The sequence below is a fragment of the Miniopterus natalensis genome, chromosome 14, assembly GCF_054644295.1.
Source record: "Miniopterus natalensis isolate mMinNat1 chromosome 14, mMinNat1.hap1, whole genome shotgun sequence".
Classification (NCBI taxonomy): Eukaryota; Metazoa; Chordata; class Mammalia; order Chiroptera; family Miniopteridae; genus Miniopterus; species Miniopterus natalensis.
In genome coordinates this window covers 22,277,542-22,395,439 of record NC_142094.1, presented here as the reverse complement: position 1 = coordinate 22,395,439, position 117,898 = coordinate 22,277,542, and the positions used below count along the sequence as shown (strand labels likewise).

General features: G+C 47.0%; 4 protein-coding genes and 1 pseudogene across 12 annotated transcripts; 1 reads left to right on the top strand and 4 right to left on the bottom strand.

The window, feature by feature from the left end:
* Positions 1-12,945: 12,945 nt before the first annotated feature.
* Positions 12,946-15,378, bottom strand: NPFFR1 (neuropeptide FF receptor 1). The gene is given in 7 exon segments (XM_016198417.2): positions 12,946-13,065; positions 13,067-13,278; positions 13,281-13,310; positions 13,313-13,359; positions 13,361-13,560; positions 13,562-13,788; positions 15,300-15,378. Coding segments are annotated over 7 exon segments (915 nt in total).
* Positions 15,379-22,400: 7,022 nt separating this feature from the next.
* LRRC20 (leucine rich repeat containing 20) lies at positions 22,401-73,871 on the bottom strand. Of its 9 annotated transcripts, none has more exons than XM_016198346.2 (8): positions 73,807-73,871; positions 72,642-72,730; positions 71,648-71,818; positions 70,961-71,106; positions 59,893-60,037; positions 44,007-44,156; positions 30,174-30,341; positions 22,401-24,868 (listed from the first exon to the last, which is right to left on the bottom strand). In XM_016198346.2, exons 5-8 carry the CDS (start codon positions 59,972-59,974, stop codon positions 24,714-24,716), a joined length of 555 nt encoding a protein of 184 aa, XP_016053832.1. In that variant the 5' UTR covers positions 59,975-60,037; positions 70,961-71,106; positions 71,648-71,818; positions 72,642-72,730; positions 73,807-73,871; the 3' UTR covers positions 22,401-24,713. The 9 variants fall into 9 exon arrangements, with proteins under 9 accessions (XP_016053832.1, XP_016053831.1, XP_016053836.1 ...); XM_016198345.2 differs by having other exon boundaries at positions 72,642-72,733; positions 73,807-73,857; XM_016198350.2 differs by lacking the exon at positions 73,807-73,871 and having other exon boundaries at positions 22,401-23,517; positions 24,792-24,868; positions 72,642-72,861.
* LOC107526024 (coiled-coil domain-containing protein 22 pseudogene) lies at positions 32,611-42,335 on the bottom strand (annotated as a pseudogene).
* Positions 73,872-74,212: 341 nt separating the features above from the next.
* Positions 74,213-95,687, top strand: EIF4EBP2 (eukaryotic translation initiation factor 4E binding protein 2). Its single transcript, XM_016198342.2, has 3 exons — positions 74,213-74,405; positions 92,399-92,584; positions 93,509-95,687. The coding sequence occupies exons 1-3, from the start codon at positions 74,261-74,263 to the stop codon at positions 93,538-93,540; spliced, it is 363 nt and encodes a 120-aa protein (XP_016053828.1). The 5' UTR covers positions 74,213-74,260; the 3' UTR covers positions 93,541-95,687.
* An 8,254-nt stretch (positions 95,688-103,941) lies between these two features.
* Positions 103,942-110,657, bottom strand: NODAL (nodal growth differentiation factor). The gene is made up of 3 exons (XM_087824140.1): positions 110,465-110,657; positions 105,961-106,658; positions 103,942-104,094 (listed from the first exon to the last, which is right to left on the bottom strand). Exons 1-3 carry the CDS (start codon positions 110,655-110,657, stop codon positions 103,942-103,944), a joined length of 1,044 nt encoding a protein of 347 aa, XP_087680266.1.
* Between the last annotated feature and the right edge of the window lie 7,241 nt (positions 110,658-117,898).

The window sequence follows — 117,898 nt, the reverse complement described above, 5'->3', positions numbered from 1 at the left end:
CCTCTGTACTTAGGCACTTACTTTTGTATCATTGAAAGTGTTCAGAGAGCCAATCGGTACCAACTCCAATGAAATGCCATGCCCTGGCCTTACTGGGGCACCAGTCAGTGCTTTGTAACTTTCCCTTGCGGAAAAGGGTGCTGACCTCCACAGGCCCAAGCAGACCTTGTTCTGCTTCTCATGTCTCCCTGGGGCTTAGTGCAGGACTCGGCCTAGAACAGATGTTCAATGAATCTTTGCTGGACCGATGGATAGAGAAATTAACGAAGGGGGGGGGGGATACCTTCTTAAGTATATTAGTTTAACAAAGGATATACTCAGCTATTCTCAAACACTATCCCTCTCTCCACTTTGGCTTGTGATTGCATTCTCTTCTGACATTCCTCCTACTTCTCTGGCCGCTCATTAATCATTCTCCCCCTTAGCCTGCCCTCCATCTCTTCATCTTAATCATCATTGTCTTTTATTTTATTTTATTATTTTATTTTATTATTTTTTAACCCTCACCTGAGGACATGCTTAGAGACAGAGGAAGGGGGAGGGAGAGAGAAAGAGAGACATCGATGTGAGAGAAACATCGATCTGTTGCCTTCTATATACATGCCCCAACCAGGGGTCCAACCCACAACCCAGGTGTGTGCCCTGACCAGGAATCAAACCCACAGCCTTTGGGTGTATGGGAAAATGCTCAACCAACTGAGCCACTCTGGCCAGGCCATCATTGTCTTTCTTACTTCTCACGTTCTCTCTTTCTAGAGATACTCTGTCCCTAAGTTATCCCACGTATATATTTGGTGTCAACTTCAACCTGTAGGTCCTATATTATGAAAACTTTCAAACACTAAGTATTATTTAACACTTATTGTGACCATGTTCTGTGCTAGGTGACAGGGATCTGGAACTGAGAAAGACATAGTCCTGGCCTTCACAGAACTCATAATCTGAAGGGAAGACAGACTTCAACAAATAATTACAATCAACTTGGATAAGTAGAGGAATGGAGGAAGTATAAGACATTGAATTATAGGAGCAGAGAACCTCTTCAAGGAAGCAACCTTTACCTGTGACCTGAAGGCTGGGAAGGGGTTAACAAGGCAAAAAGGACAAGACAGAAGCCAGAAATAGACTATTAAGAGATGACACCGGAGGTGTGGTCAGGGTTAAATAGCGGAGGACCTTGGAAGGCTTCATACGGGGTTTGAACTTTTTCATAAGAGCAACAGGAAACCTAAGAAGGGTTTTAGCAGGAACGTGCCATGATCAAAATTGCTTCAAAAAGCGACTCTGTTCGCAGCTTGGGGCCTGGACTGAGGTTTAGCAATACCAGAGGCAGGGAGGACAGGGAGCAGACTCCTGCAGTGGCCCCCGTGAAAGATGTGGTGCCCTGGATTTGCGTGGCTAAAGAGAAGACTGTGTACAGAGCAATACTCAAGATAGAATTAAAGGAACTGCTCATTGGTTGCACAAAGTAAAAGATGAAGGAGATGGATTTTCGGATGATTTCTAGGTTTCTGGCTGCAGCAACCTGTTGATGGTTTGTCATTTACTGAAGCAGTTTGGTTGGGACAGAGAGTGAAACAAATTATCACTTTTATCACTCTACTTCCTTGATCATAAGTATTCATTTATCCCCCTTTGGCATGAAAAAATACACTCACTCTCCCTACAAAAAGTGATATCCCAAAATCTCAACGAATCATGATATCAGGGTCAAAGTTTAATTTCTCATGATAGTATCTGCATTATGTCACAATATGGCTTCTCTTGATACAGAGACTTAAAATCTTAAAAAGAAACTAATGTTGCCCCGGCCGGTGTTGCTCAGTGGTTAGAGCATTGGTCGCACACAGAAGGGTCGCAGGTTTGATTCCGGGTGAAAGGCATGTACCTGGGTTGCAGGTTTGATCCCCAGCCTTGGTTGGGGTGCCTGTGGGAGGCAACCAATCAATGTGTCTCTCTCACAGTGATGTGTCTCTTTCTCTCTCATCTCTCTCCCTCCCTCCCCCTTCCCTTCCACTCTCTCTAAAAATCAGTAGAAAGAGTATCCTTGGTGAGGAATAACAACAACCAGAAAAAGAAATCAATGCTATCTACTGCCCCCCCACACATCTATACCTATCATCTAATATGAAATGGTTGAACAAGAACAGAATAAACACTGAAATAAACACTCTTATTAATAAGAAGAAAGAATGGGGGGGCACATACCATCACTGGTTCTTAGAATTCCAAAATCCTGTTGGACATAAGAAACATTTCTCGAGTAAGTTCCCAGGAGTAACCGAGTTGCTGTTCTTTACAGTTTGTGACTTTACTCTCTGGAAGGTCCTATTCCATTATCCTTCTTGGTCACATCTGGAAAACAACACTCCTTGGGGGCTAAGCTTCTTTCAGCTTCCTTTCTGTCCACAGCAATTTGGGAGCCCAAAAGTTGTCCTCTATCATGATCCTTCAACCCAAGCAGTTGTGTCTTGGCTCTACAACTCTCTAAAACTTGGTCAGCATTTTACCTGATTCTAGTCAGTTCCATGTGCCTATCAACACACCTATAATTCTTTCAAGACATGTCCCTCTAGCAAAATTGAACTATCAAGGTAACCTGAACTATCAAGGCTCCATAGGAGAGCATGCCCTTAGTCTATTTTCCCTGAACCATTCTATCCAACAAAGAATGTTCTGGGGAGCCACTGCTCATGCTCTTGATCTGGTCTCTGTCCCAAGGCTGTTTTAACATGAGACTTAATCAGCCTTGTGACTCAAAGCTTTTCTCAATTTTTATCCTTTATTGGTTAGAGATGAACAATAGTTGCATCTTTCGACCCTGTCAGTCCTAGAATTTCTGATTCTCTCTTCTCTTTCATTCCTGCTAACAAAACAGTCCATTCTTCTCTAAGCTTCTCTGTTTCTTGTAGTATTCTATCAAAAGCAGCCAAAAGCATCCCGGGCACACTAGTAACAATCTGTTTCCCAACCTCTTTGCCTAAAATCACAAACTACTTGGTATATTATTTGCTTTCCAAATGATCATATAATGGAGAAAATCTTATAGAAATTATAGGGGTGGGGAGAGACTAAACTTCAAATTGAGATGCCCAGTGTGTGGTTAGATAGGCCTGGAACTCAAAAGAGAAAAGAAATTTGACCGAAGTCATTGATTTGGACAATTTAAGTCATAGAAGAAATATACTAATAATTTTAAAAAGTAGAGAACCTAGAGCAGAACTCTGAGGACTTTCAATATTCCAGGGAAGGGTCACAGGAGAAGCACCCATGAAGGGGGTCTGAGAAGGAATCCACAGAGGCAGGAGATAAAACAGGACACTGCGGTGTCTTGGAAGCCAGGGGAAGAGGGAATTTTAAGAAGAAAGGCTGATCAACCCCCTGATAGGCAGCTACCTTCTGGACTTCTCTGCTTGGCTGGCATCTCATAGTTACCAGGCTAAAAAAAGAAAAATGAGCTCACCTTTTTTCCCCTTGAGTCCTCTATCTCAGCGGTGCCACCACTGCCCGTCGGCCAAGCTGGAAGTTCCAGGCTCCTCCTGGTTAACCTCTGCAGCAGCCCCTGGTGGTTGCCCACCCAACAGCTGTTCACACTCCTTTTCTCCTTCCCAACAGGACTCCTGCCCCGATGCATCTACCCACCGCTGCACGGCCACATGCTTCAGGGAATTTGGTGCTATCTCAGCCCCAGGGGAGGGTCCGATAAATCTAAGTTAATCATGGTGCTTCCATTCCCCTTTCCTATAACTGGTTTGGCTGTGGGTATGTGACACAATTCTGGCCAAGGTTATGTAAGGGAAAGTGTGAGAGAAGCTTCTGGGAAAGGTTCTCTTGCTTCTGTGAGACACACACTGGAAGAGGCCATGCTTTTTCCTTTGGGGACATTGTCATAGTATTTGCCAACCCCAGCTGTCTTATAACCTGGAGGAGAGGTAGCCTGTAGGTGATAGTGATAAACCTACAATTAAGATGCCAAGTGGAAAATTATGTGAATTATTTTCTCACATGACTTTGCTGTTATGTTTAAGCCAGTTTGATTCAGAATACTCTGTTTCTTGCAGCTGAAAAACATGGACTTAACTTCCCAGCAGTCTTTACTCCCCCCCGCCAGATTAATTTGATTAAAGATGGACTCTGATTCAAGGAATGGGTCTTGATTACTCTAAATCAATCGTTGAAATCCCAGCCCATTAACTGTTCTAGAACCTCATTGAAAAACATGGGATTTCTCTAGCCACAGGGTTTGGTTCAGAAATGAATACCTGACCTAATTTGAACCAATAAGTTTGCTGACTCCTGAGAAGTTACTTTGTTCTCTTAGGAGAAAGTCATGGGAAAAGATATTCCCTCTTTCTTTCTCTCTCTCTCTCTCAATGCAAACAAGAAAGCTCTGATTGCTGGTAGCTGCATTCTGCACCATGAAGGCAGCCAGCCTGAGGATGAAGTTCACATTGCAGATGGCAGAGCAGAGGAACAGAGACAACCTGGGCCCTTGATGACATTGTTGAGCCACTGGATCAACCAATCCTTTGCACTTATTATTCTGTGAACCAATATATCCCTTTAATTTGAGCTGGTTTGGGTCAGCTTTCTGTTAATGGCAACTAAAAGCATCCTAGATGATGACCCATCCTCCCACAACTACCAGTCACAAGGTAATATTGCATGGATCTCTCAAACATCTCTTGAACATGTCACCCCTCCTTCATCTCTACAGCCTTAGCCAATTCTGGGATTTCTCACCTGGATTCCCACGAATAACTCCTGCCTCACTGACCTCCAGTTCCGTTTCCCTCCAAGTCATTCCCTGCCTGCCACCAGTGTGAACTTCAACAGATGAAGAGCTGAGTGCATCAGGTCCCTGCTTCAAACCCTCCTCTTTACCTGGTTGTCCCTAGCTCAGTCTTTAAGACTTATTTCAAGGTTTTATGACAACACTTTCCTGACACCCCTCTGGCTGTTCCATTGGTTATTGGGCCAACCATGATACCACGTCAAGAAAGTACATTATGATTTTTTTCTTTCTCTCTCTGCCCACTGGGCTGTGGGGAGTTCCCCCATGTTCTCAGACTCAACAGACACTAAGTTTGTTGAGCGTACACATGGCAGAATTAAGTTTTGTCTAACCTGTCACACTTAAAAGGGGGGAGCTAACCAACTAGGTACTTTGGTTTAGTGTCAAGAACACTGGACTGCAACCCACAAAGCCTGAAATTTTGTTTTAATTTCACCACTTACGAGCTTTGGGGATGTCAAGGAAATGCCTGACTTCTCCGCAACTCAGTTTCCCATCTGTGAAGTGGGAATACTGTAGTTACGTCGGTGGTAACACAGCCTACTGTCTACCTGTTTTGCCTGGAAACTTTTTATTCAGAGGGAAGATGCAAAAGGGGGAAAATTTTTAATGCGACAGAAAGTAGAAAGTAAACACCAAGTCTTTCACGAGGAATTTACTTTCCATAATTTATAGCATAGGTAACAGAATCATTTTCCAAAGGCATGGACTAGGGGAGAGTAAATGGGGTGGTTATGGTCATTGGAGGTGGCTTCAAAAGACCCCCAGATAGCACTCGGAATGAACAAAATACACTATGCAAAATGCTCTTCCTTGGGGCAGGAAAATAGAGCCGGAGGCATGGATCCGTGGAACAGACTGACGGATCCCAGAGGGGTGGGGGGTGAGGAGGACTGGATAAAGGGGGGGGGGGAGATCAGCCAAGGAGCATATACGCATGACCCCTGGACGCAGGCAACAGCGCCGTGAAGGCCAGGGCCGGGGGGATGCTGGGCGGAGGTGGGCAAAGGGGGGGAAATGGGGGACATCTGGGATAGTGTCAACAATTTTAAAAAACAACATAAATGTAGATCGCTCAGTCACTGAAACAGCTTGGCTTTGGCTGTTCTAACCTCTCTGCCGAGAGGGAGACAGAGCAGGGTGGGGAAAGATTGCTCCTCAAACAGAGAGTGATTTAACACCACCGCTGGCTATGTGACAAACTAATTTGCCCAAATCACTAAGCTTGGGTTTTTCCACCCACATTAATTTGTTTGCTTGCACATGACAACAGCAGCATTTGTTGGTGACAGGATTCAAAGACCTGGGCATTGCTACTAGCGAGAGAACACAACTCAAGGCAGGACACCACAGCCAGCGCGCAGCTTGCGCCCCATCGGTGACCACATGCAGAGGGATCGAAAGGATCTCTTTCAGCCTGCGGCTCGGTGCAGTGTTGGATCAAACTAAATTTACACTTTTTACTTAAACTTCTGGTATTCTTTCCATCTCAAATCTTTGGAAGGCACTGAATGTGATGGAAATGTGGTCTTGTGGCCAAAACAGCAGTCTGGAGCCTGTGGTCGTCTGGTTTTATTTTTAGGATTAAAGGGGGACCTCCATCAAGCCTCTTTCTTTTATTGTGAACTTCAGTTTCCCAAATATAGGAAGGAGGATCCATAGCAGCTGGGGCGGGGGGGGGGGGGGGGCAAAAACCTGGCTTCCTAGGCAGATGGACCGAGATTTGAATCTCAGCTTCCGCGCCTCCTGGTTATATGACCTCTGATAAGTTACTTAACTTCTCTGAGCCTTGGTTTTCCATCTATAATATGGGAATAATAAATACCTGCTTATTTCACTCATTCAACAGACATTTATTGAGTGCCTCCTGTGTAGCAGGCAGTGTCCTAGATCTGAGTTCACAGAAGTGACTAAAATAGACATAGCCCCTGTCCTCATGGAGCTTATGATCTGTTGTGAGAAATAAAGCTCTTAGGACTGTGCCTGGCTTTCAACAAGAACTTTATAAATGTTTTGATTTGGCCAGAAACATAATTATTGAAATTCAACACCATATTAATATGCATTAATTCCTTTTTCATTGATCTCCCTCCTTTCTTAGGGCCTTTGCACATGATGTTCTCTCGGGGTTGTTTTTTCCTCAGCAATTCACATGGCTCCCTCCTTCACTTCATCGCACCTGTACGCAGATGTCACCTCCTCAGAGGGGCCCTTTCTAACCACCTATGAAAATACCCTCCCATGCTCTAGCCGGTTTGGCTCAGTGGTTAGACAGTCGGCCCACGGACTGAAGAGTCCTGGGTTCAATTCCGGCCAAGGTCACATACCTTGGTTGCAGGCTTGATCCCTGGCCCTGGTCGGGGCACATGCAGGAAGCAACCAATCTATGTGTCTCTCTCACATTGATCTCTCTCCCCCTTCCACTCACTCTGAAAAAGCAATGGAAAAAATATCCTCAGATGAAGATTAAAAAAAGAAATCCTCCCAGTTCTATCACATTCTATCCTCTTATCTTACCTTAAATCCATTCTTGAAGGGTTTAAAAATCATCAAAGACAAGTTCCTCTTTGGTTTAGGGCAAAGTTTTATACTGAAGTGTCTACAATATAATCATAATTTTAAAAGATAGATTTGAAAGCACTTTACAACAAAAGATAGAGAATGACCAGTAAGCATATGAAAATATGCCCCACATCACTAGTCCTTGGGAAAATTTTTAAAAGATTGATACTACTAAGTGTTGGCAAGGACAACTAGAACCCTCATACGCTGCTGATGGCAATGGAAAATGATAAAACAACTTTGGAAAACACTTTAGAAGTTTCTTACAGTTAAACTATACACTACCGTACGGTCAGTAAACCCACTCTTAGGTATTTGCCCAAGAGAACTGAAATATACATATACTTGTATATGAATGCTCACAGCAGCATTATTTATAATTCATAAATTTATAACAACTATTAAACATCCAAATGTCTACCAACTAATGAATGGACAAACATGAAGTATATCCACATGATGGACTATTACTCAGCAATGAAAGGAACCAACTACTGATACACTGTAATGTGGACGACTCTCCCAGACTCGAGCTCCGACTCCGGCTACACGCCGTGTGGCTCTATGTATACGACATTCCAAGGTCCGAGGGGTAGTTATCTGGGACCAGGAGTGGGGGGACAGGGTCGACTACAGATTAGCACAGGGAATTTGGGGGGCGGTGCTGGAAATATCTTGAGTGTGATGGTGGTTACACAATTGTATCCAGTAACTAAAACTTATCAAAACATACACTAAGCCCAGTCGGCGTGGCTTAGTGATTGAGCATCAACCTAGGATCCAGGAGGTCGAGGTTCGATTCCTGATCAGGACACATGCCCGGGTTGCAGGCTGGATCCCTGCGGTGGGGGAACAGGAGACAGCCAATCAATGACTCTCATCATTGATGTTTCTGTCTCTCTCTCCCTCTCTTTTCCTCTCTCTGAAATCAATGAAAAAAAATACACTAAGATGGGTGAATTTTATTATATGCAAATTATGCCTTAATACAGCTGTTAAAACATTTTAAACATATAGATAGTTATGCTTAAAGAATGACTGTATATTTATCTCTTGTGGTGGGATTGGGTGCTTTTTATTTTTGTTTCTTTGCTTATTTAAATTTTGTAAAATTTCCATAATGATTATCTTGTGCTTCTGTAAAGAGAGAAAAAACAACAATAAAATGCCATAAACATAAATAATTGGGTTAGTCAACAAGGAATTTATCATTGAGTCAACATTGTTTGCTTGTAATGAAGCCCATTTGGTTCACCCCCTTCTCATCTATCTTTCCTCAGTGGCACTTCTGAGGGGTGAGCTGAGGAAATGGATGCAAAAAGGTACAGAGCTTAATAGCAATGCTTTGTCCGTCCAGTTCTCGGTTTGGCTCTCGCCTTGACTTTTGGATGAATACACAGTAGGCTAATGATGGGGGGCTCCCATCCTACTTTGCCAACCCCGCCCTTTATTCCAACCCAAATCAACTCACGCGTCCTCCAGGCCCCAAGAGAAAGTCCTCAGCATAGGGCTGGGCAGATTGTGGTTTGTGGGGTCCAGGCCCAGCGCCCGTCTCCAGCTCGCGTTGGTCTGTTGAGTGTTGCATGGTCTTGGTGAAGTCAAGAGGCCATTCATCAGCGGAGACCCATGATTAGCACCACCTCTCAAGCTGCACATGGCAGGACAGGACATGGAGTCCCTCCAAGAGCCCCTCTGGGGAGGGGGTACTCAGTGTCAACAGGCCTCTGGTCCTGTTCCTCCATCCTCCATCCAATTCATCTTCTGACTTTCCACCCCTGAGAGGGCAGTCACCTTAGGAGACCTGACTAGCTGGTAGGCAGAGGATGGCATGCCTGGAGAAGTCCGCACTGCTTGTCCCTGCATGCCTGGGGTAGCCGGACAAGGCCTCTGACAGGGCCCAGGTATCAGGACACAGGAGCCTGGTGAAGGTAATAAAGCGACACTTATAAAAATAGCTTCATAAAATATCCAGTGGAGAGAACATAACAATTTTCCAGCCACTTTAGTTAAGAAGTAAAACCCAGTAGGAGCTCAGAGCAGCTGGGGTGGGCATGGGAGGGAGACAATCATAGCGTCCCTTCGACTCTGCTTTGTCCCCCGTAAAGGCTAAGGTGGGAGAAATCCCAGTTCCCAACCTGGGGTCTCTGTCCTCAGGGTTCACACAGGCACCATTTTCAGGAACTTAAAACTCCAGCATCTTAAAACTCCACACATTATTCATAATAGTCAAAAGGTGGAATCCATCCAAGTGTCCATTGACAGATGAGCGTGTTAGTGGCGGAAAAAAATGGCGCCAGGCGTTAACCTCGGTGCAGCAACTTCAGTTCTTGAGTTCTCGCTAAGAGAAGACTTCAGAGCCAAAACTCAAATTATAAGAGAAAGTTTATTTATAAAGTCACAGAGGTAGAAGAAGTAAGTGGTAGAAATGGGCTCAGGAAAGAAGTTACAGCAAAAGAAGGTCCCCACGGATTGGTTGGCACCAGGCGAGAGGGTCATTAGCCACTGCAGCCGTTGATGTCAGCCGCGGCGTGGCTCCCGCTCTGGCTGGTTTTGCTGCTTCTCTGGGCCTGGAACTGAAACGCAGCTGAGGCCTCGATGTCATCTCCAGGGGTTAATACCTAAGGGAATGGCTGTGCAAGGGCTTGCAAGTTTTGCCTGTTGCTTGGCCCCTGAGGCTCTAGGCCCTGGCGACTCTCTGCCCCTGGTCCATTGTTCCTGCTCTGCTTGTGCCTGTCTAACTGCCTACGAGTGGATTAACAAAACGGGATCCATTCAGCCTTAAAAAGGAACAAAGGACTAATACCTGCTACAGTAGGCATGAACCTTGAAGACGTTATGCTGAGTGAAAGATCAGTCACAAAAGACAAGTACTGGATGACTCCTTTTGTATGAGGTGCCTGGAGTAGCCAAATTCACAGAGATGGAAAGTAAAGTGGTGGCTGCCAGGGGCTAGGAGGAATGGGGAGCTGTTGAATGGGTACAGAGTTGCAGCTGGGGATGTTAAAAAAAGTTCTGGAAACCGTGGTGATGGTTACACAATGATGTGAAGGCACTTAATGCCCTGAACTGTACCCTTCAAAATCACTAAAATAGCAAATTTTATGACGTGTATATTTTACAACATACACAAAAAAACAAACACTCCACAGGTGCCCACAGGGCCTCATCCCCTTATAAAAGCATCGAGTCACGCCTGTTACCATTCAGATCAAATCTCTAAATGGGCAGACATAGCCTTTGATTGCTTTTTATAAAGACATAAAAGTAACAGCAAAATGTATCCATTATGACCTAGTGCAGTTTTCTTGGCAGGCACTATCTTTCAAAGCATGGCATCTTTGGGGGGACATATAACAAAGGGGCATTGATGGAAAAGTTGGCTTGGGTGAGGGTCCTGATCCCCCCCCCCCCCGGAGAGGCTGTGAGTCTGTGGTTGGGGAAGCCATGCTAAAGGAGAGACACACAGTGACCAGACAGTGCCTCTGGACAGATTCCCCCCACAGGACAAGCATTTGGGTTTGAGATGGCCCTTTCTTGGGCCTATTTTTAGAGCCTGGAGTCAGTTATTTACAGTAACTAGCCTATGTGACACGTAAGTGGCCTATGTGACGCATAACATTGATACAGGACCAAAAATGGGGGCCCAAACACGCACTAGTTAATGAGGGACAGGATAGCACACCCTCTCCTGAGACCCTCATCCATCACCCCAGACATCTGGACTGGGTGGGGACATGAAGGACCTCAGTATCTTGGCTCCCTGCTCAACACATGGGTGTAGAGATACTGTACACTGAGCGGTTAAGGCCGGATATTAAAAGAGTCAACACAGTAGACTCATTTCTCAGGCCAAGAGCTTGAGGGTGGGATGCTGGATCCACAAGCATTCCGGTTCACCGTTAGGCAGGAAACCTTTGTGGGAATTTCCAGCTTTCCTCCCCGCTATCCCCAATCCACCCTCCTTGAAAGGCAGGATGCAGCATAGGAGGAAAACACCAGGAGAGAAATTCTAACCCAAGCTCGGCCCCTCTGTGGCCTGCGCCCTTGGCCCCTTTGAGCGACAGTTACTTTGTTTATGAAATGGCAACAACAATATCTCCGCCTCCCTCATTTGTATGAATCAAAGGAGACAGTGTCTGGGGACTTGCTTGAGAAGGGATTACACAATTGTTTAGGAATTTTCTTCTGCCCCTATATATGGAATAAACAAGGTTAAGTCATTGTGTGTAAATTAAGGAAACAATCAAAGCCTCAGAGTCCAATTCTCTGCCCTGGAAATGTTCTTTTTTTATTCATTAAAATTCTAGCCACACTGTGTTTTCTATAGAAATGAGGGGGAATGTCCAGTTAGCTGCAGGTTATTGGGGCCCTGCGGGGTTCACTGAGGCAATCCCATTTCCTCCCATCTCCTAGAGAGAAGCCTTGTTTTTTCAAAGTGATGCAGGCGTGTGGGTGAGAGTCGGAGTATACAAGGGACCTCCTGGTCCCCAACCTTTTTTAGGGTCCCAGTTATCCATGTTGGGGAGGGATTTAGTGTTTGTCCTCTAGGAGGCCCCAAAGGGCACACCAGCTTCGGTTTGCCAAATTCTTCCGACCATTCCCAGGAGGGAACAGGGGCAAAGGGCCTTGGGAAGGCTTTGTGCTTGCAACTCCAGCAAGCAGATGTGTTTCCAAAGGCAGAAAGGGGGCACTGTGCTTTCCCTTCCTCCTGTCCATGAATAAATAAACCGACATCTCCATGTGGCCTTGCAGCTAGCTGCCTGTCACACTGTAAGTTCTTGCCTGTGGCTGGGTGATGGTGGTGGGCCCCTATGAGGAGAGGAGGGAAGACAGAACCCCCACCCTACCCCTATCCCCCCACAGGGCTCAGACCCAGAAGGCAAGACCCAGAGGACCTGCAGGTAGTGATGCAGGCTGTTCAGGGCACGCTCTACGGCTGTTCAGGCGTGAAGTCCTGTTGTACTTTGGGTAGAAGTGAATGGCCCTGGACACCAGCAAGACACCAAACAGAGCTGGCAGGAGGGGCATACCATGTTCTCCCAGGAAGGAATCAAGGGGATTGGTTTCAGTAACACAGGAGGGACCCCAGGACATGGACACAAAGCATCCAAAGTACAGGCCAGCCTTGCTTTTGGCTTCTTTCCAGCAGCCTAATTAGCATTTATACATTTCACTATGCTCCACCTTCACAGGCCCTTGTGGAGACAGCTGGAGATGGTAAGATCATAGGGGCACTGGGTCAGCCATGCTCCTGAGAGATTTCCAGCTGAGAGACTGGGCTAGCCACGGCTCTCCAGGCCTCAGTTTCCCATCTGTAGAAGGGAGCTAGGAAAGCCTATGCCCAAAGTGTTGTGAGAATTCAATGAGATGAAGTTCATGACGTCTACCATGCAGAAGGGTTTTGGGGAGACTTAGCTCCTCCTCCCCTCTCCTCCTGTGCCTGTAGAGGAGATATCACAGGAAGCTGCCCACTGCCTTGTATTTGAGAGGGAGGCACCTATTCAAAACCACACCAGGCTGCTATCACATCCAGGTCTCACATGTCCAGTCCCGGCCCTCAGAGTCAGGGTCTGCCCACTCTATACCACTCAAATATCCTAGGCTGGTTTGATGAGAGGCAGAGGGGAGCAGCCAGGGCCCTCCTCGGCCAAGCCATGGTGTGCCACCCAGCCAGTGAGCAGCCGGAGACAGCCAGGCCTGGGGGCTCCCGCTGCTGGGGCCCGACTCTGAGGGCAGGCTGGAGTCACTGGGCTGCCCCTCCACCAAGACCCGTGTATGCAGGAGCCCGCAGGGCCCTTCTGAGTAGGCTCCTTGTGGCTTCCCCCACTGCAGTGGGCAGAGCTGGGCATGGAAGGTGGCCTGGAAGCCAGGGCAGAAGTTCTGGTTGAAGTAGCCATAGATGATGGGGTTGGTACTGCGGTGAAGGCCAGCCAGTGGGCTAAGGGAAAGGAGTGACAGTGACCAGGTGCAGCTGCGGCTCCCTGAGCTGCCCATAGTCGATGCACCCAGAGCGGGGGCCTGGAAGGTGTGAAGGGTGCCACCACGATCAGCATGTGCACCACCCTGGCCTGGCGCTGGGGCCCCCGCCTGCCCTCAGCGGCTGCCTCCTCACCCGCTTAACTGGGACTAGGGCTTGACAAGCATGTGGACGTTGTGGGCATGACCACAAGGAGGAGTGTCAGGATGCCGGTTAGATGTGCGAGACAGCAGGGTGGTGTGGACCTGGCCCATGCCCTTCTCAGGCCAGGCCTCCCAGCACGAGTAGAGCGGGTAGGAGCGGCTGTGGGCATCCACCATGGGGCAGTGCCCCTCCCTCAGGACAGTCAGTGTGACAGCTGAGGGGCACAGGATGAGCAGGGCCAGGGCCCAGATGACTACGTTGGTGACCGGCACCTTCTGCAGGGTCAGCTTCTCACGGAAAGGGTGCTCGTCTCAAGGTACTGGAATCTGTGCAAGGGAGGAAGGAGAAGCAGGGGGCTAGGTGGGTCCCAGCCATTCCTTGGTGAGCGCTAACCCTGGCTAAGGACTGGCAGGTATGTGCACTTACATTCATCATCACACCTTAGTGTCAAAGAACAGCTCTGATGGCAATTAGGTGAGTTTGTAAGCAAACTGGTTTCTCACCTGTGAGGAGTCAGCTCCCAGTCTCAGTAGCCAAGGAACAAAAAGGGAAAAGAATTTTCAGGAGAGTGTGGGGGGGAGGGGAATGCAGGCTGCATGGGAAACATGAATCCTGTTTGCGCCCTTGGGGGGTGAACTGCTTGCTGGTCAGCAGCAGAGCCGTCAGTCTGTGCATTCTGTCCTTGAGTAGGCATGTCAAAGAAAACAATTTTTAGCTAGTTATGGATTCTCCAGGAAACCTTGGGAACCTACACTGCAGGCTGTCCCTATGTCATCTTGACCAGTGTCCTTCCAACAGTGCCTTCAATATTAGAACAAGTCTGTGCCATGCCATTTCATCAATTGAACAGCTCAGCATCAATCATTGTCACACTCTTAATTGAGAGTTGAGGAAACTGGGATTCAGAGATGTGCAGCAACTGGCTCAGGGTCACATAGCTAGCAGGCAGCCAGGCCCGGCCTGGAAACCAGACTTGTCTTGCTGCACTAAGCCGTGGAAACAAGCAGCTACAAACCCTCACTGTGCATTAAAACCTCCTGAAGCATTCTAAGAAACACCTGTGCCCAGTTTCCTGGCCAAAGATGTCAATCTAATTAGTCTGAGAAGGTCACATGGCTATTTAGGGACTGAACCTGCACCAGAACACAGGCCTAGAGCCGACTCCCAGCCAAGTGCTCTTTCTACTTCACCAAACTGTGGCAAGCCCTCTGCCTGGCCACCGCTCCCCTGCCTGACACCACTTCCTTCCTCTCCCATGGCCTGTCTCTAGCCTTGCTGTCTCGGTCTGTATGACTTTGACCTACCGGTTTTATAGCATCACACACTTAAGAAATTGCCAGAGAACAAATAATTCTTAAAGCATCTAGTACTAGCTATAGTAAAATATCAGTTAGTGGATGGTGGAGAATCCGGGGACAGACCAGAAAGTCTTCCAGGAGGAGATAAGAAATTGAAGACTAGCCCGGCCCGGCGTGGCTCAGCAGTTGAGCGTCGACCTAGGATCCTGGCGATCGGGGTTCGATTCCCGGTCAGGGCACATGCCTGGGTTGTGGACTAGGCAGCCAATGAATGACTCTATCATCATTGATGTTTCTGTCTCTCTCTCTCTCCCTTCCTCTCTCTGAAATCAATAAAGATATATTTATAAAAAATAATAATAATAATTGGTTTGTTTGAGGATCCAAATAAGATTTCTGTTTCTATTATCTATTATTATGTTGACAAACCACTCCAAAATGCAATGGTGCAGCACTGGGGCTTGGCGATCCGGGCGGTCCTTCCGCAGGTCTCTCTGGCGGTCACTCGTGCAGCTGTGGTTACCTGACGGCTCAAGATGAGCTGCTTCACGTGGCCGGTGTTTAGTGCTGGATAATGGCTGGGTCTCGGTTGTCCTCTGCATGGCCTCTCACCCTCCAGGAGGCTAGGCTGGACTTCAGAGCTTGGTGGTCCCAGGGTTCCAAGACAGCAAGAGGAGCTACAGGCTTCTCCAGACCTGGGCTCCAGAATTTTCACATCATCATTTAGGCCACATTCTGTGGGCCAAGGCAAGTCACGAAGTCAGCCTGATTCAAGCAAGGGGAGAAATAGTTTCCACATCTTGATAGGAGAAATAGAAACATTGCATTGCAAAAGGTATGTGGACACAGGGAATGTGATGCATTGAGGTTCATTATTATAAAATCTACCACCATCTCCACATTGGATTTGGTCAATGTGGCTCTTAAGTCTCTTTCAGTGTCCAGGTTCTCCTTCTGTCTCCAGCCCACCTCCCCACTACAATTTATTTGTCATATAAATGACTGGGTCATTTGTAGTTTCTCCCAGACTGGATTTTGTTGATCGCTTCCTCATGATGTCATTTTACAAGTTCTATTCCCTGTCCCCCGTATTTCCTGTCATTGATAGTTAGATCTGGAGACTTGATCAAATTGTCTGGTGGTCTCTCATTTTTGATGCTAAGCTTGATCAGTGGGCTCAGGAGATGTCCGTCTGGTCCCTCCATTGGCGAGTTCCCCATCAGCTTTTCAGCAGCAGCCACTAAAGGTTATTGCCTAGACCCCTCACTGCATCTCAAATACAACCCAGACTTTTCACTGCACGGTCTAATTCCTGCTGGCACCTCTGTAGTGCCTCCAACACTCTCCCCATTAGGTTGTGGCTGCCTTGTGGTGGCTCCTACACACTCTCACTTTTTCAGCCCCAAGGTCTTCATCTCTTCCTATTCCTTCTGCCTCTTTCCCTCTTTCAGCTCCCAGCTTAAATGTGGTCTTCTCAGAGAAGACTGACCTGATCGTTTTATTTTATTTTATTTATTATTTATTTATTTTTAAATATATCTTTTATTGATTTCAGAGAGGAAGGGGAGAGAGGGAGAGAGAGAGAAAGAGAGAGAGAGAGAGAGACATTAATGATGAGAGAGTCATTGATCCGCTGCCTCCTGCACACCCCCTACTGTGGATCAAGCCTGCAACCCGGGCATGTGCCCTGACCGGGAATCAAACCACAATCTCCTGGATCCCAGGTCGATGCTCAACTGCTGAGCCACAACCGGCCGGGCCTGATCGTTTTATTAAAGTAGGTGCCCACTATCATCTCTCATAGCATCCTATGTATTGTCTTCTATCTGTCAATATTTTATTTGTTTTCATGTCGTTTCCCCCTGCCCTTGAAAGTCAACTCCTGGAGAGCAGGATCGTCCCTGTCTTGTTGGCAGCCATATATTCCCAGCATCTCATCAGTGCCTGCCCACGGTAAATGGTTCAGCAGATGATTGCTGACTGAATAAATACTTGTTCAAAGGGGAAAAGGAAGAAAAGGTGAATCCTGACACCAGATGCCAGGATCCTGCTCGAAGCTGGCGCTGCTGGCGCTGGAAGGCCTTCTCCAGGGTCCTCCCGAAAGATCCCTCATCACAGGCTGTTGGGAGCCTGTCCCCAGGCAGCTCTGCCCTGCTGAACCTCAAAAAAATCAACTCTGGATCAGTCTCCATGACCCGGGGAAATCTGTGGGTGTGGATGGGCAGAGGAAATTGCCAGAAACTGCCTGGCTAGACTCCAGTCTGTCTGTTTCCTTGCTGCCTTTCCCTCGACCTGAGAACGGCTTGGTGAGCTCACATTCCAGTCTGTCTGGGAGTAACCTGCTCCACACGTAGGCCGGTTTCCAGCATTGTAGACTGACCCTTTCTTGAGGAGGAAAATCTTCCTACTCCTGGCAACTCCCCTGGGCTGGGGAGAGATGGAGTGGAGGTAGGAGGGCCTCCCGCCCCACCTGGGCTCCAAGCCAGAGGCCGGAGATCTCATTAGCACCCTTGACTTATCCATCTGGGATCTGCCTGGTGCCCTTGTGGACACATTACACCCGTGAAAACGTCATCTGCTGAACCCAATTAAGCCATCCCCCTACTGGGAGAGCTTCCTGGAGGTCTCAGGATATAATAATGTTTGCCTCCAGGGCACACCGATGATCTCAGAGACCAAGCCCTGGACCACCGAAAACAAGCCAGACAGGAGGTGCAAAGGTGGGGGTGGGATGCACTGGTTCTCAGTGTGTGGTCCCTGACCAATATCACCTGGAATTTGTCACAGATGGAAATTCTTAGGCCTTGCCCCTGATCTGGGGAATCAGAAACCCAGTTATCTCTGTTTTAACGCATCTTCCGGGTGATTCTGATCCATGGTCCCAGCTTGAGAATCACAGAACTAAAGGACCTGGACCAGAGCCCTTGAGGCAGGGAATACACACAGCTGAGCAGTCCCAGGTCTCCTTTCTCCCTCCTCCTTGGCGACTTCAGGCAACAGACTGAATGTTTGTGTCTCCCCAAAACTCACGTGTTGAAAACTAATCCCCAGTGCGCTGATATTTGGAGGTGGGGCCTTTGGGAGGTGATTAGGTCAGGAGGGCAGAGCCCTCATGAATATGATTAGTGTCTTTACAAAGAGGCCCCAGCAAGCTCCCTCTTCCCTCCGCCAGGCCAGAGCAGAGCAAAGGCAGTGAGTGGCGTGTGTACCATGAGGATGGCCCTCACCAGGCACCAAACCTGCTGGCGCTTGGATCAGGACCTCCCAGCCTCCAGAACTGTGAGCAGTGGGTTTCTGTTCTTCATAAGCCACTGAGTCTGGGGTATTGTTACAGCAGCCTGAGCTAAGACACCACCTCGCCGCTGTGGGAACTCAGAGCCCTCATCTTTAAAATGGAAACACACATCCTGGCTACGACCTCAGGTAGCTCATGTCACCTCTCCGGGAACTAGAGTCCTCACTGGTAAAGGGGTTGTGCTGAGGGGTCGATGACACAATTGGATGAAAACTTGGAGAAGGCCAGGTACATGACTCTTAATAGGGTTAGCTCAGTAGCAGCAGTACTGACTATTAAACTACACAATGGGTGTGAGGATAATATTTTTATAATACTCTTGGCCTGGGCCTTTCTGAAATGCCTAATGTGTGAGAGAGAAAACACCACGAAAAGGAATGCCTTGAGTGCAGAGCCCGTCGGGTTATCTCCTGGAGGGCACAGCCCTCACACCAATAGCTTCATCGCTATCGCCACCTGCTGGCCGGTCTCCTGGTACCACGCGGGAGCTCAGCCCCACACTGGAGACCTGGGTTCACCACTGGACACCCACTTCCTGAGAGCCTCCCAGGGGAACACAGCCCGGGCCCAGTGGCACTGGGGCCCCACTGAAGAACACAATATAGGGCCTGCTGAGAGCACAAAGTAGAAAACAGTACAAATGGCTAAAGAGCACATTAAACAATGTTCATCTATAATCAATGAAATGCAATTTCAAAAGAACATTGGGGTAAACTTTTATCAATCAGGTGGTCAGAGATGAAAAGTGCTCAGTGAGGGCCAAGTGTGGCTGCGTACTGCTGGGGGTCAGTGACGTACAAGGCAGCTCAGCCTTCGAAACTGGGGTACATCCATCCAGTGTCCTGACAAGGGACCTGCTCTTACAGCTAGACGGTCCACTTCTAGGGATTTTCCTAAGGAGCAGATCTAACGGTGGGGGGAAATACTGACCACGGGTAGTAATGGCTATAAATTAGTAATGCATTACAAAACTACCTTCTGTGTAAAAGTGTGTGTGTGTGCCTGAATGACAAAAAAAGTGTCCACAGGAGGTGTTTCAAGTGACTTTCAGTTTCCTTTTCACTAGCTTGCATTCTGACCCTTCTCATCAGAAGGAAGTTCTGATGTGATTTAAAAGTTGACAACATTAGTGGTTCTAAACTCTGACTCACATCAAAATCACATGACTTTTAATAATACAGACACCCCCCATACACACACACGCACACACACACTGAATCAGAATCTCTTGGGGTGGGGTCCAGGCATTGGTATTTCTCTTAAAAGCTCCCCGGGTGATTTCCAAATGTAGCCAGATTTGAGAACCACTCAATTACACAGGCCCTGACCACCAGGAACTTAAGTTGGTTTCACGATGCTCAACATTTTGGAGGTCACCAAACTCTTTGAGACCTCAATGTATTTGAATTTATTTCACAGATGCTTACGGAGGCTTTTTCCTGATACCAAGAAATGGTCTCTTTCTACATGGAACCTACAGTCTTTGAAAGCCTCAGATCCTCTCCCAAAAAGTGCACTCAATGTCTTTCACACACTTCAGGGAGCAGTGGGAATTTATTTGAGGTGTGGCCCATCTTGCACCCATGGCCCCTCCTTCTAGCATTGTGATGTTTCACTTGGGGAGTCAGCCCTCCTCCCTGCGTGAAACTTTCCAGGCTTTGTCAGTCAGGTCTGCACCCACCGCTGCCTGAAGGATGGTCAATCTGACCTCTTCTGCTTCGGATTTGACTGGGTCCTAGTAACACATCTCCTACCACTGGGTGACCTACCCATACTCTTCCAACAAATACCCATTGTTGATCAAGTTAGCCAGAGCCAGTTTCTGTTTCTTGTAACCCGGTGTCTTGACTGAAACAAGGGGACTAAAATAGATCTGTGTGTCCTGGGCTGGAAGGAGGCCAGCTGGCTTACTCCTCTCCACTTTCTCTTTCCAGTGACTTCCTTCCCCTCCCTGGGACCCTCCCCACAGCACACCCACCTCCAGCCAGCGCAAGGGTGCATCTTCCCAGCCTATGGGCCTCCCTCAGCCACAGAGCTCTGAGGCCTGGCAGGCAGCTGTGGAGGCTGCCAGGGGCTCCGAGGAAGCCACTAGACTGGGGTCTGGGTGGGACTGGGGTGGGTAGTGGATCTGATTTGCTGTCCTCTGCTACTTATCACACAGCACAACACCGCAGCCAAGGCCGAGGGGGGAAGGCCTGATGGAGTTACTGCCTGGCTGGCCCCAGGAACCCTGCAGGAAGCTCTGCACATGGCAGTGTCTGTCCATAGGTATCGGGAGGAGGCTTCGGGGCCCTCAGAGACCCTCAGGCCAGACTTTTGATCCAGCCACCCAAGAATTCCCCCTCCTGCTCCTGGGGTCCCCCTGCTCAAGCTGGATGAGAAATGCTTCTAGGCTGGCCCTGAGTGACAGAAAGTTCTTCCCGACATCGAGTTTAATTGTCTTACTGTAACTTGCCCCCACCTGTCCCATTAATGCTCCCTGGAACCACCCAGAACAAGAATGAGCCCCTGTCCCCAGGACCACCCCCCTCTGCTGCCTTCTTCCCACCAGAACATCCCAGGGGCTCTTTGGTAACAGGGTTTCTAGGCCCATCTCACTGCCAGCCCATTTTGATTCGCCCTGTAATTTTCCTCAAGAATACAAGCCAGATCTCTCCCATTTGAAATGTATGCAATTGATTTTTTGGACCTAAATCCAGGACTTCGCATTTCACTTACACTTACATTTCGTTTTCTTGGTTTCGATCCAGCATTCCAGCACATTGAGATAACCCCACATCTTGAATCTGTTGCTCTGTGGGTGTTATGGCTTTTGCCACAGATTTGATAAGCATGACTTATTTTCCTTCGAAATTACTTAATGTCACATCAAGGTCAGGGCCTGAGGAACCTCTAGCCTTCATTCAAGCCTCTAATGAAAGCCTGTTGTCAGTCCTCCAGCCCCCCTTTCTACGTTTCTCCAGTTCACTGGGCTTTCGTGGAAGGTCTCTGTGGTGTCCTGCTGAAATTCCCTAATTCATCCTTCCACCTCTCAGAAACCCACTCTGAAAGAGGAAATTTGGTTGGTTTAGCATGATTTGTTGTTAGCACTAATATTAACTTTTATTGAGCAATACATTATTTCCTTTCTTTCTGAGAAATGTTTTTATAAAAAATGATGTGCTTATTATAAAACAATACCCATGGCCAATGCTTCCTGCCACATCTCAGCCCAAAGGTTCTAGCCGGGGTGGACAGCTCCTTGTATTTCCAGCGTCCCATCACGCCTGCACCCAGGGCTCTCTCTGCTTGGCTTTCTTTGAAGCCATGAGCAGGAATCACCTAAAAGTGCAGGAGAGGAGCAACCTTCAACCAACGGTGAGGGACAGAGAGCAGTCAGCTCCCCACCTCATGTGGGGCAGATCTCGGGTGCGTTCTACATTTTCCTCAGAGGCTCCCCAGAGGGGTAGAACCCCCAGTTGCCCACAGCTAAACCCAGCTCAATAATGCACCCATTTCTTTCCTTTCTCCCTCTCCCATCTCTCTCTCCTGATTTCCACCTCTATGCATCACCTCCCAAATCAACTCCTGTACCCAAGTCCTGGTCTTAGGGTATGCTTTCAGAAGCAGGAGAATTCAAACACAGATGTTAGTGACCATCTCTCTGCATATACTTTACATACATAAATAATAAACCTGTGTAATTTTCCATAAAGGACATCATGGGACACATGTTCTAAAACCTGCTCTTTTTTATTACTCACAGTAGCCAGTGAACCTATTTTCATACCAGGAAATAAAATCCTAAACACAGTTCTTAATGTCTGCATAGTGTGCCACTGCAGGTGTGTCTGATCTTTAATTTACTTAATGTATGGGCATCTAGATGGTTTCCAGTCTGGCACTGGGAAACAAATGCTCTTGTACTTATCTTTGCCAGTGTACAGGATGTCCTCTGAAAAGATGCTGAGATGCATGATTGCTTTATTGTCTCCTATGTGTTTGATCATTTATTCTGGAACTTTAACAGAGGTCAAAATTAATCTTAGCAGTTCAGAGTTGTTTTTTTAAAAGCTATCTTTCCCTCCTTTTCACGTCTTCAGTTTTCTGGCATCGGTAAAAGAAAAACTAGGGGACAATGGGTTCCTTCATCCTTTCCCAGGTATACACGTGTCCCCACATCCAACCTATAGCTGCTCCGCAGCAGCATAGCTTTAGGGCATGCGTCGCTTCCTCCTCGCTGGGACTCCACTCAGTAACACCTCGGTGTGGCCCCTCCTCTTTTCCCGTGGGCAGGTCTGACACCCAAGCTACCGGGCCTGTGTGGTGAGAATGAATCAACTAGGCAGGTGAAACCAGCACATTCTTTATTGCAGACCGAAGCTAAGGGCTCACACTGTGGGCTCTGACCTGGCCCAAGCTCTCCCAGAGAAGCCAGGCAACCTCTCCAAGCTGAGTAGAAAACAGCTTCCAGAAACAACCCCCGTGAAGGGCTTGAAATGAGGATCTGGGGAAGCAGAAGCTTGGCATTTGGGATGAACCCAACCCTCATCTCCTGGTGTCTCTAGGTCGCTCCCTTCATGGGAGTGCCACACAGACTAGGGAAAGATCTAAGAGGACTGGGGTGGGGGTGAAGGGCTGCTTTAGGGAGGGGGATGGGCACAGACTTGATGTTGAGGGAAAGCTGAGAAACTCCACCCTTCCCTCCCAGGGCCACCCCAGGCCCTTGCTTCTCAAACAGTAAAGTGCTTGTAGGAATCACCTGGGGATCTTTGGGGGAGCAGGTTCTGATTCCAGAGGTCTGGGATTGGGCCTGGGTCCTGCATTTCTAACAAGCTCCCACGGATGCTGCTGCTGCTGGCCCATAGGCCATGCTGAGTTGCAAGGCTCTGGCCATGCAATGCCTTTTTGCATATCAGGAAAATGCACCCTTTCTTCAACAAGGAGAAACCCCACTCCAGGACACAGGGTGAATGGGAACAGGCCAGGCTGGGCTAGACTGTAGCCCTCACTTGTCCCCAGCGGAACTCAGGAGCCCTAGAGATCTTATCTGGTCTCCTCACCCTGAAAACCCTCTTCCCAGAACCTGACCAACCAGGCCTGGGAGATGAGCATAGTGTACAGGGTATCTCTTGGGACACTGAGTTTTCCAGTGGTCAGTGACAGGCCTACAATCTACCAACCTGTCGGTAGATTGCCAAGACCCAGGAGGCCTCATGGCTGGGGAAGGGGAAGGAAATGGGAGCATTCTGAGAAAGGATTAGTGCTCTGAGTGGTGGTCTAAGCTCTGAACAGCTTAACCCAGGCTGTGGAAGAGTGGCCACTGGTCCACAGATGTAGGATTTGGGTGGCCTGGTTTGCCCCAAGTCCTGGGGACTCCAGTATTTCCAAGAGACTCAGACAAAAGTCCAGACTAGGTGGGCTTTGGTCTGCTTGCTCCACAGATGAGAAGGTGGGAGGTAGATACCTGTAGGATCAAGAGGTCAGGGGTTTTCCAAACCACAGGTATTGTCACAGAAAACAAGAGCCCCAGGCCCTCACCTGGTAGAGCCACCAGTTGTCCCTATTCGCTGGTGCTATCCCCGTGTTAGCACTGAAAGTCCCATGTCCCTAGCAAACATGGATGGTAGGTCACCCTATTGCCTGGTCAGACCCTTGACTCCAGGTTGAGAGCCTAGAAATGACAAGGTTATCAGGACTTTGGGTGGTGGCCTGGGAGCTGGCTGGCTACAAATCCAATGGTCCAGAGTGCCTTCTGCCTCCAGATGAACCAATGACAAGGCAGCCAGACTGCAGCCAGAGGGAGACTGTGCTGAGGGAGGCACAGGCGCAAATGGCCTTGTTCCTCTGTGGCCATTCTCCTACAGCTCAAGGGGTGATGTCAGGCACAGCTGGTCACTCCAGAGGGAGAGAGGGAGCTTCCCACTCCAGAGATTTCTTAATTATGAGGAAAGACAGAGCCAACTTGATCTGCTCCCCAGTTTCCTGGCCTGATGGCCCTTGGGCTCCTATGTAAACATTGTCAGCCCTGCTGTAGTGTCCACACTCTCTCCACAGCTTTCCCACAACTCCTGGTTCAGGCTCCCGCCAATCCAGGGACCCACAGGGCTGAGGATGGGCACTGAGAAGGGCCTCAGCAGGTTGGTTCTCAGGAAGCAATAAATAGGTGCAGGTTGTCCTCTATTCTTCTGAGGGCAGCAACTGGCTCTCAGCACTAGAAGCAAGGCCTCAACCCACAAGGGCCTGGAAAATGCTCAGCAATGCTCAGCTGTGAGCTCAGAAGGTACTGAGTATTTGAGGGTAACTTGGAGGCATGTTTTCCCCAAAAAGCCTCCAAGGAGCCCACTGCCACCACCCCTTTCCAGAAATTATAAGTCTCAGAGAGGGTGGGGATCTGCCCAAGTTTGCACAGAGGCTATGAATGTCCAGAGTCCCAGCTCCAGTCCCCACCTTGCCTCCTTCCTCTGGGCATTACAGGACCCACTACTAAGCTATCTATCCTGGACCATATTAGCACTGCACCCCCTCCCACCACGCACTGTTCGGCCCACCCATCCCCAGCCCCACAAGCTTGGCCTCCCAAGGGCCCTTCGGACTCCCTCCCCTCAGGGTGCCAGGCCAAGTGGCCTCTGTCCCTTGCTGGGTGGGCAAGAGGATGGAGGCCTAAGGTGGGGGGGGCCGTGCGCCCTCTGGAGACATGAGCATGTCAAATTTGATGAGTGGTGGGGCGATGACGCGCACCTCGGCGTTCAGTGGGTTGAAGCGGAGGTTGATGCTGCGCAAGGCGGGCATGGCGGCCAGCTTCTCCACAGGTACATCTGTTGGGGAGAGAGGGATAGATTAGGGGGCTGGCGCCCAGAAGGATGTTGACACTTGGTGGGAGCAGCTCTCCATCACCCACTGCGCATGGGCTCAGTCCCTGGTGTCCGCACTGTGTGGACCATCAGGGTCCCCCAGGGCATTACAACCACATGCAGAAAAGCATCCTTAAAAATAAAGTTAAACATAGGGTTTCCATTTATCTCAGCAATTCCACTCCTGGGTAGAACTGAGAGAACTGCAAACAGGTCCTCAAATACTCAGTCACAAATGTACACAGCAGCACTACTCACAATAGCCAAGTGTCCCCAATGGATGGAGAAACAAAACATGGGGACAAGAGCATGCAAATATCCTGCTCCTTGCCAACATTTAGCATTCATTACCCCCAAGATTCAACATCCACTGATGATTCTTGCATGATCTGCTCTTCATGTTGGTTACAAAATGATGATTTTCTGACTCCCTTAGCATTACTCTAAGCAAGGGACTTCCCTTCTCTCCCATCTACCCATTTATTATCAATATGGACGCCTAGGTTTCTTATAATTCATTATTGCATTTAATTATCTTGGTGCTCAAATTGTCCCAGCCTTAGCCAGTAGGAGCCCCTTCAATCTGGCTCCTGTGACTTTAGAACACCCGGCAGTTTTTGGATACACTCCCTTACTTTCCAGTAAGACTCATCTCGAGCCTTCACAGCCTTGGTATCAGCCATCGGGAAGTCCCGGTTCCTTTCTGTGGGGAAGGGTACCAGTGCCCAATACTAATGGTGCTGATGACTAAACTGTATTTTACAATCCACCCACAAGGCCCTGTATATGCCTGATCTGTCTGCTTTTGACTGCTGCCTAAAACACCATCCTGGGTCCCACCCACTCTGCCTCTCTACTCTGCCAGCGATGGACACCCGGGTGGCCTCCACCTGTCTTTAAGGGCTGGTGTGAACTGTCTTTGGATGTATGCCCGGGAGCAGGTTGACTGGTCTGCCAAAGGCTATGTGTGGATACTTGTCCAACAGCTCTCTAGAACTGTTCAGTCAACCAGGAGCTCTAGTCACCCTGCTGCCCCAGGGCTTTCAGAGGCTGCCTGGACCTGCCCACTCCAGCTCCACGATGATTGGACACCTAGCCCCTGACCTTAGTGAAGACTCTGCAGTATCCTTCCCTTTCCATGCCTCAGAGCTCTGCAGTAAGGAGTAGGTCATGCCTGGAAGGGGGTGAGGAAAGCCCACACTACGCAGTGCTTTCTACCCTTTGGAAAGAGCCCCCTCAACTGAATCCCCTCAATATAGATACACTCCTCCCCATTGGCCTTGGTAACTGAGATGTACCTACCTCCCTAACTCTTCTATCTGCCATTCCTTCCCTGGTCACTGGCAGAGGGCCCGTATCTAACACTCACACGGAGGACTAGAACTGCCTAATCTGCTGTGCATGTGTCAGTGTCTAGAAGTGAAGGGTGACAGGACATGGCAGAGGGAAAAGAAATTGCCTCCCCTAAAGACTTCTGCTGCGTGCGGGCGGATGTGTGAATGGCTCCTTCGTAAATCTTCATGCTTGGAAGCTACGGCTGCTACCAACTTTGCCACTCTTTCTGCTCATGCTTAAGATCATTGTCTGAGAAATAAGACCTCCCTTACAATTGGAAAAGCGAGAAGAAAAGCTCCTAAAATAACCACCAGGTGGGAATGAGTTAGGTAGGACCCTGCCAGAGAAACCAGATTTGGGGAAACAAAATTAGTTAAAGGCAAGGTCTTTGAACTTGAGTGAATGCCTCCAGCATACCATTGATGAGCCAAACTGAGTCACCCCCAACCCCCCCAGGCAGGACCTCAGGCTCCCGAGTAAAAGGTGCTGGAGTGCAGGCCAGCTCCTCTCCACTTAACAAGGATTCTTTGGCAGAAACGTGTACTTTGGGGAACTGGCCCACTTACAATCTCTGTTTCCACTGCCTTTGACTTACTGATAAATTTCCTTCTGAAAATGCCAGGTGAGCAGGCTGTGCTATAGGAAGACCAAGAGAGGAGGTTTTGTGGGCCCTGGGGCAGCAGAGCATTGTGCCCAGGATGGAGGGGACAGTAGGGTCAGTGGAAAAAGGAATCCTGAGGGAGAGAGGCAAGTCTACATGTGGCAGGGTAGTAAGAAGCTAGGAAAATCCCTGGGCAAGGAAATGGGGAAACTGAGATAAGAAAATTAAACAAGACCAAGCAGTTTGGGCAGCTTGCAGCTACCTTGTGAATCCCAAGACCTTATCTCCCCTGACCAAGGACACTTGAGAGCAAATGGTTTATACCCTCCTCCCTGACCAGAGAACACGTAGTTTAAATCACCCTGCCTGGGAAAATAGAGAACAAAGACCCAATTAATGCCATTTGTACCAGCTAAACCCAAAGACAGATGAAGCTGGGAACAAATAACAAAAACCCCATTAAAGCCAGACAGACCTAAGCTAAAAGTAAAACAATAAAACAGACCAAAGAAAAATCCAAAACTCCCCTACACACTCATTTTGATGCATCAGCATATTAAAAATGCACCTGGAAAGCTGATGAATATTCTACTAAAACCTTCCCCTAAGATTCTAGCCTGCAGGAAAAAAAGCATAAAAAGCCTTCAGGATTGCCCCAGCCAGGTTTGCTCATTGGTTAGAGCATGAGCGCTCGGACTGAAGGGTCCCGGGTTCCATTCCTGCCAGGGGCACGTATCTTGGTTGCAGGCTGGATCCCCAGCCCAGGTGGGAGTGCGTGCGGGAGTCAACCAATCGATGTGTCTCTCACACATCAATCTCTCCCTCTCGCTTCCACTCTCTAAAAGGCAATGGAAAAAACATCCTCAGGTGAGGATTTAAAAAAAAAGCCCTCCAGACAGGGACTTATGCAGGCTCACTCTAGAGCAGGGGTGGGGAGCCTTTTTTCTGCCAAGGGAAATTTGGATTTTTATAACATCATTTGTGGGCCATACAAAATTATCAACTTACAAATTAGCTATTTAAAAAAGCTCCTAGATTTATTGAATTTTGAGTCCTGCCTGAGGTTGCCTTGGCAGGGCAAGACCGAATGATTTATGGCCCATGGGCTGGACATTCCCCACCCCAGCTCTAGAGCATGCCCATGCCCCTTCCCAGGGTGAACATTTTATTTCTTTCTAAACTCTAAGGGTCCCCATGAGACTTGCAACCGGGGAGCAGTGGGCAGTGGCAGCTCGATTCAGGCTCACCCCCTGATCCTATCTTGAAGGGCCTCTTTTTTCTCTGACTTCCCAGCGAGCTAACAGCAGCCCTGCCTCAGCTCACTTCTTTTCTATAACATTTCTAGGGAGCCAAAGCAGATCACCTCCTAGGCTCTCCCCTAATTCCTTCGTTTCACTGTCCCCAGCTTTAATAAACACTCTCAAACACACCTGGACTCATCTTGTGAAATCTTTCCTACATGAAATCAAGAACCCACACACTGCAGGCTGGCCGGAGGCAGACCCACTCCAGGCCAGTCCCTGTCTGGTAACACACACCTCTGTCACCCTTCCGGCCAACTGTCAGCTCTCATGGACACACACACACAGACACACACAGACACACAGACACACAGACACACACAGACACACAGACACACAGACACACACACACACACACACACACACCCCAACACACACCTCTGTCACCCTTCCGGCCAACTGTCAGCTCTCATGGACACACACACACAGACACACACAGACACACAGACACACAGACACACACACAGACACACACACACAGACACACACACAGACACACACACACACACACACACAGACACACACACACAGACACACACACACACACACACACACACACACACACACACACACACACACACACGACAGCCATTGGGAGCAGGAGGAAAAGGGAGGTTACAGCCTCTTCAGGGATGGAATATGGTTGTTGATGGGAGGTTCTGGTCTAACCCGGTGGTTCTATCTTATCTGTACATTGGAATCATCTGGGAGTTTTAAAAAATCAAGCCCCAAACCCAACATCAGAGATTCTAATTGACATGGGGTGTGGTCTGGGCACAGGGTTTTTGTAAAGGTGCCCAAACAATATGAATGTACATCTAGTTTGTGTACTCCGATCTTCAGCACTTCCATCCTGGGATGCTGCCCACCTGCTTCAGCGCCTGAGGTGGAGCTGTGAGGAACCAGGCTGATTGCCGATGTGGCCTAGGAGATCCTGTCTCATTACCACACACTGTTTCCTCCGCCCCAGGAAAGTTTCCTTCCAATCAGTTATATGGCTTTCTATTTCCCTATGGCTATGTGCAAAAATCTTCTCTCCTTATGCAAAGCACTGTTGTGAATAGCTGGGGTTCTGGATCAAGACTGCTTGGGTTGGAACCCTGGTTCTTCCCAGGTCCCATGACCCTGACTAAGTTACTTAACTTCCCTGTGCCTCAGTTTTCTCACCTGGGGAGAATAAAAGTACCTGCCTCATATGGTTATCGTGAGGTTTAAACAAGAGCATAATTAAATGGTCATTGAATATCAGCCAGTGTGACTGACCATGCCATAAGCCCCATGAGAACGGGGGGAGGGGGAGGATGCTTTGCCCATCTCTGTCTCAGTGCCTGGCACACAGCAAGCTGCTCAATCAAAAAATGACAACTGGTGAACAAAGGAACACTTCCCAAAAGCCTGAATCAGCATCCATATCCGAGTCTGTGTCCTGCATGCCTCATTCCCTGAATAGGTCCTTGCAAGGCTGAGCTCTGAGTCATAGCATGGGGGCTGCTCTCCAGCACTCGGGACAGAGACAGGGACGGCGGTATTGGAGACTGGGGGAAGCACATCTGCACTGGAAGGCACAGAGGGTGTTCCAACATGTTTGCCTAGTGGTCCCTGCTTATTAATGGTGACAAGCTCACTGTGAAAACCAGGAAAGGAGAGCCCAGGGACTCAGGTAGGAGTAAATGTATAGAGGGTCCAAGCTGAAGGGTCTTAGAGGCAGCCTAGGCTGGCAGTGAGAGGGTTAGCTTGTGGCCCAAGAGTGGCCCAGCTAGTTCAGGCTTCGCCGTGGGGAATGCTGAGGCCTTTTACCTGCCAGGTGAAAGCCAGTGTCCAGTCCAGGCCCTGGCAGGTGGCCTCATAATGGTTACCTTCAAGGGTTCAGTGCCCTGTGAGCAGCGATTTCAGACCAGGAAGCCCAGCCCTGCCCTCATGTCTGTGAAAGAGACTCCACAGCCCTCCCATGCCTTGAGCTTCGCTTGGGAGAGCGCAGAGGAGGGCGGGGCCGACAGAGGCAGCGCAGGGCCCGAGGGCTGTGCCCACTCACCCACGATCTCATTCTCCTCCAGGTTGATGGTCTCCAGCGCAGGCAGTGTGGTGAGCTGCTCGGGGAAGTCGTGGAACTGGTTCCGAGACAGGTCGATGGCCTTGAGGTGCTGCAGGGCACTGACCTCGTTGGGGAGGCGGTGCAGGAAGTTCCCTTCCAGGCGCAGCTCTGCCATGTGGAGGGAGGAAGAGAAGGGAGGTTGAGGAGGAAAGCAACCTAGAGACTGCTGCCAGCTGCCCGGCCAGGGCGGCAGCAAGGAAGCCCTAGGCGCGGAGGAAGTCCTCCAGACCCAGGGTCTGATTCCACGTTTGTTTAGGCAAGGAGGGGTAACTCCCACGCTGGCTGGGTGCTCGTTTCCAGCTGGGCTCCCTGCGTCTGGCTTTGGAGTGGAAGGCTCTCCTGACCTTCCAAGCCTAGATGGTGGTCAAGGACATGTTGGCTCCTCCCTCAGAAGAGGTCTCGACTCCAGACCTTGATGGGATAGGTCAGAATGGGAAGCCCCAGGCTCTCCATGCCCACAGCCCATCCGAGGGACACCACTGAACACTGCCCTCCTGCCAAAGGAGCCAGAGGGCAGCAAGTTCTTTCTGTGTCACATGCCCCTGCTCCCGGACCTGGCCACAGCTGCCCCGATGAGTCCGGATGGGTTCCTGCTCCTGGAGCAGCTACTCCAAACACTGAGCAGCAACCTACACAGGAACCAGTGTGAGGAGGTGAGCTGGACTGGTGGGAGTCCCCTCTTGGGAACCTGGCCAAGGCAAGGCTGGGGGCGGGGGAGGCTGAAGCGGAAATGCCGTGTCCTACGGAGAGAAGCTGGGGCGCCCAAGGGGCCCTGGGCAAGGGGAAGGGCTGAGGGGCAGAAACCAGGAGTCAAGGCACAAGGCCGGGTGTAACTGTGCAGCACCTGGGCCTCCACTGCCCGAGTTCAACTGTACCACCTACAACTTGTTCGCTCAGTTATCTAACCCCATTAGGTCTCACTTGAAGACAGGGACTAACAGTGCCTGTCTCACAGGGTTGTCGGAGGGTTACATCTGTCAACACGGGAAGAGCACTTGGCTTGGTGCCTGGTACAGAGGAAGCCTTCATATGTGCTACTGTTATCACAGCTTAGGGCTGCTGTGAACACTACGTGTCTGCAAAGTGCTTTGCACAATGTCTGGCACACAGCAGGTGCTCAATAAACATCAGGGAGGAACCTAAGGAAGCAGAGGAAGCCAGCTGACAGCAGGAGGATGGGGGAGACAGGGAAGCAGAACCGCCATGAGAGCACTTACAGGGGCCTGGGGTTCTACAGGTTTCCCAGGCTCCGTCCCCATGTGACATTACAGAAGCCCTCCTCTGTTAAATGACAGGTAAGCCTCCCCACCTTGTCTGACAAAAAGGAAACAGGCTCAGAAATGCCAAGTGACCCAAAGAATGACCTCAGCTCTTCTCCCCAAGGCTGGCTTCATGGGCCTGTGACCAACACGGTCACACAGGGTCCCAGGTTCACAAGGGCTCGCACGTGGGGATGAATGTTCTGGGCTACCATCCTGAAAGTCTGTGGCAAGCTGGACCTGGGCCATAACAGCGGTTGCTTTCTGCAAACTCCCCCTGGAGATTGTCTGATTGTAACTGGTGTTCATTCTCACATAAATCAGCACTCCTCCCTTGCCTCCTGCTATGTGCAGGTTCCTGGGACAGGCCGTTGTCCTGACCTGGTCAAGCAAGTGAAGCAATTTCCCGTACCTGGTAGTGTCATGAACTAGTACCTGTGACTCGTCCCCTGCTCTACTCCCTATAACTCTTTGACACCAACCAGTGGCACAGGGATCGATTCAGTCTAAGCCACCCAAGACATGCCTTGTATGTGTTTACCTTAATAAACTCTATTACCAGACTGGAGTGGCCAGCCTCTTTCTTTGGTCTTTCCCTGCCCTCTGCTTACGAAGACAGATTTTCAGCCTCTGGGCTTTTCTCAGGGTCTCCATGTACTAACAAAGTCTTAATAATTTTATCTCTGAATCTGTTTTGTAAGTAGAGTGGGGGTCATGGAGTCTCAGCTCATACACTGGGTCCTGAATACCACCACCTCCCCAGGGTGGGTTCTCGGCAGCCTGCTCTCCTGTCCCCCAGGGCATGCTGGGCTCCCCCTACTCACCCTTGTTCTGCAACTGTTGCAGCCCTCTATCCCTGAAAGGGACCTGGGCACAGGGAGGGTCAGTCAGCACTTGTGCCCATGGTGTCTTGGGGTACAGCACGGTGACAGCTGTCCCCTGGTACTCCTTGCCCCTGGCCTGGCAGCCCCAAAGTGTCTCTGGTAGGCGGCAGCTGGAGGCTGAGTCTTCGCAGGAGGAAGCCTCTCGCTTACCCTGGCCTTGGGTACTGAGCACATCCTGAGGCAAGGGTTTAAAGATCCTTGGGGTACCTGGCTGGACCTCCCCAGATCCCACCCCTGGCCAGGGTGAAGTGTGGTAACGTAGCATGTGGTGTGAAGTGTCAGGCTTGAGGGTATGTGCACACGTGCCCTTCATCATGGAGGGCTGCAGGGGACCCAGGCACTTGTGAGAGTCGGCACTTCCTTCTTCCTCCTTCCAACCTTCCTGAGTCTGCCTGGAGTTTGTCCTTCTGGCCCACTTGAGGCCCCTCTGGAAACGAGCCGCGAAATCCAAATGGCATAATTATAATTCCATATATGAGTCAAATGCTCTGATATTTGCATTTTAAACTGGCATTGTACAATATAAAGATGAATGGTAAAATTCATACTAATAATTTAAAATTTCAGTATTTTCCTAACTTAGAAGGACATTAAATAACAAATGAAAATCACCGTGACACATTGAGAGACCATGGAGGAAAGGAAAAAGCTTTTCACGTACCTTTAACAGTACTTTTCTCCTTCTTTGTGAACAAGGGTCCTGCATTTTCATTTTGCACCGGACCCACCAGCTTTGTGGCCAGCCCATTCGCCTCCCTGCATCCTCCGCAAGGCACCCCAGGGTTGTGGGAGGTAAGCTGCTCTGAGGTCTCAACCACCCCTCCAGGGTTCCACAGTAAGAGCAGAGCCCTGCCCAAGGGCCCTCTGGACCCACACACTGGAGTGGGAGCCCACTGCAGGCCCCCTGGGGCTGTGGCCGATGGGGACCATATCTGATTCATCCTTGCTCCTTACATCCAGCCCCAAGGGGCAGCTTGTAGTCACTCAGCAAATATTTCGTAAATGATGACTCTCCCCCCTCCCCAGGAGACAGATAATTCAGGAAGCCTGGCCTGCCTCTTGCGCCCATCTGAAGCACATCCTGAAGACAAGGCTCCATCAGCAGAACCCCTGCTCACCCCACACAAACCCAGGACCCCTCCAGCAGCCAGGTCCTTAGACAACAATGCCTTAAGCCAGAAAACCTCCCGGTCAAGGTCACAGTTACAAGGTCAGTGTTGGAAGGGATGCTGGGGAACTTCTAGTCCAGTGCTTCCCAAACGTGCCTTTGCCAGGCAGCATTTCCTCGAACACTCCTAGCATGCTGCTGAGTTGGGGTCCTGGCACTTGCAGCTCCCTGTCTAGAATGTTCTTTACCAATGTATTTACAAGGCTTGCTATGTCACTTTATGTCTTTGCTCAAATGTCACCCTATCTAAAGTAGGATCCTCTCCCATTGTTTCTGTCCCCTTCCCCTGCAGTGTTTACTTTCACAGAATCCATTACTACCTAACACAGTGGGAAATGAGAGAGGAAAAGTGGTAGAAATGAGGCAGGAACGAAATTATGCAGGAGACCTTGGGAAGATAGTGGGTTTACTCTTAGTGAGATAGGAAGCCAAGAAAAGTATTCTGAGGATGAGCATGCATGACCTAGTCTAAGGTTTGCATTGATCTTATAGCCTAGGAACTTGCTGAGCTAGGAGGGTTGTTTTGTTTGTTTCTTTTTGTAGATTCCTTGGGGTTTTCTATGTAGACAATCATATCATATCTGCAAATAGAGACAGTTTTATTTCATTTTCTATCTATACGCCCTTAATTTCCGTATTTTATTGCAGTGGTTAGAACTTTCAAAATGAGGGCAGATATCTTTGCCTGTTTGCAATCTTACAAATAAAGCATTTTATCAAGTTCAATGTTTGCTGTGGGGTTTTTATAGATGATCTTTACCAAATTGAGGCACTTCCCCGGTATTCCTAGTTTGCTGAGAAGTGTTTTTTATTTTTTAATCCTCACCAAGGATATTTTTTCCCTTGCGTTTCCAAGAGGGTGGAAGGCTGGGGGTGAGGGCATCAACGTGAAACAGACACATTAATTGGTTGCCCCTGCACATGCCCCCGCTGGGCCAGGGATAGAGCCTGCAACCAAGGTACCTGCCCTTGGGCAGAACTGAACCCAGTACCCTTCAGTCCATGGGCCGATGCTCTAACCATTGAGCAAAACCAGCCAGGAGAGGTGTTTTTTTAAATCATAAATGGGTGCTGGGAGTTTGTCAAATGCTTTTTTTTTTTTTGTCAACAGATATGATAGATAATACTGGTTGATTTTAAAATGTTGAGCCAGCCTTGCATATCTGAAAAAAATAGATAAATCCCCCTTGGTCATGTCATAGAATCCTTTTCACACATTGCTGGATTTGATTGCTGATATTTTGCTGCAAATTTTGTCTTAGTTCATGTGAGATATTGGTCTGTAGTTTTTTTTCTTTTTGTCTTGTTCATATCTGGATTTGAAATCCAAGTAATACTGGCTCTGTAGCATAGGCTGGAAAGTATACCCTTCTCTTTTATAGAATTTTCTGGAAGAGACTATGTAAAATTGACATTCTTGTTTAAGAGTTTTACAGAATTCTCCAATAAAATCATCTGGGCCTAAACATTTCTTTGTTTGGGGTCTTTGTATTCATGAATTCAATTTATTTTATGGTTATACTATTTCACCTTGCTTGAGTTTGCTGGTTTGTGATTTTTAAGGAACTGCTCCATTTCTTCTAAGTTGTCAAAAATTTATTAGTGCATAATAGACCTGGTAGGTTTTGAGTGGAAACCAAACCATGGAACTGCTTCCAGGCCCTCTCACCAGGGGAAGGCAAAAAAAGTAGGTTCCCTGATACATGCCCCCATATGGACCTGTCAAAGTCCCAGTCTTACTGAACAGGATCCTGGGACTTTATATCACCCCAATCTAGGCACCTGAGGTTTTCTCTGATGTTTCCACTTCAGGAAAAGAACAAAAAAGTGGCCAACAGCCCAGCCACCTGATGGGCTGATGTGCTGAGCTTCCAGCTAAACACAGGTGCAGCCGCATCTAGCTTTGCGTCTCACCCCTAGGGGCACAGCACATTCTTCCTCATTTTTTAATCTTCACCCGAGAATATTTTTTCCCATTGTTTTCCAAGACAGTGGAGGGTTGGGGGTGGGGGGACCATCAATGTGAGACACATCGATTAGGCTGCCTCCCGCACAATGCCCAGGGTCTTGCCACATTCTCTCTTGGAAAGAGAAGGCTGAGGTCCTCTGGTCCCAGGGGGCAGCATTAGGGGGCCTCCAGATGTTTCTTCCTGCTCTCTTACACCAGGGTTCAGAGTCGAACAATGTGGGCTCCACGGGATTGACAGGGGCTCTGGGAGAAGACCCTACTCCATCCTACTCCCAAGACTGTCCCCAACCTGAGAGCAGCCCATCATGATATTCCCTTATTTATTATCCCTTCTGAACTATGGTTTCCGGTGTCTGTTAAATGGACCTCTCCTTCCCCAAGTTCTTCTTATTACTTCCGAATCATCCTTATCTTGGAAAACTGCCAAGGCTGACTCAGAGGCCTCTGACTGTACCCCAGAGGAGAAAGGAGGCCTGCTGACTCCACTAAGGAACTGATGAGGCTGGTCGGCCATAATTATGTAGCCAGGCAGCACGGGAACGCACCAACTCCAAAAATACCTGTCCACTGAGCATCCATCAGTGCCTTGGCTGCCACATCCACATCGATGAGCAATGATGTTCCTGCCTACAAGGAACCTCTGCAGGGCAGGGTCAGCCACACTTAGTGTGGTGTGACAGTAAGTGTCCTTCAAATGGCCCATGCTCCGCACAAAGACAGCTGCTGCCCACAGGGGACAAAGAAGCGAGGAGACAGGAATGAAATTTCCAAACGCCACACCCACTCCTTGGGTGGACAGAGGAAAGGGGTGCAAAAATTGTTCTAATTGGGTCCAGAAGAAACTAAAATCCAGTGCTAACCATTCTGACCTCATGAAAAGAATATAGCAGTTGTCACTGTCCCAACATGGATCAATTTCTAAAATGTATTGCTAAGTAAAAAAGGCAAGTTGCAAAAGAGTACATACCCTCTACTCCTATTAGTGGTTATAAAGGAGCTCTGTGGATCTGGACTCACAGTTCCGACCCCTTTTTTCTCACTATGTGACCTCGGGCAAGTTACTCTCTGCCTCAGTTTCCTCATCTAATAAAAGGAGACAATATCAGCAGAGCTGTGTACCTTCTGGAGGTTCTAATGGAGAATCCATTCCTTGACTTCTCTAGCCTCTGGAGCTTTGGAGCCACATCATTCCAGTCTCTGCTGGAGTTGTGACATCAGCTTCTCTGACTCTGGCCCTCCTACCTCCTCACAGGAACCCTGTGATGACACTGGACTCACCCACTCAATCGAAGATATCTCCTGGCTTCAAGGTCCTTAACTTAACCACATCTGCAAAGTCTCTCTTAGCATGTAAGGTAACACAGTCACAGGTTCCAAGGACTAGGATGTGGACATCTTTGGGAAGGTCATTATTCTGCTGACCATGTGGTAGGAAGTCATTCATTCACCTGCTCAATAGGCAATGCCCACCACTATGTGCCAGGTACTGCGCTAGACAGCGCTGGGGAATGTAGATGCTTTCAGAGCTGGGCACCGGTTAACAGATTCAATCTTCACAAAAGCCCTGTGGAGTAGACTATTAGCAGCATCATTCCGTTGTACCTAGGGGGAAACTAAGGCACAGAGCAGTTAAATAACCTGCTCATGGTTACTGGTTACTGAGCTAATAAGTTGCAGAGATCATCAGCCAGGGCCCCAACCAGTAAGAGCTGGCACACTCAAATTAAACTCAAGGAGGGTTTATTTGCAACAAAGCATTGCCAAAGCTGTGGGAGGCAGTAGGGGAACTTTAGGGGAACATGCAGTAACCGAGGGTTAAGAGGAGGGAGCTGTTACCACCCAGAAAGAGTCCTGTCAAAACTGCCTTGAGAAAAGTGACCTCTGGACACAGCCAGCCAAGGCGGACCTCACAGGGAGATGGTGAGAATAAATTCACTGACTTTTCTCTTCGCTCTCCCTCTGACCTCCTGCTGGGCTCCCCAATGGCTGCACCTAGCCACAGCCGAGGGTCAGAGAGTAAGATCAGTACAGAGCATGGATCTATGGGTAAGTGGAGAATGTGATACTGGGCTTGAATTTGGTGTCTGTGCTTTAAACACCAAACGACCCAGCCTCTCATCTTGTGGGTCCTGGTTCAGTCTGATCACAGGAAAAATTGCTCTTCACCTCCTGGTGGGCCCCAGGCTCAAGGTGACATCAGTGCTTGATGACTTCATAGTCTATACTACCTGCTTGAAAATGCTCTTGCCCACTGGCCTTGGCAGCCCTATTGCTGGGATTCTATCCAAAGTATGCTGAAGGAGATGACACTTGGGTTCCTTTAATTCTCTGCTAGGGAGGGCTGACCCACTGTCTGCAAGCATACATGCAGGTGTCATGAACAGCTTGGCCTTTTCCTCACTGAGGTCAGCCAGGTTAACCCCAGGGGCCAGATGCCCTTGAGGACTAATGGCAAAAACTGATGCAGAAGGCCACAGCCTTATCACCTTGGCATCAGGTAGGAACTCTCGGTCACTGGCAACTGGGAGATGCCCTGTGTATACTCAAGTGAGATGGACCCTCCCAGGCCCACTATTTCAGTGGCAAACTATGCTGAGGGAACCAGAAAATGCATCCCATCAGAGTAGATATGCCCAATCCAGACTAAAACCAAGATGTCAATGCCCAACTGACTGCTGCAAAGCTTCACTGTCGGCCCCTTTCCCAGCACTGTATCCTCCTTTTCTCCCCCTTCTTCTACTAAGTGTTAGCAGCTAAAAAAAGCAACCTAGTGGGCTGAAGCAAAGTAGGAGGTGGGTGAAGAACATGGAACTTTGAGCAAATGTCTGCTGCGTCACCCTCACACTATAACGTGGTTGTCTGCTTACCCACCAGACTCCCCTGAGAAACCAGGAGCTCCTCAAGGACCATGTCTAGGTCTCAGTTTTCTTTTCTTTTTTGGACAGAGTCCCTCATTTATTTTGGATCCGAGGCCCCAAACCCAAGTACTATCCCCAATAAACTGCAGCGAAGCTCTCAGTCTCTGGATGTTCACCCCAGATAAGGCTTGGGGTCAGGTGAGGAGTCACCACAGCAGGAGGGACTAGCCAGAAAACATATGGAACAGCTAGGGCAAATGCATGGCCATCGCCTCCAACACCCCAAATCCCTGAAGCATGAGGTGGGGGAGACTTCTGCTGGGGGCCCCTCAGGTCTCACGGACACACCCCAGGACGCCAGCGTTTTCCTGGCGAAGGGCCCAGTAGTCTTCCTGGATCTTCTCCAGGTTGCTGAGGGTCGTCTTGCCCATCTCCATCTCGATCTGCTCCTCAAGGTCTCGAACCTCCCACATGATGGTGCCTGTGTCCTCGATGGTCTGGATGAGCTGGATGCAGTTCTCATGCAAGGTAGCTAGATACTTGTAGGTCTTCCGAACTGCATCATCTTTCTTGGCATCCTTGAACACAAGCTCATCGGTAACTACAAATGCCCGTCCCAGCTTCTCAGACAGGGAGCTGATTTCCTTCTGAAGCTGCTTTGTGTCAGACAAGATCTTAGTGATCTCTTCCTTCTGCTTCCGGATGTTGCCCAAAATCTCCAGGATGCGCTGGGTACAGGCCAGCCGGGACACAGCTCTGGGCAGGGTCTCCAGCTCAGATGCCAGCTGCTTATAGATCTCCTCCTTCCTGCGGGCCTCCTCAGCAGCTGCCTGAACACTCTGGTGCAGCTTCTGGATCTCTGCCAGCCGTCGAAAATATTCCAGCTCTCTGCAACCCTGGAGCTTTTGGAGGTGGCGGTACTCAGCAAGGAGTCAGACCCGGTGCTTTTCCCACTGGCCTGCCAAATGGATGACCCGCTGTACACCACTCTCTTCCATGAGCTGGAGTTTGGCAACGTTGGCAGCGCCATCTGGCAGCAGCTCCACTGCCCAGCTCTTCAGGCGCAGGGCTTGCTCCCTCTCCACTGTGCTGAGCTCAGTCTGCCGACACTTGGTCTCCACCTGCACAAGGCTGATTCCCAGCGTCTTCATGCTGGCTTCAACCTCTTCAATGTTGTGGTTCACTTTCTCTAGCTGTTCCCAAAGGGCCTCCAGCTCCTGCTCTTGAGCTGTCCACGCGTCCTGTTCAGGCCACCTGGAGGTGACTGGCACATCAGATATCTGTGCTACCTGGGCCTCGGGCTCCAGATGGAAGGTGAACTTCTCTGAATGTGTGAAGAGGGAGCACTTGGAAGCACCAGTCCTGGTCCCAGCACCCCAGGCCTGCAGCAGCTCTCCCAAGTCTCGGGCTTGTTGGAGGGGCCCCGGATGGCCACAGGTCTGACGCAGATGCTCAGCCAGGTGCTTCTGCAGCTGCTGCCGCTGAGCCCAAATATTCTCCTGTGTGGGGAGGTGGGATGCCCGGTGGACCCAGTCCTTGTCCCCGGGGTGGTCCCAGCCTCTGTGCTGACACAGCTGGATGGCATGGCATTCAAGGAGTGAGGCCATCCTCCCAGCAAGCTGAGACACCTGGGTGGGGGCTGGTAGTAACAGGGAACTTGCCTGGAACTCCCAGGGCTCTCCTTTGGACCTCAATTCAGGCATGACCAGCTTACTGGCATGGAAAGGATTCTGGGGGGCCGAGCCCTGGAAGTGCTGCAACTTAGGAGTGCGAAGGAGGGGTGGAACCCAGGGCAGGGCCAGCTGGTCCCGAATTTGGCTCCCAATGGCCTGGAGAAGGATAGCTGAGTCACCTGCAGACTTGTCTGCATCCTCAGCAACATTGGTAGGTAGACGCTCAGCCAAGAAGAGAAGTAGGTCCCGGAGGTCAGGCTCACTGGGGTAGAGGAAGTTCTGATAGCCAAGCTCCAAAGGATAGCCCAGGTCCATGCAGGCCTGAGCCAGGCTCATGGCCAGGCGGAAACGGGCGGACATGGCCAGAGGCAGCAGGGGGCTGAGGCTGGAGCCCACTGCAGGGTTGATCACACGCAGACAGCGGACAACAGCTTCTACAGCCAGCTCAGTGGTGAAGGCTCGCAGGGTCTGTATTTCTGGAGGAACTGCTGTGCCGGCCTGGCGCAGGGAATGGATGAGGATCCGGTCTTCCTCCTCCATGGCGCGGCTGTGTCCAAGTCTGGGGCTGGGTATGGGGCGGGTCCAAGCAAGTGAACCTATGTCTCAGTTTTCTTATCCTTCTCAAATACCGGGTGCTATGAGGACTGAATGAGATAACATGTAAAAGCCTCAGCATGCACCCAGTGAATCCGGGCTCTCCTGCTATTACTCACCTGTTCATGGCCATGGCCAGGCCCGGAACAGGTGCTCATGAGGAGCTGAGGTGCACTGAAAGACAGGCTGTGAGAAACTGAATATACACACGGACCATGGCCAGACCAACTCTGAAAACAGAACTAGGACCCACATCCTGCAGCAGCCTGCCCAGGAAACCAAGCTAGTCTGCTGTAAGTCAGACTCACAGGAAGTCAGACTGCTATCTCTACCAACAATCCAGGAAGCCAAATAATACCCTCTGTAACAATTGGCCCCAAATGGCCAGGACTTGATTACTGACAGTTTCCTTAATTTTTGATCCCACTTCCAACTTAGCACCAGCCAGAGAAAGCCAAATATGCACCTTAACCAATCACACAGGATGCCCCACTGCTAGCAGGCCTTCCTCCAGCTTCCCCAGGCCAATGGCCTCCAAACCAGGGCACACTGGAGTCTTCCCTTCCTCCACTATAAAACTTTCCCACTCTGCTGCCTGCCTTTGAGTCTCTGCCAAATGTAAGTACAGTGGCTGACTCCCTTGTTAGAGCAGCTCTAAATGAACAGCCCCTGGCAGTTCTCCTTTGGGTGGTCTTTGTTCACTTCTGCAGGTGTGCCTCACACACCTCTGGCCTGGCAAGCCCAGGACACACTCAGTAAGAAGAGCTGAATGAGCCTTAGCCAGTGTGGCTCACTTGATTGAAGCGCCGTTCAAAAGGTGGTGAGTTCGATTCCTGGTCAGGGCACCTAGGTTACGAGTTTGGTCCCTGGTTGGGGCGTGTACCTGAGGCAACCAATCTATGTTTCTCTCTCACATTGATGTTTCTCTTTCTCTCTCTCTCCCTCTTCCTTTCTCTAAAAATTAATTTAAAAGATTTTTTTAAAAAGAGCTGAATGATTTGCATGGAGAGAAAGTGGGGATATGGGAACACAGAAAAAGAGGGGACAAAAGAGCCACAGCCGGACATTACAATCCACTTGCCCTTTGGACTGATTCCATTTGTGCCACTGTCCTTCCCAGGTTTTGATTTTTCCAGCCATAAAATGGGTAAAGGACATCAAGGGGATGGAATCATTTAAAGATGACCCTGGTCTGAGGGGGCCATGAACCCAGCAGCACCCACAGAAGACAACTCGGCAGGCAGGGAATCCACAGATGGCTCTCTCCCCAACACCAAAGTAACCCCCTCCTCTGTCAAGAACCCAGAAGAGGACCCTGGAAGGCTATGAATTGCTGAGCAAATCCTATTCAGTCCTCTTCTTCACACAGAAAAGGTGAGGGGTTTCTATTTGAAACAGAAATCACAAAGACAGGGGCCCAGAGCTATCTCTGTGGGAGCCCAGCCTCTCCCTGCTGGGCATACCAGAGCCTGCCCTTTGTAATCCAAACGCCACAGCAGCACAGGAGGGAGTTCAAACTATATCCTTCAACAGGCTTCTGGCCAAAAGGGTATCATGATGAGTACATTTCCAGGGCCGAAGCACGACTCCACGGGGCTCTAAGCACATTTCTTTCACACCCTTCGTGGTCTCCCGGGGAAGAGGGCCTGCTTACCCATCCTTGGAGGTGCTGCCAAATGTCAAACCCTTTGAAAGCCCTTGATTCCATGCCCACCCCACTGCCCACACCACTCTCGGGAAGAACTCGTTCCTCTTCCCAGCAGCCCCAGTGTTTTGTCCACACTAGTATCACAGCACTCAGTGGTGTTGACGAGTCTGTTCCGCACCCTGGGCTCCTTCAGTGGGAGATCTGGTCTAATGGCCTTTGTTTCTGAGCCTCCGGCAGGTCTGGAACACAGCAGGTGCTCAAGGGGAGGGTGAAGGAAGGAAAGCACAAGTGAACTCCTCTCACCTAAAGGAAGCCCCCCTGCCTGTGCCCTTCCCAGGGGTTCCGCCAACCCTCACCATTCATTTTCTATCACTCCATTCTCCTCTGAAAAGCAAACATCCAATTCCATCGGCTAGATACGGCTCTGGGGGACCCTGGCGCTAATGCAGGTATCATGGAGAGGCAGCCCTGGCCTGTGAGGTGGGCAACCAGGGTGTATTGCTCTGAGAACCGGACAAGTCCCTTCTCTCCCTGACCTTCCTTCTCCATCCCTAAAATGAGGAGACAGAGACAGCTCTAATATTTATGGGAGATTCTCCCAACTGGTGGGCCCTGGGGCTAAATCTAGTGTTTTATTGCTTTCATATTATGTAAAAATATAAGCCCTGTGAGCTTCACTAAGAAACGAGTACAGACCAATCCCCCTTCCTTGCCCTTGTGTTTGTATCTAGCTGGTGGTCTCTCCAGGTCCTGCCTGTACCTTCTTCCTGAGTCATTGTATAAGCTGCTTCCTGTCTCTCAACTGACCGGGTTTGCCAATTCATGCCTCCCTCTCCCCTCTGGGCTCTGCCCAATGCCCAAACCTCCTCTAGGCAGCCTAAAATCAGCTGTATGAGGTATGCTTGCTCAAGTTCCTCCTGTCCCATCAGCATTTTACATACTGGTTTCTCTAAACAGGCTCTTAGACCCTTTCCATGCCTCTACCAGATAGAGAATTCTAGAAGGCAGGAAGGCTATGCCTCCTACGCTCTCCCTACCTCTCCTGCTCCACCATTTCACAAACATATGCCAAGTGCCCAGGTCACAGCTCCATCCCATGGGTGGCTGAGTAGCAATGAACTCTTGCAGAAGGATGGAGGGGCTGCTCTGTGGAAAGGGGAACAGGCACTTGTCCATCAGAGGAGCCATTTCAAAAGAATCTAAAATGCCCACCTGCTGACCTCCTGCCCATCTCTCTGCCAAGCCCCCTTATCCACTTGCTGTGTGCGCCCAGCAGATGAAACACCAGCATTCTGGAATCTTTCACTCCTGAACTGAGACAGCAGCACAAGAGAATAAGGCCAGATTGGGGGGTCAGCAAGGGGCTTGTTCAGTCTACCAAGAGATACTTCTCCTGGACCTCAGGACCCCAAACACCCAGCTGGTCTGTTCAGAATAAGAGAACAACTCCAGGACCCACACCCTGGACCATTAGCCAATCGGATTCACAGCCAGCTAGGCAGAAGTAAGAGAGATTTCCAGGCTTCAGGAAGGACACAGGTCCATCTTCCTGAAGATTTCCAGGCTTCAGGAAGGACCCAGTGCTCCTAGGTCAAAGCCTCCCCATGGGAATGACGTCCCAGGTCCAGCTGATAGGACTGGCCCTAGTTACATTCCCAATAGGTCAGAGCCTGAGGACAAGGGTTGGCCATGCCCCCTGGCCTGAGCTGACATGGCCTACCTCGGAGCTGACAGAATGTGGTCATGAACTTGCTGGTGAGGGACTTAAGCTCGTTGTTGGCCAGAGTGATGAGGTGGATCTCGTCGGTGACATTCCGCAGGACCTTGTAGATGCCGATGGGGAAAGAAACCAGCTTGCACTCGGCCAGATCTACAGGCAAAGAACAAAGACAGACCAGAGTCAGCAGCCAAAACTGCCCAAGGACTTGCCCTAAACCACGTGGACCCGACCTGTTCTCCCCTCTGTGCCAGGCTTGAAACTCTGCCCTCCCTCTTCCAAGAGCCTTCATCACCCTTAATCACAGTTGTCCCTACCTTGTACTCTGAACCGCAGGGTTTATTCCAGCACCTTCTCTATTACCACAGCCTACTAGCCAGAATGTGGAAGGTGGAGCTCTGCTGGCACAGTGACAACCAGCATTCATGGCAATGCCCTTGCGGCCCTGCAAAGCCCGCGAGTCCTTATGGAATCAGCAGACTCAAGAGTGAAGCTATAGTCCTACGAGTATTTTATAACAGTCTACTTCTTTGAAAACAGGCAAGTAACATAGACTTTGTGCCTTGACCTTCTTCCCAGTGCTGCCATTCTGAAGGTAAGTAAGCCTTTACAGAGGCAGCAAGGAGGCTGTGTGGAGACTCATCTGGCAGTTCCTCGAGAATTACCATATGACTAGCAATTCTGCTCCTAGTGTATACCCGAGAGAAATGGAACACAAGGTGTCCACACAAAAACGCATGACACGTGAATGCTCACAGCAGCATTACTCATAACAGCCAAAACATGGAAACAGCTCAAATGCCCATCAACTGCTAAATGGATAAGCAAAATGTATTATCTCCATAAAAAGGGAAATGTTTAATAATTAAAAGAAATGAAGTACCAAAACGTGCTGTGACACTGAAGGACCTTGAAAACAAGCTAAGTGAAATAAGCCAGTCACAAAAGACCATATGTTATATGAGGCGATTTATATGAAATGTCCAGAATAGGCAAATATACAGAAAGTAGATTAGTGGTTACCTAAGGCTTGAGGACATGGGAGGACTGTGGGATGGAAACTAAGGGGTGAAGGTTTCTTTGTGGGGGTAATGCAAATTTTCTAAAATTTGATCATGGTGATAGTTGCACAACTATGAATATACTAAAACCACTAAATTGTATACTTTAAATGATTGAATTGTAGGGTATGTGAATTATATCTCAATAAAGCTGCTTTATACATATGGCAGCAGGGAGACATTGAAAGCACAAAGGCTAAGAAATTAAGCTCATCTAAGTCATGTAAGTTCCTTGAGCCTCAGTTTCTTCATCTGTAAAATGGAGGTATCATTATCCACCTAGCAGGGATGTCAGGAAAAGCATATGTAATATAAAGTACTAAATGAACTAACAAAGTATCTGGCAGGAATGTAGCAGGAATGCTATAGATGTTGTTTCTCTCTTCTCTAAGTGTCCCCATTACTGGTGATCGCCCCCCAACCCCTGAACCCCAGAAGCACTAACTCACCAACTCAGATAGCACTGTCCCATCTCTCAGCAAACTCTTGTCTTTTCCCCGAAGAGGCCAGGCCTCTAAGCCTTTGAAAACTGTTCCAAATTAAATATACAGATATCAATAATATTCCTTTATGCCAGTAAGAAAAGTTTATAAAAACCCTATTCTGAACAGCAACAATAATGCAGAGCCTACAGAAATAGTCAGAATAGAAGCTCTTCTCCCTCACTTGCCTCATAGAATTTCTACTCTTGCTCCAAGACCAGCTCAAATGTCACCTCCTCTAAGAAGTCTTCTCTCACTGCAGTAAGCGGTTAGTTGCTCCAGCCTCTTAGTCTCACATAGTGCAAATGAAACCTCTTCATCTTGTATAGTATTAATCCCTTTTTGTTTCTGCTTTCCCACTGGACTGGAAAGACGTCAGAGCACCGTGCCAGCAGAAGTCTAGCAGGCTCGGGGAAGGGCAGGGTATTTGTGACCTCCCTGAGCTGGTGAGGAAAGAAAGGGGACAAGTGGGGTAAAGACAAAAGTCTAGATGACTGAGGGTCCACAGGGGTCCTCTGTAGGGCAACCTATGAAGAAGTGTCTTACTGTCTTCTCTGGTCCAGGGTTGTGCTAGGTGAGCCCAGTTCTGCTGCTTTAACCACCAGCTCTTATATCAGCAGGTGGGGCTGGCAAAAGAGAGCTCTAAGTCTGTAGGGAGCAACCAATCCCAAGAAGCCAGGCTTTCAGCAGAGATCAGGGCTGGAGCTTCACCAGCTCTGTGGGCTCAAAGACTGTAAAAGAGGATCTATAAGTAGGACACACAGTTATCCTTATTATTTAAAATGCTCAATGTTATTCAATTAAAAAAACAAAACACTAAGACTAGAGAGAGATGGAAAAAGGACGTAAGATATTCACAAGCAAGAAAATATAATCAGTAAACAAATATATGGCTCCTGAAATATACTGCCAATCTGCTTTCTAGAATATTTATACCAATTTACATACATCCTGTCTAACAAGTAAGAGGATCATTCCTTTAAAATCTTTGTTAATACCATCAGGGGTATCCCTTACTTTAATTTGAAGTTCTTTCAATAATGAGATTATCTTTCATAGTTAATTAACCATTTTTATTTTCCCTGTTAAAATCCTGTTCATGTCTCTTGCTATCTTTCTATTTGGAGGTCTGGCATTGGTTTTCCCCCAAATGTTGGCAGAGCTCCTTAAATGGTATTATCAACCTAGTCTGTTGACTGTTTTTCTTGTTCAATAGTTCAGTTATAGCATTTAGATTTTTTAAAAGCAGAATATAAAAATTATATGCACCCTGTAATTCCAACTAGGTAAAAACTACGCATGCCTGGGAAAGAAGAAAGAAAGGAAAATAACCAGATTGTTAAATGGTTCTTACGAAAGATGTGAGCAATTTCTTACTACTCATAGTTATACTATTTGCTTATTTTATATAAAATAAGTATCACTACATACTTATAAAAATGTTTTTCAAGTATATATTGTGATACTTTACTTTCAAAATTTTACAAAAATTATTATAAAAGTAGCTTTTATTGGAAAAAAATAAACTGGCAAATTCAAGGACACACTGAGGATAGCCAGCTCTTCATCAGTTAGAGAAACAGAGCTAGGCAGACCCATGAAAGAAAGACAGCAATTCTCTAGATTGGACTGGAGCAGAAGCTATGAGATGGAACTCTAAGGATTCGGGTATCACTGAGGAATCATACAGTGACTGCAGATTCACAATGAAGATAGAAGAGATATAACTCCATAAGCTATTTTTAAAAAATATATCTTTATTGATTTCAGAGAGAGGAAGGGAGAGGTAGAGAGAGGTAGAAACATCAATAATGAGAGAGAGTCACTGATCAGCTGAGCCTTCAAGCCCCCGACTGAGGATCAAGCCCGCAACCTGGGCATGTGCCCTGACCGAGAATCGAACCGTGATCTCCTAGATCCTAGGTTGACGCTCAACCACTGAGCCACACCCAGCTAGGCCCTCCATAAGCTATTCAAGTTATTCCCAAGGGTCCTCAAAGCAGCTGTCTTCCCCAAGAAGATCAGCCCAGAAATGCCTAGCCCTGAGCCTCACTCCTCCCACGTGGGTCACCCACACACCACCCCAATCTTACAGCACCCCAATTCTTTCAGTCTCCAATCCAAGCAACACAAGCCCTCTGCAGCTTTCTGGCCAACTGCCTTATGTCACAGAGGCATACTGCCCCACACCAGGAGGGTGCTGAGGGCCCCAGATGTATCCACATCTGCTGCTTTCACTTACTCTACACAAATAGCTATTAAGGCCCTACTGTGTGCTGGGCACTGTTCCACATAGTGCCCTGTGACTTCTCTATGATTTCTTTTTGTTATTGGGGACTCCATCTGTTCCCTTCATCCTCTGACCTCAGAACTGCCTACCAGAGGCTGGTGTGCATGTGAGAGGGGTGCACTATAAAGCGCCCACTCAGAACAGTCTGACTACCATTGATGCAAAGGCCCCTAAGAATTCCTGCAAACGGCCCTGTTGGGATGTGATGCAAACACCACCCTGCACCTTATAGGCCACGGCACCAGCCACTGACACAGCACATGGACTCCAATCCCAGCTGAGAGGCTATTGGGAATGGTTTTCTATGATCCCAGGGACAAGAATATGGAGAGCCAAGTCTCTAGACATGCTGGAACAAACTTCAATCTTGCCCAGTCATCTTCCCATCTGTGCACAAGTTCATGTTCATTCCATGAGAGGTTGGAACAATAATAACCATAAATAGTAACACTATTTCATATGTGCTAGGTTGTAAAAATATCCCCTCTGAACACATGAGGAAAGTGAAATTAAGTGACTTGGCCAAGGTCATATAGCTAAAAACAAGGGACTAAGACTTGAATGCAGATTAGGCTGAGCCAGAGGTCCTAACCATGCTACTATCCTGCCCCTTGAGTCAAAAACTTGCCCACGTGCCTGTCTCTAGGTCAGGTGTGAGATGTCTTCAAGAAGCAGGTCCCATTCTCTATGGGTCCTCAGAGCTGACAGGACATAGAGTCCCTTGCTCAGAGTACTCAGACAGGAAGGCTCTGGTGCCAAAATCATTTCATGCTACTTGGTGATGAATGCATGCCCAAACCTAAAGAGGGGCCTGGGGGTACTAGTGACCGGGGGCAACACCAACATCTGGACAGCAGCTGGATTCAAGTGAACCTCCTCCCAGTTCTCCCAGCTGCTGATACCTGAGCTGCAGTAGAGAACAGAGATGCTTGGGAGAAAGTCACCATAATAAAAACAAGGCATAATTATCCTCATAATTATAATTATTATTGCAAGATGACCACACTGCATCTCCCCAAACCTCTAATTAAGACAGTATGCTGTGCTAATAAAGCTTTTGATTCAACACATGGGCCCTTCATTAAAGGTTATCTTGTTAATTCTAATGAATGCCTGATGAAAAGTAACTGGTGGGCAGAACCAGGGCAAGAAAAGAAAATCCACAAAGTAAAGAGAACATTCTGCCGGAAGTCAGGAGGGTTGATCAAGCTCGAGTTGTTTCTTAGAAACACAGAACTCTGACCCCTGCTTTGTCCCTGCTGAGAGGTGGGCCTGGTGACAGGGCCTGGTAGGGGGAAGTAGAGAGGGTCATGGAGTCCCTGTCAACCAAGTTGTAGAAAGAAAGTGTCAGGGACTTGGGCTGGCAGGCACTTTGGGCTCCATGGCCTGGCCAAGAAGCAGCAAGGCTCCCAGGGATGTGGGAGGAATCTGTGGCCAAGTGACCTGGTTTCTACCCAGAATGTCTTTTTTCACAAATGTCTTTTTTCATGAAATCTCAGGGTTAGGAGGAGACTGGAGGTCATTTAGCCCATATTTTCCAAATTTCCCAGTAACAATCACCTGGGGGTCCTTGTAGGGTGAGGATTCTGATGCCACAGGTCTGGGATGGGGCCTGAGATCCTGCATTTCTACGAGGCAGGCTCAAGTTCCACTCTTGGTAGCAAGGGCTAGTCCAACTCAGTGGTTCTCAAAGTGGGGTCCCTGGACCCACAGCATCAGCATCACTCCAGAATTGTTAGAAATGCACATTCTCAGGCCCCACTCAGACCTACAGAATCAGAAACTCTGGGTGGGGCACAACCATCTGTGTTTTAACAAGCCCTCCAATGCTGATGCCAGCTCCAGTTTGAGAATCACTGGCATAGAGGCACCACACCTCTCACCAACTGTGGTTACTTGTCACTGGTGGATAATAATGGTGACAGTAATGACGGTAACTCCCATTTACTGAGTGCCGGCTGGTCCATGCCTGTGTAGGGGCTTTAGGTTTACTCACTCATAGAAAGTTATTTTGCCCTGTGTGCCTCCCACTTCCCCTAAGACCAGGCTATTTCAAGAAAGAGCAACTGTCTCTTCATCTTTCTCTCTTGCCTTGTTCGTCCTGTCAAAGACAAGCTGCAAGCTGCAGCCAAATACTTCTGAATTGTTGTGCCTTAGAACATGCTAGAACATGGACCATGACGGGCAGATCTGAGGCTCTGTGAAGTTGGCTCCCCATGCCCACGAGAACTGGGATTTGAATCCAGGTAGTCCAATTCCAAAGCCATGGTCTTTCCATGGCGCTACATTAGTCTACGCTCACTCTTAGGGCCATGGGCAGAGGACAGTCCTAAAAAATAAAAGCAATATAATCATAGCTTACCCTTGTATGGCACTACTTACCTGCCTCAGACTTTTCTAAGCACTGACACATCTCATCTAATTTAACAACCTCATAAAGTAGGTACTATTAACGTTCATCCCGTTTTACATCCTGGAAACTAAAACATAAGTGAGGAAATAGAAGAGTTGCAATCGGAACCTAGGCTGCTGGCTGCCCTACCCTGAGAGAGCTCCGTTTAACAGGAGCACCAGAACGGACGAGCCAAGTGGGAAGGCATTCTCATTCAGGAGGCTGATACAGAGAAAACAGATTTTTCTAAAACATGAAAATGAAAACTTAGACCTGGGCCTGCTGGGAAGAGCCAGCACCCCTTCCAAAAGATCAAACTCCCAGCACCCCCAGGTACATTCAAGAGCTCAGTGCTAGTTGGCATCCTGGCGTGAGAAACAGAACTGCAAACAGCTGGACCTCTGTGACTTGGCCTGCCAGTCTCTGAAATGCCACTTGATCCTCAAAGAGCTAGAGGTGTGGGATACAGAGAGTGAGCAAAAGAAAACCACCAGTCATCAAGGACAGGCACCACCATTGGGCTAGATTTTCACAATTATTTGTGCACAGTGTTTATAGAGCTAACGAGTTCTAGAAGGTTTAAGACAAATAGAAGCCCAGGCCCTACCCCCTCCTGACAAATCCTCTATCCCAAAGAACTGCTTTTGGGGATTTTGCTGGTGTTTAACTTGGATGTCTTTTGTCCCCACATCATGCCACCTGGAGAGAAAAGGTGGAAGAGGAGCACACCGAGGACCTCAGGAGTCCAGAGAGTTCCACCACAATAGCACTTATACTGGGCCCTGACAGGTAGTTAGAGAGAAGGGTAGAAAGGCACTCAGGATAAAGGGGAAATGGGCATGGCGTCTTCTGGGCACCTGGGGAAGCCACTTAACTTGACCGTGATTGTGGGTTTCAAGGGGTTGTTTCTTTTACTTCCTATTTTACAGACCTTTGTACTGTGTGATATTTTTACAACAAGCACTTATTACATTTTACAAACATCCTCAGATTAAAGAAAGTAACATCCCTAAATCCAGTTACCCGTGGGGAACACTTTCCCTCAAGTGCTGAGAAGGCTGGGTCAGTGGAGAGTGGTCTTGAGGGGGACGAAGGAAATGGGGCTGAAGTCCCAACAGGATCATGCTCAGAGGGGCTACTGCCGAGCGCAGCCTACAGCCCAGTGACAAATGCTGCGCACCTGGGAATCAGAATCTCAAGGAGCTTTCCCACTGACCCGCTGCAGAGGTCCCAACCACTCCAGTCAATCACGTGACTGCAGAGTGCCTGTCACAGAGAACAAAGCTGAGCTTCTGGCCCCACGGCCAGTGGGCATCACAGCCAACATCAGGACAGACCCTAACAACACAAGAGCCAGAGATCTAAAAAGCAAGTGGCCGCAGCGTGGGCCTGAGAGCGCTCTCTTCCTTGAGATCCAAACAGGCTTTCCTCGAGCCGGGGCCTTCCTGTGGGATTTCAGCAAGTTACTTAACCCCAGTCTCAGTGTCCCCTTCAATAAAATGAGAACAAAACTTCATGTGGAAACCTGTACGCACATGTTCACAGGAGCCTCATTCACAACAGCCGAAAAGCACAGAGCTCAAATGTCCATCGACTGAGGAATGGACAAGCAAAATGTATTATCACTTGGGACAGCACTTGGCCATAAAAAGGAATGAAATCCTGGGAACAAATTGGTGCATGACAGAAGAAACATGAGTCTTAGCAAAACACAGCCAAGCAAGATGAGGCAGATGCCAATTAAAAGCCTCTTAAATTCAACTTCATCTCAAAGGTAATGAGCTTCTGCAGCACCTGTCTCTCAGAATAAACCATGATTTCCTAGCCTCTACATTACAGGAAAGCAGAGATCCCTCGTTTTGGTCTGTGCCACCACATTTACAGCTCGGGGCTTGTCCGGGGGTCCATTCCAGATGAATGGCTTTGCCAGGCCCCTGCATTATGTACCTGTGTCCCTGGCTACCTCATCAGCCACAGCCATGTTTGTGTTTCTGGAAGTATTTGATTTTAATTAATACCTCAGCCTTGCTAAGTCACCTCCCCAAGACTAACACTTTCATACTTGAGCAACACAAGCTTTTGATGCCACAAAAATATCTACCTGGTTATCTTCCAGAGGCAGAATGTTTTCTTTCTCCTGCCAACATACATTTTTTGAAGCTGCATAACTATCCAAATGATTTCAAAGAATATTTCTCTTTGCCTTCAAAAAATGCTGCCTCACTCTGGCTGGTGTTGCTCAGTGGTTAGAATCTCAGCCCTCACACTGAAGGGTCACAGATTTGATTCCCCGTGAAGGGCATGTACCTGGGTTGCGGGTTCGCTCCTTGGCCTGGTTGGGGTGTGCGTGAGAGGCAACCAATCGATGTGTCTCTCTCACATCAATATTTCTCTCTTCCTTCCTCTTATCTCTAAAATCAATAAAAACATATTTTTTTAAAATGCTGCCTCGCCCCAGCCGGGTAGCTCAGTTCATTGGAGCATCATCTTGTATACCAAAAACATTGCCAGTTAGATTCCCAGTCAGTGCACATACCTAGGTTGCAGGTTTGGTCCCTGGTAGGGGCACATATAGGAGGCAACCGATTGATGTTTCTCTCTCACATTGATATTTCTCTCTCCCTCTCCCTTTCTCTCTAGATGATTTTCCCTTTTTAGGCTCTCTTTAGAACCTAACCCCTGTGTAAAATAGGGCTTCAATGTAAAAACTACTTAAGGTGACACCTAAGGCCCCTTGAGATCTGAAGCCGACCTCTGCCTCCCTCCCGCCTCGGCTCCCTTTACTCTTCCCCATGTCACAGTCTCCTTAGGGCCATCACAAGGCTGGTCAAGTCCCAGTCTCAATTTCTGTCACCTGCTTGGCTGGTGACAGGGCGCCATCTGCTGGTGAGTACAAAAGGAGAACAGCACTTGGCCAAAGTGCAGGTGAGCCTGCGAGGGAGAAGGAGCAAAGGAGGCACCGCATCCCTTCTCTCACGAGCCCGGACTCCCACTTGATTTTCTCACAGCCCCAGACTCTTGCTCAGTTCCCTAGGGATAGATCATACCCATGTTCATCTTCATTCTCTCCCTCTCATACATGCACACACACACGCACACACACATCCAGCTACCTGCCCGGGCAATGCCCCTCCCTGCCCAGCCCCCCAGAAGCCATCAAGAGAAGGAAGTTCCAAATTAAAAATAGTAGTAAGCCACTGATTCTCAAAATTCAAGGCAGGGAACAACCATACAGATTTTGTGTTAACATGGCTCATCAGGCTCATCCTCTGAGATTCTGCTTTTAAAGCTCTAGAGTGGGGTCCATGGATCTGTACGATTAACCAACACTCAGATGATTCTGATAGAAGAAAATTTTTGTGATCTCAGTTTAGGGAAAGATTTCTTCAATACTACACCAAAAGTACCATCCATAAAAGAAAAATGATAAACTGGACTCTATCAAAATTTTAAATGTCCGTTCCTCAAAAGTCACTATTAAGAGAATAAAAAAACAAGTCACAAGCTGGGAAAAATACTAGCAAAGCACGTATCTGATTAAGGACAAGCATCCAAAATAAAGAACCATCAAAACTTAATAAGAAAATAACCCATTTTATTTAATGTGCAAATGATGTGAACAGACATTTCATCATGGAAAAATGTGTGGATGGCAAATAAGCACATAAGATGCTTAGCATCATTAATCAACATAGAACTGTAAAATAAAACCATAATGAGACACAATTACACACCTATAAGAATGCATAAAATTAAAAACCATATGGAGCGTCAACAAGGATGTGGAGGAATGGGAACTCTCAACCACTTTGGAAGAGTGTGGCAGTTTCTTACTCAGTTAAACGTACACTTAATATACACAACCCAGAAATCCCACTCGTGGGTATTTACCCAAGAAAAATGAAAACTTTCATTCATGTAAACACCTGTATGTGGATATTTATAATCTTAAAAAACTGGAAACAATCCAAGGGTCCTCCAACAGAAGGATAAACAAGTCATGGTACATCCATACAATGTAATACTATTTAGTAATAGAAAGGAACAAACTACTGATTCACACAAACATGGATGAATCTCAGATACATTAAGCTAAGATGAAAGAAGCCAGACTCAAGAGGTTACATACTGTATGATTCCACTTGCGTGGTAATCTAGAAAAGGCAAAGCCTAGGAATGAAAAAGAGATCCATGGCTCCCAGGTAGTGGGGAAGAGGGAAAGGCAAAAGGCAATTTTTGGGTGATGGGAAAGGTTCTGAATCCTGTGGTGGTCGTGATGACCAAGTTGTATGTATTTATCAAAGCTCATAGAATTGTCCACAAAAAAGGGTAAATTTCATTTGTGTAAACTATGCCTTCATAATATAAATAACATAACCCAGTTGAGGGACATTCTACAAAATACCTGACCAGTACATCTCAAAATTGTCAAGACAAGTAATCAAAAACAAGGAGTGTCTGAGAAACTATCACAGTAAAAAGAAGTATAAGAAGACATGACAACTAAGTGTAATTTGATAATCCTTAAACCAAAAAAGGCCATTAGTTCAATACTAAGGAAACTTGAATAAAATATGGACTTCAGCTAATGATAACAATAATATATCATTATTGGCTCATTAATCATAAAAGATGTGCCAAAACAATGTAAAATGTTAATAACAAGGGAAACCCACATGGGGTATATGGGAACTCTCTGCACTACACAATTTTTCTATAAATCTAATAGTGTTCTGAAAATAAAAGCATTATTTAAAAACCAAAATAAATAAATGAGTTCAAGGCATGGATCATCTGGGGGGCTTATTAAAATGCAGATCACCATGCCACACCCCTAGAGATCCTATTTTCACAGCTCTTTAGTGGAGCCCGTGAGTGTGCATTTACAACCAATATCCCATGACCTTGATGCAGGTTACACAGGACCCACCCTTTAGGAAGCCCAGAAGAACTGAGAGGGGATATCTGCCTTAGGGAAAGCTGTCCCCACCCTCTCATTAGCACATAAAATATCTTAAATGACCAGGCAGTATTAGCCTCTGATTATTTTCCTCCTTTCCCAGGAACACAGTAGACAGTCCCTGGTTCCAAGAAGACCCCCAGTTCCAAGACGTGAGAGCAGAGGCAAGTGTAAGGGTGGGAGTTTCAAGGTGCTCAGATCTCCTTCCCTCACCCCTTAAAGGGGGCAGCAGGGTGCTTGGGGAAAGGCAGGGCTAGGTGCCACACACCTGTGATGAACCCTGGCTCCGCCTCTAAACAGCTGTGTCACCAGCAAATCACTCACACCCTCAGCCTTAGCTCCAGCATCTATAAAAAGGCCAACTCCTACTCCAAAGGCAACACGGCCTAGGGGATAAGCTGAATACTCTCATGCTACAGAACACTTAGAAACAGTGGAGAAAAAAATGTTCCATGCTTCAGCTTCTCCATCTGTGAAATAGGGATATTAATATTACCTAAGTCACAGGGTTGCTGTGAAGTCTGAGTGAGTCCAAACTGGTAAACTGCTTCCAATGTTCTGAGGAAATTCAGTATATAGCACAGAGAGAGAGAGAGAAAGAAAGCACACAAGTGATGAAGGAACCGAATGGGAAAGCCCAAGAGGAATTCTAGGCAAAAGAGACTTGAGGGATGGGAGAGCAACATGCCAAGAGCTAATGGCTCAGAATTTTCTAGAAATGAGGATTCAGACATGAATCCTCAGAGTCAGAAAGTACAAAAGACTATAGAAAAGATGGAACGAGATATCAAACATCTGAGCCCATCATGACACCTGACACGCAGCAGGCCCCAGATAAATGCTGGCTCCTTTCCTTCCCAGTCCACAGCCGTCTTTCCTTCCTCCCATCTCTGCAGCTGCCTCTATCCCAGCCAGCTCCATCCAGCCTGCCTGCACTCTCCCAGGCCTTTCCAAATCCCACTCCTCTGCAGGAATGATCATTTTTTAAGTCATCCCCAAAGCACACAGAAGACCTGGGAGCCTCTGTCCCGGACACATGAGTGAGGCAGTCCATCGGCCAGACATGCTGTTATCAGAGGCCAGGGAGCGAAGGGGAAGGTACAGAGCCCCTCTCTGCCAGCTGGTTGAAAGAGCCGACAAGATGATGCTGAGGAGGGGTGAGGGGCTGGAGGAAAGCAGCTTCAATTCGAGCTGAGGGCCATACCAGGAGCCAGGTGGAAAAGAGCCCACTTCTCAGGGGATGAAGAGGCCTGAAGCTGTGACAAGGGCTGGGATCCAAAGCTCAGGTTACAGGATGAGCAAGCCTGGCTGGGGAGGCACACCCACAAGTGCCTGGGGGAGCGCGAGTGATGAGTACCAGGGTGACCAGCCTGAGTAAGGTGAGAGCCGGCCTGTAACTGAGCTCTTCCCAGCCCAGTCTCTACAGGGTCTCCCACTGCGCAGCGAGACACCTGTGGCTGCTCCTCAGCCACCCCACTGGGCCTGTGCCCCGGGCCGGTGCACAGGGAGGCAGAGAGGGGAACCCATTCCATTCCTAGGGCCAGGCGCTTAGAGAAGGTGCTACTCCTGTCACTCTCATCTGTGCCACATTCTGTCATGGCAGGCAGTTCTTCCCCTAAAACTTATTCTTCTTTACTAATAAGGGTAATATGTTCATCACAGAATATTCAGGAAATGTAGAATGGTATTTTCTAACATACATTTGTGGCTTGTTTTATTTCCTTCCACTTTTTTTCTATGTACACATATACATTTAACATAGTATCTTAATATATATATACAGTTTGGGATCCTTGATTTTTTGTTTTCTTCCCAATTCACGTTATACATGAAAATTTGCTAGTCTTCATTCAAGCATATGATGAAATTTTACGCACCACGGTTAATGACAACATAAATTGTATTGTATAGCTGTCACAAAATTTATTTAAGCAATTTTGCGGTGCTGGTTGTTTAGGCTGCTTCAGATTGTTTGCTCTCTTACATGAGGACTATATCATGCACTACAACACCCAGCAACATTTCCCACCCTGAATTATGACCACCTATGGTCTGTCCGACATGTCTAGGCACGCAGCCATGTGTCACTGCTCTCTGTCACAGAGGCAGTCTAGTCTCAGGTTCAGGGCTCTACTGCACATATGCCTGCAGAGCCCCCAGCACCCTGCACACAGCAAATACTCAATATGTGCTGACTGTTTAAGACCCAGATCCCTCAGACTGTACGGACCCGATGAGTTTCATTTGCCAAGGGTCAGGACTGCAGGTGCCCACAGTGGCCTCGTCTGGTATTCTGCGTCTTCTCTGGGCACTGAAGAGGTAAAAAAAGCCACTACCATCCAGCCCTAACTTTAAAGACCCCCATCACCTCCATGACACATGAAGTCTCGAGCTCCGGCCTCTCCCAAGTTGACCAGAGCTTCACTGTGCTCACGACCCTAGTAATCCTCAACCCCAAGACAGCATGGTGGGGACAGGGCCCTGGCTCTGGTGCCAGACAGGGTTCCAATCCCAGGTACCGCAATGGTCTGGCAGGGAGGCCAGAGGCCTGCTTGGGTTGCTGCATGGCCCCAGGGCAGTGGAGAGGAGCTCTCCACTACCCTGGTCATGCTGCACACTTCACCCCAGGCAGAGCGTCCAGCCTTCAGTTCACAGAGGCCCCCACTTGGCCTGCAGAGGCAACTGAGTTTACAATCTCTGGTCCATAGACATTGAAATCTAGACTCCTAGACTCAACGTTGCCTCCTAGGCTCTCCATCTGCGGGTGCCATCCATTATCAGCTCCCCATGCCACAGGGGCAGCTCTGTAGTAGCCTCTCCCTGCCTGGGACACCTGCCTCCTTACTGCTGCCTAAGGAAATCTTCTCTCAAACAGCGCCTCCCCAGGAGGTCAGAATTCTGCTCCCCCTCCTCTGCTGCCATTCTACCTTGCCCCCTTCACACATCTGGATGAGACTGAGCTGCATGTGTCCCTCTCCCCCTCAACACTTCAAAGTAGAGGTAGGTTACTCACTCCAGAGATTTGTTGATTTGCACTGAGCTCCCCATTTGAAGGTAATGCAGACACCCAGACAAGACCTGGCAGCTGACACCCAGAGGAGGTGTATTTGTGGTCAGGGGAGGGGTGGGGGGGTACTTAGGCCTCCACCTTCAGCCCTTGGGGATGAAAAATAATAGCTGCCAATTATGGAGCTACCTATATGCCAAGCACCTTACAGACATTATAATTACTCCTAATCACCTTGATGAGGGAGACACATTATACCCCCATTTTATAGATGAAGAAACTGAGGTTCAGAGAGGTTAAGTAACCTGCTAAGGTAGCAGGCTAGTAGATTCAAATCCAGGTCTGCGTGACCCAAAGCCTGGCTCTCAACCGCCACATTAGTGGTGAAGAGCCTTAAGCACAGGGTGAGTACAACCACATCAGTGACCAGCACCAGGTTCCAGAATTCCTTTACTCCCCCCAGAGCCTTCCCTCCAAAATCAGTGACAGTCTTCAAGTTTGTTTGCTGATAAGAGATGCTCCTCTTACCTTAGCTCAATTCAGCAAACACCTCCATATGCTTATAAAGTGCCTGACATTGTACTGGCTCTTGGGGGTGGGGGACACTGAATTCACTCTCTAGGGACACTGAATGGGTGTTACAGAGGTGGAAGGGAGCAAGGGGTGGACATGGTAGGTCTGAGGGCTTCCTGGTGGAGGCGGTGACGAAGCTCATCTTGAAGGCTGAGTGTCCCTCCACTTCCTGGGACACCACCCCCTGACCCAGAAGCCTACATTCCAGATACACCCTGACCAACAGCTACTTAAAGAAACACTCTACCTCTTCAGTCTTTGGGTCTTTGCTCAGGCAGCAGCCTCCATGGAAATGTTCCTCTTTGAGACAGACACAGATACACAGGCACATACACCCCTAGCTACCTGTGAAATTCCTCCTTGTGTATCAAAGACCCAACTCAAATCCCAACCTGTCCACCTGCACAGTCACCCACAAGGCAGGACAGTGCTCCCCTCCCCTAAGTTCCCACAGCACACCTATGGCTCTAAGGTGCCATTTACATTCAGTGAATGAGACACACACACAGTTGCACTGTATCCCCTGCCAATCCTTGCACATAGCAAGATAGTCAGTTCAGCAGATATTTGTTTATGCTATGACCAGTTCAAAGCAAAAAATATATGATACAATTCAAGAAAAACAGCGGAGTGAAAAGGGGCCTCCCAGCTAGATGACCTGGAAAAATCCCCCTTTGCCTTCAACTCTTCATCTCCTCCTCATGGCCAGTCATGCCTGGCAGGGATCATCCATCACAGGGAGGTTGTTGAAAACTCAGTAAGACAACACTCCTGCACCAGCACAGGGCCTGGGACATGGGACGACTCAGTAGTGCCAGCTCTGGCCACCTGGTCCACACTCAGAATCATCTGCAGTCCAAGCATAGACAGACAGGCTCCCAGCAGGTGGAACCCCTCACTCAGTGTTTTTCAAACCTCCCTATGACCCACAGCAAGTCATACGCTGCGACCCCGTATACAGGCAAACTAAAGAGAACTGCAATAAAAGTCCAAGAAACACTGCTCCTCATGGTGAGGGGCACACACTGATACTGTCTCTTTCATCTTCTCTATTTCATTTCCAAACTGATTTCACAAACCGCTTCCAGGGCACCCTGTGGTTGGAAAGCCAGGCCCTCACTCACCCAGGGTGTCAGAGCCGCTCTCCACCGTTTCGTTGACCTTCCTCGCAACTCTGGCCACCGCCTCACCCATCTTCCTCAGCATGCAGACTCGGGTGTCCTGCTGCCAGCCACCAGGCTGGTCTGCTGCTCACAAGGGGGCCTGCACCTGGGGAAGACACAGGGGCATGAATCCCCTGCCCACCGGCCAGGGACCCCGGCTGCTGGAAGCCTGCACGGACAGCTCCAGGCCACTCACCTCCTCCTGAGGGGCCCAGAGCCCAGGCCACATCCAGCTTGGCCTTTGAAGCAGTCGATCTGCCCATCAGAGGGTGGGGGCAGCCTGGCCCTACCAGTTTCCTGGGAGGATGGACACGTGTGACCACACCAGACACGGGGCCAGGGCCTGAAACAGTGGCCAGGCGGGAGTGAAGACTCAGGTGCTCGCTGGCCTGTGACTCACTTAACAGGCGGGGCAGTAAGGAGGAGGCGGGGCACAACCAACTGCAAGGAAGAGACACTCATTCCTCCATCTCACAGCCTGTGAACTGGTGCCCTGTCCATGACCCTCTAGGACAACTCCTCCAGCTCCCTGTTTGCCCCACCCACTTCCGCCAGGCTCCCCCTGTGTGCTGGGAATTGGGCACAAAGGGAAATGAAACACAGGCCTGCCTGGTCAGAGCTCGCAGTCTGGCAGGTGGGTGGGTCTCTAAGAATTCCCTCTCCAAGTACCAGTATGGAGGAAGTTGCCTGTTTGGCCTGCAGACCTGATTATCAGCCTGATGCTGAATTTATCTGCAAGACCCCAAGGGAAAAGGGGGTAGAGTAGGAAAATGAGAGAAAGGAACTGGATCACTAGAGAGAACAGACTTAAACAAGGGTCAGGAACACAATAAAAATTATAAAGTATTAAAAACATAAAGGACACTAGAAATGTTGCCAACTCCCTTTTTGTTACAGAGAAGGAAACTGAGGCAAAAAGAGGGACTAAATGACCTGACCAAGGTCCTTAGTGAGTAAGTGGCAACAATAAGCTCAGCCCAACTCCACATTCAGTGCTTACTTCTTTACAAGTCACCTATGTCACCAGTGACAGCACCCCACAGAGAGACTAAACTTGAGGTCAAAGTCAATGCCTTCCTTTGCCCCGAGTCCCACCTTTGCACACAGCTCAAGGTGCTCTAATGAACTCAATCTGAGGGTCAAAGGCAGAAGAATGTAAAGGGCAGGAAAAAAGGGGGTGAGGGTAGAGCTCAGAGCTGCTAGCAAACACCAAGAAAAAGTCCCCATGTGCTCAGCTGGACAGGGCCGAGCTGGAGGTTGGCCAAGCCCAACCACGTGCTTAGGGGAGAGAGTGGTGAGTTCAGTGTGTATGTGCATCTCACCAAGGAGGCCAACACTGAAGGTGTGAAACACATGGTGCAGTGGGAAAAGACTGTGTTTTGAAGACAGGCCTAATACCTAAATCTGTCATTTATTACTTGAGAAGTCTTGGAAAAGTGCCTTAACTACTCTGAGCCCGTTTCTTCATCTGAAGAGATCTAGTAGTAGCCTCACTGGATTCAAACAAAGATTGAACAAAATACATATATCTTTCTAGCCCAGAGACCAGGACACAGTTACTTAATAAATTCTAATTGAGAGGATAAGACAATACACATGCAAACATGATGCCAGCTTCTAATCCCAGTTTCATAACCATGTGACTTTGAACAAACAACTTAGTGGAACTCATCTTTAAGGAATGAGTAGAATTTTCATCCCTCCACCTCCAGGAAGTTTTCCCTGATTGCCCCAGCCCTTAGTGTTCTCTCCTTCTGAGTTTCAGAAGCACTTAATGTCCTAGCACAAGACACTCTGGTTGTTTATAAGCTTTTTAAATTATACACATTTGTCTCCCCAATTGGCCTGCAGGCAGCTTAGGGCAGAAAGCAGATCTATACTGTGTTTTCTGCCTGCACTTTACACCACACACTGAAAACAGATGCCCAGTTAGTATCCCCAATGGTGATGAATGATGATCAATAACTATCATTGAGTTTCAAATCTAAATACAAATCAACTGACTTTTACAATAAATCTGAGACACTGTCTAATTGAGAAGGGTCAGAAATTCAAATGCCTAACAGTGCCAGGTGGGCAAGTTGCACCAGGTGAGCCATGATAGGACAGGAGGGGATAGTGAGGACTACTGCAAAATAGACCCAACACCTTCACCATGCTCCCTTTAAGACCATCCCCCTATGCCTGAGTCACAGCAGTGCTGCTGGAATCTTCATGACTTAGTCTAACCCCTTTACAAATTAAATAAACAACTGAAGACCCAAGAGGGTTGGCAAATCAGATAGATGAAATTAAAAAACCTGGGTCTTCTAATTCCTAAACCAGGTATTCCTACTATACCCCTCCTTTCCCCATCTCTAATATTTATCATCAGTAATCATAAACATATATTGAGCATCTACTAGGTATAGGGTGTAAATGAAGAGGAAATACAGGAAAAGGCTCTGACTTGTGATTCTGATGAGGAAGAGCTTTCTAAGAAACATCACAGAGGCAATCCTGGCCTCTCAGTAGAGGGGAAAGAGAAGGTAAATCTCCAACCTACCCAGGGTCTGTGCTAACCCTAGTGGGATTGTATCTAGGCTAATTACTTTCAGACACTATGCCTGCAATTCTTCTAGCTGCCACCAAGTGGGACAGTGGTGCTAAAGGCCTTAGAACCCCTTGATGAAAACTAGTCTGATTAGAAACTTCACCCCTGCCCGGTGGGGCGTGGCTCAGCGGTTAAGCGTGGACCTAGGATCCAGGCGATGAGGGTTCAATTCCCGGTCAGGGCACATACCCGGGTTGCAGGTTGCAGCTGATCAATGACTCTGTCATCACTGATGTTTCTATCTCTCTCTCCCTCTCCTTTCCTCTGAAATCAATAAAGATATATTTAAAAAAAAAAAAGAAACTTCACCCCTGCCAGCAGGCTCAGACACCATACAGTATGGGACAGCAAAGCAAGAACAGTAGCAACCTGTAAAGTCTGTAAGTCAGAGCAAGTCACTAGAGGGAGGGACCCTTTATGTTCCAAAGGATGCTCTAGGTACAACACAGATACGCCCTAGCCCCTATGAGGTTCCTGTTGCCTAAAATCATCAAAATTGCTTACTGGCTAGGGAACCACCCTCCCTTCCTTCACCTAAAACTATCCCTCCCTCCAAGGGAGAATTCCTTCATAAAGTTCAGCTTACAATCTCTCTCCCTGGTCTGATGACAAAGATCTGTCACTCTTTGGCACAGGCAGGGCTGTGAGATGGAAGAGTGGCAGGGCCACATGAGGTATAAGAACCAAGATGGGGTAAGAGGGATCCAAAAATGAGGGAAGAACAAACTTGGAATGATAGGAGTCTAAAGTGTGTCCCCAAGAGGGCTCCTACAAGGTTGTCCAACTTCACTGACTGCTCCTTTCCGCCCCAACCCAATGCAGGGCTCTTTGACCCAAAAAAAGCAAGAATTTATTTAGCATGTAACAGGAGTCCAGAGAGAAAGGAGATTTAGGGAGGGAGGAAAAAATAAAGAAAGCTGCTCCTCTTTTCTTTTGCTTTAAACTGTTTTTGAGGAAAATGGAAAATTGTCCGAGTCACATATAAGTGATGGAGTGTAAACCCCCATAGGCAGGGCCACCTCTAGGAATGTGGGACATCTGTCTATATAAACAATTTGGGTGAATCAAAATCAGCATGTCAGCACAATTCTGGCTGTCCAATCTCATGTAGTCCCATGAAAAAAATATCACACTGGCCAGTGGGAGCAATCAGTATTCAAGGAAGTCCTTCTGGGACCAACTCCATAGGCCCAAGTGCTGGACTCCTTGAGGCATCTGGTCAACCCCACAAGCAAGCGCAGTGGTAGCAGAAAGATTGTCCCAAATGGGAGAAACAGGAACCATCAGCCCATATAGGTCTGGTCTGGACCTGAGTACCCAAATCTGATGTCTCTGCTGGCCCCAGCTGTTCCCAGGCACTAAAGAACAGCCTTAGAAAATTTCAAGAAAAGCACTCCAAATCCTGGAGACCCTTAGGCACAAGGTCCCAACTCACACTGCTGATGTCCTAGCAACACAACCCTCTCCACACAGTCCCAACTCGCCTTTCCTCAGAGTGTGCATCACAGTCCCAGGAAATGTTTAAATCCAACAGACATCTCCTGGGCACCTCCTACAAGGACTACAGCTACACTCGGGGAGTAAAGGTACAGAGACAGGGCATAGGCCAGAATGAGCTTCCCATCAGGTAAGACTCAATGACAAGAGGCAAAATGAGCCAGCCTCTAGTAGCTCAATGACACCGGGCCCAAGGAATATGTGTGCCCTCTATCACGAAGACACATGGCATTGCTGGGAGGAGGGAACAGAGACAGGGGCTGAGAAGAGTTACCCAAAATGATGAGAGAAAGAGGGAGACAGGCAGCCAGTCTGTCCCCAGATTACTGGCGGAGGGGGTTGGAGGCCCTTCTGGAAGTCTGTCCTCTGTTTCTCTGCAGGGAGCTGTGGAGAGTTTTTTGAGGTTAAACCAAAGTTTTGGAAAGTTCTCAGTGTTGGAGCAGTCCTGTTTGTAAAACAGACATATCACCTTTCCCCCTGGGTTGTTTTGAGCAGTAAATGACACAGAACTTTTGAGAAAGGTCTTTGCAAACTTAAGCATTTCCTACACAAGGCATTACCAAGAGGTGATTAAACAGGTACAGTAAGTTAAGATATAATAAACTGAATGACAGAAAAAAAACAAGGTGCCCTGCTTTATGAGAATTGGCAACACAGCCCTCCTGTACCTAAAACTTCATTTCATCTGGATAGGAGACTGGGAAAGGGGTGACTTTTGCTCAAACCCTGACAGTAGCCCCCTCCTCGCTCCCGCCCTCACCAGTGAGAATTCTACCTTATCTGGAGCCCCAAGATCTGTGCAAAGGAGCTGCTTCGACACCCCGTCCACACCAGCTGCTCCTATATTTAGTTACTGGTGTGGTCACTTGGGAACTTTAGAGGCTGGCAGCCGCTCGGAAGGGCAACCGGAGCCTCCTCAGCCATGTGTGCAAGCTCCCCCCACCGTCGATTCCAGCGGGTCTCCAGGACCACACCAATGGGGGAGCCGATGGGGAGGTAAGAGCTGGCGGGCTGGGTCAGACCCAAGTAGCCCAGAAGGCCCGCTCGAGGCCAGAACAGAGTTGACCCAGTTTTTCACCCAAGGGAAAGGAGCCCGCTGGGGCGCGAACAGGACCGGCTGGCGCCTTGTTTTTGAGCCATGGGATCCGCAGCGTCCTCCAGCGCTTCCCCAAAGGCATCTAAGCATCCTCGGGCTGTGCCTCCCAGGACTGAGCTAGGTGACCTGGCCAGGGTCCCCTTGCCTGGTGCAAGGGGCCCGCCTCACCCGTCTACCCCACCCCCCGGTGCCCGCAGCCAATAGCTCCTCGTGGCCGGCCCTCAGCTCTCCCGGCAGGCGGAGACTGGGGAGAAGAAAGAAGAAAGGCAGAGGAAAGGACGCGGCGAACGAAGAGGGCCGAGAGGTGCGCTGTGGGGCACGCGTCTGCAGCTCCCCTGGGCGGAAGCAAACCCCGAAAGTGTCACGTCAGGGACGAAGTACACAACAGCTTCTCCCAGCAGGGGCGCCTCCAGCGGGGAACGGAGACCGGCTCCGGACCGCTTCCCCGAGCTCCCTATTCCCTGGCACCGCCGCGCCCTCTCTCCCGAGCCAGCCCCGGTCCAGCCGCAGTCTGCGAGCACCGGCCGGCGTGGCGCCGGGCCCTTGGACACTGCAGAAGCCGCAGCTGGCGGACCGCTGCTCTTTGCATCGGGAGACCTGAGGGGGGAGGGTACGCTGCAGAAACGGGGACACTTCTCTCCCTCTCTTCCCCATCCCCTCCAGAGCTTAGCCTCAGACTACGTTTACTTTGCGGGGCACGAAGCGTGGGGCTCGGTTCCGGGCCGCTTTCTGCTCCACTTACGGCGACAATGCCTCCTAGCGCCCTGCGCAGCGCAGTCACGCTCCCTCGGCCGCCGGCGGCGCCCCTTGCAACAGCGGCGCGCCAGAGCCGGCGGGGCGGGGCGGGGCGGGGCGGGGCGGGGAGGGCGGGGCCTGGGCTCTGAGCGCTCGGCCGCACGGCCAATCGCTGCGCCAGGACAGGCTCCGGGGCGGGAGCAGACGGAGGGCCCGGGCCGCGCGCTAGCCGGTAATGCGGCTCCTCACGCCCCGCCGGGAGCGGCGCGCGCGCGGAAGGGTGGCCGGCGCGCTCTCGTGGGTGGATCCGCTTTGTGTGCAGCTTCTGGAGGGAAAACGCACGGAGGGCTAGGTGTACTCAGGAATGTAGGACCGAGGCTCCAGATTTGTTTTTCTCAAGGGAATGGCGCTGAGTTGGCCAGATCGTCATAGTTTGAGAAACGTGAAGCTAGGGAACAGGAAACTTTTCACGTGGTGCCTTCAGGCGCCCTTTAGGTTTTTACGTACAATAATTCTGGCTACACTAAGTTACTTCACTTCTCTAAATCCCAATGTAAATCCCTTTAAATCCCTCTATGAAATAGGAATTAAAACCTATAAACACCTACTTCATAAGGTCATTGTGAGGGTTAGTAAGTGAAATGTTGAGGTTTCAGTGCCCAACAGGATAACGGCCCAGGGAAGGGTCGCTGCTTCACAGGTCTGCATTTACGGAGGACTCACCATATACCCTCTTCCAGGCTCTATTGGGAAGATGGAAGAAATACGGCCCCTAACTCAACCAGTGAGGATGACCAACAAGTCAGATGCTCTAATAAAGCAGAAGCACATATTAAATGTGTGGGAGTCCTAAAGAAAGAACATTTAATTCTGCCTCTGGAGACTGGGGCAGTCAGATAAGGGACACATACTCCCCTGGGTCTTCATGGATGTTATGGGTTAAACTGTGTCTCCTCCAAAAGGACAGGTTGCAGTCTTAACTCCCAGTACCTCAGAATGTGACCTTATTTGGAAATAGGGTCATTGCAGATGTAAGATAAGGTCATACTGGAGTAGGCTGTGACTGGTGCTCTTATGAGAAAACACACATTAGAGACATAGATGCGCCACATGACAATGGAGGCAGAGAGGGGAGCAATGCTTCTACAAACCAAGGAACCCCAAGGATTGTAGGCAAGGACCAGATTCTGTCCCAAGAGTGTCCAAAAAGGAACAAACTGCCAACACCTTGATTTCAGACTGCTAGCCTCCAGAACTGTGAGGGAATGCATTTCTCTTGTTTTAAGCCTGCCAGCTTGTGGCAACTGACTACAACAGCCCTAGAAAACTAATACAATTGGGCAAGTAGGAATAAAGGGAAGGGAATTAGAAACATCTCCAAAGCAAGTCTTTCAAAACTGAATGCCCAGTGTAGGCAAGGCCCTGTATCTTGGGGTATACCAAGATGAATCAGACACAGACCCTGCCCTCAGGGGGTACCACTCATGAGGATGCCTGAGCAGCATGTTTGCTGACTCCTTCCCAGGAAGACTCTGGAAGTCTTTCCCCAACCTCATCATCACTATATCTCCAGCCCCTCCAACTCCACATGGACAAGACTCTTCTCCAGCTCAAATGCCACTTCTATTCCTAGTGTGTTTACTTCTACAGAGCACTTACTGCATCATGCCTATTCTTATGCCGTCTCTGCACAAGTCTTCTTGCCCAAGGTTCTGCCTGATTTCAAATAGACCAGAGCTTGGCACATGGTTAGTGCTTACGTCAGTCAGCACTTTTTCTCCTGCATAATAAAACACCCCAAAACTTAGAAGTGGCTTAAAACAATAACTAGTTCATGATTTTATGGGTCAGCATTTTAGTTTGGGTTCAGCTGGGCAGTTGTTCTGGCCTCAGCTGGACTCACACATGTACCTGGGTGAGTGGCTAGGCAGCCAGAGGCCTCTGCATCTAGGAGTGGCTGTCGACTGAGGTAACTGGGCCACATGTCTCTCATTTACCAGCAGGCTAGCCCAATGTGGCTCACATGGAGCTTCAGGGTTCTAAGAGCAAGAGTGGAATCAGGCAAGGTCTCTCAAGGGCTAGGCTCAAAACTGGCACTACATCACTTCTGACTTTTTTTAACCTTAATAAAAGGCCACATCTTCACATACGACTGCATTGGTGGTTAGGGTTTCAACATATGAATTTGGGGGGATATGATTCAGTACATGAGTAGCACCCATGTACTCACCTTTCCTTTACTGAGGCAGCTATTTGGTATTTTGTAGGCCTTATTGAAACTGCCAGGCTGGAGCTCCCTCCACCCAACCACACCCTTCCCTTCTCCCCCTGCATTTTCCTTCCTCTGACTAGGAAGGTGGAAACTCATAGGAAGGATATTGTTAAGAGAGTTGCCTGGTGATCAAAATACAAGAAATTCTTCTGGAAGGAGGGAGTCTGGAGTTTCCAAGAGAAACACACTCATGCCAAGTCCTGGGGTGGTTCAGTGTGACAATTGTATGGACACATACAATTCCCATCAAAGATGCCCCAAAATACACTTTTAGCTTCAGTTGTTCAGATATGTCACAATAAAAGTGAGTTTTTAGGACTACAATATGCACTCTCCCCCAAGTCATTTTAGCCTCTAACCATTGACCAATCCAGCTCTGCACTCCTCCTGACCCTGAATGTGCTACCAATCATTTATTTATTCAACAGGCACTTACTGAGCACCTACATATGCCAGGCACCTGTGCTAGTCCCTGGAGAAGCAGAGGACATAATAGCTGCTTTCATGGTACTTATGGTGCAGTGGAGAGGCAGATACTAATTAAACAATCACATTTATAACAGTGCAGGCTGTGTGGAGATGAGCGCCTATGGAAGTTAAGCCTGGCAGAGGGTAGGGAAGGCTTCCCTGAGAAAATCCATCTAAGTGGGATGGGACGAGTAAGAGTCAACTATGTGGATATTAGGAAGTACAGCAGTTTTCTAACGCTATACATAGAAAATAGTGACAAACTGACACAGCTTTTTTTTTCTAACCACAAACTTAGCAACTTAAAACAATACACTTATTATCTACAGTTCCTGTGGGTCAGGAGTCCAGGCACAGCTTAGCTGGTGCTGGCAAGGCTGTGATGAAGGTGGGAGGAAGGGCTGCATTTTCACGTGGAAGCCTGACTGGGGAACTGGGGAAGGATCTACGTCCAGGCTCACTCAGGTTGTTGACCGAATTCATTTCCTTGTGAATGTAGGACCCAGGGCACCTGGCTTGTTCAAAGCCAGCAACGGAAGGGGGATTAGAATGAGTCTGTTAGCAACATGGAGTCTTACAAAACTTGATGTAATCACAGGAGTGACATTCCATCACCTCTGCCATATTCTACTGGTTAGAAGCAAGTCACAGGTCCCACCCCCACTCAAGGACGTGAACACCCGGAAGTGAAGAACACAGGGGTCACCTTAATGTCTGGTCACCACAGAGAACAACCAAGCAAAGGGACTAGCATGTGCAAAGGCCCTGTGACAGTAAGGAACACGGTCCATCTGAGGAACAGGACCACAGAAAGCGAGAGGGAGAAAGGTAGATGAGCCAGACCAGGGAGGGCGTCATTCAAGATTCCAAGAGTAATGGGAAGCCATGGAAGAAAGGAAGATGACACAATCCAGTACACACCGCCAACCATTGTTACTCCAGGGCTTCTGAGCCTAATTCAGTGCAGGTGGATGAATAACCCCATCCAAATCCAGCCAAAGAACTGGATGCAGGAGCTGTCGCCAAGGCAGGTGAATTCCAGGGCTAGGTGGAAGCTGCACATTGTTCACCCCTTAATCTAGAGCCAGGGCCATAGCAGGGGCTGAGTAAATATTTCTGAAAGAGTTAATTGGAGAGATGAAAGCCAGGCAGCTAGTCCAGAGCCTACATGGAGAATCAGATCTCTAGCAATCGATTCCAAATTTTCTACTCTGAATTGACAGGGCCCACCCAGTCATCATAAAGAATTCCCATTGAAAACCCTCAGCTCCACCAACAGAGGGCAGAAACTCCTGGGGGCAGAGCACCCACTCTTGGCTCCCAGGCTCTGTATACTGTGCGCCTTGCCCCTGGGCTATGGCTGGCACCATTCATTGTTTGGAATGACAATGTATTTGCATTTCATAAGTGCTCTTTCTGGTTGGAGCTCAACCTATCAAAACCAGGCACATGCCACTGGGACTTAGTGTAGCCTTAAGCATACTGCCCACTTTCACCTTGCAGGCCAGGGGTAATAGAGGGAGGGTTGTACCCATGAAGAATCTTCTCTTCTAAATATGGACATGAAGAGAGACAGACAGGAACTAAAGTGTTGAATTGTAGCAAACAGGCAAATAATAAACTGGCTTCAATGGAGGACTTCATTATGCCTAAGTAACTTTGAAGAAACCATACCTCATTTTCTGAACTCTACAACCACAGACTTCTGTTGGCATCACCTGACAAGTCTTCCAAATGAGGAAATACTGAAACTGAAGCATGGTGCCCTCTGGCATACCATGTCACTTTCCTACCTGCCCCTCTTCTCCCAGCCTTGTGGCTCCTGGCATCTTTTTGGATCTCACTGGTGCTTAACCACCATTCCCATCAGCAAGACCTTGGCTGGGCCTGACATTTAGTCCTCAGGAGAGCACTTTGTGAATGAGAGGTTCCTCCTCTTTATTTTTCAGATGTGAGAACATGGTCATACAGCAGGCAGGTGGAGGAACCAGCATTTGAACCAAGGCATGTCTGATATCAAAGCCTGTGCACAGTGGACTGTTTCCAACCACAGTGAGAGGCCAGAGAATTTCTAGAGACACAGCAGGTGACCTTTGGCAAGCTACCTTCTCTGAAGCTATTTCCTCACCTGTAAATAGGCATAATAACATCTACCCTTTTATGGCAGTTAGGATACTAGAGATAAAATCTCTAGAAGGCCTAGTACAGCACCTGACTCAGCCTAAATGTCTACATGTTATCTATAACTATCATCACCTTTTGAACATATTGTGTCTCTTATGTTCCAGCTCAGGAAATGGATGCTGCTCATCCCCCAATGAGTTCGGCAGATGTGAAGATAAAGAGTGGGCGCCCAGGGGCATCTTACCCTCTTTATAATGCAGGAGGTCAGCAGGTGCAGGAGAAAGTGCATAGGATGGCCAGCCAGAAGCTTGAGCACTAGTCCCAGCTCCATGGGTCCTGGATGTACGACCTCAGAGAAGTCATGACCTCTTTGAGCCTCAGTTTCTTTCTCTGTAGAATATAGATAAGAATAATAAGCAGCTTGCCTCCATCACAGGGCTGTGGCTCAGTTTAAGTGAAATAATGGTCTGAATATGCTTTGTAAAGTAGAAAAGTGTTATCCAAAGATAAGAGGCTATTATCCTTATGAAGATACAGATCTAGGGGCTATTATCCTTATGATGATACAGATCTAGGGGCTATTATCCCTATGATAATAGAGATCTAGTGTGGGTGGCCACATTATAGAGGGTGGGGAACAACCAATCTTCTTCTGCCCCTGGGAAAGACAGAAGCAGAGGAATAGAGTATGAGGTGGCTACAGTGGAGTTAGAAGGAATGAGCTTTGAGAAGCCACAGTAGCTAACTAGTAGAATAACAGACTACAGGAAGCGCACACTTGGCTTAAAGATACTCAGGCCACTTCCATTTAAAAAAAAATCAAGTTATACTAATAAATACTAAAAGTTCCAAGAAAGGGCTGCCCTAAAGTGGTATAATTTACATGTTCAATCCTAGCAGAACATCAGTTATGGATCTAGGGGTACTGTACCTGTGAGGTTACAATTGTATCAGCAGCTTCGAAGTCCCCAAAGACCTAGATGACATTCAGAGATAAGAGTCTTCTCCCAGTTCCAATGTGCGGGTCTTTTCCTCACCACCAAGCAAGTCTCCAACACCGGATGGGTATTCTACAATTTAGCTCAATTCTGACACTAACTACCTGGAAATAGCGTCAGATCCCACAGGTTATAGACTCAGTCCTACAATCCTACAAGACTGCGTCACTCCCCCCACACACACACTTCAGATAACAATTGCAAGCCCAAGTTGTCACCTGTGCTTCTGATCAACTGGCTATAGATTTGAGATTCTAACTACTCCATCCTTGGGTTTGATTAATTTGCTAGAGCAACTCACAGAACTCAGAAAACATTCTACTTACTAGATTACCAGTTTATTATAAAAAGATACAACTCAGGAACCACCAGATGGAAGAGATACATAGGGCAAGATACCGGGTAAGGGTGCAGAGTTTTCACGCTCTCTCTATGTGTGCCACTCTCCCCAAATCTCCAAGTGTTCCTCAATCAGGAAGCTCTCCAAACTCCTCCCCATCCCAGTCCTTTTTAGTTTTTATGGAGGCTTCATGACAAAGGCATGATTGATTAAATAATTAGCCATTGGTGACTGATCTCAAGCTCCAGCCCCTCTGTCGTCCCCAGAGATCAGGAGTGTGTGGGACTGAAGGTTCCAACTCTCCAATCACATGGTTGGTTTCGTTCTCTGAGTAGTGAAGTTGTAGCTGTTTTACTTGGGCTAAACACTTATATCTCAGCCTCAATTTCCTCATTCACAAAACAAGAAAATACTGACGTTCATAGTATCCATGATTACCTTTTCAATTCCATCTTGGGCAAATTGTGGGCAGAGGCAATGCTGCCTAGAGCAGCAGTTCTCAAAGTGTGATTTGGAGATCCCTGGGAGGGGTGGCCCCTGAGACCCTGTCTAGGAACCCGTGAGGGTACCTCTTTTCAACTGCATACCTGTATGAATCTGGGTTTTCTTCAGATGCTTGAATCAAAACATCACAACGAACTGAATGCAGAGACAGATGTGAGACTCCAGCTGTCTTCTACTAAGCAGACATTAAAATGTTTGCAAAAATGTAAAACAATACAACTTTTCTCACTAATTTGGGGGGGAAATATAAATTTAAAAATACAAATACATTAACATGTAATGACATTTTATGAACTAAAGAACATTTTTAAATTGTTTTAATTTTAATGCAGTAATTATCAATAGATATAATGCACACAAACAAAAGATCTTTGGGATCCTTAATAATTTTTAAGAATGTAAATTTTGAGAATTGGCCCATGCACCAGGGGTCACCAGTTCGACTCCCAGTCAGGGCACATGCTGGGTTATGGCTCAGTCCCCAGAAGGGGGTGTGCAAGAGGCAGCAGATTGAAGTTTCTCTCTCATGGATGTTTCTATCTCTCTCCCTCCCTTCTTCTCTCTAAAATCAATAAAAACATGTTATATTTTTTTAAAAAGAATGTAAATTTTGAGACCATACTGTATTCTTTCTTGGAGGAAAAAACAGGTTTCAGATCTAGATTTTTCAGGTACCTTGTGGTCCTAACCCTCCCCTGTGCTTCTGTGTTTTGTTTTTATTGATTTTAGAGAGAGAGGAGGGGAGAGAAACATCGATTTGTTGTTCCACTTATTTGTGTATTCATTGGTTGATTCTTGAATGTGCCCTGACTGGGGATGGAACCCACAACCTTGGTTATCGGGAAGATGCTCTAACCAACTGAGCTACACAGCCAGGGCTTCTGGGCCTCAGTTTCTTTATCTCTAACTCAATACTCATCCTTGTGACACGGGTAGTTATTAATCTCTTTTCTTCATGTTTATATGTTGTATTATATGTGTATATAGAGCCTTTCTCTAGAAGGACACACAACAAAATGGCACCAGTGGTTCCCCTGGAAAGGGGAACTGGGAAACTGGGAGACCGTGACACCGTAAACATTTCTGCTCTGATTTGTTCTTTAAAACATCAAGCATGCATTGCCTACATTTATCACTGAGCAATTAAAAGTAAAACTACACTTTTGCTTAGAGGGTTAGGAATCAAAAGTCCGCTCAAGTAGTGCTGACAATTAAAAGAAAAAAACCAGTAAAGTTTCCCGTGCCTACCTTCGCGGGGCTCGCAAACACTTCGCGCAGGTCCCTTCCCGCTCACGTCCGGCCCTGGTAGGCGTGGAGCCGTCCACGGCCCCGCCCCTTTTGGCCGCGGTCCCGCCCACGCGACGTCACTTCCGGCAGACCCGTTTCCTCGAACTCCTGCTGGCTCCCGCCTTCGCCCGCTTCCGGTTGTCGTCGTCGCCGCTGCTGCCGCTGCTGCTTCTGCTGAGGCTGCTGGCGGAGGCCGGAGGATCAGGCGGCGGCGGCGGCGGCGGCTGAGAGGGCGGCGGCAGCAGAGCGGGACAAGGGAGCGAGAGGAAGCCCGAGAGGAGCAAGCTGAGAGCGCTCAGCCCCGCCCGCCCTTCCGCGCGCCCGAGCTGCCGGAGTAGCCCGAGCCCCCAGCCGCCGCCGCCGCCGCCCGCCTGTCCTTCCGCGGGACAAAGCCCGAGATCCCGCGCCTAGAGCCATGTCCTCGTCCGCCAGCAGCGGCCACCAGCCAAGCCAGAGCCGTGCCATCCCCACCCGCACCGTGCCCATCAGCGACGCCGCGCAGCTACCTCATGACTATTGCACCACGCCCGGGGGAACGCTCTTCTCCACCACTCCGGGAGGTGAGCACCCGCCGCGGCTCCCCGGGCACCGTGCGGCCCACAACCCCCGAGCCTGCAATCAGCTACGTCCACCGTGTCCCGCTGGTCTCCCGCCGTGGCCCTTTAACTCAGGGCGTGTCCACGCTTGGGCCGCTCGCTTGGGCCAACTTCCCCGACCCAACCTGCCCAGCTGCACCAAAGCCCCCTGGGGCTGCCCTCGGGAACCTTAACTTCGAATTCTCTGTTGCCCGCAGCTCGATTGAGCGCGCGCCCACTCTGGAAACGTGGCTCTCCTTTCGCGGAAAAAAAAAAAAAAAAAAAGCCCTTGTTCCCGCTTCGTGGCAGGTTTATGCACTCGACCTAGTTTTCTTCCCCTTCTCCGCCTCCTCCCCCTCCCGGGCAAATTTGTCTACACTTGGCCTTGCACTCATTCTGCATTACCTCTGCCTCTTGCATATTGTGCATTTTTGCACATTAATACTTGATTTTTGGAGTTGTCTCCTAGGTTTTTTTAGAAAGAAGTTGGGGAGAGGAATTCGCTCTTGGGACTCTGCGATGACTTGTTTTGCTGCTTTTAGAACACTAGGAGTAGGCTGGAATGCGGAGTTTGGAAGCCTCGCCCAGCGTTATCCTGCTTTGACAGTATTGTTTACTTTGCAGACGAGGCCCCACGGGTGGGGAGAGTCCCCAGGCTGGAGGACAGAGTGATGATAAAGTAATGCTCAAGTAATAGTCAAGGGAAAGGAGGTGGGGATGGTAGAGCGCTGGCAGCCTTAAGGGAGTAGGGTTTTGGCAGCGAAGAGTTTGGAGATAGATTGAAGAGGCCATTATCAAGGAGGGCACCCTGGTCGGTGGGATTGCTTGATTTTGAGGAAGGGGCAGTGCAGAGGGAGGTTCCTGGGCATTGCTTTTCAAATTACGACCAGGAACTGTTTACAAGGAAGGTTGTACCAGTTGTACCACAACCAAACGGGCTCAATAGAGGTGGGGTAGAGGTGAAGCGCTAAATTGGTCACGGGAAAAGGGAGCTCAAAGGTTGTGTGTCCCCCTGACTGGGCTGTTCTCCAAAGGGAGGAAACTAGAAAGCGATATTAAGGGGCCTTATTGAAGGGAACGGTGGTTCATTTTTGACTTCGGAACTTTACCTTCTTTTGGTGATGGGGTGCCCTGTCACTAGAGGTTTGGGACTGTGCTGGCAGTCCCTGCAGTCTCCAAGACTGCTAGATTGTTCCTGTAGTCTGGGCTCACCAGTTGTACTACAACCAAACGGGCCCAGTTAGGCGTTGGCTGTCCTTGAATCCGTTCCACAGTACAAGGGACCTTAGAGTAGTAAGACCTTGCCAATAAGGGATGAAAATCTGGGAGACAGCTCTACAGAGGAATCCAGCCAGGCCACTCTAGAGGGAAGGGGTGGCTGGCTTGGAAGACTTTAAAATAGCCTAGGCCTGAGAAGTTCATAATATGTATGGAGAGCTGGGTTTAAGGAAGGTTTAACTGCAACACAGTGAGGTTTCTTAGTGAGGTTGCTTACTTCATTGGAGAAACCTCCCTCCGGATCTGATCTATTTAAGGCCAGCCCCTGAGCATATTGAGACCTTGCTTTTTAGTTGTGAAAGATTTTGGCAGACCAGAATCTGTTCCAGGTAGTGTTGTCTTGAACTTGAACTGACAGCTTTTAAGGAACGGATATTGTTTTCTGAAGTGATGGAAAGGAATTTATAACATAGAATTCTTTGTGATCAGTAAATTCCTCTGCTTCCAGCAGTTCAGAAGATAATGTCATAGTAACAATTGCAACTCAGCTATTATTTGGTTGGGGAAGGAATTAAATGTTTAGCTTGTACAGCAGTGATTTTTAACCATTTTCATCTCATGGTACACATAAGCTAATTACTAAAATTCTGTGGCACACCAAAAAATACATTTTTTGCTGATCTGACAAAAAATAGATATAATTTTGATTCATTCACACCAGACGGCTATTGTATTGGCTGTTGTCATTTTTTTATTTGACAACCTAAGGGAAAAGGGGTCAGTGCCCCTGACTACATAGTCAGGTGTTGCATGTTTTAAAAATTCTTGTGGCAGACCAGTTGAAAATCACTGCTACAGAGTAATCATTATTCCCCTGAGAGAAGAGACACAGAGGGGCACCCCTTTGGCATATTTCAAAGAGACAAGCTACCATGCTTTTAAAATAAGGGCATATTCTTTAAGCTTTGCTTTAAAGATAGAATCCAGTCTAGTAGTTTGGATTAGTTCCTAAAATGCTTGGAAAGATTCTGCCAGGAATACTGATCATTTACCCAACACACAGTTACTACTGCTTTCTCAAATATCATTTAACCTGCCTCCAGATAGTTTCTGCACACACAGTTGTTGTTTTCAGATTTAAATACTTGTCATGTTAGCTCATCTATTACATTAAGCCTGTATTTATTGGGAGAACACATTGTGATCGTTGGATTTTTAACACAAAGACTTACATAATGTGTTTCTGAATATACCACTGTTGCAGTTGGATTTAATCACTATTTTATAGCAGTTAACATGGTGCTGTTGTGATGTTTAATACTTACTGATTTAATTTCCCCCAGCTCTCCATACATATTATGCCCTCATGGTTTGTTCATTTCTCTTGTTACATTCCTCTCTCTCTCCCCCATGTAATTTTATTTCCCAGAACCAGGATAAGATAGTTTGTTGTTATTTGGTCTCCTCCAGACCCCTGAATTAATGTGGTTAGGTATCTTGAGTGAGTTTTGTGGGCCCAGTGCAGTGCTTTGCACAAAAGAGGACTACAGACAAAAGTAGGAAATGCAATCCTTGCTCTTAATATCTTAAAATCTTTTTTTAAAATCCTCACCCAAGGATATGGTTTTGTTGATTTTAGAGAGAGGAAGGGGGAGAAAGAGAGAGGGGGAAACATCAATGTTTTACATTGATCGGCTGCCTCCCTTACGTACCCTGACTGGGGTTGAACCTACCACCTGGTTATGTGCCCTGACCAGAATCGAACCCACAACCTTTCAGTGCACGGATGCCACTTTAACCAACTGAACCACACTGTCCAGGGCTGAATGGTCTTAAAATCTTGATGGGTGTTGAGGATGGATAAGATTTTTAGTTCTAAAACAAAATGCTTGTACAGATGTTAAGTGCTAACATTTAGAAAAATTACAGTCACTCAGCTTGTATTAGAAATCTATTTACTGTGGTTTGAGAAAAGATGGGTGAAAACATACTTGCTGTAACCTTAGATTTCTCATATTACTTTCCTCGTTATTAGGGAAGAGAAAAAATTTTGGTAAATAAATTCAAGGGGGAAAATGCCCTTGGATTTTATTCAATTTTGGTTCTTTGAGAAACTACTTCTAGCCCCAATGGAAGGTAAAATTATTAGTTGGTTTCACTCTCAAAATACTCTGATTATCTAAGAGAAACTGAAGCCCTGAGAAATTAAGTAACTTGTTAGTGAGTGTCATACTGCTAATTAATGGCAATGGGTAGCCTCAAATTTAGTGTCCTATCCCTATTCCAGTTTTCTCCTTCACTATCATAAGATGCATATTTTACTGAAAAAGAAAGTTTTCAGACATTTAAAGAGACTTTTCTGCCTCTGGAATGCTAGCTAATGTGATTCTTTCTGCTACCTTTCTCCTTTTGTAAATTCTGAACTGTCTCCTTCAAGGAGACTTGTGCTCTGGGGAATGAGCAGAAATATAGACACACCTCTTTCAGCGTTTCTTTCTGCCTCCCCGCCCCTGCATAACAGCCTCCTCAGCTGTGGAAAAGTATGCTGTTGCCATAACAAGAGCACCAGAGGGGAACTAACTATGATGGTCTGAAATCTTGGTCATGCCTTTACTCCTTTCTGCCAGAGTTGCTGTGATTGGTTCACTGGGCCAGCATTACCTGAAGACCATTAGAAGGGTTTGTAAATAAAGAAGGCAGGAAGAAGGGGAAAGAATCTGCTTGGATTATTAATCAAATAAGAGTACTTTGGGGTAGTCCTGAGTTTTAATGTGGTTTCTTAGGAGAAATGAATAGAGCTCTGTGTATAGATATGGGGAAGGAAGGTCAGTTTCTGACTGTCAAAATTTCTGATTCAGTGACCTTGGGCTGAGTTTATTCTAGGCCAAAAACTTCTGAACAAACAAATGTACTAGCTCTCTAACTTTAGTTAACCAAAAGGCTTTGTTATTACATGTGAGAAGTGCATGAAAAACATAGTGAAAGGTGTTCAATCATTTTGCCTTGTGTTCAAAGAAGTGTCATTTGCTTATCTCAGAGTAACAGAACTTAACATGTGTTGTCACCCCATGGAAGAGTCAGCTTTAGTCTCATATTCATCAGTGGCCAAAAGATATATGAAAGAAGATGTACGTCATTTTTTATGTTGGGTGCATTTTTGCTGATGAGAAACTGAATTCTGAGCCCGGGGAAGGCAGCAAGTCCTCATCCTCAAGGTACACGGCAGTGCGTTGTCAGGTGCATTCTGACAAGGGAAGACAGAGCTCTTACAAGTCTGTAGTGCAACATGCATGACAGACCTGTACACAGCTCCCTTCAGCTCTCCTGAGGCTGAAGTGTCTAACAGGAAGGATGAAAAGTGACAAATTTGAAAACTAACACTCTCAAGGGTTATTTAGCAAAGACTTTGAGGACTGGAGTCTTAGAGCCAATTTTATAGGAGGGGTCTTGCATGGTTTACACACACTGTTGGCTTGATTCCTGCTAAAGGTCTGCAGATCATTCAGGGTAAAGTTAATGTGGGAAAAGTTAGTTCATCTGGTTGGAGAGGAAGAGAGTCTGAGCAGGAGAATAGTTTCTTGGTGAATGGCAGAACTTTTTCTTGACTCCCAAGACTTCAGATGAACAAATTAATATTTAAAATATTTTTTGTGGCTCCATTTATACTAGGACAAAAGTCAGTTGAGACTTTCAGTTATTCAACTTATTGAATAGGTGAAGCCTAGGTTACCATTTTCAAATTTTTTCATCATGGAACTTTGTTTTGTTAAGGTCCCTTAAAATCTGTGTGCTCCTTATGACCCAGCAGCTATCCATTTGGTGTGAGGCTAGTTTTTAAAGGCCCCCTTCACTTGGTTCTCAGGCCATAGCTTGAAGCCAAAAGCTCAGAAATCTATGAATGTTTACATCTAAATAAATTATCCTTCACATCTCTAGGACAAATGCCCTGACAAACAGAAGCTGTTTATTTCATTGAGTAGTTTAAAAAGTAAAAACCTTAAAACTGGAAAATACAATTTAATTGTTGGGATTTTCTATATACAAGATCACATCACTGTAAATAGACAGTTTTAGTTTTACATCTTCCTTATCAATCTGGGTACTTTTAATTTCTTTTCCTGGGGTAATTTCCCTGGCTAGAGCCTTGTCTTGACTTGTTCTCAATAATAGGGGGGGGGGGAAATAAGTCTCGTCATCAGGTAAGATGTTAGCTGTAGGTTTTTCATAGATGCCCTTTGTCAGGTTGAGGAAGTTCTCTTTTATTTCTTGTCTGTTGAATGTTTTTATTATGAAAGAGTATTGGGTTTTGTCAGATGCTTTTTTCTTTTCTTTTTGCATCTTGAGATGATTGTGTGATATTTTCACTTTTATCCTATTAATATGACAGTGTTACATTAATTGATTTTTGGATGTTGAACCAGCCTTGCATTCCTGGGATAAATCCCACTTGGTTATGGTGTGTAATCTTTTTTATATGTTGCTGTATTTGGTTGAGGATTTTTGCATCTGTATTCATGAGGGATATTAGTTTGTATTTTTCTTGTGCTATTTTCGTCTAGTTTTAGTTTCAAAGTAATACCTCATTTAATGTTAATTTTTATAGAACTAGCCTGCTGTTTATAACAGGAGTGCTTGTTATGTACTGGTGAAGAGAGACCATTGCTCTCCAGGTCCTAAGAGGTAATTCTCAGAAAGTATGAGAAGCTTGTGATTCTTCATTTTAAGATGTCAATTAATTATTTGGGCCTCAGAGAGGAGTTCATCTCATCACCAGAGACTGTTTCTGTTAGAGTTGGGCTGCTTTTACGTTGAAATGAAACTGCTCTCTGGTCTGGTCTGAGAAGTTCTTTGAACTATTAGGAATAAGCAGCAGATAAGAACAGTGACCTAGACCAGTGATTTTCCAGTAGGCTTTTGCTTTTTACAGACTTTATTGATAGAGTTCAAGTTCCTTACTGCAAATAAAAGTTGAAGGTGTTGATAGATATGCATTGTTTTTTATTTTTAATAAGTGCCTAAGAGGAGTAAACTTGGGAGGAAAACAAATCGATAGAGTGAAAGCCAGATTTGAATCTGAGTGCTTTCCCCATACCAATAAGCAGTGATCTTTCATTAATTATTAGCATTACAAACAGAGGCTGAGCCACAACATCTGTGAAATCTAGTTTGAAGAATGGATCCCAGGATGCAGTCAGATCCAACCAGCATTTCATGGAGTTAGGGTCTGGCATTTCTTGTGGAAAAAATTTATTTCAAGATGAATGTTCAAGCCTAAACAGAAGTGGACATATTTGATATACTTTATTTTGACCCAGATTTTCTGATGGTCAAGGCTAGACAAACTTAAAATCAAATGGCATTTACGATTAATTTTTGGTTCATACACCACTTTGGACTTGGTACTAGCTTAAAAGATCATTTGCTTCAACTCATTTTTTGCAGCCAAGACTCAAGAGAACCATATTTGCTTAGAGAACCTCACTTACTCGTGTTGATTTCCAAATCCCTGTGTCACTATATATTCTCCACAAACACTTTTAACTTTTCTGGGTATTAGTGTCTTCATCTGTAAAATAACTGGCTTCCTGCATACAGATACCCTCTGAGGCTTCTTTTAACACTGGGCCTTCTGAAGAGGAGCACTCTCATTGTCAACTTCCCTTTCACCGTAGGTGTGTGTTCTATTATAATGGCAGTATCCTAAGTGATTGGGCAGGAAGCCATCCTTTGACCTTAATATCTTGGAAATTTTTGCTCCTGGAAGTTATTGAGACTTGGAATTAGTCAAGGGACAATAGGATTGGCTTAACACAAACTTTGGATGTCTTTCTTTTGCCACAATAATCTGGTCATAAACTAAGTTATTAGATCCTGAGTCTCCCATCATGCCTTTTGTTGATGTAAAAATTGTCCCTTTCTTGGTTTTATTAGCACATTAGGAATTTAATGGTTACACACACTGAATGTGCGTTGGCCACCATCAACCTCTCTGGAGGATACTGAGTTAGGCAGCTTTTAGTTTCCTTTGGGTTATCTGGTGTAGAGCTTTTAAGAGTCTGTCTTTTCATCCCGAGCCTCCATGAAGAACAGATGTTTGAAACTGAAGTTTCTTCAGGAATGTTCTTTAATCAGTCAGTCAAACACAGGCTTTTATCGCCTTCCCAAGCTGGAGAAATAAAAAGCAGAGAAAACAACTTACTTTATAAGTACTTTCTGTATTTTCCCTTATTGGGGGGAAGAGGGGACAGGAAGAGGCTGACTTCCTTTCATTAGAAGCACTTTGCTGCTCGTTCATCTTACATTTATTTCTTATCTCTTGGCGGGCCCTTACATGAGGCACAGATGGAGAATTGTCAAGAATTTGTAATAGGATACTGGGGTTACTTGCCAAGTGCTTAGATTCTTTTTAATTCAATTCCTAGTTTTGAAGGATACCTTCCTTCCTCATGGCCTTTGCTGCCTTAGCAGTGTCAGTCTGTTATGTATATATTTATGAGTACTTTGGAGTCACCTTTTTTTTTTTCAATTCCTTGTCTTTTTTTTTTTTTTACTCTGTCTCTTGAACTTAAAATTTTTTGTAGGGGAGAGGTCTAGGCTTTAAACAATGGGAATTTATTCCCACATTTTTGGAAGCTAGAAGTCTGAAATCAAGTCTGTTTTTTACAGTGTTAAACTATACATAACATAAAATTTACCATTTTAACCATTTTTAAGTGTACAGTTTCATGGCATTGAGTACATTCACATTATTTTGCAATCATCTCCACCATTCATCTACAGGACTTTTTCATCTTCCCAAACGGAAACATGCTACCCATTAAACAATAACTCCCCATTACCCACCAATTCTCAGCCCCTGGCAACCACCTTTCTACTCTGTCTCTCCGAATTTGACTACTCTAGGTACCTTATGTAAATTAAATCATTCAATAATTGTCCTTTTGTGACTGACTTGTTTGACTTAGCATAATGTCTTCAAAATTCATGCAGTCATGCTTTTATTTTTCTTTTACATTCGTTTTCTATACCTATGAAAGTAAGCTCTGCAAGTGATAGTATTAGTAGGCCAATAACAAAAAGCAACATCATGCCCCATCCCCTCTAATCTCCATTTCCACTCCCCAAAGAAACCATTTTAAACTCTTAGCTGCCTCTTCCCGTTTTACCTCTGGATTTCTGAATAACATGATTTAATGCTATTTCTCAGTTTTTTTATATTAACAGTTCCCTATATAGAAGATGAGGATACACCCTTTTCCCAGTATATATACTTCTACCTCCCAGCCTCCTAATTTAAATTTTAACCCACTTTGGTTAAATTAATAGTTATTAAATTTAGCTAAATATTAAACACAGATGTGGTTGACACTGTTGGTTTCCAGCCCAGTAGCCATTCCATCTTTGCTATCCCAGATATCCTCATTTTTTTAAGTGGCAGCATGCAGGCCCCAGGATATACACCATGATTCTTCTATGGCTTACCCAGTGTCCATTCTGGGGAATGGACACATTCCCCAGTGTCTGACTCAGTTCTGGCCAAATGAGATGTGGGGAGAAGTTGGCTAGGGTTTTCTGAGAAAGACTTTCCTCTTGGATGGAGACAGTCCCCTGAGGAAAGCCTAGGTTGACTCCTCACTCCCTTTCTGCCTGGTACACTGTTGTGTGAGGGTGTAGGTCCATCTCAGCTTTCTTGGAGGGGTTTGTCACCACCTTATTTAAGCTATGCAATTTGGGCAAGTTATGTTTCTGTTGTGAGCTGTCTGTTTGCATGAGTGTATGCTTAATTCTGATTCTGGAAACAGCCTTAAACAGAATTTTATGATGGAGGACACTAAAGGTAGAGTTAACTCCTACCTTGTCAGTTAACCATGTTACAGTGGACATTGGTGGTTTTATTTAAAGTTACACAGTTACATAGCTTAATTCGTGGATTAATTATCATTTAAACTAAGCTACTTGGCTTTGGAGGAGGCCCTTAGACTGGAATGACCTTGTTTCTGTACTAACCATCTTGGCAAGCATAATTTTGGGACTCATTCATTGGCCTTCTTGTTCCCTGTCATTTGAAAAATAGTATTTAGATCTACAGGTAGAAACTTTTTTCTTCCTCTCTACTCTCCATCAAAGGGACTTGGTTTTCCTCTTGTGTTTGCTAGTAATGTCAGCATCAGGAACATGCTGGCTCGAGGTATTAGATTTATCCTAATATCTGGTCATCAAGGGATAAAGAAAATTTATAAATATCTAATGCTAACCCTAGATATAAAAGTTTCTATTCTGAAATCCAGACATGAAGACTAAAGTAATACAGGCACATTTTAAAAAACAAAATAGAAAAATCCAACAGAAGAGAAGTGCATAAAATGCAAAGTAAACCGTCAGTAGACAACTGCTTTTAATGGTTTCTATTTATAGTCCTTTTATTGATTACTGCTGTTGCTGTAAGTAATTTATGTATACCACAGTTTCTCTGTTTCTTAACATTAGATAATACCATTGACTCCCTGTTATGAAAGATGAGGAATCTAGGACACTTTCATTATTTTCTACCTCATTTCCCCTACCCTCTCAGTTTACCACTTTCTATAAATTGTGTTATCATTTTTGGTTCTTCTGGGTAGTTACCTTTAAAACTCTAAATAATGTAGTTAAACCTCTGTGTCTTGATCTGTCACCTATAGCTCTCCTCTGCATAAGATTATACTACCCACCTGTCCTACCTGTCCTTTGCTGATAGGATCAACCTTCCATTAATTTTGCAATGTCAAGGTCTATAACATTTACATACTCTTCCTTTACTATAATAACTTTTATTATGGTTTGATTATAAACATTGAAAACTAGTTAATAGCATCCATAATGATGTGTTCTTTATAACTTTTCAATGTAAAACCAAGGGGTATGATTATTTTTATAGAAAGGGAAATGGAAAACTCACTAGAAGGAAAAAGTTTCCATTGTTAAGGTCAAATAGATTTTTTTTTCTAACATTCCATCAATTGATCAAAATCATGCCCTATTTTAATACTGTGTTATATGCAAGCTGTGGATTTCTTGTATGGTCTTTTGTTTTCCTTCAGGAATTTAGGTTAACTTGTTTCTAATTAGTTGTAGATGTATTGGTTGACATTAAATTGGGCTGACATAAATGTGACAGGCAGTTTGGAAGAAAAGTGAATTACTAGGAAGTTCTTGTTTCAGGAAGTATATGTCTCTGCATGAATGTGTATAAGAGGCTTTGGGTATTTTTAGGTTTTTTAATTAGCTGTCTTGGAATTCATGTAATTTCACAGTAAACACAATATCTGACAAAGGAAATAAAGGGTTTTTTCCTGGCATTTTATTCATAGTCAAGTCTTTATGTTTTTCTTTGAGTAGGTTTGGTTGTTTGAATGTCTTACGCTGCTGAATTACACCATAGGCTCTTTAGTCACTAACAGGCTGAGTCCCCCTTTTTGCTATATATCTGCTACAATGGATTGTTTTTAGTTTGCAGTAATCTAAAATTCAAACTTAAAATACCGTGCTTTTGTATTCATATTTTCCCTGACTATATTTGAGAACATTAACAGCATCAGTTAGGACCCTACTTCTTCAGGGTGTCTTCTCTTCTAAATTACTTGCTTTTTTGCATTCAAAACCATGTATTGTAGGAATCCACTGAAAAAATTATTAGAACTATTAAATGAATTTAACAAAGTTACAGTATAAAATATTGGTGTACAAAAATCAATTGTATTTCTACACACTTGCAATGAGCAATGCAAAAATTAAATCAGGAAAACAATTCCATCTGTAAAGCATAAAAATAATAAAATGGATAAGAATATATTTAACCAAAAAAGCTCAAAACTTATACTGTGGAAACTGTAAAACATTGTTGAAAGAAACTAAAAAGACCTAAACAAATAGAAACACATTCAGGGCCTTAATATTGTTAGGGAAGTAAAACTTTCCAAATTAATTTATACATTTAGCACAATCCCCATCAAAATTCCAGCTGACTTCTTTGCAGAAATTCACAAGCTGACCCTAAAATTCATATGGACCTTCAAGAGACCTAAAATAGCCCAAAAAATCTTGAAATAGAAAAACAAAGTTGGAAGATTTACACTTTCTTACTTCAAGTTATTACAAATTAAGACAGTGTGGTACCAGGTACTGCCATAAGGGTAGACACAGATAAATGGAAGTCCAAAAATTAACCCTCACAATTATGGCCAATTGATCTCTGACAAGGATGCCAAGACAATTAAATGGGGAAAAATAGTCTTTTCAACAAATGATGCTGGTGCAACTGGATGTCCACATGCAAAAACTGAAGCTGGACCCCTTGACTGAAAGACTTAAATGTAAAAGCTAAAACTATAAAACTTTTAGAAGAAAATAGGCACATATCTTGATAATCTTGGTTAGGCAATAGTTTCTTAGATATGACACCAAAAGCTCAAGCAACAAAGTAAAAGACATAAATTGAACTTAAACAGAATTAAAAACTTTTGCTCTTCAAAGAACACTCACTGAAAAGTGAAAAGGCAACCCTTAAGATAGGAGAAAACACTTGCAAATCATATATGAATACGTGACTTGTATTCATCATATATAAAGAGCTCATAACTCTGTGGTAAAGAGACAAACCATTAAAAATGGGCAAAGGATCTGAATAGACATTTCTCCAAAGAAGACACATGTTAGAATGGCCAACAGGCATATGAAAAGATGCTCAACACCATTAGCCATTAGGGAAATGCAATTAACATTAAACCACTGAGAGAGACCACTTCACACCCACTAGGATGGCTATAATAAAGAAGATAAGTGTTGGCTACAATGTGTATAAATTGGAACCCTCACACACTGCTGTTAGGATGTAAAATGTGTAGCCACTTTAGAAAACACTCTGGTGGTTTCTCAAAAGATTAAAAACAGTTACCATATTATCCAGCAATCCTACTCTTACTATATACCCAAGAGAAATGAAAACATACAGGGTGGGACTAAAGTAGGTTTAGCCCTGGTTGGTTTGGCTCAATGGTTAGAGTGCTGGCCTGAGGACTGAAGGCTCTCGGATTCGATTCCTGGTCAAGGGCACTACCTGGGTTGCAGGTTCCATTCCCAGCCCCTTTTGGGGCATGTGTGGGAGGCAACCAATCAGTGTATCTCACATAGGTGTTTCTCTATCTCCCTTCCTTCCACTGTCTCTCTGAAAAGCAATGGAAAAATATTCCCAGGTGAGGATTAACAAAATAAATTACTAAAATAATAAAAAGTAGGTTTACAGTTCATATAAAGATAATACAAGGATAAACTCTGTGTTTCACATACTCAAACTGTAAACCTACTTTTGTCCCACTCTATATGCCCACACAAAGCTTGTACATGAGTGTTTATTGCAGCATTATTCAAAATGGAAACAACCCAGATGTCCATCAACTGATTAACTGATAAAATGATGTATACCTACAATAGAATATTGTTTGGCAATAAAAAAGAAAGTACTGATGAATACCAAACATGGATGAGCCTTGAAAACATTATACAAGTGAAAGAGGCAGTCATAAGAGACCACATATGATTCCATTTATATGAAATTTCCAGAATAAGCAAATGTATAGAGACAGAAAACAGGTGAGTGGTTCCTGGGGCTGGAAGAGGTTAGAGGAAAATGGGAAGGGACTGCTAAATGTATGCGGGTTACCTTTTGAGGATGATGACAGTGTTCTAAAATAGATTGAGGTGATGGCTGCACAATTCTGTGGATATCCTAAAAACTATTGAATTACACACTTTGAATGAATGAATTATATGCGACTTATATCTCAATAAAGCGTAAAAAATGTATCTTGCCACCTCTGCAATCATAGAAGTTCTTCCAAGTTTCTCATACCTCACACATATAGGTAGAATATTATTTCCTAGTTGTTTCAATTACAGTTCTTTAATGCATATGTTATTGCTAATATGTAATTTAGAAATAGAAAGCTTACTTTATCCTATGCTTTTTTTCTAACACTTCATCTCCAATTTCCAAGCTTGGGGTATTGCAAAAGTGAGAATAATCTTGGCTCTAGCCAGTTTGTCTCAGTAGCTAGAGCGTATGCCCATGGACTGAAGTGTCCTGGGTTCGATTCTAGCCAAGGGCACGTACCTTGGTTGCAGGCTCCATCACCAGTCTGGGTATGTGCGGGAGGCAACCAATCGATGTCTCTCACATCGATTTCTCTCTCTCTCTCTCTCTCTCTCTCTCTCTCCCTCTCTCTCTCTCTCTCTTTCTCCCACTCTCTCTGAAAAGCAATGAAAAAAATATCCTGTGTGAGGATTAAAAAAAAAGAATAAGCTTTTTCTGACTTGCAGGTTTAATGTTGGTAAGAACATTTCACAGTAAAACCTCACCCTTCTGAAATCTAGTGGTGACAACAAAAGTGGGGGTGACACACAGATATACAAAGTCCATCCACTAAAGTTCCTTCCCTTTGTTCATTGGAAAGCCATCAGGCCCCCTCTTGGTGTATTTGTTCTTATTTTACATAGCATTCAAATGAGCAGATCACCGATTTCCAAACCAAACAGATAAGAAGCTTCAAGTTTGAATGGGTGAAGGGTGAACTATAGGCAGAATCTTGCCACACCCTCCCACACCCCCTCCCCACACCCCTGTCCAGAAGTTGAAGCCCTACCCCCAATGTGATGATATTTGGAGCTGGGGTTTTTGAGAGGTAATTAGGTTTAGAATAGGTCATAAGGGTGGGGCCCTCACGATGAGATTAATGCCCCTATAAGAAGAGACACTGGAGAGTTTGCTCTCCCCTTCTCCATATGCAAGCACAGTGAAAAGGTAGCTATCTACATGCCCAAAAGAGATCTCTCAGCAGAAACAGTTCATGCTGGCACCTTGATCTTGGATTGCCCAAGAACTGTGAGAGAGTAAAGTTTTTGTTTAAGCTACGCTGCCTATGGTATTTTGTTGTGGCAGCCCACGCTAAGACACGGGGAACTTAGCCTAAGAGTGAGGGAGGAGACAAACTATGGAGGGAGGGATACAAGTACAACCTTGGCAATCTGAATTCTACACAGTGTAAGGAAAATAAAGAGCATCAGTTGAATTGGCCCTGAGACTTCCTAGGTTACAACATAGTGTAAAAGATGATTTTCAGGTGGATGCAGGGCAGAAGGGGTCAATGGTCAATGAGGGGAAAAGGGGACATCTGTAATACTTTCAACAATAAAGATTTTAAAAGTTTAAATGGGGACAAAAAGATTTTAATAATGAGCCTGATTCATCAAGATGAATTTTCTGTTTAAGGTAGTAAAGTGTTTTAAACCCATATGAGAAAAATTTTCACCCAAAATAATTCAAATTATTCACTTTTTGAAAGGTGAACTGTTTTCTGCTGTCCAAAAGACTCATAATTTCCAGATGCCTTTTTGAGTTGTTATAAATAAAAATAATATAATAAAAATAACATAATAATAAAATAAAATATACAATTCTTATTTTTTTTAATAGTCTTTATTGATTTTTAGAGAGAGAGGAAGGGAGGGAGAGAGAAAGAGAGAGAAACATTGATTGGCTGTCTCCCGTATGGTCAGGGACTGAACCCACAACCTGGGCAAGTGCTCTGACGGGGATTCCATCTGGCGTCCTCTCAGTGCACGAGGTGACGCTCCACCAACTGAGCTACACCAGCCAGGGCTATAATTCTTATTTTTCAAATCAAAGAGGGTGAAGGTAAATTTCTACTTTTCTTGTCTTAAAATTATATTTGAAAGGATATAAGACTTGTCTCTTCTTTAGAAACAGGATATAAGACTTGTGTCTCTTTTTAACAAAGAATGATTTCCAACTTTTCTAAATGTTCTAATAAATGGGTTGGAGGGAAGCATGTAAAACTATTCTGCTAAGTTTAGGATCATGGTCCCATCACAAATGGACTGTGGGCCTTTGCGCCTAAATATTTCTTACAGTAAAAAAAGGAAGCTAATTCTAGCCCACTCTCAGAGGACTAAGAGGCTTCCTTTGTGAAGTCTTGGCCTTTGCCTACTTCCTCTGGCCTTATAGGTGGAAGAAGCACCATTAACACAATTACAGCTGTTAACCTGGTTTTTGCCATGCTGTCCTTTAGAGATCATCATCTCTACCCTTTTATTATCAAATAGTTTGTAATGCTCTTAGTATTCTGAGATGAATTTCTTAAATTATAGAACCTACCTATTCATATAATTTTAAAAATTGTACATTTCTCTGTCACGTTAGAAGAAGTACAAAGATTAAGTCTTAAAAAGCTTGAGAAGTGGTGCTTTTAGGGCAAATGATTGGTGGTCTGTATTATTTATATAAATTGCTTGCCATACAATGTGCTGTTTACCCTGTTATTTATATTAATATAGCCTTCCATCCCTTTCACTTTAGGCAACTCACTCCCACTTTTGGAGATCATAGTGACTGTGAGGTAGACTGGAAAGAGGATTGGACTGGGAGTCTACGGGATCAGTCCAGATTGTGCTTCTGGTTAGCTCTGTGACTTTGATTAAGTCACTTTTCTGAGTCTCAGCATCATCCATCAAAATGCTCTCTATTGCCCCTTCCCTCCCTTTCTTACTAATTCTTTGATATTTCATCTCTTAAAGCACTGTTACTAGGGTTTCAGAAGAAGGATAATGTTGGATTCTTTAATGAACACAGGAATGACTAGGGAACTTGGAAAAAAATACTGATTTCCAGGTTCTAATCCCAAGGATTCTAATTCAGTTGAAATGTTTTTTAACAAGCATCTTCAAAGATTCTGATGCAGATATCTGCAAAAATGCAGTCTTAGTAGGTTCCAAGTATGACACAGTATTTTTCTTAGTAGTTTATTATGGAGAAGCTGAGAGCCAGATATTTTGTCACAGTTTATAAACTATAAATATGATTGTGTGTGCATTATAGTTGCAACAGAACTAGATAGTTAAAAAAAAGTTGATATCCCTTGGGGTTGGTTGAAAGCCTAAAAGGCTTTGTTTTGAAAAGCCTTCATGTGCCAATAGATCCCCATTGGAGAACATTCTTCCATTCTGAAACGCTGTCATTCTTTTCAGTGAATATTATTGAGAAGAGAGTATGTTTAGTACTTAATTTTGATTGTTAAAGCAAGGATGGTGGGGGTGGAGGGTAGAGTCTCTATTGGCCACTTCCTCACGTAGTTTGACTTTTCCATCTAGTCAAAAGGAAATTATTTACTAGCATTTGCATAAAAGTGTCATGGTACCATCACAGCTATTAATCAATCCCAAGGGAATTACTGAGTTTGTAATTCATTTCCCAACTATTTAATTTTGGTATTATTTATTTAGATTAAATATTTATTTCCTTCCTTTGCTGGGAAGACTCTGGCGTTTCAGTTCCTCTTGCAGTAAATGCCTTGCTTTTTTTCCACTTGCTTCCTCACATTTCAAGTAGATTAGTTAGCTGTTGTAGTTGTTCTTCCGTTTCCCAGGACATAGCTTGTCACATGTTATTTGAGGAAATCTACCTGAACCAGATTCCTTATTATAATATGACAGTATTCTTTCTTTTTACTTGGACTCTAAAAACGTTGACCAGCAGGTAGTATTTACATTCTGCCTCTTTAAGCTGAGTAACTTTGCACAAAATTTTATTTTCATATAATATTGCCTTAAACTGGATGTCTAAACCTTTAAAGCAGGTTTTTCTTTCCTGGGTTTAAGCCTAGTATGAGCAAGATACTGCCACATGACTACATCCTTTTGTTACTTGGGCAGGGATGGCTAGTATGCTGGGCTGCCACTCCCCTTTCCACCTTACTCGTTCAACAGACATCATCTCATGGTTACCACATTCTTTCTTCCTCAGCTTGCTGTAGTCTTAGAATTAGCAGCAGGGCTCCAGGCATCCAACATCAGGCACCTCTAAATTGTTACTTAGTTTTATGTCTCATTTGTAGTCATTAGTACCTTGGGAAGCCCAAGAAGAAGAAATGGACAGCAGCAGGTTTTGTTAACTGTTTATCAGGTAAAGTGCACTCTTCAGAACTATTATAAAATATTCTGGTAGCACTTACCGGTTAGCAGACTTGTTTGTAAAACAGGAGGGCTGCTGGTTTCAGCGTCTGTACTATAGCTCTGTCTGGAAAGAATGTCTGTCTCAGTGCCTTTAACCTAAAGGTGGCTATCGGTCTATTGGCTGTTTTTTCACATACTTGTTTATAACTTTACTTAAAACTTTTTTGACGATCTACTTAATGATTAGGACATGGGTCAGATATAAATAAGCCATGGCCCTGGCATAAGGAACTCAGTCTTTTGAGGCACAAATAGGTAAAGAGTTCTGTAATAGGTCATGTGTATTGAGTAAGATGGGGGGAAGTAATTTTTTTTTTAAAGGCCCTGGCCTGGTAGCTCAGTTGGTTAGAGCGTTGTCCTGATACACCAAGGTTGTGGGTTCAGTGTCCAGTTAGGGCACATACAAGAAGCAACCAATGAAATGAATGAATGAATAAGTGGAACGACAAAATTGATATAAGCTTTGTAAAGGAAGCGATGTTGGAACTGAGGCTTAAGCACGGGATTTCCCCAGCAGGAGAAAAGGAAAAGGCATTCCAGATAGCAGAGGGACCAGGCAAGTTAGAGCCAACCCTTTTTGCTTGAATTGTAAAATCCTTAGGGGTTAGAATTAGATAGGATTTAAAATAAATTCCTGGGTAGTATTATATGTTGATAACCTCTTAATTTGTTAAGTTCTGCCCAATGATGTTTTCTAGGAACCCGAATCATTTATGATCGAAAGTTTCTGTTGGATCGTCGCAATTCTCCCATGGCTCAGACCCCACCCTGCCATCTGCCCAATATCCCAGGAGTCACCAGCCCTGGCACCTTAATCGAAGACTCCAAAGTAGAAGTAAACAATTTGAACAACTTGAACAATCATGACAGGAAACATGCAGTTGGTAAGAGAATGCTGGTATTGGGGACCAAGGGGGTGGCCCTGGAAATTTGAATATCAGTCAGCTGTGGGTTGAAAAATGCTTTAATTATAACTAATGTTCAGTTAGTTATGTGTCTCTAAGGTTTCCTTCCTGACACATTCCCCTCACCAAAGTTAATTGAAATGTTCTGGAAACCCTAAGTTCTGAAGCATAATCAAATTTCATCTAGTTGGTGCAGAAGAAAAACCCAAAATCATGGAATGGTAAATTCCAAAGATGACTTCTTGAACTTGGGCTTTTTGGGACTAGGGAAAACACACCAAAAAAAACTCCAAAACAATTTAATATCCCCCATTTCCATTGTTTTTATGGTGTGGGGAAAAACAGTATGTTGTTTTCTCCTATTTTCTAGGATTGCCTATAATATTTAAATAAACAGCCCCTACACACACATTTAGTAATGACTCTTTGCTGTCTCTGGGAGCAGAAGAGGGAGGTAGAAACAGCCAGCTCCTGAAGTTCACCTCAGGTTGCACTTCGTGACCCCCATACATGAGCCAACATTCTGCCTCCTCAAATTCCAAATGAGTTTTTAATGGACAAAATGCCAATTCAAAGCAGAGCCAAAGTTCAAAGCCTCCAGAAGAGTGTGCTGATATGATAGATGGCAAGAAGCACCCCAAGAATTTCTGTTTGGTCAACCTGTGGACAAAGGGAAAGTTTTCACTTGCATCTCTTTCTCAGATGCTCATTCCAATCGGTAATTTCATTGCCATTCTTTTCCCCCTTATTAAAAAAAACAGCCAAAGCAAAGCAGAGTAATTGTTTTAAAGCAGCAGAGGATAGACCGTTTGAATTAATTTTTACCCTTGTGCAGAGGAAATGACAAAGATGTTTTGCCTTTCCTTTTTGTGTAAAACTTTTCATCTCTTTCATTCTAACTAGGGGATGATGCTCAGTTTGAGATGGACATCTAACCGTCCTGCAAGGATCAGAGGAAGAGCAGCAACACTGATGCCTGTGTGTACTTGATTGGGCCAATAGAATCAACAGTGAAAACACAGAAGAGGCAGTGCCAGCCGTCCCCATTGCAGTCTCCCCCTCCTCCTCTTCCTCTGGGTGCCAAATGATGCAAAGATGATGAGCTTCATCTGACCATGTTCTTTCCCTGTTTCCTATTTCCCTTCCCAGTTAGATTAGATTGAAGATCAAAGGCCCATGGCATATTTCTATAGAACTAAGCAGCCCACAAAGGAAACCAGTTGAAGTCTGGCTTCCCTAGTCATTTTTGTGTTGAGAGACACACCCCCGCCCCTAAAATGTGTTGTTGTTGTTTTTAATCTCAAATCAAATGCCAACCTACCAACAAATGCCAGCTGGGAAGTCTGGGAAGTGTTACAGAGGTTTGGTGGGTTCAGCATTGTTCACGTTCTTACTGTGTCTTTCCTCCTTGTCTCCCGCCCATGATTCAGTGCTACAAGAGCCTGGTTTGGGTCTTCAAAACCAGAGGGAAATAAACAAGGAAAGAGCTGCTTTCTCTTGTCCCTTGAGGTGTTTGTCCTTGGGGCCCACACAGGTTGTACAACTCTGATAGCACTGCCCTGTGACACTGTTCTGAGGTCTACTTCCTCTCCATCCTCTGGGAAGAATGTCTACTGTCTTTGGTGTTATAGTTCACCTTCCCGTTTCTTAACTTAGCACATGTGTGCAAAAAATTTTAAACTGTATGAGGGGGTTGTCGGTCACCAGCTGTTCTTTCCTCTTCTTCCATTCCTCCCTACTTGCATCATGTTGCTTGCCGTCCTGTTGTACTCTGAGCATCCAGGTGATTTCACTGCTCCCAGAGCAGGTCCATACCAAGTGATTGATAGAGCACTTTTGATAAGGCCCGATCATAGTATCCTGTAGATAATACTTAAGAATGATTTTGGAAGAGCGTTGGCCCATTTGAGTAACTAGTCTCAGTGGTCATTGTTGTTCAGTCCATGAACATTGTAATATCTGTTATCTCAGATTGCAGTCTTTTATATTTTGAGTTTAAAGATGATTTCCAGAATGTTCTTAGAAAAACTATTTTCCTTTGCGGACCTGCTTTATTTGGCTGCTGAGATAGATAAGCATGGGCTTCAAAATGTGTTCCTTCCCATGTTCTTGCCTTTTCCCTTGTACTCTGAATTTTCCCTTTCTTTCCCTTCCTCCCCCCCTCCTTTCCTCCCTCTATCTCTCCCTTTTCTCTGCCAGGCCATTTTTCAAATACACATCAAAGATACCTCAAGTGTTGGTATCTGATAATATCTGTCACTCCTCTTATCTGAGGAGTGACCTTTTATTTTTTAAGATGACTACAGACCTATTTTTAGATATGTTTTCAGTAAAATTTGAACAGCAACTTTTTAATCACATCTTCCAGTGTTAGGAAGGTGAGAAATGTCTGTAGGCGAGTCTGCTGTTCCATGTCACCATCCTTTGTCCCCTGTGGTCCCTTATGAGCTCTTTCCTCCTCCTCTAGTTTTGGGTGTGCATGCTTGGCGTTTGTAACGGGTGGTTGGTAAAGCTGGACCATTCTGCCTTGTCGTGGGTTGTTCATGAAAGCTTCCTTCTTTTCCCTTACCCTTTGCTCTGTCATTCGCCCTCCTCCCCAGCCACCCCCATGACTATTGACTGGCACAGTAATCCCAGGAGTGTGACTCCCCTCTTAGAAAGACTAATGCCTCTGTCTCCTCATAGAAAGACAAGTAGCCCCTGGTGTCCTGGGAATTTCTGGCTGGATTTGGTGCCCTGAGTCCTCTATTGAAAGATCACAACCCAGGGTGAGAGTAATATGCCAGTTGGCTAAGAAAGAAAGCTGTTTTTCTTTTGAACTATGAAAAGACCCTATTTGCAAATACATCTTAGACAAAAGAGGGAGGATGTTTGAGAAACTTTGTTCTGTTTTCTGCTATAAAATGTGACTAGTTCAAAGAGTGAAACCCTTTGTGATGGTTGATGTCTCAGGAGTAAGCTGGACCTCCAGAGTTTTGGAGATGCTTTCAGTCTCAGAAATTGATGATCAGAAACGTATGTTATGTTTGTTTACTGTATGTATCCCTGTACTGATTTTAATTAAACTCCAAATTTCACTTTACATTCTCTTGGAAAATTTCAAGTTGCACTGTAATTTGCATGAGAAGCTTGCTTGGGACCTCTTTGTCCCCTGGGAGCATGATTCATTAGGAATGAAGCTTTCATTCTTCATACCCTGACCGTGGCCCCCTGTGGAATCTGACTCCAACTACAGCTATTCGGCCTGTCAGTGAGCAGAGGAACGTCCTCTTCTTATCTTTATTGTTGCACATGAAAAGTCGGCTTTCTCACAAAACAGTGGGGAATGGAACTAAAACATCCCAGCTTGAATAGTATCAAGATACTATTTTTCCCCTTGTTTGCCATCTTGGAGAATCTGCACGTGGCCCCCTAATCAGAAGCCATGTTTCTAGCATTCTTGGGAGTGTCAGCAGTATAGTACAACAGCAGTGAGATCCCCTAGCCTTCTCTGCAAGGACTTCCTTACTCCGTGGCCCACTTCTTTCTTGGAGGCCACTGCTACTAGAAATACTGCAGCTTCATAAATTGGTGTTTTAAAGATAACTTCACAAGGCAACAGATAAACTTCCAGCAGATGACAGCTTTGTGCCATGCCTCATAGAATCATTTTCAGGGCAAGCCAGAATCCAGTTAGGTGGTTTACTTCTGGACGTTTGGAAGGAAATTCACAGATAAAGCCCTAAATGAACTCTCTCTCCTGGCTTTTTCTTTGGGAGGGAACATCCTTAGGGTACTATTTGAATGAGATGTTTCTTAAAATCTTAGTGATTGTTTATATTTTTCTTTTAAGAGGAAACCATGTTTTTGTACTTCTGGAGACAGTCCATCTTAATGACAATGCCCTCTCCCTCCAAATTGCAGCAGGAGACATCATTGTCATGGTTCTCCGTTCTTTATAGTGTGGTTTCTTGAGCTCACCACGTCCTCATTCTGTTTAAATAGCTATTACATTCTCAAGAGCACAGAGTAGAGAAACTGGCTTCTAGGTATTAGGCTTCCAAACCAAGAGTTTTGTCCTTCCACCTGTATTATCAAACTGCCCCCAAACTTAAAATCTTAAAAGAGCAAACATCATCTGTCAGTTTCTATTTGCCTTGATTGGTGTGGCTCAGTTGGTTGAGCACCTAGAGGTTGCTGGTTTGATTCCCCGTCAGGGCACGTGCCCGGGTTGCGGATTCAATCTCCAGTGGGGCATGCAGGAGGCAAGTCATCGATGGTTCTCTTTCATCCATGTTTCTCTCCCTCTCTCCCTTCCCCTCTCTCTCTTTTTTTTTCTCTCTCTCTCTCAAATCAATAAAAACATTTTTTAAAAGAGGAATTTGGAAACAGCTTAGCATCTTGGTTCTGGCACAGGGGTCTCAGAAAGCTGCAGTCAGGATGTTGGCAGGGTCTTCAGTCATCTGGGGCTAGAGAATCCGCTTTTAGGCTCTCTTTGTGGTTGTTGGCAGGATGCCTCAGTTTCTCCCCATGTGGGTCTCTGTAGGGCATTTTGAGTGTCCATATACTCTGGCAACTGCCTTCCCCCTGAGTGAGTGACCCTGGGGAAGGGGAGCTAGGAATCTGCAGTGCCTTTTATGACAGTCTTTGAAAGCACACACCTCGCTTCTTCCTTATTCTGCTCCTTAGAAGCAGCCACTACGCCCAGGCTTCACTCCAGGGGAGAGTTAGACCCCACCTACTGAACAAGAGCAGTATCGAAGAATTTGTGGATATACCTTAAAGCCACCTCACCCCTAACAGGATGAAACCAGGCGCATGGGAGTGGGGGTTAGGTTTAAACTAGATGATATATTGATAGACATGTTGCTACTGAAAACAGTTCTCTGAGATATGTGTCACTAAACAGGGATAGAGGACAGACTTTCTTTGTTGAAAGCTACCTGAAGGTTTTAGAAGGGTGGGAGGAAATGGCAGTTCCCAGGAGAATTTAATCCCTATACCCTTGCCTGGCTACCAGCAGTCCAAAGATGCTGCTGCTTTGCAAGTCCTGTGCTTGGGTGTCCCTAGACTCAGTGCCACTTACTTGCTATTCCCCCTAACGAGGATTTGACAAAGGGAACTGGATCCTCATAAATGGTCCACTGAAGCTGACTTAACCCAAGTCAGAGTTGTCTGCAAAGAGAGCAAACATGAATTGGATGTTGGGTTACTGAGCTGAAGAAAAGCCCCACAAGAACTCATCCTGTATAGATTTACACTCTGCGTCTCACCAGCATTTTCTTATCTGTAGCCCTGCTTGTTTTAGCGTAGACTTGAATAAAAAGCATTGCTACTGAGGCAGCTGTAAGAAAAAGGTATTTCTTCCAGAAGTAAGGAACTCATCTTTAAAGCACCTTTAAGTAAATTTTACTTTTCCTTCTGATTTTAAGGTGGAGTCAATATAGATGGTGTTTTTTGCTGTTTGGGTTACCAGCTCTTCGGGATTCTCAGAACTTACCTTCCCAGTTCAAACACTTCCACTGGAATGCAGCCTGCTAGATTTGTGTGGGTTTTACCCTAGAGTCCATCATTCAGCCAGTATGTATTGAGCACCTGCTTTGAATCAGGGCCACTGGTGTAAGGGGCTCATCATGTTGGCAGCAATATCCCAGAAACAGAACCTTTTTCTAGTCTCCCCATTTTGGGTCCTCAATGGGGTATCAGGCATCTCGGCTGATATCAAGCCAGGGCCCTCAGCCCTTCGCATTTCCCTTTAAAGGTGAGGCCCAATGCCTTTATTTGGGTCAAGACTTTCCCTTCTTGGCATGTTTCTGGACTACATGCAGCTATTTATTAATCTGCGAAACCCAATCACCCACCCGTGACCTCTGGGAGGGGTCAGTATTTGTTTTTAAAAAGCATAGTTTCTTTGGGAGGGCAGTTTCTGTCTGGACTTGAAGGGAGATGTAGTTACCACACTTACTACCCCCCACCCCACCCAAGTTCTTGACCTCTCAGCCTTTAGTAAAAGATGAAATCAGATTTTGAGGCACTGGGTCTCAATTCTTTAGAATGTTTATACCCCAGGGTCATTTCCTGTTCTCATAATGACTTTCCAGTTGAGTATTGGAGTTTCCTTGAGGCTAGCTCACAGAAATTTTTTACTGAAGACTAAGGATGATTGATACCTATTTTTTCAAACAGTCATTCAGGTCACCCTTTTCACCTTCTAGAATTTACATTTCTTTGTTCTGGTCCTGGAGGTTGATACCTTTTGGCAAAGCTTAGACTTAGAAGTCTTTCAAGGCCTTGTTCAGACGGTCTGTGGTTACTCTTTGCTTAACCTCTGCCTTCAGCCCTGGCAGACCATACTGTATGGATGCCCGATGGAAAATATCGAGACGAAAACACATTTTCAGGGGTATCTAAACTCTAACTCTGCCATCTTCCTATGAGTGGAAGGCTGGCTGAGAGATGCTGCAATGCTTGATAATCATTTAGCCACGCTGAAATTTGCAAAGGGAACTCTTGCTAGTGCTTAAAACCAGAATTCCTGGACACTTCAAACTTAGAGAATTCCATGAATCTAGCACAGAATATCCATACTTGCCCCATTGTAATCCCTTCCTCTCCATCTTAAATCTTTTTTTAAAAAGGCAAAAACCCCAGCCCCAGCCAAGGGTAATTTTTACTTGAAACCAGGAGAGTGGGGGAGGAACACTGTAGGGATAAGGGGCGAATTGTATGGGTGAGCCATCCTGTTATGTGTCCAAATCACTGAGTACTGTGAGCCAGTGCCTTTCCTTCACCTGAAGATGGAGCCCATCTCCCTCCACCTAGGTAAGGAGCCCCTCTGCTACCCAGGGTTAAACCTTAAAGAAGGTGGCTTAGAGAGCCTGTGGACACTCACATAGTCAGGTGTCCATTTTAAGCATCTTCAAAATATTTTATATATTAAAAAATGCCCGTCCCTCCAGTGGCCTGGTTCCATCCATTCTGAATGGAAAAAGCAGAGACTGCCAGTTCTTTCTTTGATCTTTCCTTCATCCCCCTTGATATGGTTGTCCCTTGACCCCTCCCATCCATTTCACTGTCATGGATGGATAGCAGAGGGCACCATATAGCCCTGAGGCAGTCCTGCGTGTTTCTGTGATCAGTTGTTTTGGGTTTGTTTTTTGTTTAACTGTCCTTCCAAACCAGCAGGCGTTTGGAAATTTAGGGGGGGGGAATTAATTCTCACCAATGGTTGCTGTTGTTAAATCAATAAATATCTTGAATATCAACTTGGTGTTCTATTTAATTTTTTAAATTTTTAGATGAAATCCTGTTGGTTTCACATTCTGGAAGTGTTGTCTGGTGAGGGAGATGAGTAAAGGCAGTTGGCCACTTCATGTGTACTTTGTCCGTCTGGCCCTGTGTATGCAAGGAGGTGATGTGTCCCTTCCTTCAGGAGCTTGGGGGTGAAGGTATACCTGCTGGGGCTGGATGAACAAGAAAACTCTAGGTGCCAGCCTCAAGGAAGCCCAAACAGCTCTTCCTGAAGAGGGCTGCCTCTGCCTCTCAGGAGCACTTGTTAGAAATCCATCATATCTGATGTCTTAAAATAAACCAGGCTGTGCTGCATGAGCGTCAGATTCCTTGCTATTATTAATCCAGAGAGGCTCACATATTAGTATTAAGAGCAAGAATTCTATCCTTTCATGCTTTAGATGCAGTAAACAAGTCCACAGAATAAAACTGTGGACTTGAGATGTGTTCCCATCGGTACAGCCTAGAGGTTTAGCACAGGCTTTGGAGTAACAGCTGGGATTCCAGCTCTGCTGTTTAGTAGCCCCGTTCCTGCCAACAGGAATCTCAGCCTCAGTTTCCTTCTCTAAAATACGGTGAAGATAAACGTCTTTCCTAGGTGGTTGTGAGGCTCGGGTAAGATGGGAAGCACTAGCCTAGTGTCCTGTACACTGTTCAGTAAAGGACTCAGGCACAGCTCAGTTGGTGTGTGACACCAGAGCTCAGTCGTCTGGGTCTCCTCCCAGTACACAAGTATGAGAGTGGAGCAGGCTTGCGGGCTACAGCCACCACGTGGTGGTGGCACCTCCAGAAGGACTGAAGAATCTCTAAGGGAAGATGGGGCCAAAATCTTTTGGTTTTTAAAAAATATATCTTTATTGATTTCAGAGAGAGGAAGAGGGGGGAGGGAGAGAGAGAGAGAGAAACATCATTGATGAGAGTTGTCATTGATGGGCTGCCTCCTGCATGCCTCCGACTGGGGATCGAGCCTGCAACCCGGGCATGTGCGGGGCCAAAATCTTTTGTAGGCACTTTCATGCATCCTTTACTCTGCCCCCAGCAAGTAAGATATTAGCCTCGAAGGCAACTCAGGATAGAGGGGTAAGGGTTTCACTGCTAATAGGGGAGGCTTTGCAAGACAGAGATAAACCCCTCAGTGTGGAGCTGTGAGTCGCATTGCTTCCCAACTCGTGTATCCTGTGTTTCTGCTTCTCTTACTTAGTCTTTCCTTTTCTCGGCTCCTGTCTCCTGCCAGGCTTGCCCACTTCCCCAGGCAAGGAGAGGAGCACATCCAATTTTTCCCACTCACCTACTGACTTGGCCCTGCTATAGAAACAATAGATCTTTGCCTTCAGAGCTAGTTAAAATACCTCTGATTGTTCTATAAAAGCCCCTTCCTGGCCCCCAGGTTAGGACAGGACTCAGTTCTCAGAGGCAGTATTTCTGCTGACTTACAAAGCATTCACAAGCATACGGGCAACCATGGAGTTGTGTTGCTAGGCTCAGCCCCAAATACCTCCCGCCAGGCGGCAGAATGCCCCTGTTGCTGACACCAAACAGAGCTTTCAGCAGGGGCCAGCAAAATGTAGTTTCACTCCTTTGTGCCTTCATCTTCTGCCTGATGTGAGGCAATGCCTTGTCCTCAGTGAGGTTTATTCTCTGAGCCAGAGCTACTAACTGGACACTCCCACAAGCTGTAGCCACAAATAGCTTGACCTTTGCTTTCCTGGCCCCAACCCTAGAAGAACTTGTCACCTACTTAGTAAAGATGCTTTAAAGCACTAGGATGGGACTTTCCCTCCTGAGAAATTCAGTTTGGGAGTGGAGTTGGGATTCATGTCTGGTTCCAAAACTAGCCGAGCAAAGACCACTAAACACTATTAAGGACCGTGCCCCTGGGGCTTGAGACCAGAACTCAGTTCTGGGTTCTGCCACTCCTAGCTGTGTGGTCAGGCCACTAGGCCTCTCTGGGATCTCATTTAGGAAAGAAGACAGGACAAAAGCTGACCTCACAAGGTCCCCCCAGCTCTACTGTTTCCTAAGTAGAGTCAGATGCAGAATCCTATTGTGATCCTGATGTGTGGTTAGGGCAGATCTGTTTCCACTCCAGGAAATGAGCAGCTGGAGCAGCTTTGTTGCTGAGTCAGGACGCTGAGGTTTCTCAGGCCCAGGCCTGGCTCTAGCCCAGCCAACCCTGCCTGGACCAGAGTTACTACCTTGACTCAAGCAAGGCTGCAGTTGAATCATGTCTAAACTCAGCAAGGGCTCTCACACAATTGGGATCATTTTCCAAAGGCTGGAGCACAGGTCAACTGGGCTTCTTGGGAAAGCAGGGACAGATTGACCATGGACTCACATTCCCAACAAAATGGCCCCTCACCCTGTCAAACAGAAATATATATATAGCCCCTGTTTTGGCAATTCTGATAAAAGATGCAGAATTGCTACCTTTGGGGTCTTTTCTTCCAGGAGGCAAAGACTTGTATGTTTACGAGGAGAGCTCCCTATAAGAAAATGTGTGTTCCTTTGGCTGTGCTGCTATGAGGAACCTGAAATTAAGGTGATCTTACAACCCTGGACAGCAAAAGCTGATAAAGGATAGATAATGGGGATGGCAGGGCCTGAGCTTAGCAGGTTTTGTGAGGAGATGGGATAATGCACAGAGGACAGCCTGGCTTAAAGCTCACGGCTCTTCTGAACCTGCCAATGGACATTTCACAGGAATGCATTAGGATCCACCTGCTTTCATGTCACAGGATGAGGCTGAGCAGTGAATTACTGACTTGAGGGACACAGCTTCTCAGTGTCTGAGTTGTGACCATAACCCAAATCTGCTAACACCCAGGGCAGAGCCTTTACCCCTACTGGATAGGAAGCTCAGGGTCCTCATTAATAGCATGCAGTAGGAGATGGAGGTGAACTGTCACCAACTTTAATAGACTCGGATTGTGTCTGCCAAAGCAGACTGCCTCGGAGGGTGTCTGAGGGCTCCAGCTTCTGTAGTCCAAAGTGGCCAGCTCTCTTGGATGAGTCCCTGCCTCTCCCTTCAAAGGCACCAGGGGCCCAGAAGGACCGTACAATGGCTTTATTGACTGTACAGCTCATTAGCACAGACCCACTTCAGAGAGCCTGCACAAGGCCAACAGAGTGCTGCTGGCCAGCTGGAAAGATGTGGAGGTCCCCAACCCAGCCGGAGGCAACGAGAGCCAACTCACTTATTATTTTATTTTTATTTATTTTATATTTTAACATTTTTATTTTTCACTTTAAAATGTTTAATTTTATTTATTTAATTTATTTTTATTGTTGAAAGTATTATAGATGTCCCCTTTTTTCCCCCCTTGATCCCTTCTATCCTGCACCTACCCCTGCCCCAGGCCTTCACCATACTTTGTTAAAAAATTGATTTCAGAGAGAGGAAGGGAGAGGGAAAGGGAGAGAGAGAGGAGAGAGAGAGAGAGAGAGAGAGAGAGAGAGAGAGAGAGAGAGGAACATCAATTGGTTGCCTTCTGCACACGCTTCAACCGGGGATTGAACTCGCAACCTGAGTATGTGCCCTGACCAGAATCAAACTGCCACCTCTTGGTGTATAGGACAACACTCCAACCAACAGAGCCACACTGGCCAGGGCCTGACTGACTTTTTAATTTAACATATGATGCTTAATCTTTGGGGGCGGGGGTGTCAAAGACCACTTTTGAGAATACATAAAAGTTATAGACAACCTTGTCCCACCTCAAAATTGCATATATGCTCCAACTTTTGCATATGATTTCCAGGGGTGCACAGGTTTTAAAAAGGCAGGTAAGATCTCTTGCATTAGTGCTTTCACTTGCCACTGTCTATCCAGTAAAGAGAAAACCCAGCAGGACTGCTTCACGTTTTCTCCTCCCTCCCCTGACAGCCTCTGTGTTTAGCCAGACTCGAAGGCCTTCATTTACAGGGTGGGCAGCCTTCCTCCTCAGGTCTGGTGGACAGAGCAGCCTTCCCCCTTTATTTCCCCTCATTGGCTGGGATGGTTATTGTGTCTTCCAGGAGCCTCCCAGCCTTCCAGGGTACAGGCAAATCCAGCACCCCTCCAGATCTCCTCAAAGGCACCCACATTCTTCCACAATCATGTCTTTATGATGATCTAGAAGGACTCTGCCGTTGTCCACGTACAGCATGCTCAATGGCCTGGTCTTCACAGGGGCACAACAGGTGGAAGGGACTCGGTGGGGCTGGTACCGTTTCAGCAGACTCTGTGAAAGGGAGGAGAGGAGTCAATTCATAGCCCAATGGTCAGGTCAGAAGAGTGTGATTTCTGGGTAAAGGGTGAAAAAGGTATAGAGAGTCTAGGTCTGGGTGCAAATATAGAAGAAAGTTGTTTTCATAACAGAATCAGCATGCCAATACATCATCGACTCTAACTTCTAAAATCACTTTCTCTTTTTTAAAGCATCTCTTAAACAGATTTTAAACAGAAGATTCTAAAAGCTGTATCTGGGTACAACAGTAGCTAACTTATCTGTTTTCCTATTATTATAGTCTAGAGTGAATACCAGTTTATAAAATATTCCAAGAAACTCCTGCTTAGTTCCAAAAATATGGGGCAGAAGAGAGTCATGTGGAAATTCTTGTGGGATTTGCTTTGTTGCCCAGAGAAGGGCAAACAGAGTCAATGGGAGAAAAGGTAACCCATTGGCATTCTGGAACTGGGCCCTGTCCCTGTGGTTCAACTATATCTTTTCAGGTCAGAGTGGGAAACTGGGACTATCTGGGTCCCTGTGGTTCCCTCTGATCATGCTGCAGGTGGGTTAATGGAGTACTGTGGGGCCTGGGAGAAGCTCATGAGGGCCTTTGCCCAGGAAAGGTCCCCTAGGGAGCTGGCCCCTGCCAGTGCCTCCCTTGCATAAGCTCAGCTCACATGCTCCCCAGAGCCTCTGAACCTCGCCTGAGGCTTGGCATGGAGGATGCACTCTAGGTTGAAGAGATTCTCAGTCTAGGCTTCTTGGAGTAAATAAAAACACGTCGGTCCCATATGACCTTTGAGAGCAGGGCAGGACTACCTATAATACCAGGACCACTATATTAGCCTCTATTCTCTTTTTTTCTTTTATTTTTTTAATCCTCACCCGAGGATATGTTTTTACTGATTTTTAGAGAGAGATGAAGGAAGAGAGAGAGAGAGAAACATCAATGGGTTGCCTCCCATACATGCCTGGATAAGGGATGGAACCTGCAACTTGGGTATGTGTCTGACCGGGAATTGAACCAGCAAACTTTTGGTGTAGAGGACAATGCTCCAACCAGTCAAGCCACCCGGCCAGGGCTGCCCTCTATTCTCTACTTTCTCCATCTCACTCTCCTTCCATTCCTTTCCCTGCACCACCTTTTAGAACTCAGGCTGATTAGTGACACCTGGTGGTAGCCCATGGCCTTATCTAACTTCTGCAAAATGGGTGCCCAATTCCCATTTTAGGCACCAAAAGTACAGTGGCTGGGATCGTATTATCTCAACCATGGCCCCATAAATGTGGCCCCCATTTCATCAGTGAATCACAGACTTCTAGTAATGATAACACAACATCAAACATGCCTATATCTGCCAACTACCATACATGCAGTATACATATTGTCTCATTTAACCCTATAACATCCCTATGAAATATGGCACGGCTATCCCCATTTTACAGGTGGGAAAACTGAGGCTCAGAGAGAGTAAGTAACTTGATCAATATTACACAGCTAATAAGTAAGAATCAAACTCAGTCCTCTCTATCCCAAAGCCTCAGGTTCCTAGAATGTCAGGGTTGGGGAGGAGTTGAGACCCAGTGTATATACACTCCACCCCTAATTTTGTGACAGACAAGGAAAAAGTCCCAGGAAAGCAACATGTCCAAGACTGCACAAGGGGGCATGACTCTATCCATGTAGGCTTTCTGAGGCTGTTGTCATTGGCCTTCTCCATATCATTAGGAGCTGGCACTCGGTAGGTGCTTGAATAACTGCAGGAATGAATGAACAGTCATTTAATAGCAAAGCTGGAGTCGCGTGCCTCTGATCTGGCAGTAGAGCCACTTCTCCCCCACAGACTGCCTGCCCTCCCCCACGCCTGGGCATCATACCTGGATGTAAGCGTGGTTGGTTGGATGGAACTCCTCCCCCACAGGGTTAGGGCACTCGCCCTCGCATCGATAGGCATTGTACTGCTTGGGGTAGATGATCCAGGCACCCCATCCAATCAGGTTGAAGTCCACCTGGAACTTGACCTTCCGACACAGTTGGCTTCTGTCTGGCAAGTGATGTCGAGGGTGCCTCCTGCCCCTCTCCCTGACGAGCTGTCCCTCCTGGGCCCGCCAGGAGCTCTCAGCTTCCCACAGCAAGGTGGAGCCACCGAGCCTCCTCTGCTCAGGAGACAGGTTGGAGTAGAGCAGGAGGAGCACATTGGTGACAGCTGGTGTGGGAGGCCGCTGCCAACACTCTCTAGCCAAACTGGACATCTGCTCCTCCAACTTCCCAGGGTGCTTCAGCCACTTGGAGAGTGGCCTGGTCACCTCCAGGACCATGATGCCTGAAGAGAAGGTAACCTGGGACAGAGTGACAGTAAACAGTTCCATCTGAAGACGTTCCAGGCATTTGGTTGGGTCCTGATCTGTCTCCAGCTTTGGCTGATGGAAAATCTCAATGGAGATCGGGACATCAGGGGAAAGGTCCACAGGGCTGGACAGCTGCAGCCGGAGCTCAGCCCACTCCAGATCCTCTTTTTGGCTCAGGAAGGAGAAGTCAAAAGCAAAGGTCCAGTTCTGCCCATTCACCTCCACATCTGAATGTGGGCGGAAAACAGGAAGAAAGCAGGATGAGTGGGGACCTCCCACTATTGAACCCATTTTAGAGATGAGGAAAACTGAAACTGAGAGAAGTTAAATTACCTGCCCAAGGTGTCATTCTTGGGAGGTGGCAGAGCCAAGAATAAACCTGGGTTTACCTAACTGCAAAACCCAAACTCCAAATCACTGTTCTGCCTCTCCCCCTAAGCCACAGAACAATTGGTAAAAATTGGATGAGTTCGTCTCTCTTCCCCTCCACACACACACACACACACACACACACACACACACACACACACACACACACACACAATCTAAGGCCATGCCCTAAGTTTTTTTACCTAAACCCTGGGCTTCCAACTCACCCTCTGACCCTGGAGCAAGTCACCATGAAGTTGGTATGCACATCATGGAAAGGCTCGGAGCTCTCAGGGAGGCACAAGCAACAGAAACCAGACTGGCTACCCTCTTCCTGGCCAGTTCCTCAGGATGGAGGCAGAAACTTCAGGTTTTGGCAACCTTACAAATAGGCTTCTAAAGGCATTCTAACCTTGACTTTGCACTGACCTCGCACTTTCCACCCAGCAGTGTCTCCTCTCTACCTGCAGGGCACTCATCCTCTCCTGTCCCAGGTCATCCACACACCCAGGGCAGACAGGGAAAGCACACACAGCCCGTTCCACCCACCCAAGACGACTAAGCCCAAAATAGATGAAAAGGAACGGGAAACACATTCCATTTATTTTAGTCCTGGACTAATTTGGTCTGATGTCTGGGAATGGCATGGATTTATAAATTTTCAGGTCCCTAGAAGTGATCTTTAACTTTTTCCAGCCCAGTTTCTTCTTCTTTGCAATGGGAATGCCTTGCCCACCCCTGTACTATCAGGGCACCCAAGGAAATTAAGAGGTTTGAGGGCTTGTTGCTAAATAAAAGTCAAGGGTTATTTGTTAGAAATAAAAAGTTACCCTTCCATGCATAGATCCTGGAGGTAGTGATGATCTCAGATTTAGGTCCTCTGGGCAGACCACATGACAGTTTATTTATTTTTTTTTAATTGCCTTGCAGGGCATGTTGGGTCGGTCAGACAGTAAGTGGATTTCTCTGGGAAATCCAGCCTGCATTAGAAGGCCAATTCCCAGGCTCGGCTTCTGGCAGCTTCTCCCAGCCCATCCCTAGCTGCTCCTTTTCACTTTATTTCCACTTCCCTCCTCATTAGCACCTGCAGGGGGCAATAACCGGCCCCTGACTAGCAACTCTGCTCTGAGGTGTGGGAGGAGGCTGACATTACCTGCTGCCCATTGGAGCACCACCTGGCCACCTGGGGATCAAGTGGGACTTGTAGCAGCTCTGGCCACAAGCACCAGGAGTTAACATATTATCTCAAGTATCTACAAATGGCCTTTTACAGGAAGGCATTCCAGCTCAGTGGTTAAGGGCAGGGACCCTGTTGTCTCCAGCGATGGTTCAAATTCTGCCATTTGCTGTTTAACACTGGACAGGTTACTATTTGAGGCCTTCTCTGGCCCTCAGTTTCCCTCTTTGTAAAAGGGAAGTAGTAACAGTATCCACCTCATAGGGATGTTGTGATTTACTGAGATAATGTAAATAAAGTCTTTACCTAGCACAGCCACCAAAGTGCAATAAACACTGGCCATCATTAACCGCCTTTGCCAGGCCCACAGTGAGAAATGAAGGTGGAGAGGGACCTGGACAGGGGAGTGAAGCCCCCTGTTACCAGGCAGAGTGTATGGAGGGAGCGCAGGGAGACTCCTCCTTCCTGCGGGAAGAGTCAGACTCCACAACCCCAGCCCAGCCAAGGGCTTCCTGGGACACAGCGCTGATAGATCTCGCTCTGGTTCATCTTAGAATAGGGGTGTCTAATCTTTTGGGGATCACCGATGCCTGACGAAAGCTAAGAATGCTCTCCCCAGAAAAAACTATATCTCCCACTTAGGCAGTAAATGCGATTTTGGCTGCCCTCAAGCCAAGTGTTTCATAAACATTGTCTCTTTTAAATCCTCTCCCTCTTTATCACTCACCATTCTGCAGATGAGGAAACAGAAAGTCCAGCATGAAAGTGGTTAAACAGTGACACACACAGATGCAAAGCCTATTTGGTAAGACTCCAACCAATCCCCGTTTCACGCCATCCTAGGGCCCTTACAGATAAACCCAAGAAAGAAAAGAGCCGGTTTAGGACATCCCTTCTCATCAGTCTCCCTCCAGGCAGGCTCTTCTCACAGCCTTTAAAAAAAAACGAAGCAATTCACAACAATGTGAATGCACTTAATGCCGCTGCCCACTTAAAAATGGGTGAAATGGTCAATTTTTGTTATGCATATTTTACCATACACGCACAAATGAGGCAGAAAGAAAGCCAGCACCCCGTTTTACAAAAGAGGAAACTAGAGAAATCAGCTTAAGTGCCAGGGACACTTGGGAACTGGGAAGCAGGGTTTGGGGGACCAACACCCAGTTCTCCAGACTCCCAGGCTGCCACCGACCGACGGGAACTCTCGGAAAAAGGGAACTGGAAGGGCTCCCGTCTTGCCCAGCGCCGCCCCCTCCCCCTCCCCCTCCCCCCCCTCTTCCCTTCCCCCTCCCCTTCCCCCCACCCTGCAGTTTTCCCGCAGAAGAGCCGGGCACTCCAGTAACTTCCAAATTGTCCTGCTCCCCGGGTGTCCCTAGTCTGGCTGGTCCCCAAATGACCCTTCTGGAGAGGGTCACCAGCTGTCTGACTCGAGACTGGGCAGGCCAGAGACCTAGGAGCCCCCACCCCACAGCCCACACGGGGCCAGCGGGGGGCCAGTCGGATCAGATAATCGGATGTGGATTTGCCCCGGCCGCGGGGAGGGCCGTCTAGCCCCGGCAGGCGGGGGAGGCGCGGGGCGGCGGGAGCCCCGCACACTCCCGGCGCCAGGATGTGGATTGCGCGGGTAAGGGGACCCCGTGGGAAGGGTTCCCTCTGCTCAGCACCCACCAGCCCGCCCAGCCTGGCGCCCGGGACACGCTGTACTGTCCTCGAGGGGGAAACTCCCAGCTTACCATGGTCACTGACTCCCCCTCCCCCCTCCAAAACTGTACCCTGAACCCGGCGTGACCAGGGACACTGACACCCACACCTGCCTCAGGTCTCAACTTTGGGGTGCCCCATCTCTGATCCCAGATCTCTGAACCCTAATGCCTGATTGACGTGCTTGAGACCCGGTGTCGAAGGCCGCTCTCATCCCGAGACGCTCACTCAGCGCCGGGCCGGGTGCCGACTCCCCCTCACTCGCGAAACGAAAAAATCATTGTAGCAAAACTAACGCCCGTTGATTGCTATGCCTGGTTCTGCGCTAAGCGTTTTTGTTGTTTCTTGTTTTTGTGCTTTGTCACCTAACCCTCACTACAGACTTTAAGGGGGGCACCATCATTCCTATTGCACAGGTGCGCTAACCCGGGCGCCCGAGATGACCTTAGCAAAACCTCACAGATGAGAAGGGGCACAGCCAGGCCCCCCCTTACAGAGCCGCGCCGTACCCACACCAAACAAGACCCGCAACCCAAAGGGCTCAGCCCGGACGGACACCCCCCGAGAGCCACAACCCCGCCGGCACCCGCCCTGCCCCCTAGCCCGTGCGGACGCCGAGACACCCCCAGGCGCAGACCCCCGACGTGCCCCGGGAGCTCGCGGGTCCTCAACGGCGGCGCCCCCAGCACCGAGCCGCAGCCCCCGCCGGCTCCAACGCCCCGCCGGAGGCCGGAGGTGGGACGGACCCGGGCGCCCGGGGGTGCTCCGCGGGGAGGGGCAGCCTACCTTGCGCCTGCAGGCTGCGGGTGATGTCCGCCCGGGGCGGGTCGCCGTAGAGGCTCAGCATATACGCGAGAGGGGACGGCGACGAGGGCTGCCCCCTGGTGCGCAGGGGCACAGAGGCTACGGTGGCGGCGCCCGCCTGGAGCAGGGCCCACCAGACGTGCGGGAGGAGGAAGGGGAGCCGGTGGGCGTGCATGGTGGGCTGGCCGGGCCTGAAAGAGGCGCCTCCGCCCTTATATCCTGGGTCTTCGTGGCCGCCCAGCCCCGCCCTACCTCCTTGGGGAAAGCTTTAAGATCTTACACACGCCCCCCGCACACACATACCCTGGGGGGTGTCCCCCAAAGAGACCCCCTACTCGGGAGGGCAGGGCCTGAGCCTGGTGGGGAGGAGACCCACAAAGCTCCTGGAGGAGCCTAAAGGTCCATTTGCCAGGTCTGGACACCCTGGCACTCTAGGTCTTATTTCTTTTCTTTCTTTTCTTTTTTTTTAAATATATCTTTATTGATTCCAGAGAGAGGAAATGAAAGGGAGAGAGAGATAGAAACATCAATGATGAGAGAGTCATTGATTAGCTGCAGCCCGCAACTGGGGCATGTGCCCTGACTGGGAATCGAACCCTGATCGCCTGGATCCTAGGTTGACGCTTAACCGCTGAGCCACGCCTGGCCGGGCCCTAGGTCTTATTTCTAAGTTTGTCGCCTGCAAACTCCCAGGTCAAAATTGTGGCTTCCCTACTCTAACTCACCTGGAATCCCTGCCTTTCCTGTCCCTCCAGCCTCCAAATGTATGTCTGGCTCTACAAGGAGCAGGTAGGGAATGGCGGTGGATCCTGGTGTCTACCAGGGAAGTTGTGGACCCACACTAGCCTGTGATGTTTCAGCCTAGCCTGGCTGTGCAGCCTTCCCCACACTGTCCACATAGCCTCTGGGAGCACCCCTGGCCTTATCTGTCAGGCCCATCTGGAGGTCTAGCCTCCAGGAAACTACTTGGGTACTCAGAGTTTCTGCAACAGAGAAGGTAAGCTCTAGACCAAGGCCCACCAGGTTCTACTTCAAATATGTAAATGCTCTCCTGGGAAAGACACAGGGAGGGAGGGACCAGGATGAAGGCTAGCCTTCTCCATCAAAAAAAGGAAGTGTTCAGCTGAAGCTGGAACCCAGAGCATAGCTAATAGGTGATCCTGGCCCCCACAAGTGGAGCGCCTGTGGTGGCATCAGCCTCTTTCCTTCACAGGCACACATCAGTGACTTCAGGAAAAAGGTGTTGCTGGTGATATCCCTGTCTGCTCAGGACCTCTCACTTCTGGTTCTCTGGGCTCTGCTTTCCTCATCAGCTCAAGAGGGACCCTTGCCTGGCCTCTCTTCTAGGAGCAAAGTCAGATCTGTGCTGGAATTACCTTTAAAGAAATGTAAATCCCTGCCCCTATCAGACCTGAACTGCTTTCCTCCACACCAAAGGGTCCCCCTCCCCCATGTCCTTTTCTAGCCAGGAAGCACATTAGCAGTTGGTTAGCATTTACTGAAACACTATGTGCCATGCACACCTTGGTTTCTTTCACAGGATGCCTCCAGCTCCAAAGAACCACAGGCTCAGCCCTGAGCAAGTGTTAGACAGTGGAAGGAGGCCCAGCAGGCTCCAACCCTGTGTTGGGCCGGAAGCCAGTCCCACCCAGCAGGAAGGGACCTTGCCTAGGAGGGACCTGGACTGCAGACCTGTGCAGACCATGGGACCTGGACAATCTGCTCAGCCAGCTGACTGTTAGTTCCTTAAGGCTGGGGACTGTCACGTTCATCGTGCTCTCCCTGCAGTTCAGATCATAGCTGGGACCCAATAAATCTTAGCTAAGTAAATAAATCAATGAATGGCACTATGTTCGGACTTGCCCAAAGATAAGTATCACCAGGAATGTTTGTTAAACCTATTGATTCCTGAGTCCCAGACCAGACCTTCAGAACTAGAACCTGAAAAGAGGGCTTTTTCCTCTTATTTAACAAGCACCCCTGTGATTCTTTTCAGACTACTTTGGGAACCTAGATGGGCTGGGGTTCTAGTTGTGGTTTGGAACTCACCTCTCCCCATTCAGTTTCCTCATGTGTAAAGCATTACTGGAGATACCTCCTTCCATGCAGATTAAATGAAATGAATCCTAAAATGCTTTGCAACCTCCAAAACCTGGTGTATTTGTAAAGCCTTATGCATTTGGATATTAGTATGGCTGTCACCCAACTTCCTCAGCCTGGGGGCTTGCTGACTGGGTGTTGTCAGCCCCAGCCCTCTGCATCAGACCCCTTCTAAGAGGCAGAGGGCACCCTAACCCAGGTTATGAATATATACATAAAAAACAATGATGGATTGTGGTTAGTGCTCTGGGAATCCCTGACAAGGACATGGGAACCAAGAATGACAACACAGGGGAGGTGAATATAGCTAGAGAGAGGTATTGGAGTCAGCCTCCCAAAAACCCAGATCTCCCAAATCCCCTCATGTCCTAGAATCCAGGCGATCCCTATTTAAAGAGGGACATTCAGCACAGAGCAGTTTATCAACCAAGACTGGGGAAGGAATGAAAAAGATGATATATCTACTTCCCAGAAGCGTTTTGAAATTAAGGATAAAGCTTTATTCATCCTGTGTCCCTCCCACTATGTGGCACATGGTAGGTGCTCAATAAGTGTTTCAGTTAAAATAAATGCTAATAACAATAGTTAAATTTTTTTAAAATCTGTTTTTGTTCGTTTGTTAATCCTCACCCAAGGATATTTTTTCCATTGCTTTTCAGAAAGAGTAGGAGGGAGGGAGGGAGGGAGGGAGGGAGGGAGGGAGGGAGGGAGGGAGGGAGGGAGGGAGGGAGGGAGGGAGGGAGGGAGGGAGGGAGAGAGAAAAATCAATGTGAGAGAGACACATCAATTGGTTGCCTCCTACATGAGCCCTGACCAGGGGGCCGGGGATCGAACCTGCAACCCAGGTATATGCCCTTGACCAGGAATTGAATCCACGACCCTTTGGTGTGAAGGCTGACGCTCTAACCACTTAGCCACTCTGGCCAGGGCAGTAGTTAATATTTTTGAGAAAAAAATTTTAATGTACAAAATAAATAAAGCAAACATATTAGAATACATATAGAATCCCTAAACACATATTGGACTTCCATTTCTAACTCTGACAAGTAAAGAGCTTGTAAATTATCACTCTTATCCTTACAAGAAAAAAACTGGACAATCTGACAATCAACAGCTTTTCTTTGACCCATCAGAGGACAAAAGTTAATATTTATTGAGCACTTAATGCAATAGACACTGCTAATCATTGCATTAATTTTATCATTGTCCCCACTTCAGAGATGAGAAAACAGAGGTTCAGAGGGAACAAGGTAACTTGCTCAAGGCCACAAATTTACAACAGGAAACAGCCAGTATGAGAAGGGCAGGGCCACTTGTTAACCAAACCTATGCTTTTAGTCCTATAGCTTCCCAAGGGATGAGAGGGTGAACATGTGCCTTGTACTAAGACTTTAAAAAAACTCTCAAATAACAGTCTTGCCTTTCTCAGGGTCCAGGAGCTGCAGACAGTGCTCATTTCTGATGTGTATTGGCCCAGAGCCGTGTGGAGGCCTGGAATTACTCTCTGACCTGCAAGAGTGACTGTCCAAGCCCATCCATCTCTGAACTTTCTCCAGCTCTGGCACCCTGGAAGAACCCCGAGTCTCTGTCACCTCCCCAGGACAGAGGCTAACAGTCATCCTTCTAATTTTTTAAAGGCATTTGTTTATCCAGGAGCTGTTTCCTACAAGGACAAGAAGTGCCTTCTTCCCTGGAAGGGAATGACACCTTCTCACTTCCCCTGCCCCAGACAGACTGACCCACAGATTCCCTGACCTGGGAGATAACCCTTGAGGGCCATCCCAGCTGGCTAGAGGGTGGGGAACAAAGTCCCTCAAAGTTCTCAAAGGCTTTTCATCAGGCCATCCAGACTCTCTCTCAACGTGAGCAACAATGTGTGGCATGTTTAAGTGCTGGGGCTCTGAGGTCAGGCTGCCAGGAGGCAGAATCTGGAGCCCTCTCTGTTACTACCTGGGCATATTAGACCAGTCTCTTCGCATCTCGAAGCCTCTGCTTCCCCCTCTATGAAATGCAGATAAAGGATAGTATCCGCTTGACAGGAGGCTGTAACAAGGGTGCGTAAAGCACGTAGCGCATGCAGCGCTTGGCCATTTGTGTTTCATCCATTGACTGACCCTGCTCATCTAGTGAGTCTATGACAGGTTAACTCCAAGAGCTAGATTATCAGGGAGTCAAGGCAAGAAGACATTTCAGTTCTGCAAATATTAATGAGCATTTCCTACATGCCAGTGTGACACCATGTTGCAAATATGTTAGCCACATGCTCCTACTCACAAATATGTTAGCCACATGCTCCTACTCACCCCTCAGTGAAGCTCTGCGAGGCATGTGAGACATTTCAGAGATGGGGAAACTGAGGTAAAGAGAAAGGAAATAGCATAAACTTTGGGGAGGTGGACGGCATCTGCTTTATCACGCCCTCCGGTGCCCAGCACAGCCTCTGGCACACAGGAACTCAAGTGTTCGTCCAGTGACTGAGTGCACTCCGTGTCCCCGAAGCAGGCTCCCAACACACCTGCGCATTTCAGGTGCTGCTGCTTCTGCATGCAGCCTCCTGCCGGGCCCACTTTATGCCCTGGGAAACTCCTCCTCACCTGTCAAGACACAGCTTAAAAGTTGTCTCCTCTACAAACCTATCACTAGCTCCCCAGCAATTTGGCAGAGCCCTCTTCTAAGTAAAGCATCGTAGAGCAGTTGTCCAAACTCTCTTCAGTGGCCACCATCAGACTGTGAGCTCCCTGACTTGTTCCGCTCCAAAGCCCAAGCCCCTGGCCATGGTTCATAGCTGAGCATCGCTTGCTGTAAGTCATGGAGGCTGACACTCAGAGCTGAGAGGTACGGGTTAGGCGCACTCCAGCCCCATGGAAACACCCATCTCCGAAGTTCAAAGCTGTTCTTCCCTTGCCCAGAATGATTTCGCCTCCTCTTCATTCACACAATCCAGCTCAAAGGTCTCCTCTTCCATGAAGTTTTCGTGTGGTCTCCCTCTCCCCTCTCCCTTGTCCCCTGTCCACTGTCCCCTCTCCTCTCTCCATTCAGGCTCTGATCCCAGCCATTCTTCGTTGACCAGTAGAGGTCCTTGAGTTCCTAGGAGTTTTCCATCAGCAAGCTTGCTGCAGGCTCACTCTGTATTCTGCAGAGCACTGGCCTCGGTAAATAGAGGTTGCAAACCATGCCTGTAGCCAGCCTTGACTAATTCAGTGTTTTGTCTCTCCAAGTAGTACTTTGAAAAGTTTTTATTTAAGTTGCCAATAGCTTTCCCCCCAACCATTTGAGAAATGGAGAGGTCTAGGTCCTCATTTCAACATGGCAAACGTTCCCCAGAGCTGAGTAGCAGCTGCTTCCTTTAGGCAGGGTCTGTTCTCTAAAATGTGCTGCAGTCCCCACCACTCCTTAACTTATTGTACCCATTTGCCTGGCCCTAAAGACAAATGAGTTTGAGACCCTGCTATATGTGAGAGAAAGATACTCTGGAATCAGTTTGGAAACACAGACTGGGGAGTGTTTGGGTTGGGCCCACCCTTCTCCACAGGGACTAACTCATGGATTGTGGGTACCTAGCCCAGGCTGGATGAGATAGAAATAATCTATTATTAAAAGTGCTTATTATAATATGCTTGCATTATCTTATGTACCTTTCCCATCAGTCCTATGAAGCAGATTGTATATTTACCCCCATTTTACAGGTGAAGAAACTGAGGCTCAGTGGGGTTCATCAGCTTGCCCAAGATGGAACCCCTAGCAATAGGCAAAGCTATGATGGACCCTAAGTCACTCTGACTTTGGAATCCCTACTGGATACTACCATGTCCCAGCATAGTCATTTATTGCCTCCTTACACAAAGAGGCCTGTCCCCACTTACCCCACCTACATTGATCTCCTACCTTGTCACATCGCCCTGTTCATTTCTTCCACAGCACTTTCACAGTCGGGTATTAACTTGTTTTGTTTGGTACTGTTTGTTTATTTTGTTGGGGGGCACAGAGGTAAGAAGGCAAGGATAGGGGACATGCTTCTTGCTCCAGTGGCCACCAAAAGGACATAAACCCTGCAGGTCGCCAGCTTCCTGTGGTTTCAGGTTCTTCCACATCACTCTCCTGAGCACATGGGTACATAGTAGGTGCTTAATAAATGTTTTGGCATGCTGATGCCTTCCTAGTGCTCCTGGCTCCTTATGAACACGATTCATGTTATTGATCCTTCTATGTACTTTGCTTATGCCACCCTGTCGCCTCCATTCTCTCTCCTGATCCTTGTAGGAGCTGTGACCTGAGCAGGGCCGGTATCACCTTGGAGAGAGCGACTGGGTGAGATGATACAGCCGGTAGGGCCCTGTCTGACTCTGAATCTCATGTTCTCTCCAGCTCCCATGGTCAGACTGACCCTCCTTGTCTCCTCCTGGGTGGGGCCCAGGCCCGACTTGTGCTTCCCACAGGGTCAGGAGGTGAAGGCTCAGCCTAGCCTGGGAAACAAACAAAAAGACCACCAGGAGGATGCCCTCTCCTCCCACCCCAGAAGCTTCTCAGAAATTCCCACAGCCCAGCCAGCCACCCCTGTCCCCCACCTCTCACCTCCCCACTTCTTTCCACTGAGAGTCACCAGTGCTGAAGCTGAGCTGGAGTTTGATGACCCAGCTGAGCCTGGGCAGTTGTGTGTCAACTATACCTTACTCAAGTTGTAAAAATGAATGTAAATATAAACTTAATAAATTATAAAAATTACTCAAAATTCATAAAACTAATAAGCATTAAAGAAATTTAGATAATTAAAATTTGATGTTCTTTGTAAGTTTGTAGCATTTGTCCTTGTGAAACAGAAGTAAACTTAATAGAATATACTTCGACTTAAGCTTAAAAGTATACTAAGACCTTTGGGACACCAGTGGGCTTAGAATGGGACCCAAAAGTCCCTGCCCTTCCAGGGAACCTGTTCTCTTTTTTGCTCTCTCTCTGGCTTTCCACAGACCAATGGGGTAGGTGCTTCTGTTGGCTTCTGTTGATGAGATGTCTGAGACTCAGAGAAGCTGGGTGACTTGCTCAGGGCCATGCAACCAGTTAACAGCAGCGCCAAGATTTGAGCCCAGGCAGTCTGACTCCAAAGCCTGCACTTGGGGTAACTCAGGCAGGGTGGGTGGATGGGTCTTATCTCCAAACTCCTTAAGCCCTGTGCCCTGTTAGACCACACAGGGTTGGCAGGATCCAGGCTGGTGCACCCCCCACTCACATCAAAGGGCCCCAGTCTTCAAAGGCAGCTGGAGGGGAGATGCACATACCTGGCTGGGTATTTGGGAAGCCCCGGGGAGCTAATATGATTAA

Bases quoted from the DNA above. Each gene is read 5' to 3' on its own strand.
- LRRC20 (XM_016198346.2), bottom strand. From the start codon at position 59,974: ATGCTGAGGAAGATGGGTGAGGCGGTGGCCAGAGTTGCGAGGAAGGTC. The intron at 30,342-44,006 runs GTAGGCCATGTC...TCCACATGGCAG, and splicing joins CACATTCTGTCAGCTCCGAG to AGCTGCGCCTGGAAGGGAAC. The intron at 24,869-30,173 runs GTGAGTGGGCAC...TCTCCCCAACAG, and splicing joins GGAGGAGAATGAGATCGTGG to ATGTACCTGTGGAGAAGCTG.
- EIF4EBP2 (XM_016198342.2), top strand. From the start codon at position 74,261: ATGTCCTCGTCCGCCAGCAGCGGCCACCAGCCAAGCCAGAGCCGTGCC. The intron at 74,406-92,398 runs GTGAGCACCCGC...GATGTTTTCTAG, and splicing joins CTTCTCCACCACTCCGGGAG to GAACCCGAATCATTTATGAT. The intron at 92,585-93,508 runs GTAAGAGAATGC...CATTCTAACTAG, and splicing joins TGACAGGAAACATGCAGTTG to GGGATGATGCTCAGTTTGAG.
- NODAL (XM_087824140.1), bottom strand. From the start codon at position 110,657: ATGCACGCCCACCGGCTCCCCTTCCTCCTCCCGCACGTCTGGTGGGCC. The intron at 106,659-110,464 runs GTAGGCTGCCCC...GCCCACATTCAG, and splicing joins CCGCAGCCTGCAGGCGCAAG to ATGTGGAGGTGAATGGGCAG. The intron at 104,095-105,960 runs GTATGATGCCCA...TCCCTTTCACAG, and splicing joins CCAACCACGCTTACATCCAG to AGTCTGCTGAAACGGTACCA.